Consider the following 144,179-nt stretch of genomic DNA (forward strand, 5'->3'; position numbering starts at 1 on the left):
CTATGGCATTTAGTTGAACGGTTCTAAAAGAGAAACCAATCTGTATAGGGTGAATGCTGGTGATGTGGTGAGTGAGAACAGAATATGAGTATGTATGGAATAGGATGAAGTGGGAGGAATGTTTGATTAGTCTGAGAATGTATTTTATCTAGGAGGTGTTTTTGAGGCGCAATGTGTAATGATTTGACGAATTGTAGAATGTATGATTTTTAAATGTGAAAAACAAATTGAAATAAAGAAAAGGATTAATTTCAGACTGAAAAAGGGGTCTGTGGCACATGTTGTTGGAAATGAGTGAGCACAAATAAAGTATCAGTACTGGCAATTGTATAGTTCTTTGAGGGTCTTCTTTTGGGCAAATTTGATTTAGGGTGGGGCTGCCCAAAAACGGGAATGCCCATGCCCCCACCGACTCCCCACAAAAATTACAGCCTTCCTGCCCCCCTGGGGGGCCAATGGGGCAGTAGCCCACACAAGTGAGGTATCATTTTACTCGGGAGAACAAGGGGAACGCGGGGTGCCCGCATAGTGATTCCACACAAAAATATGTGGAAAATTCTTTTTTTTTCAGCTAAATTCGAGGTTTGCCTGGCATTCTGGGTAGGGAAACGTTGGGGGATTCACACAGGCCTTACCTCATTGTACTCCCCGGGTGTCTAGTTTTCAGAAATGTTTGGGTTTGGTACTTTCCCAAGATGGCTGCCGAGCCCAGGGCCAAAAATTCAGGTACCCCCCAAAACCAGGTAGTTTTGTTATAGGTAATTGTGAAGTCTCCACAGTACGATTTGGGCCAATTCCTGTTGCAGCCACTATGCCTCCCCACACAAGTGAGGTACCATTTTTATCGGGAGACCTGGGGGTACGCTGGGTGGGAGTACATTTGTGGATCCACGCATATTCCAGAACTTTACCACAAAGAAATTTGAAAGAAAAGTGAATTGTTGGGCGAAATTTGAGGTTTGCAGGGGACTCTGGGTATGAGAATGATGGGGGACCCAAGCAAGCCATACCTCGCTGGACTCCCCCGGGTGTTTAGTTTCCAGAAATATGTGGGTTAGGTATGTTTCCCTAGATGGTTGCCGAGCCCCGGGCCAAAAACTCATGGGACCCCGAATGCAAAACCAGGTTGGTTTGTTAAAGGTAATTTCGATGCCGCCTCAATAGGTTTTGGGCCCTTGCCTGTCGCGGGTCCTTGATCCACCCAAGAAAATGAGGTACCAGTTTCATTGGGAGACCTGGGGGAACACTGGGTGGGAGAAAATTTGTGGATCCATGCAGATTCCAGAACTTTCCACCACAGAAATGTGAGAAAAAAATGAATTCTTCAGAAAAATGTGAGGTTTGCAGGGGATTCTGGGTAGGAGAATGATGGGGGACCCATTTAAGCCATACCTCGCTGGACTCCCCCAGGTGTCTAGTTTCCATAAATGTGTGGGTTAGGTAGGTTTCCCTAGATGGTCCCGAGCCCCTGGGCAAAAACTCATGGGACCCTCTTGGAAAACCAGGTTGTTTTGTGATAGATAATTTTGATGTCGCCTCAATAGGTTTTGAGCCCTTGCCTGTCATGGGTCCTTGACCCACCCATGCAAGTGAGGTACCATTTTTATTGGGAGACCTGGGGGAACGCTGGGAGTGAGGACATTTGTGGATCCATGCAGATACCAGAACTTTCCACCACAGAAATGTTCACAATCTTTTAGGTTTGCAAGGGGTTCTGGGTAACAGAACCTGGAGGGAGCCAGTCAAATCACCCCATCCTGGATTCCCCTGGGTGTCTAGTTTTAAAAAATGTATTGGTTTGCTAGGTTTCCCTAGGTGCCGGCAGAGCTATGATTAAAAAACTACAGCTAGGCCCTTTGCCAAAAAAGGGTAATTTTTCACTGCGAAATTGAGGTGTGTCCACGTTGCGTTTTGCGCTATTTCCTGTCATGGGCACTAGGCCGACCCACACAAGTGAGGTACCATTTTTCTTGGAAGACTTTGGAAAAGGCTAGGTGGGTGGAAATGTGTGGATCCACACAGATTCCAGAACTTACCACCACAGAAATATGGGGAAAATGTGTTTTTTTGACAATTTGTTAGATTTGCAAGGGATTCTGGGTAACACAACCTGGTGGGAGTCAGTCCTGTCACCCCATCCTGAATTCCCCTGGGTGTCTAGTTTAAAAAAATGTATAGGTTTGCTAGGTTTCCCTAGGTGCCGGCAGATCTATGGTTAAAAAAACTACAGCTAGGGACTTTGCCAAAAAAGGGTCATTTTTCACAGCGAAATTGAGGTGTGCCCATGTTGCGTTTTGCGCCGTTTCCTGTCGCGGGCACTAGGCCGACCCACACAAGTGAGGTACCATTTTTCTCAGAAGACTTTGGGGAACGCGGGTTGGGTGGAAATTTGTGGATCAACGCAGATTCCAGAACGTTCCACCCCAGAAATGTGGGTAAAAAGTGGTTTGTTTTTTTGACAATTGTTTAGGTTTGCAAGGGATTCTGGGTAATAGAACCTGGTGGGAGGCAGGCAAGTCACCCTATCTTGGATTCCCCTTCGTGTCTAGTTTTAAAAAATGTATAGGTTTGCTAGGTTTCCCTAGGTGCCGGCAGAGCTATGGTTCCAAACTACAGCTAGGCATTTTGCCAAAAAAGGGTAATTTTTCACTATGAAATTGAGGTGTGTCCACGTTGCGTTTTGCACCGTTTCCTGTCGCGGGCACTAGGCTGACCCACACAAGTGAGGTACCATTTTTCTCAGAAGACTTTGGGGAACACGGGGTGTGTGGAAATTAGTTGATCCATGCAGATTCCAGAACTTTCCACCACAGAAATATGGGGAAAATGTGTTTTTTGTTGACAATTTGTTAGCTTTGCAAGGTATTCTGGGTAACAGAACCTGGTGGGAACCAGTCAAGTCACCCCATCCTGGATTCCCCTAAGTGTCTAGTTTTAAAAAATGTGTAGGTTTGCTAGGTTTCCTTAGGTGCCGGCAGAGCTAGGGTTAAAAAACTACAGCTAGGCACTTTGCCAAAAAAAGGGTCATTTTTCACTGTGAAATTGGGGTGTGTCCAAGTTGCGTTTTGCGCCATTTCCTGTTGTGAGGTACCATTTTTATAGGGAGACTTAGGGTAATTGAGATTTCGACTTTTAATGCATTTCTGCCTTCCAAATGAAGGACATTGTGTAAAAAAAGAAGTCATTTTGAAAAATGACCGATAATTCTCATGCTAGTATGAGTATTCCCAATTTCGGAAAGGTGCAAGTATCTACTGTTTCTAAACTCTATATTTTGTTCCAATTTTAGAAATACATAGGTGTCTTTCATACCGAGTTTTCCATGTATAAATTTTCCCACAATAATTGCTATGTACCTGGTACACAATAAAAAGCCATTGAAAATTGCTGCTCAGTTTTTGACTCTGGGTTCTTCGGGTTCTTGGACCTACAAGTCCTGTATATCCCCACAACCAGTAAGGTCCAGCAAATGTAACGGTATATTGCTTTCAAAGAGTTGTCATAATTATAAGAAGTTACAGGTGAAAACGTTGACACAAAAGGCTGTTTTTTTCAACTAATTTTCAATTTCTCCTATATTTAACTGTTAGTTTCTATAAAGAAACCTTGATGGATCTACACAAATGACCCCTTGCTGAATTCAGAATGTTGTTTACTTTCCTAAAATGTATAGCTTTACAGGATACATTATTGCTTTCATACTCATTTCTACCATTAACTGGAAGGAGGATGAAAGTACAAAAAATAGCAAAAATAGGCTATGTCCCAGGAAAATGCCAAAACTGTGTAAAAAATGTTGGTTTCCTGACAAAAGTCTGTCATTCCCTAAAAGCTGGAAAAATGGTGACTTCAGACCTACAAACCCTTTTTTGATACCATTTGCAGGGAAAACCCCAGACACTTTCATTTGCAGCATTTTCCCCCATTTTTTCCCCCAAAAAACAAAACTTAGCTGTATTTTGGCTAATTTCTGGGACCCCTCTATGGTAATCCACAAACACCTGGGTACCTTTAGAAGCCCCATGATGTTGGAAGAGAAGGACGCAAATTTGTCGTGGATACCTTATGTGGTCAAAATTTACAGGGGCCTAAGCGCCCACTACCCCAAACAGCCAAAAAAGGCTTAGCACGGGGGGGGGGCAGCAGTGAAGGGGTTAAAATCATATTTCCTAGGGAACTGTGAAATATGGGACTTCTCCTAAACTACTCCGTGGAGCTTTATCCTTGTCTTGATACGTGGGAGCGAAGGACCAAGGGCAAATCATTTGGTATTATGTGATACATTTCTGGCTACGTTAGTTTGAGTCATGTAAGCTAAGAAAATCAGTTTCCATACAATCTAAAATCTAAAATTATATGACAAATGTGGTAAATCCATAATTATGCAGTAGACGCCACAGAATTGCAATTGAAATCAGTGCCCATTGCTAGTTGCAACTTTCAATATAAAATGTCCCTCCTTAAAAACCACATTTTCTATCGGAATACCTCAACATCAACATGTAATCTAAAAAAACAGGTAAAATGTGTAATATGATCCAATAATGCCTCTCAGGGTTCTGGTGACATGTAGAAATTACTTGACCTTTGGCCTCATGTTTTATGATGTCAGCAGGGTCCCTCGAGGGCAATACTGCAATGTGTATGGGCAGGGGCCAGGACTCAGGAGAGGGGAAGCTTTGATGGGTCATGATGTCCCTTCTCTCCCTGAGCATTTCTTGTTAGTAGCACATTCCACTTTGCACATCTGCATATATGGTTTGTTCCATGACCTTTTTCATGTGCATTTCTTAAAAATAAAAAATTCATTTAGCCAAAACCAAGATGAAAGGGGTTCATTTGATGCAGGTTTCTCCAACGAACAGCTCCTGAGCTACTTGTAGCTCTACAGATGCCTTGGAGTAGCTGTCCTTTGTGTGGTCAGGTTACTTAATTAGAAGGTTTTTCTTGAGAGAATTCATATATTTGTACCAAAATTTGAAATATGTAGCACAGATAAAAATGTGTTTATTATCAGAACTCAGAAGGTGATATCTGAAGAAAATTTTTTGAAATTAAAAAATAATTTAAAAGCTGATGCTTTTGTTATAAATAATGTGGTGTTGGGGAGATTTTTTACTAATATTACCTTGGTCCACGAGCATTGCAGCAAAATATTACATTTGTAAAATCATTCCAAATTAACATAATCATTTTTCTCATTTGCTGGTGGCAACACTTCCTGTCGCACTTAAGTGATCACTGCTAGTAATCCTGCATAGGATGGCTACGAATATAATCTTGTTTGATGTTGTCACTAGTACAACACTAATAATATGAGTAGCTCATGATAGTTTCCATTGAACATTAGTAGCTCTTGTTACAGAAAAGGTTTGGGACTCCTGATTTGATGCATTGAGATGAAATCATACCGGGGTTTTGTGACTCTGAGCATACTTATTTCCCTGTGTAAAATCATTGTAACATGCTGTCTGCCAGGCAATGTTTTTCTCATGTCAATTTCACAGTACTAAGAGCGAAAGTGACTGTAGTAATACATGTCGGAATGCGTGTTCATTAGTACAGTTGCTTTCGAAAAACGTGCTATGAGGCCACATTCATTTTCTCTGGCATGCGATGTATAGGGAGAGAAACAGAACAAGCAAGCTCCAGAGTATGTGTGAAAGTAAGGGTCGATGTGGGGGGAGAGAAGCAGAGAAAGTAGGAGAGAGTGGAAGGAGAGTGAGATGCGGGAGAGGAAAAGGGGGAATAAAATAATGGAGGGGCAAGGAAATTAAAAGGGGGATGAGGGGATAGAGAGAACGAAAAATGATGAGAGTAGGAGAGGGAGTGTTTGGTGGGCTAAAGGGACCAGGCCACACCAAATTTATATGTGCACCCTGTCCAAATCAGTGCAGTAGTTTGCAGAATTCTTCTGAAAATTGGTTGTTTTAAAGACAGCTATCACCTTGAAATTATTGGTTGACCTCTGTGATTTTCAGGCTTATTTCTTACATTCAGAATTTATCTTTGTTGGGTGATCTTTGGTTAAACATCACAAAACCCTGCTGTCTCAGACCAAAGCAGACAGTTGTCAGTTCTAGCCTCTCCCAGCTGGAAAGTGTTTGGAACTTACTTATCCTCCTAAACCGTTCACACGTTTCACTACTTACTGACCCTAATACTTTATTTAGATAGCTCTACAGTATTGCACGCCCAGGCTTATTTTAAAATGTCAATACATACACAGTAAGGTTTTCATCTCATTGGGCACTGGATTTAATCCCTTCTGCTCAGGATTTACCAAATGCCCTCTTCCCATGCATGACAGTTCAACAAGTTCGCAGTTGGTGTATTTTAAGTGTCAAAAATATCTAGGTGTGTGGGGTATATTTTGAGCACAGACCTATTGACCAACTACATGCCTGCGTACCTGACTGTGTAAAGTAGCATCCTAACAAACGGGGCCAAAGGCTGTTTACTGCCTTAAGTAATCAGAGTTGAAGTGGAACAAAATATTTCAGATGCTCTCCTGGAGCATCGGGGGATGGAAGTGAAATAATTTCTCCATAAGCAGCTGATCACAATGCAAACATAGAAGCATATTTTAATGGTTGTGGTAAAAGTAGTGTATTTGTAAAATGTAGAAAACTTTATTAGTAGCAATTCATAGAACTCAGTTCTCACTCATTTTGACTCGTGAGCGACTCCAGGTGGCGAGGTTTTAAACCAAAAGTCATGAAGTGACCACTTGGCACCTGCTTGGCAGTACTGTGTATAGCTGTCACAGACTCTCTTTAGAGTTCCGCTGCAGTGGCACTTTCAAAAAGTGTGCACTAGCATGGGGTATCTGTGCTCGAACAAAAGCAGAAATACAAAAGTGACTTAGGTAGCTGTGGGCTTCTAAGAAAAAAGTTAGGACCCTGCACATATAATTTCACTCCTTCTACAAATTAAGCATTCTCTCTACCACCTTCTCCTTAGGTGGAGGGATATGTCTGCTTTTAGTGTCCTTACTTCCTTGACCCCGTTCTAAAACTGCGTGTAAATATGTGTTATAACTCCCATCATACTGTGCACAAAGTTATTTCTCAAGTGTGCTTTAAAATATAAGATTTGCTATAAATGTTTCAATTAGATCAGGGAGCGAGCCCTTTCTTAGTGATACTCTTTAAATGCTGTTGTAATGATTGGGGGACATGTGTCCTTATGTAGCGCAGTTGCGGTGCCTGCACCCCCCGCCCCCGCCCGCTAGCCCCTTCTGATTCCCAGGCAGGCAGGATGCAGCGTCAAGTCCAATGGTACAACCTTCTCTACCGTCACTCCTCTCCATGGGAGTCTCTCACTTGGGTACACTTTCACTCCCTCCATCTGCCTGGCCCGTCAATGAGGACCCCGGGACAGGTATTATTAAAGCTTTTCCAAGATGGCTGCCACCTTACAGACTCCTAAGAATGCATTGCCAATCCAATAAGGAGGCACAGCTTTTTGTCATGTAATTTCCTTTTTTTTGCCTATACAAAGAGGAAATTCCTTCTACTCTTCGCGTCGATGCTTTGAGTAGTTCATCCTCCTGTTTTCTCACTCCCGACCGTTGCTTGGGATTTCCCTGGATTTATTGTCAGTTTAGTTTCCTTTCTTTCTGTCTGTTTCCCTTCAGGTGCCAGCTTTGGAGTTCTGGTTCCATCAGCCTTACCTGATGACAACTTCGGATTCCTTATGGCACCTCATCCTTCTTCTGATTGCCTCTTTACAGCCACCCTTGCCTTGGTCTGCCATGGAGCCTCACCCATCTTCTTCAGAAGTTTTTGCTTTCTGACTTATTTCTTCCCGGGGACTGCTTCCAGAAGGCATCTACTGCTAAGATGCTACCTAGTGTTTGCGGCAACGCGACTATTGGTTGTGGTCACCTATAACTCTGTCACAGAAACTCTGGGAAGATCCAGGCAGATGCAGGCATCCAGATCAAACAAAAATGTCCTTGCTATAGGGCTGAGAGAGAAGGAGAGTTGTAATGTTATGTGTATTTGTAAAGCACACTATCACCCTCAAGGGTATCCTGGTGCTGATCAGCTGTGTTGGCCTAGTCCTGTGGCAGGTTAGTTAATTGAAAAACCAGGTCTTCAGCTTCCTGCAGAATTCAATAAGGAGGAAGAGACTCTGTTGTGGAGTGGGAGGTTGTTCCACGCTTTTGAAGTGATGTAAGAGGATGCCCATCCTCCTGATTTGGTTTTGTATATGTGTGCAATGTGTGCAAGTAGGAGTCCTGCAGTGAGGAGTGTTCTGGGTTGTTAGTGGAAGGAAATTAGACTGTTCATGTAGGTGAGGCTTGAGTTGTGTAGTGCCTTGAATGTATGTGTATGGAAGTTGATTTGAGCATGTTAGTTCCCTGAGGTGTAGTGTGATGTGAATTGTATATGGGAGGTTAATGATGTGTCTGACTGCTAAGGTCTGGATGGTTTGTAGTCTTCTAGTGAGTTGATTGGTAAACCCAGTGTAGTGAGTTTTCCCACAGTCTATTTTGCTGGTGACTAAGGTGTGAGTGACTGTTTTTCTATTGTTGCTTGGTAGACATTTGAAGATCTACTTCAGCAGCTTCAGGGTGTGGAAGCAGGATACAGTGACGGTGTTGACTTATGTGGTCATGCCCAGTTTGCTGTCAATTATTATAATGAGGTTCCTTATGTGGGTTCTGGGTGAGGGTCAGAGCCCTGCCGGCCACCAGTTTGAGTCCCTCAGTGAGGTGTTGGTGAAGATCACTACTGTCTGTCTTGTCACTGTTGAGCTTGAGACAGTTGAATTTTATCCAGTTAGCGACTTTGGTCATGCAAACGGAGAGTGCAGTGGCAGAGGCAGCGTTTTTGCGCCAGAAGGACCGAAAAGATTCTCAAAGAGTGCATGGACACTCACAGTTTTTGGACCTTAGACAAATGAGGGTAACATAAAGAGCATCTATGAACAATGGCAGTGTTATGTTCCTTAGAGGTATCCCAATATCGGCTCAATTGGTGCACCTTTCACCTACATTCTCCTGATATTACACTACATGACAGTTCTTGGAACTGACCTTTTACCTAGTTACTGTAATGTCCAAAGATGACATTGTGTTTCCTCTGAAAAGCTTAAGCCTCATTCATTATGCATGAGGATTCTTGGAATCACAGCAGGACTGCAGGCCTACCATCTCCTGCATAATAACTATGTATAAGGATCATTCCTTCCGTCATCCTAGTCTGACATGACACAGCAAGGTATATACCCAGGGGATACCACTTTGGGTATATATACACCATATCTTGCTGAGATAGGAAGAGGAGAAAAGGACTTCCATGCCTACACACTGATGAAAGACGCTGTGCTCGCAGTGGACTGACATCCCTTGCGGGGTGTCCATCTTGAGACCAAGACGGGATCCCGCAGTCTCTCACTTCAGGTTGACTTTATCCTAGAGGGATTCTTGGCTTGTACACCCACATACATGCTAGGTACACTTAGGTACATCTAGTTAGGGTCGCATTGTAGGAGTACGCATTCTAATGTCATGTATTTTATTTTTGCCTATATTAATTGTTTTAGCAGTAGAAACCTCCCATCCTTTTTCTCTGTTAGTGCTTATAATCATTTATATCTGTTACTGTCTAATAATTGTTTCAGCACACCTATTTTACACGAGAATGACGCTGGTTCAATAAATGCTTATTGAAAAACGTACCCACAATTTATTCTGTGTATCTTTCTGAGACAAAGTGGGCACGAGTGGCTGAGCGAAAAGTAGTACATTGTTTTCACGATTCTGTGGGATCAGAGTAGACATGTTCGATAGTTGCCAAAAACGATTCTCTCCTTGGTAAGAGGGGTTTCTAGTGGCACTGTGAGCTAGCTGGTATACAGGCTAACATACCCGGTAGGGGTGTCTAGAATCAGTCCGGACACCAACCCTAAAGTGTATGTTGTCTAAATGCGCAGATCCTATATAGGTTTATAGGAACTACATGACAGTGGCTGGTGGAGCCTGATGGTGATAGATGTAAATAGCTTGTACAAATTGCACAGAGCAGTGAACGAAGTGGCAAGTTGTAACTGCTTAATGGAGGCTTGGTAGTAATATTTGCCCATGTCTCCTCAACACAACTCAGAAAATATTTAAACCATTGAGCAAAGTAGTGCATTTTAAAGCATACCTTTTAAAAAAAATTGTATTTGCAACTGTACAAGGGGAAAAAGACAGCAAAAAGGGCAAAACATATAGAAAAATGTTATTTTCATGAGAAACACAGCAAAACGTGTTTTCAAAAAGTCTTTTTTAATATTGCCCGGCAAAATATTTGGGTTATATACACAAGCTTTGCAACTTGATGAATGGCAAACTTGCTCATTTCAACATTGATCAACCATACTTTAAATTCAACGTCAGAAATTAGCTAATATTCTTGCTAAAATGACGAGAAAGCAGTGTATTCGTGGCTGAAGACCTACTTTCCAATGGCACTTGCTTTTTGTGGATCCATGTGTATCTCTCCGTTGACCCCCACAAATGCCACAATCCCATATGTGATGTTACCTGAAGGCCCACTGGTAAGCTAGGGCAAGCACAAGCCAATGCTCTATTGCATTCAGTTGAATGTGTATGCACTGTGCTGGTTTGTTAGTGTGCCTAATATTATGAGTACTCTAAACTTGAATGCGGGTACTCAGTGCTACTGTCCTAGTGTTTATATGTTTTATGAGTGCTCTAAACTTGGAATATAGGTGCTCATTGCCGGTGTCCCTCTTAGTATGAGTTATCTAAACTTTGATGTGAGTGCTCATTGTTGGTTTGTGTTGGAAGCTAGAGCCCCCGTCCTGCACCACTGTCACCAAATGCGAGACCTGGGACTCATCACTCAACGTTAGGCCAAGTAAGGACCCTGTTTGAGATAGCCCTGCTCAGCCCCTTGGTAGCTTGGCACGAGTAGCCATGCCTATCTCCAAGGCACGAGTGTTCAGTATGTGCAACCACACTCACAGCAACCCACTGGTAACACCACAAATGGACTCCACACGATTTTGATAAAACAAGTATAAACTTTATATCAAAAGATATACGATTAGACCACACAATACAAATGCCAACATATAATAAAGGGTATTACTCATTCCGGCTGGCTGGTAGGTTCAAATCCCATCACCGCTTTCCAAATGCTATGCTGGGTATAATGCTAGAATGACACACGTTACAATGGACAAACAATAGTGCACTGCGTAACTATACAATCCTGTGCTTCACAAAGGAGAAATAAGACAAAGCGAAACGATACACCCCGGTACCTTGCAATGGGAGAAATAATGCAATGCGTACTGCTACAATCATGTACTGCGCAATGAAGGCATAATGCAATGTGTCACACCGCAATCACGTACTTTGCACTGAAGAAATAATGCAATACGCATCGTTACAATCATGTACTTTGCAATTAAGGAATAATGCAATGCGTGGCTACAATCATGTACTTTGCAATGAAAGAATAATTCAATGCGGGCCGCTACAATCCTGTACTTTGCAATGGAGAAATAATGAAATGCATAGCGCTACAATCACGTAGTTCGTTATGCAGAAATAATGTCAGGCATCAAAACAAAGTCCGGCACTTCGTTAGCAGCAATATTGGCAATGTGTGTTACCACAATTAGCCTCTTCGATAACAGTTGCCCCCACACGTATCAACGATGACATCAAGTACAGCTTCTCACTCTGGCCCCAGTACTGCCCCTCCTTTGGTCAGTACAGGCCCCAAACTGAGCCGAAGCAAAGACTCATTCCGCCAGAAGGAATGAGAGGTCGAGACAGTGTACCTCTGATCCCTCACCCCGCCCAGGTAGTGATCCACATTACCTGGGGGGCGCAACCCCACTCTCCTCTCCTCCTTCAGTGAACTGGGCCTTCCATGCAGAGCTCAGCTCCTCCAGGGCTGCTGGTCCAGGCTGTGACTGTTAGAAAGGTCTCAGGCAGGCTCAGTGCACACGTACCCCAAGCCTCTGAGATTACGTTACTCTAGGTGCACTTTCACCACAGCCTCCGGGTCTCCCCTGGCACGAAGCCACACACACAACGCTGATGGGATTTCACATCGACTCCGAGTGCATGTTCACCAGGCACTCCTTCCTGCGGTCTCGGTTGGCACCAAGACACGCACACCGTGCTGCAGAGACTCACCTTCTTCCGGTGCACACGATGATCAGCGGATCACCTACACAGTCCCAGGTTGCACCAAAGCACGCATACTGCTTCACCGAGACTTACTCCAACTCAGGTGCCCCGATATCCAGGCGCTCTTCACCAACACCTTCGGCCGCACCACGACACGCTCAACGAGTCCAAGCCTCACTCCTCCTCCAGTGCACTCGATGACCAGGCGCTCTTCACCAACGCCTCTGGTGCACCCAGACATGCACCCTGCGTGAATGAGACTCATTCCACTTCCGATGCACACGTTGACCAGGCGCTCCTCACCAACACCTCTTGTGCACCACGGCAATCACCCTGCGCGTCCGAGTCTCACTTCACCTCCGATGCACACGCTGACTAGGCGCTCTTCACCAACGCCTGTGGTGCACCACGACAAGCAACCAGCGCGTCTGAGACTCACTTAACCATCGATGCACACATTGACCAGGCGTTCTTCACCAACGCCTCCTGTGCACCACGACACGCACCCAAGGAGTCCGAGTCTCACTTCTCCTCCGTGTGTCCAAGATCACAGGCACAACTTCCGAGGGTCTCAAGCTGCCACAACACGTGCCCACCATGTCGCTTTAAACTTCTCTGAAAACTTTTATGTTCCTGTGTTTCCAAACAGGGAGCCAGCTCACCTCGGGCCCTTGGGGTAACAAGACACAGCACAAAGCACAGTCTTCTTCAAGCAGGGGGACCCAGTGCACAAAGCACAGTCTCCTACTTGGTTAAAACAGCAAACTGCAGACCAGCCCCAGATCACAAAACAAGGGTCGGTCCTTCCCAACAGTCTCTTCAGTTGTTTCTTCCTTAGAGGTTCCTCTTGACCACAAAATGGGTCCAAAACTTTCCAGTCTCAATCCATTTCTATTCCAACGTTCAGGGGGTCTCAGCTCTCATAGTTATACCCCTAAATGTCTTTGAAGTGGTGCACAGTCAAAATATCGACTACAAAATATCGACTGGACACAATATCGAGTTTTAAATATCGAATGGACAAAATATCGACTGGACAGAATATAGACATCAAAAATATCGTTATTAAGGTAAGTAATGTAATATCGAATGTTAAAAATATAGACATTTAAAATATCGAAGTATATAATATAGTTTGATAAAATTATCGAATTTTTGATAATTTTGAATTTTTATAGTGATTTTTATGTTATTATGTGTGTTAAAAGTGTGTATTTATGTTATAAATAATTTTATTTAATGAAATTTTAATTTTTTAATTAACTTTTATTTGGCAATTAATTTTAATTAATTGTTTTAATTGCTAATTATGTTAATTTTACTAATTTATTTTCTGTAGTGGGTTGTGGGTTTATAGGAGAATAGGATGGGAAGTAATTTATTTATAATTAATTAAATAAAACAATTTTTTTAATTGTATTTAATTAGAATTTATTGTAAATTAATTTTTAAATGTGAAATTATTAATTGTTAATTTGTAATTAATTTGTATTAATAGTTAAATAATTGTAATAATTAATTTTAATTTGTAATTTTAATTGATTAATTATTATATTATATTAAATTCGTAATTACTTTTAATTAATTTTTGATAGATATTAATTTATATTTATTGAAATAATATATGAAGTATTTATTTTCCCTACTGTTGCACCTACTGGAGTGGGAATAGTAATTTTTACCCCTACGCTATCCAACGTTTTCCCTACTGTTGCACTCTTTGGAGTGGGAATAGTAATTTTAACCCCTACGCTATCCAACGCTTTCCCTACTGTTGCACTTTTTGGAGTGGGAATAGTAATTTTTACCCCTACGCTATCCAACGTTTTCCCTACTGTTGCACCCACTGGAGTGGGAATAGTAATTTTTACCTCTACGCTATCCAACGCTTTCTCTACTGTTGCACTCTTTGGAGTGGGAATAGTAATTTAAACCCCTACCCTATCCAACGCTTTCCCTACTGTTGCACTCTTTGGAGTGTGAATAGTAATTTTTACCCCTACGCTATCCAACGCTTTCCCTACTGTTGCACCCACTGGAGTGGGAATAGTATTTTTTACCCCTACGCTATCCAACACTGTCCCTACTGTTGCACCCACTGGAATGGGAATAGTAATTTTAACCCCTATGCTATCCAACGCTTTCCCTACTGTTGCACTATTTGGAGTGGGAATAGTAATTTTTACCCCTACGCTATCCAACGTTTTCCCTACTGTTGCACCCACTGGAGTGGGAATAGTAATTTTTACCTCTACGCTATCCAACGCTTTCTCTACTGTTGCACTCTTTGGAGTGGGAATAGTAATTTAAAGCCCTACGCTATCCAACGCTTTCCCTACTGTTGCACTCTTTGGAGTGGGAATAGTAATTTGTACCCCTAGTCTATCCAACGCTTTCCCTACTGTTGCACCCACTGGAGTGGGAATAGTATTTTTTACCCCTACGCTATCCAACACTTTCCCTACTGTTGCACCCACTGGAGTGGGAATAGTAATTTTTACCCCTACGCTATCCAACACTTTCCCTACTGTTGCACTCACTGGAGTGTGAATAGTAATTTTTACCCCTACGCTATCCAACGCTTTCCCTACTGTTGCACCCACTGGAGTGGGAATAGTATTTTTTACCCCTACGCTATCCAACACTTTCCCTACTGTTGCACCCACTGGAGTGGGAATAGTAATTTTAACCCCTACGCTATCCAACGCTTTCCCTACTGTTGCACTATTTGGAGTGGGAATAGTAATTTTTACCCCTACGCTATCCAACGTTTTCCCTACTGTTGCACCCACTGGAGTGGGAATAGTAATTTTTACCTCTACGCTATCCAACGCTTTCTCTACTGTTGCACTCTTTGGAGTGGGAATAGTAATTTAAAGCCCTACGCTATCCAACGCTTTCCCTACTGTTGCACTCTTTGGAGTGGGAATAGTAATTTTTACCCCTACGAGATCCAACGCTTTCACTACTGTTGCACCCACTGGAGTGGGAATAGTATTTTTTACCCCTACGCCATCCAACACTTTCCCTACTGTTGCACCCACTGGAGTGGGAATAGTAATTTTTACCCCTACGCTATCCAACACTTTCCCTACTGTTGCACTCACTGGAGTGGGAATAGTAATTTTAACCCCTACGCTATCCAACGCTTTCCCTACTGTTGCACCCACTGGAGTGGGAATAGTATTTTTTACCCCTACGCTATCCAACGCTTTCCTCACTGTTGCACCCACTGGAGTGGGAATAGTCATTTTTACCCCTACGCTATCCAACGCTTTCCCTACAGTTGCACTCTGTGGAGTGGGAATAGTATTTTTTACACTTATGCTATCGTACGGTAATAATATTGGATATTATTTAATTATATTATGTTAATATATATATATGTTTTAACAAATATGATTGTAAAAATTTATTTTTATAACTTTCATTAATTATTTAATTATTATAAGTTAATTTAAGTATTTTTAAGTATATTTTAGTAATTAATTTTTAATTTAAATTTAATTTAACACTGTTTTCAATAAAGTCGATATTTTTTAAAACTATATTTTTGTAAACGATATTTTGTACTCGATATTTTTGTACTTACCTGTTTGTAGATACAAACTCGATATTTTGTCTGTAGATACTTTTTCCTCGATATTTTTGCTAGTCGATATTTTGTCAGTCGATATTATTTCAGTGATCCCCTTGAAGTTTGTTGAGCTCAGGAGTCCCTGACCCCTGCCTAAATCAGTTCTGGGTGTCTCCCTCCCAGTATAACCTTTCTCCCTTTGATTCTGGGGCGTCTGGATCTTTAAGCACTCAGCAGGAGATGGGTAAATTGTTTTATAGCAGCAACCGAGGCCTTTCTCCCTGCCGGGCTTCTGCTCCCCCTAATCTCCAGATGCCGGTCAGCCTGGTGCCATCTCAACCCCTCCCTAGGTCAAGACCTCCTCCAGCACCTCTCATCTTTCAGATCCAGACAGTCAATCCACATCAGCAGAGACAAACATAAATGCTTAAAGCACAAAACTCAGCCACTTTCTAAAAGAGTGGTTTATGAACACACAGTGACAAAACCACTTTCATAGAAAGATGTGTTATGACACTGCGAATTCATACATACTAAACTTCACCTCTCCATTTCAAACCTAGGGGAAACTAGGTTAACACACACAATACCCAGCCCCCCCCGTTCTGTCCTATGGGCAGGATGGCCTTTCACCAGTGAAAAACGAAACTGAGTATTTATCACTGTCAGGACATAGCACACACCTCAGTATATGTCCTGCCTTTTACTTACACTGCACCCTGCCCAGGGGTTACCCGGAACCTACCCCAGGGGTGCCCACTGTATACCCAAAAGGGAAAGTAAGGCCTGACAAGTGGTTGCACTTGTCAGTACAATATGCTAACTTAGCAAACTGTGTGCAGGCCCTACATGACAGGCCCGAGTTCCCTTCTCTGCGCACCTTTGCATTATTAGCCCTGGCACACACAGTGCCCATCATTAGGGGCTTTACTAGTAAGGCAAACATACCAATCATGGCCAACCAATTACCATTACACTTTACACAGGGAACACTTGTACTTTGACACTAATTAGCAGTGGCAAAGTACCCAAAGCATCTAAATTGGCAACTCTATGTCAGCAAAATGGTCTGGGGGAAAGCAAAAGGTTTAGGGAACTTTAGCCAAAAAGTCCAAGTCCTACAGTATGTTACTATTATGGGTGCTTTAAGCAGCATTGATGTGGGTGCTTAGTGCTTGAGTGCTCTAACCATGAATGTAACTACTTGGTACAAGTGCCATACTGCTTCCAGTAAGGGTGGGTTCTAAAATTGGACGAGAGCGCTTACTGAGTGCTCTAAACTTGTAAGCGAGTGCTTAGTGCCAATTTGTTAGTTCTCCTAGTCGTATGGGTACTGTATACTTAGATGTAAGCAACTTCTAAAACATGAGGTACAGGAGCAGTGTGAGGTGTACCCATTGTGGATGACTCCGCCCCAGAATGAGAAAGAGAAGAGGGTGCAGGAGAGACAGAAAGCGAGAGAGGTAAAAAGAGAGACAGGGAGTTAAGACAGTTATGAGATAAAGTAGGAGAGGTGAAGTAGAGTGGGAGAGGTGAGGAGTAACAGAAAGGCCAGGTAACAAGGGAACAAAAATAAATGTTCATGTATGAGGGAGGAAATGTGGAGAGTGAGAGTGGGAGAGAGAAGCAGAAAAGTGGAAAAGGGAGAAAAGAATAAAATAAGTGAAGGAATGAGGGCAACCAACCCCTGTGGTATACACTCTTTGGCTGTGCGGGACCACAATTGGCTGCAGGGCCTACAGTCAAGAGGGCCATCCTTGCAAGCATTCCACTGCTACAGGCCAACCTCACCCCTGTATCACCGTCACATGAGTGAGAAAGTGTGCAGTGAGGATCATTCAGCTGTGGAATGTGCTCCTAGAGGTTTGACAGTAGTGTCTGTCTTCCGGACCTGCCCTCAGCCGATGGCCAACTCCTACAGTACACTGGGTTTGGCTGTAAACATTGGGGGGGGGGGTACATAAATAAACTCCTAATGCACACATATACACAAACACACATGACTGTACTATCATTTTATGTGCGGAGACTCTGCAGTTGTAAAGATACTATTAGTAAAATATATTTGTGAATAGCAAATAATTGTAAACATATACAAAAATGTAAGTTTACCTATGTGAATCAAGCCGATATATATATATATATATATATATATATATCTATATTTACATTCATAAGCTCCCCATTCGTGAACTCCTAACGCCTTAAACATACACACCTTTATCAAATAGCATGAATTATCTCATTTCTTTTTTATTTAATATTTTACTTAATTTCTCTTAAAGTGTTTCTTAAAATGTTATTAACATAATATTAATACACCGTAATACATCTAATAGTTATAATGAATGCATGTTACTATTATTTTGATTAATTGTATTTGTTTTTTTAATGCAACATATTTTAAATGTACCTAATCTTTGCTTCATAAATTTCCTATATATATATAATTATGAGTGCACTATTGAACTGGTGCGCTTCCTGTAATGTAATGTCTCTTGATGAACTATGTGCGATGAAAAGGTGGCCCACCTTGCTCACTCGTAAATGAGGGCCGTTTGCTGACTAAACAGTTAACAGTACTCTCACTTAATTGCTAAAGCACTTAACTACCCACAAGAGTCATTTTAATTTTCAATTTATCTGATTAAAGTATAAACCTAAATGAGCAAAGAAATATGGATGGCTAAAACTGTCCTTTCCTTTAGTGTGGAGTGTGAGCCATGCTGCGGATACTGCTGATATGTAAGAAGCTTGAATTCACGTCCAGCCTTTGTACAATGTTGCAGATAAAATCCCAGATCTAAATGGATCCTTCTTTTCATTGACAAAACGACCTCCTCAAGTAGAATCTAGGTTAAAAGTTCAAAATGGTTTGTCAAAAATATTTTAATCTTTTAGTGAGAACTTGTAGTTTGAAAATGTTAACTATCTATGTAGCTCTCATTTAGTAAGAAAATACTGGGATAGAAAATGCATAAAAAAATATGTCAGCGATCCATGTTTTAACAGCATAAACCAGATCAATTGGTTAATTGTAATATCCCAGATCCAGTTCTAGTCAATATCCGTTAAGAGCTAAGATAATGGTAAATTGTATTTAATTAGTTTGAATGTCAATTTTGTTTTTAAAATAAGGCCTTTATTTACTCCTTTAAGGATGGGGTCCCAAGTCACTGGTAGACTGAAGCCGTGGTTCTGCCAGCCATGAAGCCACTCCAGCTCTGTTTTGTTGAAGGGGCTTCCACCAGCACTGTGGGGGCAGATTTGATGAAAATACTCAGGGCACATTCATCAAGAAATCACGCAGAGCATCGCAGCGCAGCAAGCCACTTTGCTGTGCTGTGTGGTAGGGAAGAGGCAGAAAGGAACTGTATTTCACATTCTACTGCACATTCCTGTCTTTTCCTTGTGCTGGTGCACAATGTGATGCCTAGCGTCAATGAAGGCAACCTTTAACCACGGTGTAAGCGTGCCTGCATTGTAAGCAGAATTTTCTTCACAAAAACAATCCCCTGCAGCAATTTCCCTTTCTATGTGTGCAGCACAACACACCACACATAGAAAGAGGAAAATAAAAGGAGAAATAAAGATATTTCTCCTCATTACACTTCACCAGGGAAGGCATAGCATTTTGACGCATTCCCTGGTATACCAGTATTAGTAAAACTGAGAAAATGCAACAAAATCCATGGGAAGATGCGTGGCAAAACCCACTCTCCACCCATACCCCCCTCCGGGGCAATCTAACATAGTAGTTGTGTCTGTTTTGATCCCCATTGTGTGGCCCAAGTGCAACGCAACGCTTTGATAAATATGCCACTCAATGATTATTCATTTGTTGTATGATGGACAGGCCAACCTGAGGAACTGGTAAGCCCAATGCTGTGGTTTGTTTATCAAAACAAAATAATACATGTCATTGGTGCACAGTGAGAGCGTGTCAGCGGCATTGTTCATTTTTCCTGCCCAGAGTTGAAATGGTGTGTATGATGGTGCAAGGCAGGAGAAAATAGCACCATAAGCCCTGCTTTAAGTGAGATTGACCTTCTGACTCTATGAAATTAATGGCCATGGGGTGGCTGGCCCACTGCAAATGATTCCTGATGGCAGAGTACCTTTAATATTTTATCACTGAGGGCCTTTCTAACGAATGTTTTAAAACTATATACTTTTTCTACCCTAATAGTCATCAAGAGTGACCAAAAAAGTGTAACCAAATGAACTGTCCCCAAACTTTCCTGATAGCACTTTATTTTTAAGGCACTGTAGAAGTACAGAAAAATGTATTGGTGCAAAAAGAAAGATGTAATCCAGAGAAACATGGGTGTTCTTTTACCACTGCTAACACAGTCCGTGAGACTTCACTTAAAGTGTTGTGAGCGACCTATGACCCTGTCTCAGGCAGGTCGCCCCCCCAGCCGCCACACGGTCCTCCTGTGTCGCTGCCCCCACCTGTGAGATCACCCTGCTCCTGCCGCTGATTGCCGCCTCGTGAGTCCCCCTGCCCCTGCTCTTGTCCCTCGCTCACCTGCTGCCTGTTGTTTTGTTTTTTGTATCTTACACCCCCTTTGCCTTCTGTGCCCCCGTGTTGCCTTGCTGCATTTTGTTTTGGTGGACTTTTCTCCCTTTTGATTTCTGTGCCCCCCTCCTGCCGTTTTGCCTCCGGGTCCTCTCCCCGTGTCCCTCTGTTCCTCCTCTCCCGCCGCTGCGTCCCTGCGGCCCCCCCCCGCTGCTCCCATTCGCCACCCACCTCCCACCTCCCAGCTGCTCCTCCCTCCCACAGCCCTTCATATGGAGGCCGTGCAGCAGTGAAGGGAGCGACCTTTGACCCTGTCTCAGGCAGGTCGCCCCCCAGCCGCCACACGGTCCTTCTGTGTCGCTGCCCCCGCCTGTGAGATCACCCTGCTCCTGCCGCTGATTGCTGCCTCGTGAGTCCCCCTGCCCCTGCTCTTGTCCCTCGCTCACCTGCTGCCTGTTGTTTTGCTTTTTGTATCTTACACCCCCTTTGCCTTCTGTGCCCCCGTGTTGCCTCGCTGCATTTTGTTTTGGTGTACTTTTCTCCCTTTTGATTTCTGTGCCCTCCTCCCCCGTATTGCCTCCGGGTCCTCTCCCCATGTCCCTCTGTTCCTCCTCTCCCGCCGCTGCATCCCTGCGGTCCCGCCCCCCGCTGCTCCCATTCGCCACCCCGCTCCCGCCTTCCAGCTGCTCCTCCCTCCCACAGCCCTTCATATGGAGGTCGTGCAGCGGGCGCGCAGTGGCCGCGCGCAGCAGGCACGCCAATGGCGCCCCAAAGGCAAGCCGTCTGCGCCCGTCCGCGCCTGGACCGCTCCCAGCACCAGAATCCCTGGCCCCCGCCGGAACCAGGGAACTGGACTGAGATACGACTCCTCCGCCCTCAACACACTCAACACCGGTCGACAACCCGCCTGCTACAGAGCGACCCCGAAGCGAACCCAGGGACCTTTCACCTGTCAAGCCTGCAAATTCACCTGCCTCCGAACCTGCAGACCACCCACCGGACTCAACATCAACAACAAGCACCTCAAGTGCATCCTCCTTAACACAAGCAATGTCCACAAGCACGCCGTCGAACTCTGGAACATCCTCGACACAACAGCACCAGACATCACCTTCCTCACAGAGACATGGATGAACGCTTCCTCGGCCCCCGACATCGCCATAGCCATCCCAGAAGGCTACAAGATTACCCGGTAGGACCGCACCAACCAAACCGGAGGAGGAATCGCCATCATCTACAGGGACACCATCAACATCAACATCACAACCAACGCCGAAGACACACTCTCCACTGCCGAACACCTACACTTCCAGATCCACACCGACCCCAAGACCACCCTCAGAGGAACGCTCATCTACAGACCCCCGGGCACGCGCACACAATTCAGCGAAACCATCGCCGACTTCATCAGCCCACACGCCCTAGCCTCACCTGAATACATCCTCCTAGGGGACCTGAACTTCCACCTGGAGAACAACAACAACAACAACACCACCACCCTGCTCGACAACCTCGCCACACTCGGGCTCAAACAACTGGTGAACACCCCCACCCACCTCGCTGTCCACACGCTCGACCCCATCTTCTCCGCCAGCAACCATGTCTCTTTCAGCCACTCCACCAGACTACACTGGACCGACCACAGATGCCTCCACTTCACCTTCAAAAAGAATACTTCATACCACCGCACGCAACAAATCCCCCGTAGATGCTGGAGCAAAATCACCACAGACCAGCTCCTCTCATCACTAAGCCAGAACCTGCCAGCTGACACCGCTGACACCAACGACGCAGCCCACAACCTCGCAGAGTGGATCACCAACTGCGCCAACGACCTCGCTCCACTGAAGAACCCCCCAGGCAAGACCGGTAAACAGAAAAACCTCATGGTTCACAGACACCCTCAAAGACTCAAAGAAATCCTGCCGAACCCTCGAACAAACCTGGCGCCACGAACGGACAACAGAAAACCTGACAGCCCTCAAGAACGCAACTCGCGAACACCACCAGATGATCCGCACCACCAAAAGAGCATCGTTCAAAGAGCCGCTAGACAACAACACCCACAACAGCAAAGAACTCTTCAGCATCATTAAAGAGCTCTCCAACCCCAGTGCCTGCAACAACGACATCCCCCCATCGCAAGACCTCTGCAACTCCCTCGCCACGTTCTTCCACCGCAAGATCGCAGATATACACGACAGCTTCTGACCCCAGACTCTGCCTCCAGCCACCGAGGCATCGACCCCCACCACCACCCTCAGCACCTGGACCTCCATCAGCACGGAAGACACCACCCACGTCATGAACACCATCCACTCTGGCTCCCCCTCCAACCCTTGCCCCCATCATATCTTTAACAAAGCCGACAGCATCATCGCACCCCACCTCTGGAACATCATAAACAACTTCTTCACGTCAGCCACCTTCCCTGAGCGCTGGAAGCACGCAGAAATCAACGCCCTTCTGAAGAAACCCACAGCGGACCCCAAAGACCTCAAGAACTTCCGCCCCATCTCTCTCCTTCCCTTCCCGGCTAAAGTCATCGAGAAGACCATCAATAAACAGCTGACAGCTTTCCTCGAGGCAAAGAACTTGCTCGACCCGTCCCAGTCCGGATTTCGAGCCAACCACAGCACCGAGACCGCCCTCATCGCAGCCACCGACGACATCAGGACCCTGATGGACAACGGAAAAACAACCGCCATCATCCTCCTAGACCTCTCGGCAGCCTTTGACACCGTCTGCCACCACACCCTAACAACCCGCCTCCACAACACTGGGATCCAAGGAAAGGCCCTGAACTGGATCACCTCGTTCCTCTCTGGCAGAACCCAGAGAGTCCGCCTCCCTCCCTTCCGATCAGCGGCCACCGAGATCATCTGCGGAGTACCCAAGGCTCCTCGCTCAGCCCTACCCTCTTCAATATCTACATGAGCCCCCTCACCGCCATCGCACGCAAACACAACATCAACATCATCTCCTACGCCGACGACACCCAACTGATACTCTCCCTCACCAAAGACCCAGACACCGCCAAAACCAACCTCCATGAAGGAATGAATGAAAGACGTCGCAGAATGGATGAAGCTCAGTTGCCTGAAGCTGAACTCAGACAAAACGGAGGTCCTCATCCTCGGACAATCCACATCCGCCTGGGATGACTCCTGGTCTCATCCTCGGACAATCCACATCCGCCTGGGATGACTCCTGGTGGCCCAAAGCACTGTGCTCAGCGCCAACACCCACGAACCACGCCCGCAACCTGGGATTCATCCTGGACTCCTCCCTCACGATGACCAAATAAGTCAACGCCGTCTCGTCATCTTGCTTCAACACCCTGCGCATGCTCCGAAAAATCTTACGATGGATCCCCACCGAAATCAGGAAAACCATCACCCAGGCCCTCGTCATGAGCCGACTGGACTACGGAAACACCCTATACGCAGGAACCACAGCCAAACTTCAGACACGACTTCAACGCATACAGAACGCCTCCGCACGACTCATCCTCGACATCCCTCGCCACCGCCACATATCCGCCCACCTGAAATACCTGCACTGGCTCCCTGCCTGCAAGAGGATCACGTTCAGTCTCCTCACCCACGCACACAAAGCGCTACACGACAAGGGCCCCGAATAGCTCAACAACCGCCTCTCGTTCTACAACCCCACCCGCCTGCTCCGCTCCGCCAGCCTCGCCCTCGCCACCGTCCCACGAATTCGCAGAACCACCACCGGAGGAAGATCCTTCTCCTACCTGGCAGCCAAAACATGGAACTCCCTCCCCGCGCACCTACGACTGACCCAGGACCATCTCACCTTCAGAAAACACCTCAAGACCTGGCTCTTCAAGCAGTAGCGACACCCCCCCTCCCTTCAGCGCCTTGAGAACCTCACGGCGCATAATGTATTGATTGATTGATTGATTGTGTCCATTTATGGACACCGAATTTTCAAACATAAATAATCAATTGGAAATGGGCAGCTATGGATGACGTTCACGGTCTCTGTTAGAAATGATATCAGAAGAGATGACGGAAGATGTTAAGACTTTAGTCTGTCTAGTGTAAAGAGGATGGGGGGAGAGGAAATGACAGAGAAATGTGAAAATACAGAGAGAAGGTGGGCATATTGTAATAGCCATGTGGTTCTCCAACCAGGGGCCATATAAATTTGTTGTTGAAGGAGGCTCATAAGGAAGATAAGGGCATTCTTCATCAATGAATGCTTGGTGAGTGTATGTAACCTTCTTCTAACTGATATCTCAGTGAAAATAAAATAATAAAAAAGATTACGAGACCTGCACTGGAAAGTACGACAGCACCAAACCCCAAAAAACGTAACTAGAAGCACAGGGCCTCATTAAGAGGTCTTCGAATCCCTGATGTTGGAATATAACATCTGGAATTCCCAATTCTGCAGAGGTTGGTAAATAGTGTGTGTGTAATATTACTGCCACATTAAACAGCTCCGACGTGGAGTAACTTAGAAAAATCATGTTTTCTGATTCAATGCCTTTTTCCTTGTGCAATTTCAAACACATGTATTTTTGTTGGCCACCCACAGTTTCCTTTAAATGAAATTTGAAAGCTGCGTTTATGTGTAGGTTATACTTTTTCTTCTGTCTCTTGACAGCCCCTAAAATGTTTCCTCAATGTTAACAGACTGAGGATAGTCGCAGAGGGTGTGTGTGTGGGCCAGTTGGGGGGAATTGTATGTGGGGGGGTCCGCCAATTTTCTGACATCGGAGTCTCAGCTTGTTCTTATTGTGTAAACCTCTTCTCAGCGCCTCATCCACCATGCAGTTGTCAGCATCAAAGGGGCAGAATTCTCACTTAGGGTAGAGCTTCCACCACTGTCCAGAGCCACCATGTAAGGAATGATATTTTGGGAAGGAAAGGAATTTTGGTTTTCTTAGCACGGAGAAACCCCTAATTTAGGGTTTCTTTTTGCAAGACAAAAAATCATGCCAAGCAGGCTGCTGTGTCTACTTGCAGAAAGGGTTCCTGCCACATTGGCAGTACCATGTTCGACAAAAATGCTCTGCTACGCTGGCTGAGTACTCTTTATAGAGTGGTTGGTTAGCTGCTGGGCTGATGGTGTTGGATGCCTCCACAAACCGCAGAGAGTTGGCGAACCAGCAGATGGGGTCAACATTACCCCATAACGTGTACTTTGAACTCCCATGTCACATTGTGGCACCCTCAGTGCTCCACTGATTTTAATATATAGTATTTACACAACATTATGATGGACAGTCATGTAGTTACTATGAATTTTAGAGTTGCATAAGAAACGAGAAATGATACCCTATGCCCTCTGTCAATAGGTCATTGTATTTTGGAATGTATAAAAACCAAACACTCACAGTCAACTCTTATCTTTCTATGGGGTGGCACCAGGAAACCACATAGTGGCACATACTCTACTGGAGACTTTGTTTTTTCAGAGCCAGTTGTAGGACAATGCACTGATGATGATGACACCACCACGTTGTTGCTGGAGAACATATCAACATCACCTCAGGATAAACCAGCCAGGCCTGTCGAAAAATTACTTATAGGAAAAATGACTTCTAATTCAGGCACTTGGAAGATCTGATGCTATTCATCATGTTGCCAGAGGCCCAATAATATCTGCTAGTCTCGACAACAGATTGAGTACAGTGTTAGGAACCCAAAGCCATTGTTATTGAATATGGCTTGCTATTCCCTTTCGTTAACATGGAAGTTAAGAAAAGCTTGAAAATATTACATGTCTTCACAGAGAAGGCCACATTTCACAAAGACTTAATGGTGGATTTGGAGAATACATTACTAGATGTCAAAGAAACCTTATGGAAAATAAGGCACCTAAGGCATTGAGAAGTCCATTGAAGAAATAACTGGTAGTCTTTGAAATGCTGTGGATTTTGTGGCTGGAAACCTTATGAATTCAATACTATATCTGCGAACATGAACACTTCCCTTGGGACACTGAATGGAAGTATAATTAGTCTTGCAAGTGGCATACATTTAAATCACAAGATCCTATGTTGAGGTTGCAGTGGCATTGCACAGGAATTACATATGTTCTGAAAGTGGTGTTCGACCTCAATATCTTTTCAAAAACTATTGCTGGCTTTTAAAATTGCTACAAAAGTATTGTGATGTTCAGAATATCGTTGAGGATAACATAGCAGATAAGAATATTGTTGTTTACATTTTATTAATATCACAATCTTTAATATAGTTTTCTTTAATATATTTGTACACGTTACATTATTTTAGTTTTTCTTTACCTGTTGCATCAATAGAGTGTTATATTTTGTTGTTCTAATCTGTAATTATTTTTAGTATTGTTTATTGTGTTTAAGGGTTGGTAATGTATGTAAAAAATTATATTTTATTTAGTCTCATTTTTAGCTCGAGCTTCGACCTGTTGTTTCCTCTTCCATGTGCTCTGGCACACCCACCAATTGCCATTGGTTGTTTCAGGTGGCATTTAGAAATGCTGACTTGCTATTTGTGCATTTCTGTAAATGTCCCTCCTATGTGTGCTTTCTGGAGATTTTACGCAGAGAATACTTTGTTTGGCCATCACACTGTATAGCATGTGATGGTCCCTGCTCCCTCCTCCTGTATGGGAAATTGAAATGCCAGAGGCTTACAATGATAACAACAGACTTCGGTTCTCTTTTAACTTCCTCAACCTGCGAGGTGCCTTCGAGCTTTTTTGCATCCTAATCTACAAGCAGTGCCCGTGGCAGGCAGACAAACAAGGCTTGTCAGCTGCTGTGTCTGGGTTTATCTCTGGCTGTTCAGAAAGAGCCATGTGGTGACTCCTCCACCTAACCCCCCCCCTCGGCCCCCCCCCCCCAAAAAAAAGCTGGACTTGAGACATGGAGCTATTTTTAAAAGGATTCCTCTTGAATGGAATCTAAAAATATTTGCGTGCAAAATTGTGCATCTTGAGCTGCCGTACACTTCCCAGGACCAGGCGCGCCCACCCAACCCCATACTCCCCCGACCCCTCACTTCCGGAGACCTGAACTTCAGGAAGCTTCTTGCAGGGTTTGCAGCCGCAGCGAGGAATGCGTGCCAAATGAACACCCTGCTGCTCACACACCCCTCGTCCAAGAAGGGAAAGAGACGTGTTCGCCTATGTCTGTGAAATCCAGGGAGTCGCACCATGTTTGTCTTGAGACCCTACAGTGCTGTGCCTGCTCTCCCAGGGCCTCTGCTTGTTTTTGTAAAAGCAGATATTCCAGGAACCCATAAATTGGGGGTCAAGGCGAGCAGCAGTGAAGTCATGAGGGGAAGAATAATGAAAGCAAAGTCTGGCGGTCAAATGATAAATTTAGCTTTGAATAAAAACCCCTGCCCTGTAAAGAAATTGCCTACAAGGACCAATGTAACAGTAAATCGAATCTTGACTTCTTAAATGGTCGTAAAGAGGCTGCATTTTCAAATAAAATCCACCTGCAGCAGCAATCCTGGTAGAGCTACAAATCTCGGGATAATAACATAAAATAAATCTAGTGGAAACGTCTGTGTTCTGTCTACTCACGGTTTTACTCATACCGTAGCAGAGAGGGTTAATGTACCTGCTGCAAAGCACATCATGCAGATCATAGAGTTGTATTTATGTGGATAGCTCAGTGGGTTACTGCTTTTGACAAAGATACCCTTTTGTTACTTGCAATGCTTAAAGCTGCAGCCCTCACAATATAGCACAGTGAGCTATAAACCGGCACCAAGCATCTGCATGCAAACTGCAAGGTATGGCTTTAGAACCTTATTGATTTTTGCTCAATCTCTCATTATACTAAGCTTTCTAAAAAGCATTCCTTTTGGGATCTAATGAAGTCTTATTTGTACAGACAACCCCACCCACTGGGTTACATTTCTGTTTATCTCAACTATACACCCTTAACATATAATGCCTACCAGAATGCACAATATTTGACTCCTAGACCTTATAAGAAGGGCCACTGGAATTATTAGATTCTAAGGCTGTGGCGTTTTTCAAGGTGTTTTTCCCATAATTATAGATTTGCAGCATTTGCCACATGATCCATCATCTACTCTATAATCTGCAGATTTTAACAAATAAATTGTTTCTACCTCAAATGGGTCAAAAGTTAGTAAAACACAACGACACTTGTTGCTGCTCAGTGGAAGGCCCTTTGTAAAGCTTGACTGGTCATCTATCTCTTCCTATATTTGGGTGTTAAATTGGTAGTAATGAGGTGCAACCAATGCCCAGACAGTGTTAACAAGTGAAACACGCATTTGCAATCCAGTAGGTCTTGCATTTTTTAAAGTTAGGGCTATTGGCATTGTAATGTAAATGTTTTTTACTTTTGTATTTTGGAGTGAAGTGGATGTATCTGATGGCTATTGTGAGTGTTACATTGCATCTAAAATATAGGCATCTGGGACATTGAATGGGTGAAATGTGCCAGGCTCAGATTACAGCTCTCCGAGGCACATTTGATAAACACCTTCTGTCTTTTAGAATGCCTTTCCCAGGGAAACAAAAAAAGAATTCCAAAAGAGAGGCATGTCAGCTGTGACAGACTGGTTTACTGTGCCACTTTTATTTGACTGTTTAAAATGTATGTTGCACTAACCTGTGAGTATTCCACGGTCATTCCTGTGTACAATGGAAGCTTTTCACGCGTGAATATATTTGGAACCATAAGCACTGTATTTGTGTAGCGGGTCTCTTGATTGGCTTGCACCACAAGCTGCTTATCCTTTTGGATATATCCCTGGCAGTTTCAAAGCTTAGACCTAATCTGACAAATACCACCTGCCTTAAAACAATGAAAATGTTCACACACAGTGATCACATTGGAGACAAGTAAGTTACATCTGTCATCTGAATGGTTTATTGTTATTTCTTCGTTTGTGTCACCTAAAGTAGATCTAGAAACCATCAACGATTCATGCACAGCAGGACCTCAATAGTGTCAACACTGTTGCGTGATAGGGATGCATCTTCAAAGCACTGGCAGTGGGAGCGGTGTCTGGACATTGTAATGAAAGCAGTGACTACTTGCGTAAAGGGTCTAGTCATGAAGACATGGGAGCTTTCATTTGCCTTTTGGGTGTGTTCGATGATGCACAAGTCTCAGAAAGTACACTCCATCTGCCCATACTTTGCAAAGGGATGCTTAGCAGTCTGTTCTTTGCCAGGCTGGCACTTTCTTTAGCAATTTCTAAATCCTCCCTATCCAGCTTGCAGCTTGTAAACAATATGGCGTCAAATTCAGCCATGCTAAATCGCTGCTCCAGAAAATTCATAGGCTCGTGATCTAGGCCAGAGTCCCTTTCAAAACTCTGTTTGGCAATGTTGGTAGATGCCTGAACCAGTTCTTGCAGTTGTGGTCACTGGGGCATCCGCCAGCCTCTAAAGGATTGCCCTAATTAAGCTCGGAGGCAGGAGCTTCTTGGCCCTTGGTGTGCCACTCCCTCCGAGACAATGGCAGCTACGCTTAGGCTTATTTCTTACTCTGATGGATCTCACCAACTTCATAAAAGGTAGTTTACAGCTGCGTTTGTGTAAGGCAATAGTTTTATTACTGCTTTACTCTCCAAATGTTGATGTTTGTTAGGTTTTCTTTTGTTAAAAAAATCCCAGGAATAGCATAAGTATTAAAATAGAATCCACGAAGCAAGAAAAGGGGGCAGTACCAGAGGCTGTTGCTAGGTGTCCCTGTGGAGTTGTAAAGGGACCTCTATTGGCCACATAAGGTTCTGCACCATTTCTTATGCATCTGCTGGGATAGTTGTTAACAAAAACCCCCCAAACTAATAAACATTATTATTGCACCGCCATTAGCTCAAACTTTCAGTAATGCGAAACCTTTTGCATTGCAAATGCTTGTTTTGATTTGTTGGCGGGTTGCTGGATTTGTATGAGAGCTGGGTAGGAATGGTATTAAAATATATATGTTTTAATATTAAATAAATCATTAATTGTTTTCCAATTGTATTTGGTTAATTTAATTAATAATGATGTAAACTAATTAATTAATTTCAATATATATTTGTTATTGTTTATGTATTATTTTATGGTTGTTTCATTGTTTTGTATTTTTAGTGTAATGTTTTTATGTATTTAATATAACAAAGTGTTCTTCAATCTGTGGGGGCGCCCCCCTGGGGGGGCATGACACCATCCCAGGGGGGGCGCGCACTCCACGCCAATCTGACCTTTGTTCCCTGCAAGTCTTCTTGGAGGATTCCGGTGTGTGGAAGGGGGAGGGAGGGGAGATCGATGAGGCACGAGGTGCCCGTACTTTTGTCTTGTTAACTGTCCCAGGAAGGGGTTAATTACAGAGCTGACGGCTTCAGCTGCAGTGGGAGGCAAGGAGTCTCCCTGTGACCCTTTAGCTGATTTGGGTTTTTAACCAAGTACAAGAGCAATACAGCGGATTTTAATTCTTTATCTGAGTCTGTACAAAGAAGTAATTTTCTGTTTTTTTACAGACGGAAGCGGTGTGCGCAACCTCCGACACACTTCCACATTGTATATATATATATATATATATATATATATATATATTTCAACAATTTGGTTCAGGTGCGGGGCTGCTTGGCGCTTCGTTAGGCTGTGCGTTTACCTCCTCGGCAGAACCCAGCCGACATTTATTCAAAAAACACATCCCCCTCGAGAGATGAAGCGAGTCGCACAACAACCTTGCCTTAATTCATTTATTTTCGTGCAGAGAGAAACGGGATCCGACATCTTTTCCTAACATGTTTCGTTTCTCCAGGAAACTTTCTCAAAGGTGTGTCTGTCCCAATTCAGTTTGTGGTTTACCACAGGTGAGTTTACATAGTTTTATTCGTCCCGTGGCTCCGCCCATTTTTGGAATCACTTCCTCTTTGATGTGCATTATGGCTCCTGTGGTTTGCCAGCATCTGAACAACAATTCAAGAGTCCCGTTTTGGTACAACCCTTTTGTCATCTGTCACGATTGAAATGCAGGTTCCCTCATAGTCCGCCAAACTTTCATGACAGGCTGAGAGCCTGAAACCGGAGTCCAGTCCCCGGCGAGCACCGCAAGATTATTACTTCTTTTTTTAGGTGTGGTGTGTTTTTATGGAAGTAGGATTGTTAGTGTTTATACATTTTTTCTTTTTTACAAATTTTAAAATATATTTAGTAGTTATTGATTGATAAGATGTTTTCTTATTTTTGTGAATATTATAACTGTATATGGAGTTCAGCTAATTTTTTTAATTTAGTATTTTAATATTTAACACGTTTACCGTGCCCGAAAATCTGCCGCGGTGCGGCGTCTTTGAAGAGTGGGCAGGGCCGCGACGGCCAACCGACGTGCACAGCACTACGGAGGTAGTGCTCACGATGGCCGTTGGCCAACAGAAGCAGCAAATGTGTTAATTCATATTGTTTTGTTTATTTATAATTTTCCTTAAGTATTTCTATATTTATTTAGGTATTTTATTCATTTTTATTTTGTGAATTTAAATTATACTCTGTGTTAATAATAATGAACATATATAATGTAAATAGTTATTATATTTTGTTTGGTGAGATGATATTGGCCATTTATATTTCTGTGTAAATATTTTATGGTTAAAGTTTATGCAATTTTAATTTCTTTCTGTTTCTTAGGATTGGGAATAGTAAATGTAATTTCTCTGAAGTTTTAAACCCTTTGTGCTGCTGGTAAGGTTGAATTGAGAACAGTAGGTACCATGCCTCCAAAGTTAAACATTTTCTCTTTTGTTGTTCAGTTTGGAATGAGAATAGTAAATCTAATCCCTCCAAAATCTAACACTTTCCCTACTGTTGCTTGTGTTGGAGTCGGAATAGTAATTCTGACTCCTACAATTTCCAAAACGTTGTCTACTGTTGCTCAGGTTGAAATGGGAATAGTAAATGTGACCCCTCTAAAGTCCATGACTTTCCCTACTTGTCCTCAGGTTGGAGTGAGAATAATAGATGTGACCCTTCCAAAGTCCCACATTTTCTCTATTGTTGCTCAAGGTGGAGTGGAACTAGTAAACCCAGCCCCTCCGTAGTCCAACACTTTCCATATGGCTGTTCAGGAGGTTGGAGTGGGAATAGTACATTTGATTTTTAGCATGTGTTTTCTTAAAATTTAGATTGAATGAAGTTACAGTGGCATGTTTTTATATACTTTTAATGTTTATTTAGATGGCATTACTATTGTAAATACTTTCCTCCTTGTATTCAAGTTGTATATATTTTTTACATTCAATTTTTGTAGGGTCATTTATATTTATTAAGTTATTACAATATTAAACAATTTTATGTAGATGGGAGAGCGGAACAATCCGGATTGTGAACACATCCGCGTCGAGGCTGGATTGAAACAAAGAGATTGGAAGAAACCCTGCGTGGACGAAGGTTGAGTGCTGTATGAGGGGGGCCGGAGGACACCACTCAATCAGGAGACACCCCATGTAAGAGCACGTGCTCTTTGTGCATGGTAGGGGGAATTGAAGGTCGCAGCGAGTGGCATTGTGTGAAAGGAAGTATTGTGTGATCCACTTTGGAAGGAAAACAGTACATGTGCCACAATAATAAATGAAGTTACCCTCTGTGAGTTGAAATGATACAGGATTGCAAATGGAACAATTTTCTATTAACATATACAACAGCATTGACACAGTGTGAGTAGTCAAGTGTATCCAAAGTAAAACAAAAAATGAAGCGAGAGCAGCAAAGAGGATTAAAAAGGCAGAGATGATGTTCATGAAAGGAAATAAAAGAATACATGGAAAGACACATTACCCTAAATCAACAAGAAAAGAAGTGGCGGCTCCTCCATGTGGGTGGGGGAACATCGCACCACGGCTTTCTCGCAGTGCGATAAGCAGTAACATAAAATGGTAAAAATACAATTTTATGTTTCTGCTTCTCGCACTGCGAGAAAGCAGAAGAAGGGTTTGGTTGGGGGCGAGTGGGTGGGCGATCCTTCTTGAGGGCAGGGGAGGAGTAGCTAACTTAATGTTGTGGGCCCTGACTGTTTGGTCGTCTCTCTGGGGCCGACCAAACCAGTCATGTGCACTCTCCCTTTTCTCCATGTAGACTCCAGCCTACATGGAGACAATGCCTCCCCTTAGACCCATGTGTGGTCGGCGTCCCAGCCAATCACAACGCTGCCATTGCAGCGTTGTGATTGGCTTAAGGGAGGGGAGGGAGGCTGCCTGCTTCCGGTTCCGCGGGACACGGCAGGAGGCCAGACGGTGCGGGACCGATTTCGGCTATCAACACCAAGTACCCTGCCCGCATTCATTCATATAGGGCCATTTGTGTTTCTCTGGTAGTGCTTTTGTAAACTCACTGCTTGTCAAAGTGGGTAAGTACTTAGTGCCCGCCTTCTTGTATATCGGGTATAGGGTTTGGTGTCTCATCTGACAGTCTCTCTGCCTCTGACGCCTTAAACTCCAGTATGCACTGAGTGAAAGATTTAATTGACTTCTGGAAAACCAACTTGTCGTAGCATGGTGGAATTGCCTGGTTTCCATCCTGCTTACTGCTTGTGTTCCATGCTCCGGGTTACAAAGCAGTGGCGTATATGGGGTGAGAAATGATGTGACCAGTGGGGATTTAGTCAGGGAGTCCGACGTCTCCATAAGTGGTCTTGTTACATCAGACACATATTCTACCCTTGGTCCGTTGTGTATTAGGAGCCAGAGTATATCCCACAAGGGTCTATCTGTGAAATGTATTTCCATTATAAGCCAGTGTTTTTCTGACTCCCTAAGGGACCATTCAAAAGCTGTGCGTAGTTCTGCCCCTGCGTAAAATGTCTGCATATCTGGAAGGTTTAGCCCACTACTCTCCTTGTAATCCTGCAATACTTTTCTGGCTATTCTGAGTTTGATCTTTTGCCATATAAACTGCTAGCATGTTTGTTGGAGCTGTGACATATCCTGTTTGGGAATAAGGACCAGTAGGGCTTGGAAAAGATATCTCAATCTGGGGAGCATGTCATCTAGGGGGAATTTACTTAGCCCATGAGATGAAGAGGATGCTGTGTCCCATCAGGCCACCCTTAATCTCTTGTATTTAAGGGGGATAGCGTGTTTTATACAGGTCCTACAATGTAGGGGTTATCTATACTCCAACATGAACATCAAGTTCTAAGATGGCCGACGGGTAAGGAGCTCCGGCCGGGAGCCCCTGGGCTAGGGATTGCCTTTTGGCTTTGTTCCTGGGGTTTGTCCTCCCACTGAACCATCTCCTCCCCGGTGATTGAATTCCCGGTTCAGCCATCCCCCTGGGTATTTCCGAGGTGTTTGCTGAAGGAGAGGAAGCCACCCATACCAACATAAATGAACCAACGCCAGCGGAATCCCTGGATAGTGGCCGAGTGTATCGCTGAGCTGCTGAATGCAGCTGAGAGGAGACGGGTTCGGGATCATCCTTTGTGGGATGATCCTTGTTAGAATTGGGGGTCTCTGGTTGGCGCAAGTATTCCCTTGTGACTAGCAGGGACCCTCTCCTCTAAGTCAGGGCGAAGGATGACCCCTTAGAATTACCCTTGCTCACCCTCTAGGTGCGTGGCGTGAGCAGCCAAGGCTATTCTCCAGGCGTTTCTTAGTTAAGCATTTGTAATCACACACACAGTAAACATACCAATCCCCCCACAAATGGACACCAGGCTGTAGATATATAAAAATACGTTCTCTTTATGTAAAAAATATATATGCAGGTAAGACTTATCACAAGACCAATATAACGATTTTTGTTAGGCCACAAGATCATAGAAAAATGGCAAGTGTTCTTTTGAATTAATAGCTGCTTCCTTTTAGTCTCTTTTGCTTAAAATAGTCTTTTTGTGGCAGTTCAGTTACTCTTTTAGCAAAGATAATGCCACAGTTCTTGTTATGCAATATTGGGGGCCTCTTGCCCCGTTCCTGGAAGGTATGGCGCTCCCAAGCGCCTCTGTGGGCTTCGCAGCGCTCCTCTGTGCTCCACACGGAAGAAAACCCCGGGCCCTACCAATGCTCACGCATCTCCCGGTGCGGGTTGAATGGAGACCAGAGAGGGGCCTTGAGAAACCCTGGGCCTTTTCCGGAGGTGGTGGCTGAGCTGCGGAGCAGCAAGCAGGCGATGAGAGGAGCCTCGAGGAACCCCGGGCCTTTTCCGGAGGTGGGGGCTCTCGGCTGCAGTGAGGAGCAGGGAGGCGATGAGAGGAGCCTCTTGGGCCAAGGCACAGGGAATGCCGGCAGGCAGGCAGTGGCAGAGGAGCAGGCAGCCTGACCTGGGGGCAGAGAGCGACTCCAAGGAGCGAGGCTCTCACGGGTAAAGGGCAGGCGAGCTCCCGAGTGCCACAGCCCTAGGAGGGGGCGATGGGGGCGCAGACTCAACTCCGGGGGGAGGTGCACACGGCTCGAAGGTCAAAACGAGCGAAGACACCATGAACCCACTAGTCCTGGGGTTTAGATCAGGGGGCAAGCTCAGACAAGCCCTTGGAGAAAGTTTCAGCACAAGTCTACAAAGTCTTTTCAGCAAGTCTTTTCCTCTCCTTCCTCAGCAAAGCAAGCAGCAGGCCAGTCCTTCCAGCGTCTTATTCTCCTTCTAGTTGGGCAGAGTTTCTTTGTGGGAAACAGGATTCTGATTAACAAGGAGCAGGGCTCATGTTTTTATACAGCATTTTCTTTGTTCTCACAGGCCAGGGGGGCCTTTGCATAACTCCTTTCAGTCTCTGAGTACTTTGTTGGGTGTACTCTGGCTTCTGCTTTCAGTGTGAGGGGCAGACACATCAGACGCTCCACAGGAGTTGGAGCCAGCATTGTGTGGACAGGGGCAGCCAGGAGTACCTTGTTGACAGTGCTTCGCCCTTCCTGGCCAGGTGTCGGCTGAGTCATCAGTCGCTCCCCAGGGGGCGGAGCCAGCATTGTGGTGGCAGAGCACAGCCCTATTCAGAGTCCAGAGGCTCTCCCACCTCCCACTAAGGTGTAATCCTTGCATTCACCACCTGTCATCCCCCAGCCCTGTCACTCACATATCCCAGACAGTCAGATACACATCCTACCAGAGGCGGGCTGAAATGGTTAGGCAAGCAAATGCTAATTTCTAAAAGCATTTACAACAAGGGATGGTGATGGACAGAGTCTCTGAATTAAGCAGAGTACTCTCACCCAGTCAAGAGATCAGGGCTAGATCCAACACCGTTTTTTAGCTCATTGCACCATCCCAGTTTCAGAACCTGGCTGTATGCAAATTAGTCTGTCCCTGGCCCAGTGCATCATGGGAACAGGGCAGACCAGACTACAAAAGCCAATTCTTACACTGGGAAGGAAACAAGCTTCCGGGGACCGGTTTCTGGCATTACAGCCGTCTTCGGCCCGGCTTGCTTGAATCCTGATGGTGCAATGAGCAAGGGACTCACATCTGAGTATACCCTTCCACGCTTAGGGTGGACAAAATTATTTACAACAAGGGGTGGTGATGGACAGAGTCTCTGAATTAAGCAGAGTACTCTCACCCAGTCAAGAGATCAGGGCTAGATCCAACACCGTTTTTTAGCTCATTGCACCATCCCAGTTTCAGAACCTGGCTGTATGCAAATTAGTCTGTCCCTGGCCCAGTGCATCATGGGAACAGGGCAGACCAGACTACAAAAGCCAATTCTTACACTGGGAAGGAAACAAGCTTCCGGGGACCGGTTTCTGGCATTACAGCCGTCTTCGGCCCGGCTTGCTTGAATCCTGATGGTGCAATGAGCAAGGGACTCACATCTGAGTATACCCTTCCACGCTTAGGGTGGACAAAATTATTTACAACAAGGGGTGGTGATGGACAGAGTCTCTGAATTAAGCAGAGTACTCTCACCCAGTCAAGAGATCAGGGCTAGATCCAACACCGTTTTTTAGCTCATTGCACCATCCCAGTTTTAGAACCTGGCTGTATGCAAATTAGTCTGTCCCTGGCCCAGTGCATCATGGGAACAGGGCAGACCAGACTACAAAAGCCAATTCTTACACTGGGAAGGAAACAAGCTTCCGGGGACCGGTTTCTGGCATTACAGCCGTCTTCGGCCCGGCTTGCTTGAATCCTGATGGTGCAATGAGCAAGGGACTCACATCTGAGTATACCCTTCCACGCTTGGGGTGGACAAAATTATTTACAACAAGGGGTGGTGATGGACAGAGTCTCTGAATTAAGCAGAGTACTCTCACCCAGTCAAGAGATCAGGGCTAGATCCAACACCGTTTTTTAGCTCTGTCCATCACCACCCCCTTTTTGTAATTATTTTGGCCACCATGAGTGTGGAAGGGTATGCTCAGACATGAGTCCCTTGCTCATTGCACCATCAGGATTCAAGCAAGCCGGGCCGAAGACGGCTGTAATGCCAGAAACCGGTCCCCGGAAGCTTGTTTCCTTTCCAGTGAAGAATTGGCTTGGTAGTTTGGTCTGCCCTGTTCCCATGATGCACTGGGCCAGGGACAGACTAATTTGCATATAGCCAGGTTCTGAACTGGGATGGTGCAGTGAGCTAAAAAACTGTGATGGATCAAACCCTGATCTGTTGACTGGGTAGGAGTGTTCTGATTAACTCAGATACTCTGTCCATCACCACCCCCTTTTTGTAATTATTTTGGCCACCTCGAGTGTGGAAGGGTATGCTCAGACATGAGTCCCTTGCTCATTGCACCATCAGGATTCAAGCAAGCCGGGCCGAAGACGGCTGTAATGCCAGAAACCGGCCCCCGGAAGCTTGTTTCCTTTCCAGTGAAGAATTGGCTTGGTAGTTTGGTCTGCCCTGTTCCCATGATGCACTGGGCCAGGGACAGACTAATTTGCATATAGCCAGGTTCTGAACTGGGATGGTGCAGTGAGCTAAAAAACGGTGATGGATCAAGCCCTGATCTGTTGACTGGGTAGGAGTGTTCTGATTAACTCAGATACTCTGTCCATCACCACCCCCTTTTTGTAATTATTTTGGCCACCATGAGTGTGGAAGGGTATGCTCAGACATGAGTCCCTTGCTCATTGCACCATCAGGATTCAAGCAAGCCGGGCCGAAGACGGCTGTAATGCCAGAAACCGGTCCCCGGAAGCTTGTTTCCTTTCCAGTGAAGAATTGGCTTGGTAGTTTGGTCTGCCCTGTTCCCATGATGCACTGGGCCAGGGACAGACTAATTTGCATATAGCCAGGTTCTGAACTGGGATGGTGCAGTGAGCTAAAAAACGGTGATGGATCAAGCCCTGATCTGTTGACTGGGTAGGAGTGTTCTGATTAACTCAGATACTCTGTCCATCACCACCCCCTTTTTGTAGTTATTTTGGCCACCCTGAGTGTGGAAGGGTATGCTCAGACATGAGTCCCTTGCTCATTGCACCATCAGGATTCAAGCAAGCCGGGCCGAAGACGGCTGTAATGCCAGAAACCGGTCCCCGGAAGCTTGTTTCCTTTCCAGTGAAGAATTGGCTTGGTAGTTTGGTCTGCCCTGTTCCCATGATGCACTGGGCCAGGGACAGACTAATTTGCATATAGCCAGGTTCTGAACTGGGATGGTGCAGTGAGCTAAAAAACGGTGATGGATCAAGCCCTGATCTGTTGACTGGGTAGGAGTGTTCTGATTAACTCAGATACTCTGTCCATCACCACCCCCTTTTTGTAATTATTTTGGCCACCATGAGTGTGGAAGGGTATGCTCAGACATGAGTCCCTTGCTCATTGCACCATCAGGATTCAAGCAAGCCGGGCCGAAGACGGCTGTAATGCCAGCAACCGGTCCCCGGAAGCTTGTTTCCTTTCCAGTGAAGAATTGGCTTGGTAGTTTGTTCTGCCCTGTTCCCATGATGCACTGGGCCAGGGACAGACTAATTTGCATATAGCCAGGTTCTGAACTGGGATGGTGCAGTGAGCTAAAAAACGGTGATGGATCAAGCCCTGATCTGTTGACTGGGTAGGAGTGTTCTGATTAACTCAGATACTCTGTCCATCACCACCCCCTTTTTGTAATTAACTTTCTAAAAGCAGCATTTGCAAACACAGGATATTAAAATAAACTTTACTAAAAGAAGTATTTTATTATTCTGAGTTCAGGCATACTAAACTTTAGTTTCTACCATGTTCCCTGAGCCTGCTGGGATTATAGAGTGTAATAATTCCAGCAGCTCATCTGTTCTAAGAGAACAGGTAGCCTTACAATAGTGAAAAACGACTTTGGCTGTAATTCACTATTAGGACATGCCACACACATCAGAGCATGTCCTACCTTACACTTACAATGCACCCTGCCCTTGGGCCTACCATAGGGGTGACTAATATGAAGTTAAGGGAAGGTTTTAGGGGCAGGTAAGTGTGTGCACTTGCCCAGCCAGCATGACAGTCCCAGACTGCACGCAGGTTCTGCGTGGCAGACCCTAGACAAATTTTAAAAGGCTGCTTCTGTGGGTGGCACAACCATCGCTGCAGGCCCACCAGCAGTATTGGCATTTACAAGCCCTGGCACTCCTGGTGCACTTTACTGGGGACTGACAGTAAATCCAATGAACCAATCATGAACATCAATCACAGTTACACTTTATACAGGGAGAGCATATGCACTTTAGCACTGGTCAGCGGTGGTAAAGTGCCCAGAGTCATTAAACCAACAAAAACAGGTCAGAGAGAATATTGGAGGAAGGCAAAAAGTTCAGGGATGACCCTGCCAAGAGGGCCAAGTCCAACAATCCTTGACCATCATCTAGCTTCCAGACACTGCCGTCGTTGCCCTGCATCCCACTGTGGTCTACTTCCTCTGGGAATGGTGGATGGCTGTTTTTGGGCTGCCTTCGAGGTGGCAGCCCCGTGCACTTCCTGCGGCGAGGCCACTTCTGCGATAATTGCCGTTAGCAGCTTGCCTCATCCGTTTTGCCTTTGGGCGTAGGCTTCCTGGTCAGTTTCTTGGGAGGGACTGCTGCGATTTCATCTTGCTCCCCCTTCGCTTCTCAGCGTCCCTTCGGTGGAATTGGTGGGTGCAATGCGGCCAAGTTTCCCCCATCGGCTGGCCTTCTCGACGATCTGCTAGTGTGGACTCGGGGATTGAATGCACTCCCGCACTGCTTCGGTGCCATGACCTCTATCCCATCTGCGGTTCTTCACTGGACTTTAATAAGGACTGCCTCTGTTACCAGTCCAGTGGATTGGACTGGCCCCGGATACCTCCTCAATTTGGTGCCAATCTGCTGAATTTGAAATTAACTTATTCTAAAGATCGTCTCTGCCATTTCCCCTCCCCTTTTTACAAATTGCTTATCCCTTGCTCCGCTGCATTTCCGATGTTCTATTTTGTTCATTGCTATTTGCATTTTCGCGTATGTAACCTGTGAAATTATCTATGTAAACCACTCTGATACCTCCAGGTCTAGCCAGCGCTATATAAAACTTCAAAATAAATAAATAATAATAAATAAATAGTGTCTGATTGCTTTTATGCCCATTCAAACGGAAATATATGATCTATTTCCGACTTCACTACCGTATCTATTTTTATCTCCATTGTTTGATACTTTGTGATGTTAATTTTGAATCCCAACATATCCCTTAATGCTCCACTAACGACATTGCTGCCCTAGTGGAGTTCACTGGATCAACCAAGAACAGCAGGCTATCATCTACAGAGATTACATTTATGTCCACTTCCTCCAAAAGGCATTCCCCCTCGCTTCTGGTGTTTTCCTAATCAACTGGACTAATGGTTGAACGGATAGTTAAAAGAAATGGGAAAGAGGACAGCCAAGCCTCATACCCCTAGAAAGTGGGAAGTTGTTGGATTTAATACCGTTGATCAGGGTCTGCGTGTAGGGTTTACATACGCTGCTCAGATATATGATTGCAATCGTGGACAATACCCACTTTTGACAGTATCTGTCGCAGAAGGGACCTCTCTACATGATCAAATGCCTTCTCGGCATCAATGACAAGGATCATCATGGGAACAGATCGTTAGTTAGCGTATTCTGTTAGGTGGAGTACATGTTGTATACTCTCGAAAGTCTGGCAATTTCTGATAAAGCCGGATTGGTCTGGATCTATCAAGAAAGTCATACACATTTCCAAACTGTTCACCAGGACTTTCATGTACACTTTTAAAAAGCATTTGAGGAAGAAGATCGGCCTGTAGGCTGCACATTGCTCTTTTGCTTTACCTAGTTTGTGAATCAAGGCTATCACCTTTTGCATCAATAAAGATGCAAGTCTTTTGTAGAGTACATTAGTTAGCACATCAGGGCTTGGTGCTTTAGGCAGTGACAAGTCCTTTATAACACTAGAGACCTCCTCAAAGATTGTCTATTTCTAATTCCATTTGTGTAGTTTGTGGTAGTTGCGACACATGTATTGGGCACAGGAGGTCTGCTGTGGCTTGGGGGTTTGGATGTCTACTCTGATAAAGTTGGCAATAGAAATCCTCTAAAGTCCCACTTTTTTCCACCTATGTCCCAGGCAGAAGACCTCCTCATGCCCTTACATTAGGTGTGCATGTGGCATGTTTTGCTCTACATAGTCACACCACTAAGAGTTTGATTGCTTTAGTGAACTTCTGGAAGAATTTCTGTTTCTCAGATCCCTCGGTTATTAACAGATGCAGCTGATTATGTACTTGTGCTCATTTCTCTAAGGAGGTGAATACATTATTTGTTCCTGCACTGTTGTTCCATGTTTTTCAAGTCAATATCCAGTTTTTGTTTTGTAAGGGACTGTGTTTGCTTTTCATGAGCCCTAATGGCAATAGCTTTGCCTAGTACTACCATTTTAAAGGTATTTTAGATTGTGGCTATGGGGATGTCGTCTGCCTGATTAACCTCAAATTGCTTACACAATATGGGACTAAAGGACCTTGAGGATAGTATTGCCAAATCTCAAGTTCCTTTCCCTTTGTTATTCACTCCCCCATACAAAATCCCATACAATGTGTGCATGGTCTAAGACTAGAATAGTCCAATTCCATCTTGATTGTTTGGTCGTGAAGCAATTGGGTAGCCCAAATTTTATCAGCAGGAGAGACGTTCTGTGACTATGGGAAAAATTACATGTGCTGTATGTCACCCCTGTGGTTCTCTCTCCAAATATCTACCAGACCGAGTCCGCCAATTTGGTTTCACATCAGTCCTGGCATAGCAGCACCTGTGAATCTACCAGAGGGTATTTATCTTGCTGTAGGTCCAGAACAATATAAAAATCACCTGTCCAAATGACCTCCCCATTTGACCTTTTCCACATGAGTGTGAGCTTGTTCCTCATGTGTCCCTCCTATCCCATGTTGGGAGTGTATGAGGATTTCAACATGATGTTCCTCTTAACCAAAGTACTCACCAGGAAGACAACGTGTCTGTCTGTCTTGTCCATTAACGCCTCCTCCGCCAGTAATGACTGCAGTTTGTGGACATCGATTATCACTCCTTCCTGTCTTATGATGATGCACAAATGTGTGTGGGGTAGCATTTGTGAGCCATCAGACTCGAGTCTTTCATCAATAAATGTGTCTCTTGGAGGTAAATACCAGCTGGGGTAACTTTACAAATGGCCCTCCAAACTTTCTGTCATTTCACAAGGATATTTAACCCCCTGATATTCCAGGTCAATACACTAACCATTGGTCGTATCAGGTTGGGGCTTCACCATTGGCGGCAGGCTCGCGTCCTCTTCACGGGTTTGTTATTACGATTAGACAGTATGTGGTGATGTTTCACCCCCACGGTGCAACTTTGCCCCCACTCCCTGTATCCCTTTAACTGAAACAACTCAAGCTCCAACAGAGTCATCATATGAAAACCTTCAACCTCCCCTTGAACATTGAGCAAAACTACTGCTCTCGGAAAAACATACTGGCTTTTCCCAGTTGTAGTTCCACTTTCAGACCCTATAATTATCAGGCATAAGTTCATCCAGTGATGAACCCCACGAGTTGGCCACTTCAGAATGTCTTTCAAGGATTCTTCCTAGTGGGCTTCCCTCCTTTTCCACGTCTTCTCGATTGTCTCAGTTTTCTTTCCCATGTCTCTCCTCTGTTCAAGTGCACCTGCATGCACCTGGCTTTCTTCAGTTACTGTCTGATAGCCTCAACAAATGCCTTCCATCTCCACTGAGGTGATAGCGTATGTTTTTCCCTCCAGAGCACACACCAATTCAAATGGATAAGCCCACTTCGACCATTTGCGAGCCAGCGTTGCCTAGGATAGGTCCTGATAAAGCTGCATCTTATTCAATAGACTTTTTGTGCCTGGCCTCTCCCAGGATCCTATTTTAAGTTCAGAGTACGCCAGGTTTGGTATAATGTCTCTAAATCTAAGTCTGGGTTCCGCTTTGAGGGGGCCTACCCTATGTGCTGTTACTGTCGTTACTGCAGATGGGACAGTCTCTTCCTGTATGCCTGCATATAGAGAGGCACAGGATGTAGTCATGCTAGTACCCTGAATGTTCTTTCTTGCATTGCAGATCCTGATGTTGTCTTTGCGAGACCGATCCTTGGGGTATTAGCATTTAGTTCTCGTCTTTCTCATCCTCTGCAGTTGATCAAATCATGGTTGTAGCCTCCTCAATATCGTTTTGTAATTTAGAGAGGTCGCTGTCATTTATACTGATTCTTTCCCCAATGCGCTTATCTCTTTAGAAATGTCTGCCATTGATGCTCGTATCTTCCCTTTCATTGTTTGGAGCTGGTATGTGCCGGTTTTGGTCAGCTGTCTTGAATTGCTGCCAGGCTGGAGTGGAGAGGAGATCTTGCTTCGTGAGAGTATCAAGTCCCTCTCCTAGGAGGTAGCCATCATGGAGGCTTGCTGGGGATTAGATTTGTTTGATGGTTGGAGAACGATCTGAGATTTAAGTGACCAGCAGTTTCTTGGGTCATGTTGTTCCTTTGGAGTCTCCGTACATCTCTTCAAGGCATGGTATCCAGACCTTAGAGCTAGGGTCATCATATCAACTGAGCTAGGCAGAACTCAAAGCTCTTCCTGTAAAGTGACAGTCCAGGGCCCCCTCGGACAATCTACTGTTGCTGGCCACCATTTCAATTGTTAAATGTCCAGAGATGCCTCCTGCGATTCCTTTCTCAGTTTGACGTTCTGCTTGCAGCACTTGGACATGCATGTCTGAACATGCTAATGCAGCCCTGGGAACACAGTCAGCTGGGAGTCACTTCCAATTATTGTGAGCTCAATTTCGGAATCCCTCAAAGTGGAACAGAATGGTCTTCTCCTCAGTATGTCAGGTCTAAAATATCAGTTGGGCTGCTGGAAGCATTACCATGCTACTCCACTCCCTTGGAAGGGGCACCTTGGATGACATTGTAACTATCCTGAGGTGGAGAATCAAAGTCCTTGGTTGGAGGAGGCATTCAGGGTCACTTTACAGGGTAGTTCTATAGCAGCTCTTTTCATGTATGTGCTGAAGGTACCTCATGGCAGGGGCTAGAAATTGTGGTCGTCATTGAAATAAGCTAACACTGCTTTTATTGTGGCTGGGTCTTTTGCCTTTATCCCCCCAGTGTGGTATCATACCAATGCGTATCTCACCTCCGTCTGACCGTGCTCAGTCCCAGGCTCTAGTGTGGCAGAACCTTCACGTGAGGTCACAGGCGAGCAGGCCACACATCGCTGCCTCTCCGTGCTCGGAACCGATGCACTGGTGAGGGAAAACCTAATATGAGGCTGTGGATGAGCAGGCCTGGCAATTTCCAATCGGGCCAAGATGGTCACTGCCTGACTTTGCACCCTTGCTCATCTGGATCAGCAGATATTCTGCATTCTAGACTTTACTGTGGTGCCCCTCATTCACCTGAGGGTCTCAGAGGGCCCCTCAGGCCACTTTCCCACTTTTGGGACTGGATTAGGGGGATAACGACTTAAATAATAGCAGCGTGGATCAGGAATTCACTGCCAACGCTGGGACTGGATTAGCGGGATAACGACCTAAATAATAGCAGCATGGATCAGGAATTCACTGCCAACGCTGGGACTGGATTAGGGGGATAACGACTTAAATAATAGCAGCGTGGATCAGGAATTCACTGCCAACGCTTCTATATTGAGCTGCGGTATTGAGATACTGAGATATATATGAGAGCTTTAGATAATGATTTTTAAATGGTTTCATGAAAAATAGCGCTAAGCAGCATAAAGTGCTAAAATGGAATATCTGGTTGTGCCGGACGGGGACAAAGTAAAAAGTTCAAGCTGACCACGACGGAGCGTGTGCTTGATACAAAGACCCAGTTAGGTCCACTGCACAAAAGTACCTTAATCTGAGGTAGGAGAGAAATGAGGAGTGTAGCGAAGATTTGGATCAAAGAGGCGTCGCACAGTGGTGGGTTACGAAGCCATTGTGTTGGGTCCGATCCACGCAGCAGCAATAATGCATTAGTTTGAAGTAGCAGTGCTACGTCACTTCTAATCACGCAGCAGCGGCAATGCGTTGGTTCCATTCCATACAGCAGTGGTGATACACCGGTTGTGATCCACACAGCAGCGGCGAGATGTCTGTTCCAATCTGCGTCATAGCAGCAAAGCAATGGCTCTGTTCCACACAACAGTGTGAATGCATCAGTTCTGCTCCCACAGCAGAGGATGCGTCAGTTGAGCTGGAGCAAACACCTTATATCTACTTCCAAGGGTCTAGGACTGGGGTGTCTCTGCTTGGCAGGACAGACTCACAGAAGGCAGAGTCCAGGTGTAGGAACAGGATGGTTGGAAGTCTTTTATGTCCCTGAGACTTTAGTTCGGGAGGCCAGCTAGCTAGTCCTTGGAATCACTATGGGTTCAAGTGAAGTCCAGTTCTCACTGAGCCAGGGGACAGCAGCACAGTAGGACAGGAGTCCAGCAAAATCAGCAGTACAGCAGAGCATCAGTAGTCCTTATTCCTGGCAAAGTAGTCACAGGTCCAGAAGTGTACTGAGTTGGTAGTGACAGAGGTCCAGTACTTATACTCAGTTGGACCTTTGAAGTGGGGGAGGCTTCAAAGCCCATGTAAAATGGGGGAGGCTTCTAAGACAGACCTTTAAAGTAGTCCACGGAAGTCCAGCACATCCTGTCCTGGCTCCAGGCTCACTACAGAGGGTTATGCAGTCCTTTGTGTTCAGACACAACACAGCCTATTCAGGTGTAAGTGAAGTTGTGCCCAGCTCCTCCCTCCCATCCTCCCAAGATGGCCCATCAAGTCACACCCAAGCTCCCATTATGTTTGACTGTCTAGAAGGAATACACAAAACCCAGATGTCACCCACCCCAGACAAGTGATCAAAGACAGGCAGCAGGTACCAAATGTCTAAAGTCAGAAAATGCCAACTTTCTAAAAGCTTGAAAACCAGCAGGAGTCTGACGTACCTGGGCGTGGAGGTGTCCCCCAATGAGAAAAGATTGACAACCACTTTACACAGAAGGTCTACTGATAAGAACACCATTCTACATCACAGAAGTGCTCACCCAAGTATCCTGAAAGAAAACTTGCCATATGGCCAATTGTTGCGGATACAGCGAAGCTGCTCAAGAAAATCTAATTATGAACAGCATGCAGAAATCTTTAAGGAACAGATGATATTGCGAGGATATCCTAAGAAACTACTCAAGCATGCAATAAAAAGAGCATGCTACACGCCTAGAGAAGATTTGCTACAGAAGAAAATCAAACCACCATTGAAAAGATTGGTTTGTGTTACAACTTTCAGTCCAGATACCAACAAATCCAGACAAATTGTGTTAAGAAATTGGCACCTGTTGGAAAACCTGGAGTGCCCATTCCCGAAACCACTCTTTGCCACGAAGAAAAACAGGAGCATTGGCCAGCAGATTGTGAGCTCTGACATTTTTCCATCGCAAAGCAAACAAAATCTAAGGACACAATAGCAATTAAAACTAGGTGAGGGGCATCACAAATGTGGAACTTGTGCTGCATATGACTCCACAATTGAGGGGATTGAGTTCTCACATAAAGACATTAAATGGCGTCATTCTGAATTCACTAATTGCAAATCTAAGTACATCATTTATGCGATACTTTGCCCCTGTGAGAAATTATATATTGGCAAGACAAATCCGCAGATTAACCAGCACATCACACAACATCGTTCCAGGATCAAAAAGAAGGTGGTCACTGCACCAATTATGCAACACTTCATGGATAACTTGCACAGTGAAAGAGACTTTAAGTGGACAGTCTTGTCAGGTGTGGATACAACCAAACGTCTGACCTTGCTCACAGGCAGGTTGCTCCCCACGCTGCTGCACGGCTCTGCCTGCATTGTTTTTCCCTAATCTTGTATTTTTCCCCTGTGCCTAATTTGCTTTCTTGCCCAGACTTGTTTTTATTCCCCTGTGCCTGTACTTGCTTTCTTGCCCAGACTTGTTTTTAGTCCCCTGTGCCTGTACTTGCTTTCTTACCCAGACTTGTTTTTATTCCCCTGTGCCTGTACTTGCTTTCTTGCCCAGACTTGTTTTTATTCCCCTGTGCCAGCACTTGCTTTCTTGCCCAGACTTATTTTTATTCCCCTGTGCCTAACTTGCTTTCTTGCCCAGACTTGTTTTTATTCCTCTGTGCCTGTACTTGTTTTCTTGCCTAAACTTGTTTTTCCTTACTGTGCCCAGTTCTCCCGCGCCCCCCTTCCGTTTTTCCCGCCGCTGTGTCCCTGTGGCCCCGCCCACCTGCAATCCCATTCGTCGCCCCGCTCCCGCCTCCCAGCTGTTCCTCCCTCCCACATCCCCTCATATGGAAGCCGCGCAGCGGTGAAAGGAGCAACCTAAGACCTTGCTCACAGGCAGGTCGCTCCCCACGCTGCTGCACGGCTCTGCCTGCCTTATTTTTGCCTAATCTTCTATTTTTCCCCTGTGCCTAACTTGCTTTCTTTCCCAGACGTGTTTTTATTCCCCTGTGCCTGTACTTGCTTTCTTGCCCAGACTTGTTTTTATTCCCCTGTGCCTGTACTTGCTTTCTTGCTCAGACTTGTTTTTATTCCCCTGTGCCTGTACTTGCTTTCTTGCCCAGACTTGTTTTTATTCCTCTGTGCCTGTACTTGTTTTCTTGCCTAAACTTGTTTTTCCTTCCTGTGCCCAGGTCTCCCGCGGCCCCTGCCCGTTTTTCCCACCGCTGCGTCCCTGCGGCCCCGCCCACCTGCAATCCCATTCGCCGCCCCGCTCCCGCCTCCCAGCTGCTCCTCCCTCCCACATCCCCTCATATGGAAGCGCCGCACTCAGCGGCCGTGCCGCTGGCGCACCTAAGGCAAGCCCGTCTGTGCGCGTCCGTGCCTCGACCACGCCCAGCGCCAGGACCCCTGGACACCACGAACGCCACGACGCCCGACACCGCTACGATGCCAGAACGCTCCACGCACTCAACACCGGATGATCACACACCTGCTTCCTGGCCACTCCGAAGCGCACCCACGGAGCTTTCACCTGCCAGAACTGCAGCTTCACAAACATCCGCCTCACCATGCTGCCGACCAGGAAAGAACCCAACCACCTCAGATGCATCCTTCTCAACACCCGCTCTGCCCAAAAACATGCAGTTGAACTCTGGGACCTACTCGACTCAACCTCCCCAGACGTCGCCTTCCTGACGGAGACCTGGCTGAACCCCGCCTCGGCACCCGACATAGCCATAGCCGTCCCTGAAGGCTACAAGATCACCCGCAAGCACCGCACCAACAGAGCGGGAGGAGGAATCGCCATCGTCCACAGGAACGTTCTCAGAGTCTCGACCAACACTGACGACACCCTCAGCACCGCCGAACACCTGCACTTCCAGATCCACCCCGACCCCAACACCACCCTCAGAGGAACCCTCATCTACAGACCGCCCGGACCCTGACCACAGTTCAGCGACTCCATCGCCGACTTCGTCAGCATAAACACCCTCGCCTCCACGGACTACATCCTCCTCGGGGACCTGAACTTCCACCTCGAGAACAATGACGACACCAACTCCACCACCCTGATCGACAACCTAGCCAACCTCGGACTCAGACAACTCGTCACAACACCCAACACCGAACAGCCACGCCGCCCACAAGAATGCCACCCGCAGACACCATCACCTCATCAGATCCGCCAAAAGGGCCTCCCTCAAAGACCGCCTAGACAACAATGAGCACAACAGCAAAGAGCTCTTCAACATTGTGAAAGAACTCTCCAACCCCAGCTCCAACACCAACGACGTCCCACCCTCGCAAGACCTGTGCGACTCACTGGCCACCTTCTTCTACCGCAAGATCACAGACATCCACGACAGTTTCAACGCCACGACCGCCCCGACAAACACTGAGACCTCCGCCCCCACGACCACCATCCGCATCAACCGCCTGCTGTACTGGACCACCATCAACGACGATGACACCATCAAGATCATGAACACCATCCACTCCGAATCTCCGTCAGATCCATGCCCACACCACATCTTCAACAAAGCCAGCACATCCATTGCACCCCATCTCCGGAAAGTCATCAACACCTCCTTCGAGACGCCAACCTTCCCGGAGAGCTGGAAGCACGCCGAGATCAACGCCTTACTCAAGAAACCCAAGGCGGACCCTAAGGACCTCAAGAACTTCCGGCCCATCTCCCTGCTCCCGTTCCCGGCAAAGGTCATCGAGAAGACCGTCAACGAACAACTGACCCACTACCTCGAGGAGAACAACATCCTGGACCCTTCCCAGTCCGGGTTCCGCAGCAACCACAGCACCGAGACTGCCCTCATCGCCGCCACCGATGACATCAAGTCCCTGCTGGACAACGGAGAAACGGCGGCCCTCATCCTCCTGGACCTGTCAGCCGCCTTCGACACGGTCTGTCACCACACACTACGAACACGCCTCCACAATGCTGGGATCCAAGAGAAGGCCCTGGACTGGACCACCTCCTTCCTCTCCGGCAGAACACAGAGCGTCCGCTTTCCCCCTTTCTGCCCCAAAGCCACAGAGATCATCTGCGGCGTACCACAGGGCTCATCCCTCAGCCCAACTCTGTTTAACATCTACATGGCACCGCTCGCCCACGTCGCGCGTCGGCACGACCTCAACATCCTCTCCTACGCCGATGACACCCAGCTGATACTCTCCCTCATCAAGGACCCCCACACCGCCAAAACCAACCTTCACGAAGGAATGAAGGCCGTTGCTGAATGGATGAGGAACAGCCAACTGAAGCTGAACTCGGACAAGACGGAGGTCCTCATCCTTGGATCCAACCTTTCGGCCTGGGACGCCTCCTGGTGGCCGGCCGCACTTGGAACTGCTCCAACACCCACCGACCACGCACGCAACCTAGGGGTCATCCTCGACTCCACCCTCTCCATGACTAAACAGGTCTACGCTGTCTCCTCTTCCTGCTTCAACACCCTCCACCCTCGTACAAGTGGATCCCCACTGAAACAAGAAGAACAGTCACCCAGGCCCTTGTCAGCAGCAGGTTGGACTATGGAAATGCCCTCTACGCAGGAGCCTTGGCGAAACTCCTGAGACGTCTCCAACGCATCCAGAACGCCTCTGCAGCCTGATCCTCGACATCCCTCGCCGCAGCCACATCACACCACACCTGAGAGACCTGCACTTGCTCCCGGTCAACAAGAGGATAACCTTCAAGCTCCTCACCCACGCACACAAGGCACTCCACAACACCGGACCAACGTACCTCAACAGACGACTCAGCTTCTACACCCCCACCCGCCAGCTCTGCTCCGCCGACCTCACCCTCGCTACAGTCCCCTGCTTCTGAAGAGCGACCTCAGGTGGCAGATCGTTCTCTCACCTCGCTGCCAAGACCTGAACACCCTCCCCATCCACCTACGGCAGACCCAAGACCTGCTGACCTTCAGAAAACTCCGCAAGACCTGGCTTTTCGAGCAGTAGCAGCATTCCCCACCCCAGCGCCTTGAGACCCTCAAGGGTGAGTAGTGCACTTTACAAATTATATGATTGATTGATTGATTGATTGATAGACATCGACAACGCGTTGCTACAAAAAGAAGCTTACCTAATACTAAAGTTTAAAAGTGCAGTAACTGGGTTGAATGGGATGACAGAACTTTCAAGAGTATAGCTCGGAACTGCATGTCCCAGAATGCACTAGCCCGGTCTTATACCACAATGGCGCCTGACCGTCAATGTGATTGGTCCAAAACATTTTCCCATGATTCATAGGGTAAAAATACAGGAAGTGTTCACACAGGGAATGCCTAGCTGACAGTGAAGTTGCAGTTCATATCAGATATAGAATATGGATGTGCCAGACTTAACAACAGTAAGTGCGCTTCATGCTAGAATCTAGCATGTTTATAATATTGTTGACAAGTTTATGGCTTCAGTAATATGTCCCCCATTCGTTTGTAGGAATGCAATTATTACAGAAATAGAGGCTTGCCTCTGAGCAAACCAGGAACATTTAAAAGGTACTTTTTGACCTTGTCCCGTCCAGTTGCCCAATGTCCATGCATTTAAATATACTAAAATAGACACACATTTTAATGGTTTGTAGAAATCCCCCCCCGCATAAACTACAAAGCGCACTGCAATAATTTCTGTCGAGAGATTCTGGTTACCACGCAAATAGGAGTCAGAGCAGCAGTTCTGTCCTTTAATCGGGTACAGAAAATGTAATTGAGCATTTTTAAGGAGAGTAGTGTTTAGTTTTCATTTTCACTGATGCGGGGTTTGCATCATTCATTTATGTGTTTTTAGAAATCGCTGACCATTAACATGAAGCCCTGATGACTTGAAACGCGACTGCACTTTTTTCAACATGGAGGAATTTGAGTAAACTTGTTGTGCCGTGAGGGATTTGCATTGATGTTATGATTCAAAAGTCCAATATTGTTGTATATCATGCACTGTCTATTGTTTTTTTTGTTTTTGTTTTGCGGAATGTAAGTAATCTTTATTGCTCAGTTAATTAAAACCATTGCAAATATTAATACATTAATTAAATATGATTATTATAAAAGATATAAAATGACAATAGCTTCATTTTGTGAATAGTTATTGCTACAAAAATGTATGCAACTTTTACACCGAGCATGGATTAAAATCGTATTAGTCCCTTGTGTTGCTTGAAAAGGCTATATGGAAAGTCTTGCATCAGGGTTTTAAAAATATATGGTGGCAATAGTAGTTGCTGCAAAAATGTATGCTACTTTCACACTGAGTAACCCTTACAGTAGCGTAAGTCCCTTGTATTGCCTGCGGTGGCTGTGTAGAAGGTCTTGCCCCTAGGTTTTAGACCGCATTGTAATGTATTGTGAATCGTAAGTATTTTTCATGTTTTGTATCTTAATTTGAAAAATGTGTGTCTCTTTACTTCTCATGCAACTAAAATCTTTTTGGTAAAATACAAACAATTGCAAAGAAAGGAATGGTTTAATAAAAATCCATTCAAACCGAAAAGATAGTGGTATGTTTGTTGCTCAAAAATATTAAGAGCATAACGTCAAACGGAGCCGGTTCCTCTTTTTGTATTCAACTTTCTAAAAGCAGCATTTTCATAATTGCATTTTAAAATTCGACTTCACCATAAGTTGTTATTCCAGAGACTCCAAACTCGAAAAGTATATTTCTTCCAGCTTGTCAATTATGTTAAGATGTAATAAGGTAATCCTAATGTTATCCCATGCCTTGCTGTAGTGAAAAACGAATTTGGAGTTTCTCACTACCAGGACATGCAAAACTTAAAAGTACATGTACTGTCTTTTAGATATATTGCACCCTGCCCTCTAGGGTGTCCAAAGCCTACCTTAGGGGTGACTTGTATGTATGTAAAGGGATGGTTTAGGCCTGGCAAAAGGTTTATTTTGCCAGGTCAACATGGCAGTGTAAACTGCACACACAGGCTCTGCAATGGCAGGCCTACGACATGGTTAGAGGGCTACTAATGTGGGTTAGCACAGGTTAGCAGTGGTGAAGTTCACAGAGTTCTAAAGCCAACAACAACGAATTCAGCCAAAAAGTAGGGGGAGGAAGGCAAAAGGGTTGGGGGCGACCTTTCAGAAAGGGCCAATTCCAGCATATATATATATATGTATGTTCTATTTATATTGAGGTACATGGATTGTGCCAGAACAGTCCCAATTCTACATATAGGTATTAATTTGAGCATGTGTGACTCAAGTTACGTCTTGTAGAGGTGGCATACATAAATACATTTACATGATACCATTCTATGCACATCAGTATGTGTCATGAGCAGGTAGTCAGTAACAGAGTAAAACGATGTTGATTATATTTGCTGGATCTCAGTAAAGAAGTTCAGTGTGATCACTTGTTCTCTGATTCTGCCATCCGAGAGTCACTGCAGCGTCGGATGCCACCATTCAGTTGGTCTCTTTCACTTTCTGTGTACTCATACATATGCATTCCACCTCATACTGCTTAATTATATAAAGTGCAAGGTACCACAACCATGATACATAGCATGTTGGCTTGTGCAGATTTTCAGGTTTAGTGTTATTAGGGATTATGATGTCACCAGCCATGCTCTCAGTAAGCCATACCACTGGTCACCTATGTTATGGAGGAAAAGTGCATGAAACATTTTACCTGACATGTGAACTGGCACCTGCTTTTTCTGATCTCATGCGGTTTCTAAACGTTTCATACCCTACCAGTGCCCTTTGCCCATAAATGCCACGTTTTAAATGTTATGTTGTGTTAACTCCATTTTTAAGCGCACAGCTGCCCCAGCTAAGGGGCGTCCCGGCGCTGCGCCTGGAAAGGAACACGACACAAACAGAACAGCAAAAGGAAACACAATAAAAGAAAGTTTAACAACTGTTTGGGAAAATATAAGTTTTTACAGCTTTCCTAAATGTCAGAAGGTCATCAATGGCACGGACATGGGCAGGAAGAGAGTTCCAGAGTTTAGGGGCAAGCTCTCTAAAAGAGCGACCGCCGGACCTACTTCTCAAAAAGCGAGGGACTAAAGTTTTGTCCACAGGATCTCAAATGACGGGAAGGAATGTAAGGGAAAATGAGATGCGCTAATATCTGAGGAGAAGCAAGTTTTAGTATCTTAAAAGAAAGGCATAGAGTCTTAAATTCTATCCTCTGAAGCACAGGCAACCAGTGGAGCTTGACAATAGTACTTCTAGCAGAGCAGAATCTGGGGAGACCGACTAAAGCCCTAGCTGCAGCGTTCTGGACGGGCTGCAATCTCGTAATTTCGTCCTGATTGGCTCCAAGCAACAGCGAGCTGGCATAGTCGAGCCTGGACAGTATAACTGCCTGAATTATCAATTGGCGAGTCCGGGCATCAAAAAAATTCAGCACCGGCCTAAGCCCACGTAAGATGCCAAAACAGGTCGCAGCTACTTTTTTTGTGTGGCAGGTAAAACTAAGCGTAGAGTCCAACCAAACGCCCAGATTTTTCACCTCAACAACCGGAGTAGGGGCAGGACCGAGGTCAGCTGGCCACCACTTATCACCCCAAAGATTACTCTGTTTGCCCACAATCAATACCTCGTTTTTTTTTGCATTGAGCTGCAGGCAATTAGCCGTCATCCATCCAGCCACCGCACTGAGACCCTCACGAAAGTTGGAGGCCTCAGGATCAGCATCTCCACTAAGTGCAACCGCAAGCTGCGTGTCGTCAGCATAGGACACCATGGTAAGGTCCCAGAGCTTGGCGACAGCAGCCAGCGGCTGCACATAAAGATTGAAAAGCGTGGGGCTCAATGCTGATCCCTGCGGAACTCCCTGTTCGATGACGTGAGGTTTAGACTCGAAGGGAGGTGTAGAGACCCGAAAGGTACGATCAGAAAGAAACAATCCAAACCATTCCAGCGCCAGGCCCTTGATACCCGCCTCTCCCAGCCGCTGCAGAAGAATTGCATGGGAAACAGTGTCAAAAGCGGCACTGAGATCTAAAAGTACCAGAGCCGCCGTTTGACCTGCATCCAGCACAGCGCGCAGATGTTCAACCATGGAGAGAAGAGCTGTCTCAGTGCTGTGCCCAGCACGGAAGCCATTCTGCGAAGGGTCAAGAATGTTAGCAGACTGAAGATGGTTGGACAGAATGCCGTTTACATGGGCTTCTGTCACCTTCGCAGCCCACGGGAGGAGGGAGATAGGATGGTAATTTTCGAGTTTTAGAGGGTCCAGTGACGTTTTTTTCAGGATGGGAGTAACGTGAGCTTGTTTCCATCTCGAGGGGACTTTACCCGAAGAGAGGGATAGATTTATAAGACAACGAATAGGGGGCAAGCAAAAGGCAGCTGAGTCTTTAAATTGGGCAGGTCTAAGTGGATCCACAGGAGATCCAGATTTCACTTTAATCGCCAATTTCTCAAACTCCTCCTCCGAAAGAGCTGGAAGTGTCGATAGAATCAAATTATTACAGGAAGTGGAACCCAGATCCTCACTTGCCAGCGTAGTCCTAGGGAAGGAGCGGTAAATATTAGTCACTTTTTCCACAAAAAAAGCTGCGATTTCCTCGCAGTGAGATGGTGAACAGACCTCAGGCACTGAGACTCTGTTAGCAGTGAGATCTTTCAAAACTTTGAAGATCAACTTTGTGGGGTTAAGGCTAATATTACATTTGTGTGAGTAATAGGCTGCTCGAGCTCTACAGACAGCTCGGTGATAGAATTTAACTTTTGCAAGATAGAGAGTTTTCAGTCCCGCCTCATAAGTCTTGCGCCAAGCTCTCTCTGCTTGTCTGCAAGTAGCTTTCAAAAGCTTTCAAATGTTGCTCTATTGCACTATGTATGGAAATGTAAGAGCCAAGCATATAGTCATAACACTTGTGAAGAAGTCGTTTGCATCATACATAACCTGCTCATTGAGTGTATGTTTCCTGCTCCTGTATACATTTGCCATGCTTGCAGGCACTATACATGCGATACATATGTAAAGTCTCTGGCACCACTGGCATGTGGGAAAGAGGCTGGTGGCATATTGCGTTCTTGTTTAGGGAATCGCAGGTCCTGTGGCGAGCGGTCACGGTTTTTCTCAGTCCTTGTGGTGAAAGGCACTTCATACATATTGTGAGAGGCCAGCTTTTGATGCATACGTGCAGCAAGTTCGTTTTCTGCCATGAAACATGCTCTGTCATCATTAGAGATGCGATTCTCGTTTGTGGTGCACTTACATGAGCTGAATGGGAAGGGACAGGGTTAACTGTGTTGGTACGTGGACGCTGGTGGGTTTTTTGTGGACACTTCCTGGTTTTAGCACTGTGGCCCAAAGCACTATCGCATGCCGCTCTGTAACAAGAAAAACAACACCACTGGGTCTGGGCTCCCAACAGCACAGCTTAGCCACAAGCTACTAATAAACAACGGAGGATGCTAGTGCCGCTACTTAATTAGACAACAAGACTTTTTTTGTCTAAAAGCATTGGAATCAAACCATATGCTTTGTATTTTTATTTTCTTTAAATTGGTTTATTTTGCTCAATATTTCTTTTACACATATTATTACTTTTAATTGAGCTAGTTTTACAATTTTTTAACCTTATGTACACAGCAAAAATCACTAATATTTACAAACACTTTTCAACATATCAAAAAGAAAATCATTCAGACTCTCAATCATGCCTCACTCATACCAGTACAGATAAAATAACAGCTGGAATTACAATGTTCACAGCACAGCCATATGAAATTAATTATTTTGAAATTGAAAACAAATCTATTGTACAATCCTTTAATTTCTTCAGTCTTATTTATGGCTATTAACAGTCTGTTAATAGCCATAAATAAGACTGAGGCTGTGCTGTGAACATTGTAATTCCAGCTGTTATTTTATCTGTACTGGCTCTGTAACAAGGGCACTGCATTAGTCACGACATAAGTCCTTGACAATTTACGGATTTGCCTGCACACCCACGAAAAATGCACACCGACGTCCCTACCCCGGAAGGTTACGAGGAGATCTCCTGCAAACAGTTGGCATCCTTTTCTTGCCCATGCTTTTGGTTCAGGTGCAGATATTTTTCTCTTCTTACTTCTGTCAAGGATATGTGCTGATTAGTTAGAATTATTATTCACTCTCAGACTTTTTTTTTCCTTGTGCATACAGATATGCGTTTCCAGTTTTTTTGTTATTTTCCCTTATCTGGCGCATGACTATTATGTTAAATTAACACTGCATGTTGTATGACTCACAACCCTGAGAGAATGATATCACAAATTAACCGCACCGGAAAGACTGGAACAAATACAGGTGGCATTTAATTGCAATTCCTCATCTCCTCTAATAATGTTTCTGGCTGTTATTGACATGGGATGCTGTGCGTGTTTTGTGACCCTTAGCCACCTCCCGCCCACACGGGAGCTCACTGTCCTCACCTACAGAGTTTATGGCAGCGGAGGCACGAGGGAAGCCAGATGAACAGCTAAAACTGTACAATTGTTCTAAAGCTCACTTTTACATACTGTGACTAGGAGGTGTACACGATTAAAATTCTGCTGCTGAAGTTGTGAGAAGTTAATACACGTGCAGACACGAAGTTTGAAATGTAGGTGTTTCCATTTAGTTTTTAAATGTGGCAGTTTCCAAGAATTCTTCGGCCCGATTCACAAAGGTAAACTGAGACCAAAGTCTAACTTTAAGTTAGACTTTTGTCTTAGTTAAACTTAATCTTTGGTCTTAAGTTTGACTGAGATCAAAACTGAGACAAAAGTCTAACTTTACTACTCGTAAATGCCCTTTGTGAATACCGAAAGTCGTAAAGCTAGACTTTCGTCTCCGTTGACCTTTGTGAATTGGGCCCTTCCTGTCTGCAGAGATTTTTTTTAAAAAAGGGAATTTTTCGAAGTAAAGTCTTTAAATTTCAAACACGTTTAATTTAGTTGCTAATGCTAATATGCATTAAAAATAGATACCCCAATGAATCACTTTTAATGTAGATAACCATACCTACAAATGTCTTTGGCTTTTTGGTAGCATTTAGTGACTCATTCTCTATAGCATCTCCAATCCATCATCCCGCCATGTATAGGACATTAGAAAAGTTCTGAGAGTCATACAAAAAACTCCCTCTTTACCCATGCCTCTCCTATCAATATTACATCTGCCTAGTACTATTTCATCTATTCATCTGTAAAGAGGATTGCATAGTTTGACTTATTCCAGTGCAGACTCCTAATGTGGGAGAGTTGCTTTTTTTTCTAGAAATAAGCTGTGCAGACCTTAAACTGTTGTTGGTTTGAGGCTTCTTAGCACAGGCGGCAGCCTTCCGGAAGCAGTGATACAAGCACATGTCGCAGGAGTGAAACAAAATGGTGCTTCAATGCAGAGCACCTCAAATGCTGATACATCCATAGTAGTGTGCAGGAGGTCATGGCATGCCTGTGGTTGACTCCTCAATTTTGAAAGCAGAACTCTGAAGCACCTACTGTGATGGACATGCTCTGTCCTAAGTGTGCATCTCCATGGCGAAAGGTATCGAATTGGAATGACCCCTGCATGACGTACAGTAATGTGCCCTACACTGTGTGCCCAACTGAGATTATCTGGTATCCCATTCTTTGGAGATTGGCCCTAACTCCACGCTAATATAACATGCACACAAAGGCCTTGGCTTTCCTTTTGACAAGAATCCGATGTTGGACCCGTCCTGGACCTGTAGCGTTGCACCAAGTATACTCTCTTTGGTGGCAGAGGACTACTGTCCTTGTCACAGGATCATGTGTGTAGCTCTATGGGAGAATTACAATTCTTTTGGAATTCCTAGTATCATCCCACCTCTGACTTATGTCACGGAAGCATGTGAGTGGATGCTTTACTGACTCCCTTGTATAAAGTTCTCCTGTTACCGTTGATTCCAAATCCTCGTGGTAAGATTCTGAGGTCATATGTGTATTTATGTTGTGTTTTCATGCGTTGAACCAGGTAATTGTCCGGAGAGCGACTCATGAAGGAGACCTCTACTCTACGTAGGGATACAGAGAAGTGTGCAGTGTTAGTTGACAAGTGATTAGCTAACAGGGTTAACAAGGGGCTGTAGCAGCATGACTCTAAGCCAAAGGATTGGGAAACTTTGCACAGCCTGGTTCCAAACAAGAGGTTGAGGGCCAGGACTATTGCAAAGGTTACTCATGGGGACACAAACTGCAAGGGAATTGGGTTTCAAGTCAGGCACAATGGAAGGAAAAGGGAGGACAGGAAGGATCTCTCAGGCCCAAAGTGGTTACTTGTGTTAAGTGACAAAAGAAGGGACACATTACAAGAGAGACTGTCAGGTAAAAAATATTTGTACCGGCTGCACCCATCATAGCTATTCTGTTGACTCTGAGGGAAGGGACCAGAGAGATCCCCATTGCAATTCACCTAATTACTATGATCATTTTGACATAGGACCCAGATTGTAAATTGAGTCCTTGGCTAGTTGCTTGCACTTATTTTGCTCAAAAGCAATGATAATTTCAAAATATTGTATGTTGGGTTGTTTTAAATTTTCACTTTGCACGTCACTTAATTTGCGCTACCAATCTATGCCCAGCCCCATCCAGTGCCAGTACAGCTAAACAGATCCTTGTTAAAATTAAGATAGATGATATGTGCTAGCTCAGGTTTAATATTGCTACACTCGTCGGACCTGTTTCCTGTTTCAAATGTCATCACTTGATAGATTTGTTTTTCACCAACAACTCGTCTTCAATGTCAACTCTTGGTGACATTACCTATCATTTTTAAGATGTCATTATGTCCACATGCACACTATCAGCTTGCCTCACAAATGATAGGTGTTGGAAGTGGAGGTCCCTGTCGCTTACGGCCGCCACCCAAATGCTGGAGGCGTGTGTCCCCGAACCCTCGCTTTAATGCTATGCTAAGTAAGGAGACTGTCTGAGATAGCCCTGCTCACCCCCTTAGTAGCTTGGCACACGCAGCCAGGCTTATCTCCAAAGCACAAGTGTTCAGTATGGGCAATCACTCTCACAGCAACCCCATGATGTCATCACAAATAGACTCCACACGAGTATTGATAAAATGGGTATAATCTTTATATAAGCAATTATACGATACAACCACACAATACAAAATTAACATATAACAATGGATAGTATTCTTTACCGGTGGGTTGGTAGGTTCTAATCCCAACCACCACTTCTAACAAACAGTTAAGCTCACTTCTAACCGTTTCCTAAAAGGTAAGGAAAGTCGCATTGCTAGATTCACACATGTTGCAAAAGGAAACAATACTACAATGGATAACGAAATTCTCTTATACTGCGCTACAGAGAAACAATGCCATACGTAGTGTCACAGTCATGTACTTGCAATTTAAGCAATAATGCAATGCGTATCACCACCAGCATGCCCTGTACCAGGAAGAAACAAAGCAACGCGTCACGCTGCAATCCTGTACAGTGCAATAGAGAAATAATACACTGTGCCACGTTCTACTCAGATATTGTGCACTGATGAAATAATGCAATGCGCCACATTACAATCAGGTAATATGCAAGGGATAAATAACGTAATACGTAGGGCACCTAGCATAAAGTTCATCATGCACAAATGAGATCAGGCGTCATACAACAGTTCGATAGTTCGGTAGCAGCAGTAATGCATACTGCAATACAAGCGTTTTGCATGCTTCATTAAAAGTGACCCTGTTATAGATCAAATGATGACACAAAAAGGACTGCTTCCCACTCCGGCCCCGGTACTGCCCCTGTCTTGGGTCAGCATGGGCCGAGATCCGAGCCGAAGCAATGTCTCGCGCGACCCACACCCCAACCCAGGTCTCGATCCACCTTACCTGGGTGGCGCGATCCCACACTCCTCCCCGATGTCAGCGACTTGGGCCTTGATCCAGAACTCCATCACAGGTTACGGCAGACTCGGGCCGGCGGCTCAGTTCTTCTGTGGCTGCCGATCCGGGCCGCTGCTGATTGACTCCGAGGGCCCCAATGACTTGGCCTTCACTCCAGTGGTCTCGGTCCACTGCAAGACCCGCCCTCAGCACTGTGGAGGCTTTACTTCAATTCGGTGCACACCCTAACCCAGCACCCCTCACCAGCACCTTCAGGTTGCACTTCGACACGCACACCGCGTGTCCGAGATTCGCCTTTTCTTTGGTGCTCACGACGATCCGGCACTCTTTACCAATGCTTTGCTTGCACCTCAACACAGACCCTGCGCGTTCGAGCCTCTCCTCTTCTCCCAGTGCACACGATGTCCAGGCACTCTTCACCAATGCCCTGGATGCACCACGACACGCACTCCTACGCATCAGAGTCTCACCTCTTATCCCGGTGCACACAAAGTCCAGGTGCTCTTCACCAGTGCCCTGGCTGCACCACCACACGCACTCTTGCATGTCGGAGGCTCAATTTTTCCTTTGTTGCCTACGAGGTCCCGGCGCTCTTCACCAACACTCGGGCTGCACCACGACATGCACCCAGCGTGTCGGAGACTCACTTCCTCCGTTGTTGCACACGATGTTCAGGCACTCCTCACCAACATATTTCCCTTCATTACTGGTTGGGTCTCCATTGCTTCCTATATGGTCAGATCATTGTATTACAATTTTGTGGCATTCTGATAATCACTTTGACCTGCTGTTGCTAAGTGGGGATGGCCCATCATTGTCATGGCAGTGACAGCAATGTGCATGTGAAACTGACCAGATTCTTGATATGACCAGCCCAATATGTGTACCTCAGTCCCCTGCAGCCTCGTAAAACAACAGAATAACTCTATGGTCTCAAATGGAGCAGAAGGTGTGTATGCCAACCTGATCTTGACACTGCTCGTGTGTTATTTCAATGACTAAATAGCATGAGAATAGTGTCTGGATTGGCTGCATGGAATCTGTAGGATGATGCAAACGGTGCTTGCTTCCGTAGTGTGTGCGACAGGCAGCACAGGGTCAAGAAGGCCACTTCGACCTAGACAATCATTGAGGGACTTTATTTCCGAAACCATTTTACTTCTGACCCTCCTTTTTGTGGCAATGAATTGATGGAATAAGCCAGGGCCGGGCTGGCCGTAGCGGGCACCAGGCTTTTCCCCGGTGGGCCGGAAGGGTAGAGGCCGGTCTTGTACCGGTGGGGGCCGGTTTTTGTTACTGGGGGCTGGTTTTGCAGCAGTCCTGCAAAACGGCCCCATGTAACAAAATCACAGCAGCAGTGTTCCAGCCCTGGCAATTACGTCTGACCCCCTGTTCGCGGGCCGGTCGGACTTAATTGCCAGGGATGGTTTGCGATCCAAGTCCGGCCCTGGATGTAGCGGGCCAAAGTTTGTGTGTCATCCCGCCCATGGGTCTGTTGGGTACTTGCACATTCCTGCATGTGGCTGTCTTTGCTTGCCCCTTCAAGTACTGACCTAGAGATCGAAGTTCTTTGATATTGCCCGTCGCTTGGTGGTATGTATAATGCATCAAAAAAGAGAGTTTTAGTCCAAGGAGAAGGCAATCCGTTTCCTATTTATTTCCCTTAGTCGTGGCCACTTGCCTGGTGGCAACAGAAATCTACTTGTCTGGGGCAGGATGATCACCTTTTAGAGCTAACAAGTAAAAACATCACATAATTGTTTCCATGGTAGTGTTAAAAATATAGTTCAAACAATTGTAACGTGGTGTGACTGTGCTATTAACAACCTTGGAGTATTGTCTGTGTCCTTGTATCCTTCAAGCCTACATTTACCCCTCAGAGTACTGCCTATGCTTTTTATTTTTCCTTGAAATAACATCCACCTAGTGTTTCAAAAAGCGTGGGTCGCTGATCAATGCAGGGACATCAATGACGGTCACTACTGCTACCCCTAGGCAACCCTTGCGACCCCTGCCATCTGGTTTGCGACCACACAGGTCTGGCTTGTGACTCCCAATCACATTCTACAGGACACAACACAGCAGATGTAGGTTCAATGTAAAAGAATGTAATTTCACCTCAAAACAGCGCTGTCCTGGGCAGTGGACGGGCTACTTTAAAGTAGTACATGTGCTCTAGCAGAAGCCGCTTGTACGCAAGTATGGGTGCGGAGGACTGGGTGAGGCACGTCACATTTAGGAGAAAGTTGCAGCTTGGTGCTTACCCGCATGCTGCCAGCTAGAGACTGCCCAACCGGTCTGCCTGGGCCCACCTTGCAGCAGGAGGAAAATGGGAGGCATTGCCGGTGCCAGCCTGTTAGGTGCTGGAATCGATGTGACGTGTGTCCTTTCTACATGTTTGTACCAAGCCCAGCAACTCATGCTGCGTCACTTACTTAATGTGCAGGTATGCCGTGGAGCTGGGATAATGGATTATAGTGGGGCCGGGTGTGCATTCAACATATTCAAAGAAGCAAAAAGAAAATTCTGTAATGGTGTGCGCATATTCAGCGTCAATGATGAAATGACGAGTCCCCATGCCCCGGCCTACTGATGAAATGTTAGGTCCTCACCCACGGGCCCATGGGCCCAAGTGCTGCATTACGTGTTGAAATACTTGCTTAATGCGAGCCTAGTGCATTATACAAGTTGAAATTCTGCATGATATCCATTTGCTGTATTTCTGTTTGCTGTAGCATCAGAAACTGTGGCTCTGATCATAGGTACAATGTGTCCATACACTGAACCTGTCTGCCCCAGAGCCCATATAATGGCATTGAGACTTTAAACATGTTTTAAAATCTTTCTCATGTCGAGCAGTCCTCTGAGACCCCTGCAATATATAGCGCCTGCAAAACTGATGGTGCTATTTTTCTGCACACACACTGATCTTGCATTGATGTGAACTAAGGCCTAAATGTGTTTTAGACAATTTAGAATATGCACAGGGTAACTTGCAAATGTGGCTGAGTTTAAGACACTCGCTTCCACACTATTATGCCCTATTTTGTCCAGACACTCTACTAGTTTCTACAATGAATAAACCAGCAAATATAATGCAGGATGGTTCTGCACCTGCTTGAAGCATTTGTTGCTCATGTGCTTTAACGCAAACGGATTATTCAGAATTAAGCAGGTTCATAGTTTGAATTTAGAGTGTGCCAATCTTAGGGAATTGTACTTACCTGGTTGGTAATAAAAATAATACAACCATGCCTCCTTTTAATTTATCATCCCATTTCGAAATACCTTGAAATAAAAAGGTCCAAAATATGTCCTGTACGAAACCTCTCCTGCGTATTTTCAATATATTTTAATGTTGTGCAATTTGTAATAACAACCTAGCCCACGTAGAGTGTACATATGACAATTAGCTTGATTCTTGGTTGACTAATGGCATTGCCATCAGGGCAGAAGGGAAATGGGCATGACATTTTCTAAGTTCATGTTTAAAAACATATCAATTCTAATAAATGCCACTCAATGCACTGATACAAATTAGTGTACTGCATTGTTGTACAATATTTAAAAAGGTTCTAAACTGATGCTTCATTATCTCAGCCCTGGATCTGAAGATTCTGTCTCGTACTGACCATGTATTTGGTAGCATTTTAATAAAATTTCGATAAAATATCTTTTAGTTTAAGTGGGGCAAATCTGTAAAACCTACAACATCCAACAAGACCTCCAAACATGCCAGCTGATACACCCCAGAACTCAGGACCACCAAGTGCACAACTGGCACCAACTGGAGAAACAATGGCGCGCCACCAAAATCCCCAGTGCAGCTCACAAAACATGCCTCAACAGCTATCACCAGCACATCAAAGAAGCCAAGAAAGCAGCTATCACCACCAGCATCGACTCTGAGGCTTACCAAACAAAAGAACTCTTCAAAATAGTCAAATAATTCTCCAACCCTACAGCCATGGAGAACACAGTCTACTCTGTGACACTCTCTCAGACTACTTCCACAGCAAGATCACCAAAATCAGCCTCCAACCCACCACCCTTAATCCCAACTACCTCAACCAACCAGCGAACATCAGCCAAACCATTACCACCGCTCATGCCCTGACCACCTTGCCATCATGTGGAAGACGGAAGATTAACTCCACTCCCACCGTCTCTACCCTCATCACCTCTACAACCTTGCAACAAACCCAATCAGTATGCAACTCACCAGCATCCTCAACAACTCCATCTCCACAGCAACCTTCCCAGACAGAAAGAAACATTCAGACGTCAGACCCTTCTTAAAGAAAGTCCCCGCTGACTCTAGCGATCTCAAAAATTATCGCCTGATCTCCCTTCTCCCCTACAGAGCCAAAGTACTCAAGAAAACCATCAACCAGCAGCACACCGAATTCCTGGAACAAAACCACCTACTGAATGCCTCACCATTAGGATTCCATGCCAACCACAGCAATTAGACCGTGCTGATCGCTGCCACAGACGACATCAGAACACTCCTTGACCATGGAGAAACTGCGGCCCTGATCCTTCTCGACCTCTCTACGGCATTCAACACTGTCTTTCACAGCATACTCATCAATAGACTCTACAATATAGTCATACAGCAAGACGCCTTCAAGTGGATCGCCTCCTTCCTTATAGGATACACACAGAGCATCCAACTGCCTCCCTTCACCTCTGCACTCAAAGACATCTTATGCAGTGTACCACAAGGATCATCCCTCAGCCACACCTTGTTCAACATCTACATAACCCCCCTCGCAGACGTCATCAGATCCCACAGACTCAACATATTCTCCTACGCAGAGGACACTCTTGCCCACCAACAATCCCTCCAATGCCAAATCCAACTTCCACTACGCCATGACTAACATAGCAAAATGGATGCGAGACAAATGCCTCCAACTCAGTTCCAACAGCAGACTTCATCAGGGCTAGATACATGTGTGTATAGCTTTGTCCTGTAATGCGAGTAAGCAAAGTCTGTACAATGTATTCATTCCAATGATCAGGGGCAAGAATGTATTTGCTCTTTCAGCGGTCTGGTACAGTGGTTGAGTGCCTGCATGTGAAACAGGCTGAAATGTGTTGAAACAGCGGTCCCACCGAGTGTCGTGTCTATGGCATGCACGATTATTGGAATTAATGCATTGTACAGACTTTGCTTACTCGCATATAGGACGAAACTATACACACACGTATCTAGCCCCGATGAAGTATGCTGTTACGCCTACAATGTAAAGATGAAACACGTGTTGGCAAGTTGAAAGTCCAAGTTTAAGGGTGGAACTGGATATTTGGATAAAGAACTGTTGATACCACGACCTCAATGCCAAAACTTTTTGGGTGGTCGGAGAACTTTGTAATTCAGTTTAGGTTTCATCCAGTAGAGGAAGATCAGGTGGCTCCTCCTCCTCCTCCAGAGCACCAAATGAGATATAGACACTTTTGTACATACTGAACTGTGTATCTATCTCTCATACTGGTTAAGCTGTGTGTGCCCACATTCCCAGTCACCACCCCTGCTTTGTAACAGCTCCCCAAATGAATCTGCATCATCCCTCACCTTAGACCTCAACTGACTCCCCACCCAGAAGAGATGCCAATTCAAGATCCTCACGCATGCCTACAAAGCCCTCCATATCGTGGGACCTGCTGACATCAATCATCAACTGATCTTCGACCAACCTGCTAGACACCTGCGCTCCTCTTCACTCGTCCTCGCACACATACACACTTTGATTTCGTCACAGCCTACAGATGTGACTGTCCCTTCTCCTCCATTGATGCCAAGACCTGGAACAACCTTCTCCTCCAACTCTGTACAGCCCCCTAATTGACAGACTTCAGAAAGAGACCCAAGACCTGTCTCTTCAACTGAGATACAGCGCCCAGATACCCCTAGGCGTGACAGTGTTGCTCTTTAAAAATTTTGTTTGATTGATTGATTCTTTACAGAGTATTTCATCTGTTTCAACTTTTCCAAACATTTTATTATGATAATAGTCTAATGTAAAATGCATCACTTCTGGTGTGAGCACCAGGCCAAAGGACGTGTGGTGTCACTTCCTGTGATGTCATGAAGTGAGTGTCTCAAAGGTCGCACAATGTTACTTTCTGTTATATCACCAAGGCAAAGGTCTTGCAACATCATCTGCTGTGTCAAACGGCTGGTGATGTCACTTCCGCTACCCCAGGCATTTTGATAAATCGACATCCATGAGTCTGTTTATTTCGTTCTTTAGTTACAGTCTGTCTCTACAGGTTGAGGACACTCTTCCTGTCGAAGCAAGTGATGTGCAGCTCTTTCCTCTAGTGAAATGTGGTACAGATATTATAAACTGCTTAGGCCCAGATTACAAATTGCTCCTCAAATTCCAACGCTAGCGTAAACCCCTGTGTACGCATGGGCTGGAATTACGAGTTTGGTTTTATTAAATAATTATCGTATGCATTAAATACCTTAATATATGTTAGATTTTGGTAAGTCAATCCTGCCGAAATTTAAGGGGGAAAAGTATACAGTATTTCAAACCTGCATGGTATTCCCCATAAACTTGTAATAGATGCTATTTATCACACCCAACAAATAAAGAACCAAGTAGTACTGTTATTTACCGAGTGCGATAAATAGCACCTACACTTGTAATCAGACCCTTAGTCTGTGCAACCCTTAGGGGTTGTTCATCTGACAATAGTCCTCCGAAATGCAATATTAATATTTTTTGTATTCAATCCTCACTATAATAAACCAGAATTTATATCATGTTGTAGTAGAAACTATTCACAGCAGTGCTTAAGGATAGGCACAAACACGTGTCAAAAATGATGCTCACCAGCATTGTCACTTATTTTTAAAACAATCTGTGTCAGATGGAGGTATTTTTTACTTACATTTCATCAGCGCTGGCCTTAGTAAATTATGGCTGTGTGTTCATTTGCTGGTACTGTTTCACTATCAGCAATCAAAAGGAGCCTCTCAAACGAACTAATTAGTCCGCTATAAATATCTGACTCTGCCTTGGAGATGGAGCCAAGGGCTGGGCACGTGCCTCTGCAGATCTGAAGCCTTTATTGATTCGACAAAGAAAGCTACTTCATGGAAAAGTACATTTAGCAAGAATTAAACAACCAGTTATTGCTGTTTGTGTTTGTTGCTGCAATCGCCTATTAATAAGCGGAAAGACTCAGGTCTATGGTGTCTAAATTAGTATATTTTATTTACAATTGAGCGCTAAACAGTGCTTACTGCCTTTTCACTTCTAAATAATGATATTTTCATATCCACATCATGGCAATGACATTTTTGGGGTAGTGCTCCAGTGCCCCGTCCTTAGTAATTATGTGAGCAGAGTATTTCTTACCACATAACACTTATCAGAGATACTTGAAGGCTTTCTACATTTGGTGCCATATGTTTCATTTTCCCATAGATACTGAACAGGTAAACCCCAGTCGCGGCTGGTGTCGGGGCAAAGCGGCGGGTCAGGGTTATTGGAGGGGGGGGGGACAAATTAAAAAAAATCTTGTGCAAAAGGAGAGAATGGGTTTGGAGGGGAGTCAGGAAGAAATGGCGCATAGCGGGTGCCTGGTACGTGGGTAATCTTTATATATGGAGTTGGTACGGTGCAAACAGGTCAGGGAACAAACCCAGCAGAAACAGCCCCAGCCAAGATAGTGGACGTATCCCCTACCAAACAAATGCAAAGAGTGTCCTGTGCACACGTATATATATAATATATTTCTCAAGTGAGAAACCAAAAGAGTCCTTGGATAGAGTTAAATATATGAGGTCGGAATCCAGTATCGTTTAATTTTATATATATTTAATGGTTCGGTGTTGATCAGTATATACAAGAACAATTAGCCGACACGTGTTTCGTCACACCGTGTTGGGGCTGTGACTCTTCAGGGCTGTAGTAGAAATGCAAATATCTTATGAATGTTGCGGCGCTGTAGGGGAAAAGAAGGATGATGACCCGAGCTCCTTGCACATACCCGTGCAATACACCTACTCTACAGTACGCCACTACGGACAGACCCGTACTGAGGCTTCGCATTTTCCACTACGTTTAGGCACACCGGCCTGCTTTCCAACCGCGCTGCCAGACCCTGTTTCTTCTTTTAGTGGTAAGCAGCACTAGCCAACCTTCGCCTTTTCCAACGCAGCATTGTAACTGGCACGTGACAATCCACTTACCCCTTCTTTTCCCCTACAGCGCCGCAACATTCATAAGATATTTGCATTTCTACTACAGCCCTAGTAGAAATGCAAATATCTTATGAATGTTGCTGCGCTGTAGGGGAAAAGAAGGATGATGACCCGAGCTCCTTGCACATACCCGTGCAATACACCTACTCTACAGTACGCCACTACGGACAGACCCGTACTGAGGCTTCGCATTTTCCACTACGTTTAGGCACACCGGCCTGCTTTCCAACCGCGCTGCCAGACCCTGTTTCTTCTTTTAGTGGTAAGCAGCACTAGCCAACCTTCGCCTTTTCCAACGCAGCATTGTAACTGGCACGTGACAATCCACTTACCCCTTCTTTTCCCCTACAGCGCCGCAACATTCATAAGATATTTGCATTTCTACTACAGCCCTGAAGAGTCACAGCCCCAACACGGTGTGACGAAACACGTGTCGGCTAATTGTTCTTGTATATACTGATCAACACGGAACCATTAAATATATATAAAATTCAACGATACTGGATTCCGACCTCATATATTTAACTCTATCCAAGGACTCTTTTGGTTTCTCACTTGAGAAATATATTATATACATACGTGTGCACAGGACACTCTCTGCATTAAAAAAAATCTTACCTGAATCCCGCTGTATTACAGCTCTTCAGGCTCCACTGCATACACAGGCTCCCCGACTGCCCTGCGGCAAATCCTGACGCTGCTCTCACAGCATGAGAGCAGCGTCAGGATTGGCCTGAACACCCTCGATTTGCGCTCCCAGGTAGACTGAGAGACTGTGCCTGCTGTCTCCAACCAGGCAGCGCAGCTTGGGTTGAAGACAGCTTCAGTGCACATGTGTGTTTGGCCGTTCTGAGAAGGCCGGCCAATCTGTCATGCGCACTGACAGCAGTGCACCTAAAACTCCCCCTGTGCCTGTCATCCCCATGGCCCGCCCCCTATGCTCCACGGTATGGAGAAAAATAAAACAATAATAAACATGCTTTATTATCGTTGTATTTTTCAAGTTTTGCAGCTGCTGCTGCTGGCAGAGGGGTCAACGCTCCTCCGCAATAGCGGATGAGCCACCACTGGTAAACCCTTTGATATTTGGCCCATGGTTTTGTAGATTAGTTGCTAATTAAGATGTGTGACATTTTTTCCTAGGTTCATATTTATTAAAAAATCACACAGCGCAGCATGTCACCTTGATGCACTGCACTGCATGATAGGGAAAGGAAAGGAATGCGCCACATCTAACATTATAAAGCAAATTCCTGTCTTTTCCCTGGCGCACAATGTTCCGCCTACTGCCAACACAGGTACCTTTACACCATGGTGCAAGGGTGGCTGCGTTGTTTGGTTTTGTGCAGGAGGGACACCTGCCTGCTCAAAAACAATCCCTGAGACGTTTTCCTCTTTCTATGTGTGTTGCATAATGCAGCACTTATAGAAAGCGGAAGTAACAAAGAGATGTTGCTTGAAAATGAAATACCTTAAAAAAACAAGAGACAAGAGGTGTTTGGCAAAACAGGAACAGTTTGTTTAATTAAACAATGTGGCTGGGAGCACAGTCACAGCCATAGTGTCTGAGGCTTGTCTCGATTTGCAATCGGTCTAACATAGACTTTTATACAGTTCATTGGATGCAATAAAATGGTTCCGCCAATCCTTTTTTGGAAAGGAATGCGGACCGCTGTCTTTGGAGCCTTAAATTAATGTATTGGATGAGGAATCCAGGTGGGCTTCAACCTTGCAAGGACACAATGCAGCTGGTAGATAACATGTCCAGATGTCTGGCAAGGTGAGCTCGTGATCACTGTGCGTACTTTGTGTGCTGTGTCCTGATTGGCTAAGTGTTCCTAACTTTATGTGCCATCTGACTTTATGGTGTTTTGGGAACATGTCCACCCTTTCCGAGCATGTGTGCTCTTTTGGGGTCAATCTCCCTGCACCATTGTGGTGTTACTGCACCTATCTGTGGTATTGATCTGGGATTTCCTGTTCACGTGTTTGTCTGCTGGATACATGCTACCCCACCTGTGATCTGTCAATCAGGGTCTCAGGGCCACACTAACCATGTATTTCTGAGTTGGGTTGATGTGGCGTTTACAACTGGCAAATTCATTATTAAAGATGTGATTTTGATTTTCTACGTGCAAGTATCATTTTTCACATTGACACCAACTTTTTCAGTATTAACATTCCCCCTCTAGTTAAATTTTCAACTACACTATCAAACCCACACTTCATGACAGTTATATTATTGGGGACTGTTGTTCTTCGGTTTTGACAATAACAACTTTCCTAGTTACTTGCAATCTATACAATGTGAGGAATGTGTTTTTACAGCAGGAAATCCCCAATTGCATGGAACCACATACAAATAAGAACTCTATAAATACAGGCAGCAATGATGTGCACAATCCGGAAACCCACTGGGGGAGCCAGGAGAACCAATTCGAGAACCACTCCTGTTCAGGACCACCTCCCTCCTTATGCATGTCTCTTTGTAAATGGTGCAGTGCTTGGATGGCAAGAGTCAATGTCTCATTATCCAGGTCATTCCATGGGCTAAACATGCAGCAGGACGCACCAATCTTGGCACACACCCCTCTCTCTATCGAGGCCATTAAATCTAACACATACCAATGCTGCATCAGAGGTGAGGGTGTTCCGTCCACTGGATTATGACTCTCTGAGTCATTCTGGCAGTGGTCCACCAGTTGCCCCAGGGAACCGCTGTTCCCTGGCGGTGGTGCAGCTGAGGGGCAATGCAATATGCTGAGTAGGATTGGTGCAGTCACGCCAAGCATATTACTAGTTCCTCCACCGCCAGCCTTTTCATTGAGGTGAGCCCGCAACGAAAAGGCTGGTGGTGAGGGAACAAAGGGGTCCCTACAGGGCTCCGTACCACAAGACCAGGTAGGAGATGCATTTACGTAAGGCCTCTGGAAGCTGGTTCCAGTATTTAGGGGCAACATACGAAAAGGCTCTGCCTCCGGTGAGGGTAAGACGGATACGAGGGATATTTAATAAGGCTAATGAGTTGGAGCTAAGATTGCAGCCCGAGACCTGCTTAATGAGCTTCTTTTGTAAGTAAAAAGGACCCTTTCCATTCACAGCATTGAAGGTTAAGCAACAGATCTTGAAAAGGGACCTTTTTTCACAGAAAGCCAGTGAAGCTCTCTAAGCAAAGGAAGTGAGGGAGAGCCTGGAGGATGATTTAATATCATCCTTGCCGCAGTATTTTGAATCACTTGCAGCTTGGCTAACAGTGTCTTGCCCACTTCCGCCTATAGCGCATTTCTGTAGTCGATGCGGCTCATAACCATCGCCTGGACCACGGTTCTGCGGTGTTTCAACGGCAAGTAGGGTAATATCTTGTGCAGAAGACGTAGGCTATAGTACCAGGAACCAATAGTAGTTGTGATGTGGTCCTTCATCATTAGGGTTTGGTCTACCAGTCAGCCGTCCAGATGGTAGATGCTTTACCTAGGAGCATAAGATCAGTCTTTTTGGGGTTTAGCTGGAGGCAACTTTCCGTCATCCACTTTGAGATAGCAAGCATACCCGCTGAGAATTGTAGTTTCTCCTCTGCTGTATTAGAACCAATAGGGAACATCAGTTGAGTATCGTCAGCGTAAGAGATTATTTTGAACCCATATGGTTCAACAATTTTGACCAAAGGGGCCATATACACGTTAAAGGGTGTAGGGCTAAGACACGAGCCCTGAGGCACACCCTTATCCAGCCAAAAATATTTGGGACAAGTGAGAACCTAGCATTATAGTTTGCCATCTATCTGACAGAAAGTTAGTAAGCCATTTTAGGGCTAGATCCCGAATACCACAACCATCTATTCTCTCCACAAGCAGTCAATAGGAGATAGTATTGAATGCTGCAGAGAGGCCTGTCTCATGGAGTCGGTGACTGCCAGAATGGCTGTCTCCGTGCTAAGGCCCGGGCGAAAGCCAGATTGTGAAGGGTCTAAGAACTTGTTAGATTCTAAGTAGGAGCTTAGTTGTTTATTTATCATTGTTTCCAATAGCTTACCAAGCAGAGGCAGCAAGGATATAGGTGTATAATTACTGAGGATTTCATAAATATGCCCTCTAAAGTTTAGCGCTGGTTCTAAAAATGGAGCAAACACATTCTGCCCCATTTGTCTTCTTGCATAGAAGGGATAGGTGAAACAGATTTGGCTCCAGTGCTAGCATCATCCACATTATATGAACATTTGCACAAGTGCAAAAATAAAATCACACTGGTTTTTACTAGTTTACTGCTTTTCTAATAAGGAAATAGCGTAATACATATTCCTCCACTTAAAAGCAAGGGACACGTTTAAGATTAAATCCGTTTCCTTCTTTTTCATAGCAAGTTAGCAGCCAAAATAGTGCAAAATAAATATACTCATATTTTGACCATGGAACATCATTTAAAACGATCATATTATCAGATTCATGAGGACACAAAACCTGGCAGTTAAAGTTTTGAGTAAAGTCCTTTATTTGAAACTTCATATTTTATTAAACATTTTGTCTAAAGTGGTGTAAAATGCATAATTTTGGCCTCTATAACTCAAACATTTCCTGGGGGACAAAGGACACTGTCCTCCACAAACACTCTTTGAGCCAGTTGAGCTCATGTCAAAAATGCTAATTACTTTTGCACCCCACCTCTTTTATAGTAACCAATTGCTACTGGTTTAGTGTCAAGACCAAAAAGCCTATATGGCTTGAACCACATCATCTCTGTTGACTGGAGTATAGGCTCAGAGTAATACTCAGATCATTGCCAGTTTGCAGAGACCAGGACAAAGTGTTCAGTGGATCAGGGCAGTGGCTGAGAAGGCATTGGCTCTGCCATCCACTTCCCTGCACCAAACAGAGAGGAGAGTGAGACACCCAAAGTAGACCAGGTGCCAGAGTCTTGGTAATTGTCAGAGATGCAGGGGCTATTGGATGCTGGGGGACCTGCCTGGAAGAAATTCTGTAATGCGCATGTTGAGTATCCTAAGCTTGAGTGATTTCGGAAGAAAAGCTTATGAGCAGGTAAGTGAAGCAGATTGTAATACCTTAAGGGCCTGATTTAAAATTGTTGGATGGGATACTCTACCACGAATGTGACGGATATCTCTTCCCCCATATTACAAGTGCTCTAGGATACAATGCACTCGTAATACAGCGGTTGGGATATCTGTCTCATTTTTGAGGGATTATCTAAGTCCCCAAACTCTAAATCAGGTCCTGTGTTGACTGCGAGGATGGTTCACTGTATAGTGAGTTAGTGAATCCTGAGCCAAATGCTATCAAGAGGCTACTGGTTCGAAGAGTGCACAGGAACTCTTATTGACACAGGCCCATGCAGGACACTTGGACCTTAGAAAGATGCAGAATAAGTTTAATCCTCTGCTCTACTGGTCATGAATGCACAAAGACACAGTGAGTTTCTGTAGGAGCTGTCATACATGTCAGCTGAGTGGTAAATTTCGGGGTAAGACCAAGGCACGACTAGTGCCTCTATTAGTGGTAGTTGTTCCATTTGACCCAGAGGAAATGTACATGGATGGTCCATTTGACCAAGCATCAGCATGAGACAATAAGTATATCTTTCTTTTGGTGTACCATGCCCCCAGATATTATGAGGCTGTACCTTTGTGGAGAAGGGCTGCAAAGTTGGTAACTGGGGCACTCGTAGGGATGTTTTCTAGGGTTGGATTTTCTTCGGCAGTAATATCCAACTGAGCAACAAGTTTGATCTCCTCTTATATGAGAGATAAGTGACTTACCACTTCTCCCGAATGTACCATCCATAAACCAATGGGTAAGTGGAGATGTTTAATAGTACCCTTAAGTGCACGATGGCAACTCTCCTGCCATGTCTCTTATTTGCATGCTGAGCGATTAACCATAAGAGAGTGAGGCTCAGTCCATTTGTGCTTCTGTTTTTATACCCAGTACTGGGACCACTCACTTGGATTACAGAAGGGTTGAAAAGATCTCCAGATCTGTCTTGGAAAAATATGGTGGACTTAGTGATTGGCCTCTGGAAGTTCATGTGTAATACATAAGTCAAGTGACGCAAAACCTTCAGGCCAATTCAAAATTTGATGAAGGAATGGCATGGCCTGAAAGTGATGCTAGCTGAAGACTACAAAGGTGCTTCTCAGTTTGTTCCAGAGCTTAGAAGGATAAGTGATGTGGGCCATACAATGTACTGCAGAAGATGTGTGATGTGAATGACCTGATGGACACAGATGGCATAAGGAAACCCAGGAGGGTTTTCCATGTGAACTAGCTGAAGCCTTAATGCACTCAATGAAGCAGAAGGGATAGACAGGCACGATGCTATAACACCAAAGCCAACTAAAATAACAACTTATAAACCATCTATGAGTGACCCGATGGTTGATAGCCCTTCAATCTTGGATTGCTCAAAACCAAAATCTGTGCCAACAGACGGATTTTTCCCCATCCACTCAGACGAGCCAACTCTATATGAACGTTCCCTGCCACCAGCTACCACTGATAGACCGGATGCCCCAGGAGTAATTTCCATACTCTCCTGGAACCTAGCTGGGCTAGAAAACAAAGTGGATTCACCAGAATGGAGGGAATTCACCGAGGGATATGACATATGCCTATTCCAAGAGACATGGGCCAGGGAAAAACATCCCCGGCCGGGCTATGCCACCTTCGAGACTCAGGCTAAATGGGGAGGGAAGGGCCGTCCATCAGGGGGTCTCCTTATCTGGGTTGGCTGCCATCTGGGCTGCAGGGCCACACACCTGGAAACCAACTCATTGGATTTCCAGTGCCTATCTCTGGAATGGCCAGGTGGCGAAAAAGTTACACTGATTAATATGTACTCAAGACCGGTCGGTGTAGCAGCCACCTCGGGAACAGTTGAGGATTTAGCCCTGTTCCTTGACTCGCTTAACACTTGTTCCCCGTTAATTGTAGGTGGTGATTTCAATCACCAGTATGAACCTCTTCCTGACCACCTTGCGGGTATATTAAGTGAAGAGGATGAACTATGGAACATCCCCACTCTGACCGACACACCGGTCAAGGCCTGGACCCCACTCGCAACCCAAATAACATCTTTCACGCTCAGTCATTCGCTGAGGGCCTGTAATGGCCGAATAAAAGGGGACATCCCGCCAAAATATACCTTTAATAGATCTGGTCATGAGTCACGTATTGACTATATTCTGGTGTCGGTCAGGGATTGGGAGAAAGTGAAAGATTTTGGAGTAACTCCCAGATCTGATAGTGATCACAATCCCCTTACACTAAGATTTGAGCTACAGGGGTCATACACAACTAAGGTAGACGAAAATCCTGCACACACGGCGAATCTTGAATTAACAAGTAATAGGCGCAGAATCAGATGGGCTAAATTGTTGGAAAATCCGACCAACATTGCCAGATTGTATGCGCAAGTTGTTCCTGCCCTGGAAAAGGCGGAGCGCTATATGGATATATTAACTAATGATCCCGAAACCCCTTTTCCAGTTAACTCTGAAGTAACTAACCTCTTTCCTTGTAAGTCCTCACGACAGACCGAGCTCGGGATCATCCATTCCGAGTTATGCACCAACCTGGCAGAGGTGATGAACCCGGTGGTTAGACCTAAGAAGTCCAAACTGAAAAGAGTCACATGGTTCAGCGCCTCCTGCATGATAGCGAAAGCTGCACTCCTAGAATCACTCAAAGCGCGACATACCCCAAGTGAAATAAGGGAGAAACGACTAGCCTACAAATCAGCCCTTCGTGCAGCCAAAGTGGACTGGGATGAGGGAAACTGGACCAAAATGTCAGCTGCCCTTGCATCACGAGATGCCCGGACTTTCTGGCAAATCGTGAGGCACGGCTCAACTGAACCACTTGCAGCAGTAGAGGCTAATATAGCACCCTTCGTTTGGGAGGAACACTTTAAAAACCTTTATAAAACACATAGTAGTTACCCCCAGATGATCACCCCCGAAGATGCACTCCACTCATCCACGGAAAGTGTAGTTACTATGGAGGCATTCAGCGTGGAGGAGGTCACCACTGCAATCATGGCCTTGGCTGCTGGCAAGGCGCCGGGCCTTGACAGGTTGCCAGGCGACCTCTACAAACACAATCCTAAGATCTGGGCCCCCTATCTTAGGGTGCTATTCAACTCCATTCTGAATGGCATGTCAATCCCTTCGACTTGGCCAGGGGCAGAGATAGTCCCCATTTTCAAGAAGGGGTCGCCTCTGCTTCCGGCCAACTACAGGCCAATAAGCCTGATTGACGTGTCACAAAAACTTTTTGCCAAACTGCTGCTAAATCGCTTGAATGAGTGGATTAGAGATTGTAATATCTTGAGTCCCCTCCAAGCAGGTTTCAGGGAGAAGGTCTCAACCATAGACCAGGTCTTCCGGCTAGTCCTCATCTATTGGAAAACGGTGCCGTTGGAGGGTGGCAGCCTCTATACTGTATTCGTGGACCTGAGGGCGGCGTTCGACCTGGTCCCCCGGTCCAAGCTGTGGGAGGTGCTGGCTAACATGGGGGTTCCTGAGGGGTTGTTGAAGATGATGGTTCGTCTCCACAGTGCCAACTTCGCACAGGTGAGATGTGGTAGGATGGGTGCACTATCCAAGAGGTTTCCCGTTGGCAGGGGGGTAAGACAGGGCTGTGTGCTCGCACCGACCCTGTTTTGCCTCTATGTCAACGGGGTTATCTCCCACCTGGAGGGGATTTCCAACTCTGACGCTCCAAAGCTGGCGGCTGTGAAGGTGCCTGCAATCATGTTTGCCGACGACACCCTGCTCCTATCAAAGTCCCCAATGGGCATCCAGCGTATTCTGGATGGCTTTGCGGACTTTTGTGAGGGCCATGGTTTAGAAATTAACACTCTTAAAACTAAATTCATGGTCCTGAATCCCCCATCTAAATTCCATTTAGCCCCAGAATCGCACAATGCAGGCTTGAGAGGGTGAAAACCTTCGAATACTTGGGCATTGTGTTACATGACAAATTATCCTGGCATACACACCTCGAGAAAGCCCTTCTCAAACTGACCCAACACTTGGGGGGCAATATGAGCCTCTTGGCGAATAATAAATCTTCAATTAGGCCTCTTGGTCCCCCAGTGCAGATCTACAAAACACAGGCTAAGGGGGCAGCTATGTATGGGTCCGAAATATGGGGGCACGTAGGAAAATCAGACCTCCTGAAGGTGGAGAACAAATTTATCCGTAGGCTTGCAGGACTTCCTTCTAGCACGCCCCTAGTCCCCCTTAGGTTGGATCTGGGTTTGCGCCCGTTAGATGATGAATTGGCCTTCCGCCCGCTGGCCTACTGGCGCAGACTGTGGGCAACCCCAGAATTAACCAGCTATAGACAGGGACTTCAGGAGGTGCTCTCCATGCCGAATGCGGGTAGAATCCATTGGCTCAAATTCATTAAACTGGAACTAGAGGGTCTGGGACTTTCCAAAATGTGGTCTGATCCTTTGGCAACGTGCCCACTCATTTCAAAAAGGCATTAGCCCAGGCATATTGCGACAGCAAAATATTGTCGCTCTTTAATGAACTAAAACCTGGGTCATTGACAGATTCCTTTATGTCTTTTAAGGCCACCTACAGCTTTGAACCAACTTTGGATAAAGTCCACCCTCCCTTACTCAGGAAATTATATTTGCAGTGGAGACATGGGTCCCTCCCCATCCGATCATTTACAAGCAAATGGAACAAGGATGCAGTTAGTATCTGCCCAGCATGTAGATCCTGTGATGAATCTGAACTCCACATTCTCTTTTTTTGTCCTGCTTATCGTGAGACCCGTAAACAATGGATTGCCCCACTATGCAGAAACCTGGGATTTGCAAAGTGTGCGGATGCTTTCAGAGTCCTGAAAACCAATCTGACTGATTATATTGTGTTTGCGGTGGCCAAATACTTGGGTGCTATTTGGATTATCAGGAGGAAATGCCTTAGGGATGGCAATTGACTCTCTCGTCCTTAAGTAACTGCAGTGTAACCTGTGATTGTGTTTGTGTCCAACTCTTATATTCATACTGTACAAATTTTTATGAAACCACTTTTTTTAAAATGTATGTTTTTATGTCTTTTATGGTAAATCTTTTACCGAAATAAAGAACTTTTGAAGAAGATAAGTGACTTACCACTTCTCCCGAATGTACCATCCATAAACCAATGGGTAAGTGGAGATGTTTAATAGTACCCTTAAGTGCACGATGGCAACTCTCCTGCCATGTCTCTTATTTGCATGCTGAGCGATTAACCATAAGAGAGTGAGGCTCAGTCCATTTGTGCTTCTGTTTTTATACCCAGTACTGGGACCACTCACTTGGATTACAGAAGGGTTGAAAAGATCTCCAGATCCGTCTTTGAAAAATATGGTGGACTTAGTGATTGGCCTCTGGAAGTTCATGTGTAATACATAAGTCAAGTGATGCAAAACCTTCAGGCCAATTCAAAAGTTGATGAAGGAATGGCATGGCCTGAAAGTGATGCTAGCTGAAGACTACAAAGGTGCTTCTCAGTTTGTTCCAGAGCTTAGAAGGATAAGTGATGTGGGCCATACAATGTACTGCAGAAGATGTGTGATGTGAATGACCTGATGGACACAGATGGCATAAGGAAACCCAGGAGGGTTTCCATGTGAACTAGCTGAAGCCTTAATGCCGGGGGAATTACATAGTGAACACAATGGCTATTGGACATTGAGGAAGACAGTGAGCCTCTTCTTTTTTTTTTGTTGATTTTTGAAAACCTTTATTGAGAAATAATTTGCACTTCAAGTTACAGTATGGAAAGTGGGAGGTCTACAATCGCAAAGAGAATCACATCTGTTACATACCTTATATGAACCACCCATGAAACCCATGGCGTTGCACAAAAATAGAAATTTTGAGGCGAGGCAAGAGGAGCGGGGAGCACCCGGGGGAGACCCCACTCAGATGGGAAAGGGTGCAAGGGGCCCAGAGAGCACGTGGGTAGGGGGGCAGAACCTCACAAACCAGCTCCGGCAGCTGCCACGGGCGGACAGCTGGCAGGAGAGGTAGCAGAGGGTACGACGTCCTGTCGCTGGAGATAGGAGACTAGGTGTTGGACTTGGCCGTCTGGCAGGTCCACCCCTGAAGTTTGTGCTTAGTATATGTGACCGGGGGATGGTGAGTCCCCTCCTGAGTGTGTGCGTGGTGAGAGAGACCTGCCGCCCATAGGAATGCATGGGGGATGTATGTGGCTCTGGTAGTTCCTGATGCGTGGGGCGTGCCGGGCCGTGTTTGGTATGTGTGCGCTCGTGAGGTTGAATGCTACAAGATGATGTCTGTGGCATGCGTGTGGCTAGAAGGGAAGGACCCCTTCTAGACCTTGGTGTGTGTGTGCAGTAGATGTGCTGGCGCCTGATTGGCTGAACCCGGCTGGGCCTTCCCCCACCAGGCTGGCCCCACCCCCCCGGGGGTGCGTCCAGTGTCCCTGGCCTGGCCAGCACCAAGAAATTCCTTGTAACCAGTTCCAGCTGGTTCTCTCCCTGCCTGCCCCTTTTGGAGACAAAGGGCGCTCCTGTATAAAAGGGGGGTGGGCCCTTTTCTCTCTCTCTTCTTCTTCCTGCTGGTCCTGACTGGAAGCCTGCCAGGGGCGTGCTGCTGGTTGGGCTCAGGGTTGGCTGGCCTCCCTGGGCCCTGCCCAGCCCCTGGACTCTTTGCTGGACTCTGCTGCTTGCCTTCCCCCTCTACCGCTCTGGGAGCGCTCTATTTTCCCCCTATAGCGCTGGGAGCGCTGTATCTATTCTCTAGCGCTTGGGGAGCGCTGGATTCATCGAGCCGGTGCCACCCGGCGTTTGCCCTACTCCACGGAGGTGCCAGACGCCCAGCGAGTGCCTACCTCGCCTATCCCCTTGCTTGGCATATTTACGAGGGAGCCTACTCCTCGCTACCTCCCCGAGTCACCGCTGCAGCCCGGACTCGGCTGTGGAGGCGCTGCACCCGCCTCCCCTTCCAGGGCCGCGCTGCCATTGGCGGCCCCGGAGAAGGCATTGTCCCACTGCCATTGGTCCTGGCCGCCGGGACTCCTCCCGCGTCATTGCTGGGCCGCGCGGGGATTGGCCCAACCTTGGGGGCGTCCCCACGCGCACCCGGAAGCCCAGGGAACCCGGCCGCCGCGTGAGGGGACCGAACGAAGCAGAAGTAGGACAGGTAGTAGCGGGAGCCTACTCCGCGTGCCTGTACTGTCCCCCAATGCCGCCGAGCCTCCGGAGAGCGAGGAGAGTCCAGCGCCGAACCGGTGAGTGCTGCCGGAGGGGAGGCGGGGTGTCGGAGCACATTGTCGGGCTTGCCCCTCCCCTCCAGCACAAGCGCACTTGGGCCGGGAGGCCCGCGGACCCCCCAGTGCTACCGGGTCCCCCGAGGGGGGATCCAACCGGCCCACAGTTCTTGCCCTGAGCCCCGCGAGGCTCCGTCACGGCCCCGGGGGCCCTCAGTGATGCCGGGTCCCCCGAGGGGGGCCCCGCCTGCCCACCGTTCTTGCCCCGAGCCCCGAGGAGGCTCCAACGTGTCCCTGATCCTGCCTGGGCCCCGAGAGGCCCCACCACATGTCCCCGACCCTGCCTGGGCCCCGAGAGGCCCCACCACGTGTCCCTGACCCTGCCTGGGCCCCGAGAGGCCCCACCACGTGTCCCTGGCCCTGCCTGGGCCCCGAGAGGCCCCACCATGTGTCCCTGACCCGGCCGAGCCTGCGAGAGGCTCCACCATTGCCCCCCTGTCCCCCCGAGCCTGCAGGGCTACGTCCACGTCCCTCAGCGGCCCAGCACTTCGTGGGCCGCTGCCACGTTTAGGTTTGCCCCGGGCCCCTTGTAGCCCACTCTGGACATCGAGACTCTAAGGCGCCCTCGCCCCAGGAAGGCCATCTGGCCTAGGGGGCGCTACTGACTATTATCAATGGGATGCTGAGAATTCTTATGTGTAGCCCCGCTGATGGGGGCCTCTGTTGTGTTATGTACCTTGCCTCATGTATGTCTATGCTGGTTAGAGTGAGTTCTATTGCTAGTCCTATGAGACCCCGGGGCGTGACGTATTCTAATGCTAAGCTCCTGGTGATTATGTGTTCTAGTCCTAGTCCGAGGAAGCTCCCAGTTGTTATATGTTCTAAATGCCAACTCCATCCTGTGCACCTTCCTGGCAGTGGCCCCTTGGCCCTGCTCTGTACCTTTTCCCCGGTAACCCCTGCCGTGCCTTGAGCACATTGTAAAGTGTATGTTCCTATGTGTCCTTCCTAATACAAAGACTATTTTCCTATATACTTTGTGTGGAGTTCCTTTTGTGGGAGGCCGGGGAGGTTGCTGTTGGTGGGTGCGTGCGCAAATGCTTCACACATGTCCTCCGAGATAGGCCTGACTGCCCGCGCCGCGTTACCTAGAGGGCGAGCAGGGGTCGACTTTATATGGGAGTGGCGGTCTCTGACTGGCTGGGGTGCAAGCCCTGGCCGGCCGGGGGTCCCATTTCTTACACTGGCGGCTAGCGGTGGGATCCGGACTGGTGTTTGCGCAAGTACCACAACGATAACTGGCCTCCCTACAAAAACTCTGTATTGTAACTGGTCGCAAAGAAAGGAGATTATTGTTTTTAGGAGGTTACTTAAATGTCCGTTCTGTGAAAAATGTGTTCTGGTTAGGTGACCCTAGCCCGGGAGGGTAGATCAACCCCCTAGTGCGATGTGTTTTCTTGATTCACCAGAAGGGTGGGATCCAGTGGTGGTAGCGTAATTGTGTTCAACGTGTATGGTCCCTGGTCCTTCCCTGGAGTAATGATACCTGCACCACATGGGGTCAGGTCAGGTTGCTAAAAATGTCTTCCCTATGGAAATGTTTAATGATCAATGGAAATGTCTGTTCTGTGGAAAAAGTGTCTGTGTACCCTGTTAGTTAGTTGCCCCTAGCGTGGGAGGGTAAATCATCTCCCTAGTACAATATGGTTTTCTGGATTCCCCAGAAGGGTGGGATCCAGTGGTGTCTGCGTAGCTGTGTTCAAATGTGTATGGTCCTTGTCCCTCCCCTAGAGTGACACCTGTGCCACCAGGGTCAGGTTGAGGAATCTGGGCGGTAGAAAACTGTCTTACCAGTCTAAGGGACGATGTGTGGATGAATGTTGAGGTGTGCTGAGTAATGGGGTGTAAGTTCTCTGGGAGGGGGAGCTTGCTGAATCAACGATAATAATGTCCTTCCTTACCCCGCTGAATGTGTTGGATGCATCAGGTCCCCTTTCCCCGCTGGTTGTGTTTTAGGCGTCAGGTGTCGCCCTGGCTGAATTTATGTTGAGTTGTACTGAGACCTGCTGGCGCTGCCGCGGCTCATCTTGTAGTGTTCTAGGTGTCAGGTGTCGCCCTGGCTGAATTTATGTTGCGTTGTACTGAGACCTGCTGGCGCTGCCGCGGCTCATCGTGTTGTGTTCTAGGTGTCAGGTGTCGCCCTGGCTGAATTTAGGTTGCGTTGTACTGAGACCTGCTGGCGCTGCCGCGGCTCATCTTGTTGTGCTCGTTGTACTGAGTCCTGCTGGCGCTGCCGCGGCTCATCGTGTTGTGTTCTAGGTGTCAGGTGTCGCCCTGGCTGAATTTAGGTTGCGTTGTACTGAGACCTGCTGGCGCTGCCGCGTCTCATCTTGTTGTGTTCGTTGCACTGAGACCTGCTGGCGCTGCCGCGGCTCACCTTGTTGTGTTCTAGGTGTCAGGTGTCGCCCTGGCTGAATTTAGGTTGCGTTGTACTGAGACCTGCTGGCGCTGCCGCGGCTCATCGTGTTGTGTTCGTTGTACTGAGACCTGCTGGCGCTGCCGCGGCTCATCGTGTTGTGTTCTAGGTGTCAGGTGTCGCCCTGGCTGAATTTCGGTTGCGTTGTACTGAGACCTGCTGGCGCTGCCGCGGCTCATCTTGTTGTGTTCGTTGTACTGAGACCTGCTGGCGCTGCCGCGGCTCATCTTGTTGTGTTCTAGGTGTCAGGTGTCGCCCTGGCTGAATTTATGTTGTGTTGTACTGAGACCTGCTGGCGCTGCCGCGGCTCATCTTGTGGTGTTTTAGGTGTCAGGTGTCGCCCTGGCGGAATTCATGTTAAGTTGTATCCCGGACAAGGAAGACCTGCTGGCTCGGCCGCGGCTTGCCTTGGGGAGAGCTGAACGCTTAGTTCCCAGGTGGAAGACCAGTGGAGGGAGGAAGTTCCAAGACTGGTAGGAAGGTGTGTTCTGAGGGTGTTTCTCCTGGGAGAACGCGGAACCTCAGAAGTAGAGGTAGGGTGGGGCATTCTTGCCCGTGACCTCTGGTAAACCTGAGGGTGCGGACCCTAGGTGGAAGGAACCGTGGTAGTCGTGGCTACACTGAGAAAGGGAGTGGAGAATGGCTGTTGGGGGCCAGGGGTACCGCCCCCCACTTCGGATTAGCAGGGACCAGTGGTATCTGGATGGCTTAGGGCCTGGTCCTAGTCATGGGCAACTAAGGAGTACCAGGTGGGTAGCCTGGTTGGACCTATGTCTTCATTTTTTATTTTTTTTGTTGTTGGTTGTTTTTGGGTTCTTTTTTTTGTTTTAACTTTTATTATTTTTAATATGGATATGTTTATTGGTCCGGCACTGCGGGCCGCGTCCACGTCCTACCGCCCTGCAGCAGGGAAGTCCATCCCGGTAGTGATTGGTCTGCCCTGCGTTTGGGCTGGGGGGGGCATGTGTTGGACTTGGCCCGTCTGGCAGGTCCACCCCTGAAGTTTGTGCTTAGTATATGTGACCGGGGGATGGTGAGTCCCCTCCTGAGTGTGTGCGTGGTGAGAGAGACCTGCCGCCCATAGGAATGCATGGGGGATGTATGTGGCTCTGGTAGTTCCTGATGCGTGGGGCGTGCCGGGCCGTGTTTGGTATGTGTGCGCTCGTGAGGTTGAATGCTACAAGATGATGTCTGCGGCATGCGTGTGGCTAGAAGGGAAGGACCCCTTCTAGACCTTGGTGTGTGTGTGCAGTAGATGTGCTGGCGCCTGATTGGCTGAACCCGGCTGGGCCTTCCCCCACCAGGCTGGCCCCACCCCCCCGGGGGTGCGTCCAGTGTCCCTGGCCTGGCCAGCACCAAGAAATTCCTTGTAACCAGTTCCAGCTGGTTCTCTCCCTGCCTGCCCCTTTTGGAGACAAAGGGCGCTCCTGTATAAAAGGGGGGTGGGCCCTTTTCTCTCTCTCTTCTTCTTCCTGCTGGTCCTGACTGGAAGCCTGCCAGGGGCGTGCTGCTGGTTGGGCTCAGGGTTGGCTGGCCTCCCTGGGCCCTGCCCAGCCCCTGGACTCTTTGCTGGACTCTGCTGCTTGCCTTCCCCCTCTACCGCTCTGGGAGCGCTCTATTTTCCCCCTATAGCGCTGGGAGCGCTGTATCTATTCTCTAGCGCTTGGGGAGCGCTGGATTCATCGAGCCGGTGCCACCCGGCGTTTGCCCTACTCCACGGAGGTGCCAGACGCCCAGCGAGTGCCTACCTCGCCTATCCCCTTGCTTGGCATATTTACGAGGGAGCCTACTCCTCGCTACCTCCCCGAGTCACCGCTGCAGCCCGGACTCGGCTGTGGAGGCGCTGCACCCGCCTCCCCTTCCAGGGCCGCGCTGCCATTGGCGGCCCCGGAGAAGGCATTGTCCCACTGCCATTGGTCCTGGCCGCCGGGACTCCTCCCGCGTCATTGCTGGGCCGCGCGGGGATTGGCCCAACCTTGGGGGCGTCCCCACGCGCACCCGGAAGCCCAGGGAACCCGGCCGCCGCGTGAGGGGACCGAACGAAGCAGAAGTAGGACAGGTAGTAGCGGGAGCCTACTCCGCGTGCCTGTACTGTCCCCCAATGCCGCCGAGCCTCCGGAGAGCGAGGAGAGTCCAGCGCCGAACCGGTGAGTGCTGCCGGAGGGGAGGCGGGGTGTCGGAGCACATTGTCGGGCTTGCCCCTCCCCTCCAGCACAAGCGCACTTGGGCCGGGAGGCCCGCGGACCCCCCAGTGCTACCGGGTCCCCCGAGGGGGGATCCAACCGGCCCACAGTTCTTGCCCTGAGCCCCGCGAGGCTCCGTCACGGCCCCGGGGGCCCTCAGTGATGCCGGGTCCCCCGAGGGGGGCCCCGCCTGCCCACCGTTCTTGCCCCGAGCCCCGAGGAGGCTCCAACGTGTCCCTGATCCTGCCTGGGCCCCGTGAGGCCCCACCACGTGTCCCCGACCCTGCCTGGGCCCCGAGAGGCCCCACCACGTGTCCCTGACCCTGCCTGGGCCCCGAGAGGCCCCACCACGTGTCCCTGGCCCTGCCTGGGCCCCGAGAGGCCCCACCATGTGTCCCTGACCCGGCCGAGCCTGCGAGAGGCTCCACCATTGCCCCCCTGTCCCCCCGAGCCTGCAGGGCTACGTCCACGTCCCTCAGCGGCCCAGCACTTCGTGGGCCGCTGCCACGTTTAGGTTTGCCCCGGGCCCCTTGTAGCCCACTCTGGACATCGAGACTCTAAGGCGCCCTCGCCCCAGGAAGGCCATCTGGCCTAGGGGGCGCTACTGACTATTATCAATGGGATGCTGAGAATTCTTATGTGTAGCCCCGCTGATGGGGGCCTCTGTTGTGTTATGTACCTTGCCTCATGTATGTCTATGCTGGTTAGAGTGAGTTCTATTGCTAGTCCTATGAGACCCCGGGGCGTGACGTATTCTAATGCTAAGCTCCTGGTGATTATGTGTTCTAGTCCTAGTCCGAGGAAGCTCCCAGTTGTTATATGTTCTAAATGCCAACTCCATCCTGTGCACCTTCCTGGCAGTGGCCCCTTGGCCCTGCTCTGTACCTTTTCCCCGGTAACCCCTGCCGTGCCTTGAGCACATTGTAAAGTGTATGTTCCTATGTGTCCTTCCTAATACAAAGACTATTTTCCTATATACTTTGTGTGGAGTTCCTTTTGTGGGAGGCCGGGGAGGTTGCTGTTGGTGGGTGCGTGCGCAAATGCTTCACACATGTCCTCCGAGATAGGCCTGACTGCCCGCGCCGCGTTACCTAGAGGGCGAGCAGGGGTCGACTTTATATGGGAGTGGCGGTCTCTGACTGGCTGGGGTGCAAGCCCTGGCCGGCCGGGGGTCCCATTTCTTACACTAGGGAACCCCAAATATCGATCGGGCAGCAGGTGACGGGCACCAAGTCCCAGAATTCAGACAGAAATGTCTGACAGCATGAAGCGTCTACGAGCCAAGTGCTAACTTTGGGCACAAACCTGTGACCCCAGCACATGGAGACCCTGCGCCTTGCGAGAACGAGAAGCATTGAAGTCAGCTGGTGAGTAGTGTCTGGGTAGAATTTTCATAGCCTGGAAGACAGAGCAAAGGGTCTGGCGTGACAGGCGTAGAGGTCATCTCAGTGATAGCGCGCACATGTCGTGCCAATACGCTGAGACCTTAGGACATACCCAGACGAGGTGGGAGAAGTCTGCTGCAGGAGCAGCGCAGCGCAAGCATCTGTCGCTGGGGATGAGGCCCATTTTGTGCAACTGAGCGGGGGAGTGGTATGGTCTATGCAAATATTTAAAGTGCATGAGGAGCAGATGATAGTTTAGGGATAAACGTTTGATCTGATTACAGCAGTACAGCCAGTCCTCCTGAGAGAGAACGATGCTAGGTCTGCACTCCACGCTGCTCGGACGCGGTCAGTGGAGATAGAGGAGTCCGCAAGCACAAGGGTGTAAATCTTAGTGACCAGCTTGTGGGGGGAGGGAGAAGTATAAAGAAAGTGAAGGCCAGTCATCGAGTGGGGGCTGAGGAAACGTGGGGTGAAGTTCCCTGCAGAGAGCTCTGAGTTTATATTAAAGCAGAGTGTCCATGGGACCGGATTCAGCCGGTAAAGAAAAGAAAAGAAAGTGTCGCTAGAATAAAGGTCCGATACCGTAGAGAGACCCAAGCGAGTCGCGCGTTTAACCATACCCGCAGTCTGCATAGGAGGGTATGTCTGGTTATGTGCAATGGGAAAGGCATTTGCAGAGAGCATACTAAAGCCAGAATATCTCTGGAGCCCATCCCAGGCCCATCACAAAGTCTCAACTGTCTCAATCTCACGACACGGAGGTTTAGCTGGGGCAAAAAGAGCGGTCAAGAGCGGCCAGGAGGCTGCGAGATCAGCTTCCACCCCCACATGCGGCTGAAAAGGCATTGGGTGTAACTAGAAGTGAAGAAAGCTGGCTTGGGCGCAGACTTTAAGATCCAGGGCATCCAGTCCGCTACGCGACAGAGGAAGAGTGAGTATATTATATGCGAATCTAGGTTGCCGTCCTGCCCAGACTGTGGAAAAGTAAATTTTGTCATGTTCTGTGTCCCTACGTGTCATCCATCATATGTTATGTGTGCATGACCAATATGCATATGTTATTCCCCATGTCCGATTAATGACGCAATTATAGTTGTGTCCACCTCTAGTATGCCAGTTTCCAGTCCTCGTGAATACTACGAATACCAGGCCTATGTAAAGCTACGTTGCCACGTTTCTCAGTGTGCACGTTATTTCATTATAAAGTCCCCGTTTCCAGGCCTCAACAGGGCCCGGACATCAGATTCAGCTCCTGTCTCCTGAAGCCTCGCTGAGGAGCGATACAGCCCCCACCTGTATCCTCGACCTTTCACTTACTTCCTGCCTCGCAGTGCCCGGTGCAGCTTGGCTCTGTCTCTGAGTCTGCCAAAAGTATGTTATAGTTCCAGTTATCAGTTCAGTCCTCCTTCTTTGCATTCCTAAGCTACTGAACTGCATCAATAGTTTCCGTCATTGTCTAGCCTTCACGGCTCCATGTAAGAGAAATACTGGATTTAATGGTCATTTAATATTCTTCCTCACGTACTACATGTAGAATAAATGCATGCTCTAGCCTTAGAGTCAGTTAGCTTCTCTCCTCATGATTTCTAGTTTATATCAACATGTTCCCTAAACATTAGATACCAGATAGGGTCTAGGTACATGTCGCTCCGACCCTCCAGACTTTAGTCTCTGCTCCTAGCACAGAGTTCATAGCCCCCAGCTTCTCCTCGTAACACGTCACTGCCAGTTTGCGCGCACCATCAGGTTAGAGGTCCCGGCTCCTTAGGTAGCCCCCTCCAATGTTTCCGCCCCATTCATGACATATTCTGTTACGTCTGCACCACATGTCTATGTATACGCCCAGTTACACCTACTTTTACTCTTATCTTTCGCGACTGCTACGCGTCACGCCTTCTGCTCCACCCACTGCTACGCCTACTGCAATGTAATGCTATGTGTTTGCGCTATGTATATATGCTCGTGTATTGTTATCAAAAGTTAGCGCGCTCATCCCAGACCCAGCCCCAGCAGCTGCTGGGCCCTGTCATCCTATTCCCGTGCAGGTTGTCCTGTTCCTGTCCTTATGCTGTATTAAACCTGCAAAACTCCTACTACCTCGAATCTTGACTCTTATTTATTGAGCTATCTGTTATGATATATGTCTAGTCAAAAATAGGGTATTATTTATTTATTTACCACATAATGGCGCCCGAATAGGGACTTGCCCTTTCCCCACGCGTCGGTGAAGCCACGCCGACCCCCTGACCCTCTGCAGCCGTGACGGAACCATACCGGCCACGTGCAGATATTTCTGCTTCAAGTATCCCTCAGGCCCACGGAGGAGACGGAGGAGGCGGTCCAGCATCCAAACGAGACGGTGGAGGAACGCGGCGAGTCCCGACCAGAGCCCAAGCCAAGAGTCCAAGGTCCGAGGTATCCGGAGGCCCACCCGTAACCGAAGTCCGAAGTTCGTCGTCCGTCGTTGTAGCAGTCCAGTCCAGCCCGAAGCTTTCCGTTCTTGCTGCCCGGTGAGTACCATTACTGGGGTAGTATCTAGACAGGGTCAATCTAAATTGACTCTGGTCCGTGGGTTGGTGGTACCCAGGCCCACAAACGAAGTGTTCACCTAGGTGGATACGGGTCTTGATGCGTCCCTTTATGGGACCGGTATGTTCCGTACTGTTTCAGCAGCGCATCCAGTAACTCTAGTCTGTTCCGTTCTCGAGAAATTCTTGTGTTTCTGTTCTCAGTATTCCAGGTAATATTTCTGTCCGAACTGTAATGTTATGATGTTGTTCAATGTATTTCCAATGTCGTGGTATGCCTGAATTGTTTTCCCAATTGTTATTGTTCCTCGTCTATTGTATTGTGTTCCGATTCAAGTTTACAATGTCTCTCTTTTCGAGATTACGTCAGTTAAAAACTAGAAAGGGTTTGTTAGAAGAAGCAGTTCCTGTTCCGCCTAGGGACAGTCCAGGTCACTTTATGTATCAGAAACATGGCATAAGTGCCATATTGTATCTAGATTTATGGGTAGATTATACCAAACAGTTAGAAGAAAAGTATAGATGGCCCGTATCGGGTACATGGGATGCCGAATGCATCATGCGAGTAGAAGAAGTATTATGGAAAAAGAAAGCCAGACAGTCACAGAAAGATGCCATCGAGTTATGGCGCAAAGAAGCTCATAAAAGAACCGAAAAAGAAATCAGAAAGTCAGAACTAAGTAGAGAATCCCAAGAACGAGCCCAAGAAAGAGAATTAATCGAGATAGGTGAACGAGTTAGAACTGAGCAATCAGACAGACAGAGGCATGCCCTTAATAAGGGTATGTATCCTCTTCTTGCTGAGGGCTTGCCAAAAGCGACCCCAGAGGCATCCAGTAATTTCCCGCCACCATTAGTCCCGACCAAGCTACGTCACAAACCGACCGCAGCTGATATTTTTATTTCGTCCTATCTGGACGACACAGTCCCCGAATATGCAAATCCTGTTCACGCTCCGCCAGTCCCTGTAAATCAGGTAATTCCTGCTCCTCCAGACACCGGGGTGCCCTTAACAGCCCCCCCGGGTCAGCCCGCCATGCAAGTCCAGCCCACGTTACAATTACCGACCCTGCCAGGACGAAAAGCATCAGTTGATGATTCTAGTTTAGGGGCCGCAGGGGGAGGTCTTCCTCAAACCCCGCCGCCATACAAGCGTTTATCAACACTCGAATTACATGCTCAAGCATCACAGCGTACTCCTAAAAGTAATAAGTCAGTTGCAGAAATCAGGCAAACCCTTGGCGAATGTGTCTATGACCCAGTTCCAGGCGAATTTAATATGATTTTATATTCCGTACGCATAAGGAGGGTGACCGAGTATCTAGTCACCTTGCCGAATATGAAAGAAGATCTAGACAGAATATATCGTTTCATCCGTACAGGGGATGATCCAGAAAGTATTAGTAATGCCATGTCTCAAAGGAAAGCCGAGATTCAGCGCATGATATTAAAGTTCTTAATTAACTGTCTAATAAGAGAACAAGATTACCCGTCTAAAGATCCAGAAGAAATGAAAACTCTGACAAAGTGGAGTGATAATATAGCCGAAGGAAAGCACAATACCATTAGTGCCATGGAAAGTATGTACAAGAAAATCCGTAGAGAAATAATAAAGATACACGAACAGCGTAAAGCAGCACAAGTAAGCGAGAAAGAAAGTACCTCCGATCCTGAAGAGGAAGACGACGAGAATACTGCCAGAATAGCGTATGTAGGGAAACCTAGATTTCCAGATCGCCATTTACGTCTAGAACCCAAGTCTACTTTCCATCATTCAGCACCAGAACAAGGCTCCCTAGAACAAGTATTTCAAGCTACCGATCACATTCTGAAATCACGAATCGGTTATAGTGAGTTAAGTACTATGCATGAACAGGAATTAGTGCGATCAGCAGTCCGATGGATTACTGATTCTACCACTTTTCCAGACGAAATAGTGGCACAAATGTTTCTGAAATTGCCCCCAGCCGAGCAGCGACTGGTGGGTATGTATATGATTCAGTACCTCATTACTCTGTATGAGGGTCAGCACTCTGATCCAGGTCCGTTACATGATATCCTGAACGAGTTACTCCAGTATAGATGGAGAGGTCTAGGTACCGATTTAATTAGTGTCATTCTAGAACAGCGTCACAAATATAGAACATTCTTGAACCCGCATTTTGTTCATGTCTCACCCCCAGAAAGTAAATCATTCTACATAGACAGACAGAATCCGTTACGAGAAGTCCACCCAGTCAGAGGAACGGGTGGCGAAATGCAGCGAGTGTTTGTATACACTCCAATCACAAAGATGGAACTCCTTGAAATGAAGAAATTAATTCCCTGTCATGACAAAGATCCAGCAGGGTTCCATCGAGAATTAAAAGACATGCTCCGTATGGGAGAATACACATACCCAGATATCATTAAAATGTTAAAAGTTCTGCTACCCGCAGGGGTGTATGAAAAGCTAAAAGAAAAAGAATGGGAGGTGGGAGAGAAAAAGATAGATTGGGCAGTTCTAGAAGCAGAAGATAAGATACGTGTACCAGGTACTGGTCTTGGAGAGAAATGTAAAGAATTACCAGAATTATTAATTCAAGTTCTACCCAGATTATTAACAACGAGAAAAGAAGACTGGGATGCAATCTCAGCCTGTAAACAGAAACAAGATGAAGATATTAGTGATTTTTATTCTAGGTTTGAAAAATGTTTCAGTATTAACAGTGGTCTCAAGACAAGTAGTGAGTCATACCCTCACCTTTTTGTTACTAAATTAGTCGAGAATTCAAGTCCACCAATTAAAAACCGAGTTCTGAAAGTCGAAAGCACCTGGCAAGCTAATACTCCGTCCCAGATGCTCCAGATGCTCCAGTATCACCAGAATAGAATCAGGGAAGAGCAAGAACACGAGAGAAAACGTATGAAAGACACGAAAATGAAAGTACTAGTGGCACAATCTGTTCCTCAAGACAGTCAGAAGAGGGGTCCGAATCAAGCCAGTCATCCTGCAGCTCCCGTTAAAGGGAACTGCAATTATTGTAAACAGCCAGGTCATTTTATAAATGAGTGTGCAGTTCTGAAACACAACATAGCTACTGGTAAGACTAAAGAAAGACCACGTCCGCCTAGACAAGAACAAGTTTCACAGATTCCTCAGTCACAGAATGCACCACAGACAGTTACAGCACCGCAGCCTATCGCTGCAACCCAGCATGTTACATCGCAGATGTACCAGTATGCACAGTCTGAGTATCCAGAGTACCAGCCATATTCATGAAACAGCCTAGAGAGGGAGGTAGGCTTGCCTCTCATCGAGATACCTGTAGATCAAGAAGGTCCCTATGTTCACAGTCAAGTATTAGGGAAAGACAGAAAGTTTTTGATTGATACAGGGGCAAGTAGGACCACAATTAGTCACGCCGAAGTTCCAGGGGCTCCGCTCTCAGGCTCAAGAAATGTTTCCCTTGGATTTTCAGGAAAGCCTATCGTTAATGAGATATCTAAGCCAGTCACTCTAGAAGTAGGTCCATTGTCCCGCACTACTGATCTGTTACTTACTAAGTCATGTCCAGAAAACCTATTAGGCATTAGGACACTGAAAGAGTTAGGTGCCGTTATATGTTGTTCCCCAGAGGGAATACGTCTGTTCCTACGTGACTTTAAGGGTCACTATGTATTACGAGATTTTGATTCCAGACTGTCTAAAGTTCCGCAGCATTTATGGGCGCAAGGTCCAACTGATGTAGGTTACATGCAAATCACACCCCATCGTGTGACTCTCAAACCAGGTGTAGTGTTACCACGAATCAGACAGTACAGATTGCCACCCGAGGCTGTAGCAGCCTTATCCAAAATTATAGACGAGCTCATCGCTCAAGGAGTAGTTGTAGAAACTGACTCCAATGTATGTAACTCTCCGATCATTCCAGTCATGAAACGTACTGATCCAAATGCACCCCCAGTATATCGATTAGTGATTGACCTACGAGAACTTAACAAATGTATTATTCCTCAGTACCCAGTTGTCCCAGATATCTCTTCCCTATTGACAGCCATTGATTCCGAAGCCACGTTCTTCACAGTAATAGACCTCAAGAACGCATTTTTTAGTGTTCCCATTCATCCAGACAGCCAGTTTCTTTTCGGATTTTGTTTAAATGGAAGGAGCTATATGTTCACACGAGCTCCTCAAGGTTTCACAGAAAGCCCTAGTATTTACAGTCAAGCACTCAAGAGACAACTAGACAACATTCACATGCCAACTGACACTGCCCTGCTCCAGTATGTCGATGATCTACTGATCACAGCCCGTTCTGAACGTGACTGCGAGCGAGCGTCACTCACGGTTCTGTATTTCCTAGCCGAGATGGGGCACAAGGTGTCACCTTCGAAGCTTCAATTCTGTGTCCAGAAAGTGGTATACTTAGGACACTTACTGTCCAAGAGGGGTAGGCAGTTGACACCAGACCGTATCCAGTTAATAGCGAGTCTTCCCCAGCCCAGAACCCAGAAGGAGGTACGTGCCTTTATTGGCCTTACTTCTTATTGCAGACAATGGATTCCCCAGTATGCATTTCTAGCCAAGCCACTGATACAGTTAACGACACAGGAGGCAGCCGTATCGACTGTCCTCCCTTGGACATCTGAACATACACTTAGTTTCAACGAGTTAAAGAAAGCCCTATGCCAAGCTCCAGTTCTAGCTACACCGAACTACAGTAAGCCTTTTACACTTTTTGTCACTGAACGCGAAGGTACAGCATTATCTGTTCTCACACAAGATCAAGCAGGACAATACAAGCCCTGTGCTTATTTTTCGAGCACACTAGATCCAGTCGCCCAGGCGTTGCCTGCGTGCCTCAAGTCAGTTGCAGCCACAGCACTAGCTATTAGACAAAGTGATTCCATAGTCTTAGGACATACCTTGACAGTACAAGTCCCACACTCCGTGGAAGTTCTTTTAAACCGAACACAAACTCAACACTTGACAATTGCACGTTTAACAGGTTATGAATTGACACTGTTCCAGCCACACATAGAAATTAGACGCTGCAACGTCCTGAATCCTGCTACACTGTTACCACCAGTTAATTCAAATCCTGACCCACATGACTGTGTGGAAGTAGTCAATATTACGACAAAGCCAAGACAAGACCTGACAGACATTCCGTTACCAGACTCCGACCTGACACTTTATGTGGATGGTTCATGTATGAGAACTAGTACAGGAGAACTAGTCGCCGCGTATGCAGTGACTACTGACACCGAAGTTATTGAAACACACCGCATTGATACCTTGTCCGCTCAAGCAGCAGAGCTAGTTGCTCTGACACAAGCCTGTATACACGCCAAGAACCTGAAAGTTAATGTTTACACAGATTCACGTTACGCATTTGGAGTTGTACACGACTTCGGAGTGCTTTGGCGGGAGAGAGGTTTCATGACTTCTCATGGAACCAAGATTCAGCATGGTCTCCTTATTCAAGTTCTGTTAGATGCCATACACTTACCGACATCCATTGCTATCATGAAATGTAAAGCACATACGAAAGTTACTGACATTATTTCCCAAGGTAACGATCTAGCAGATCGCACAGCCAAGCTTACAGCACAGACTCTAGACATTCCAGTTAACCTGACACACACTCCAGATCCGACTACATGTATGACAGTTAAGGACCCTACTGAAGATGTCATAGATATCCAGTTACATGCTACTCCCGATGAAATCAAGAAATGGTCTGAACAAGGAGGGGTCCAGACAGATCAAGGATGGTTAACAAAGGGTAGAGCCACATGGTTTCTCCCCGACTCTATGGTTCAAGTCATCATTAATACCGCACATAGTCCAGCACATTTAGGAGAAAAAGCTATGTTAGACAGTATCCAGAACATTTGGTTCAACAAGCATTTACGAGCTGCAGCCAAGCAGAAAGTCCGTACCTGTATGATATGTTGTCAGTTTAATCCAGGTAAAAGTGTCCCGGTGGAACAAGGGGGTTTCCAGCCTCCTGACCACCCCTTTGAAGTCCTCCAGATGGATTATATTCAGATGGAGCGATGTCGAGGTTTCAAGTATGTCCTTGTAGTTGTATGCGCTTTGTCCAGATGGACAGAAGCATATCCAGTCCCAGATTACACAGCCGCGACCACTGCCAAGCAGTTGGTTCGTGAATTCTTCCCTCGATATGGACTCCCTAGAGTCGTATATTCTGATAACGGTCAGCCATTCTCATCTGAACTCATGAAGCACGTTTCCCTGTTGTTAGGGTACCAGTGGAAGTTTCATTGTGTACGCCATCCTGAAGCAGCTGGTCTAGTCGAGAGACATAATCAGACTCTGAAAATTCGAATTGCAAAAATATGTAAAGATAAGGGTGTGGACTGGCTAGTAGCTCTGCCAGTCGCCTTGTTTTATATGCGCATGGTCGCACATTCCAGATCAGGTCTGTCCCCGTATGAGGTCGTATTCGGCCGCCCCCCTAACATGTGGGGTACTCCTAGACCCCGAAGTATTACTGATGTTTCATGTAATATGCTGACAGATTACCTAGCTTCCTTGATGTCTGCCCTCAACTCATGTCGTTCACAGGTTGCTGCCGCATTTCCAGACAATACCGAGGTGGCACCGCATGAAATCGTTCCAGGTTCCATGGTGATGGTCCGGAACTTTGACAGATCAAGTCCGCTGGAGCCTCGATGGAAAGAGCCCCGTCAGGTCCTCCTCACCACCCGTACAGCCGTGAAGTTGGAAGGCCGAAAAGGATGGATACACCTTTCTCACGTTAAACTTTTAAAAGGACTGAAACCCGTCTTTAAAAACATTTCCCAGGATATCAAGACTTGTCAAAACATTGTTCCTAAGGACTGTCCCGCAAAAGACATTGCTACAACCCCTCCCCTGCTAGAGAAAACTCCGCAGCAGGAGTATAAGCAAAAACTCCGGTCTAGTAAAATAAGTCAGTCAGTTTGATTGTCTAAGTCCTCCCCTAGGTGAAACGGTTAGACTGTTTCTGACATGTATAAAATAGACCCCCATAGTGAGAGAGTTAGTAAAAACTCAATTCAATGTATCGTTTTCCTAAGTTTCATATTATTCATCAGCATAATGATTTCCTGCATCAGTTACGCATTTTTCCTGTATTTTCCAGTTCCTCATGTAAATAGGTCTGCTAATGTTACAGTAGAGCACACGTTTAGTGATCTGCCTCCTCACGAGCTGTCCTATCGCCTCGCTATGCGTAATAACTCATTTATCCGCATGTTGCATTACTCACACCAGACCAGCAATGCCACTAACTGTTGGGTGTGTGGTCGACTCCCCCCTTTCCAGACGTCAAAGGGAGTTCTGCCACTTTTTCCTTATCCTTTTTCACATAATGGTTCGTGTGGAGCATGGTCCACGTTAACGTCATCCTTAACAGATATGTCTTTTCTTAACAGTACATGTTTCCCAGACAAGCAAGGTTTCCCCCACAGAACAGGTTTAGATCTAGAGAATGAAGTGTACAATTTAGGTAACTATTCTTCGAATTTCATGGTCCTGAATGTTCAGTCTGATACTACTCCAGACTCACCTGCTATTTCAGTACTACCAGTTAAAGGCGAATTATGTGTCCGAAATAAGGGTTCCGTACATGTAGGACATAGTGATTGTACTACTATTATCAAGTATAGTGACAGTGGGAAATCTATTTTTAAAGCTTCACGTCATTCTTATTTTGTTTGTGGTCAAACTGCATATGTTCGTCTGCCCCTCGATTGGGAGGGAACCTGTTACATTGCCTTCCTACTGCCACCTGTTTTTCTAGCCCCACCTGACTACCATAGGAATTCCTTCCTAGTACATACTAGACACAAGAGAAATCTCCCGATTGTCGATTATACTGAAACTGCTGCAGAGCAATTCATTGATATTGATAAAGGTGTGTTCCCTTATTTAGGTACAGTTGTAAACAGTAAGCTAATCCGTAGGTTAACAAGAACCCTTGAAGCTGTAGTAGATGAGACTGCCTCCGCTCTAGGTAACTTAACCGAAGAGCAATCCTTTATGAGAATTGTCGTTTTACAGAATCGTCTCGTCCTTGACGTCATACTGGCCGATAGGGGCGGGGCCTGTAGAGTCCTCGGATCCAGTTGTTGCATTTTCATTCCAAATAACGCGCCGTCTGTTTATTCAGCTATAACCAGACTTCATAAAATTGCCCATCTGTTACACCAAGATCCAGGCACCTGGACATGGTCCGGTTGGTTCTGGAATATAATTTCTGCCTGGGGATGGAAAGTCCTGTCCTTTCTAGGTATTGCAGTAGCGATCATATTCAGCTGCTGCCTCTGTATACAATGTGGCCCTGCGATTTGTGGCATTTGTGCTACCTCTTGTATTCCTAGTCCCAAGCCCCGTTCTAAATCTCGTTCCAAGACAATTCGAGATGAACAAATGATACTATATGAAATGATAGATGGTATCATGAATATTGATGTTTCCTGATGGAAACGTAGTGACAAGGAGGGAATGTGGAAAAGTAAATTTTGTCATGTTCTGTGTCCCTACGTGTCATCCATCATATGTTATGTGTGCATGACCAATATGCATATGTTATTCCCCATGTCCGATTAATGACGCAATTATAGTTGTGTCCACCTCTAGTATGCCAGTTTCCAGTCCTCGTGAATACTACGAATACCAGGCCTATGTAAAGCTACGTTGCCACGTTTCTCAGTGTGCACGTTATTTCATTATAAAGTCCCCGTTTCCAGGCCTCAACAGGGCCCGGACATCAGATTCAGCTCCTGTCTCCTGAAGCCTCGCTGAGGAGCGATACAGCCCCCACCTGTATCCTCGACCTTTCACTTACTTCCTGCCTCGCAGTGCCCGGTGCAGCTTGGCTCTGTCTCTGAGTCTGCCAAAAGTATGTTATAGTTCCAGTTATCAGTTCAGTCCTCCTTCTTTGCATTCCTAAGCTACTGAACTGCATCAATAGTTTCCGTCATTGTCTAGCCTTCACGGCTCCATGTAAGAGAAATACTGGATTTAATGGTCATTTAATATTCTTCCTCACGTACTACATGTAGAATAAATGCATGCTCTAGCCTTAGAGTCAGTTAGCTTCTCTCCTCATGATTTCTAGTTTATATCAACATGTTCCCTAAACATTAGATACCAGATAGGGTGTAGGTACATGTCGCTCCGACCCTCCAGACTTTAGTCTCTGCTCCTAGCACAGAGTTCATAGCCCCCAGCTTCTCCTCGTAACACGTCACTGCCAGTTTGCGCGCACCATCAGGTTAGAGGTCCCGGCTCCTTAGGTAGCCCCCTCCAATGTTTCCGCCCCATTCATGACATATTCTGTTACGTCTGCACCACATGTCTATGTATACGCCCAGTTACACCTACTTTTACTCTTATCTTTCGCGACTGCTACGCGTCACGCCTTCTGCTCCACCCACTGCTACGCCTACTGCAATGTAATGCTATGTGTTTGCGCTATGTATATATGCTCGTGTATTGTTATCAAAAGTTAGCGCGCTCATCCCAGACCCAGCCCCAGCAGCTGCTGGGCCCTGTCATCCTATTCCCGTGCAGGTTGTCCTGTTCCTGTCCTTATGCTGTATTAAACCTGCAAAACTCCTACTACCTCGAATCTTGACTCTTATTTATTGAGCTATCTGTTATGATATATGTCTAGTCAAAAATAGGGTATTATTTATTTATTTACCACAAGACAAGGGTGATTATAAGTGAACGGAGTCTGCAGAAGAGGTGAGCTGTGAGGGGGATGGGGACGTTCACGAATATGTACAAAAACTTTGGGAGCACCACCTTTTTGCCAATGGCTATTCGTCCCGCTAGAGACAGAGGCAGTCATCGCCAGAGTTGGATCTTAGGCTCCAGCCAGCCCACAAAGTGGCCAAAATTGGTCTTCCAAAGTTCGTCCACATCCCTGCTGAGCCAAATGCTGAGGTATCTGGTAGGTCCCGACGTCCATACAAACGGGTAGTCCGGAGTGAAGGGGCAGTTATGTTATGTTATGTTAAAAGAGCTTAAATAGCGCTCAGCTGCCCCAGCGAAGGGGCGTCCCGGCGCTTACAGCTACAGGTAAGGAACGCATAAAGGCCACAGACAGAAGGAGATACCAGAAAAAAACAGAGGTTAGGCTAACGGAAAGAGGAAGGTCTTAATAGCCTTTCTAAAGGTAAGTAGACAGTCTATGCCTCGGATCTGCTCCGGCAGAGAGTTCCATAGCCTGGCTGCCAGGTAGCGGAAGGAACGGCCTCCCGCCCTACTGCGCTTTACCCGAGGGACAGTGACCAACTGCCGATCCAACGATCGTAACCTGCATGTAGGAACACACAGAGTGAGCAGATTGCTCAGAAGGCTAGGGCGGGCGGATTTCAGAATTTTAAACGAAAGGCAGAGTACTTTAAATTGGATCCTACTCTCCATGGGGAGCCAGTGCAGCTTCCGAATAGTGTCAGCAGCGGAGCAGAAGCGTGGGAGACCGACAAGCGCTCTAGCTGCAACATTTTGGACGCGGTGTAACCGGCATATTTCGGCCTTGTTAGCCCCAAGTAAAAGAGAGCTGGCACAATCAAGGCATGAGAGAATGGTGGCCTGTACAATCAGCTGTTGTGTGGTGGGGTCAAAATATTTGAGGAGGGGCTTAAGCCCCCGCAGCAGGCCGAGATAGGTGCCGGCGACTATCCTAGTGTGGTCCTGGAAACTAAGGGAAGCATCCATCCAGATCCCAAGATTTTTGACCAAGGTGTTAGGCGTAGGGACCGTACCCAGAACAGTAGGCCACCACTGCTCGTTCCAGAGATCAGCAGTGGTTCCAGTAAGGGGAAAAATTATGGATTTGCTCCAGTTAACCTGAATGCCGGAGAGGTCCCCGAAACGTACCACCTCTCGGACCATAGGGCCGAGATTCTCCTGGGGATTACGAACATAGAGTGTCCTATCATCCGCATACATGGAAATGACCAGGGCACGAGCTGCGAAGCCGATACCCCTCTGGGTATGGTGTTGCTGGAGCCTGGTGGCAAGGGGTTCCATGGCGATAGCGAATAACATGGTGAAAGCGGGCAGCCCTGCCTTGTGCCCCGAGCGATGGGAATAGGCTCCGTGATCTGACCATTGATCCAAAGGCAGGCTGTGGGGAGGCTGTAGAGAAGCAGAACTTTGTGCAGCAAAAAAGCGGGCTGAAGCACAAGTGGAGGAGAAGGTAAAAAAGAAAGGGCCACTCCAAAGTATCAAATTCTTTGGTGGCATCCAGAAGGGCTGCCACAGCCTGAAGTGTGATATTAATTTGATGAAGGACGAAAAAAATGGTCCTGACAATATGTGATGTAGCGCGACCAGGGATGAAGCCGGATTGGTCCGGGCGAGTGATGAGCGGCAAAAGAGGGAGCAGGCGGGAGGCCAGCAATTTGGCAAAGATCTTATTATTAGTATTATTGAGAGACAGGGGACGATAAGAGTCGCGGAGCTTGGGGTCTTGTCCGGCTTCAGGACAACGAGTCGTTGTACATAGCAGCGAGGTGCGCGACAAGAAGGGGCGTAAAAGCCTTATAGAAGGACACTGGTAAGCCGTCAGAGCCGGGAGCCTTGTCCCAGGGCAGGTTGTTGATGGCTGCTCCTTGGGGAAAGGTTTGTAAAGGTATTTCCAGAGGCAATTGTCCAATCAGAGAAGCTCAAGGGTATCAAAATATTGATCAAGAATGTCTCGCGTGGGCACAGTCCCAGCTGTATAGAGCTGGTAATAAAATGCGGTGAATCAAGCCGCCACTTCCTCAGGAGAGGCAGTTCTATCCGGACCCCTGTCTTGGAGGCCGTGTGATATAGGAGGCTGCGGGGTGCTGTCGTAAGAGATTGGCCAAAGTCTTGCCAGGGCGATCCCCCTCACTGAAGTGGCGCACCCTCACCTCCATACCTAATAGTAGAGCTCCCTCGTCAGTGAAATCAGTAAGCTTACCCCGGAGCGTTGCATGAGTGTCAGGTTTATGGTCTATAGAACGTGAAGAGTCCAAAGCCTTGATCTCTCCCTCCAAGCTGTCCAGGGTACCACGAATGGAGCGCAGCATGCCGGATTGTTTGGAGATGCACTCTCCTCGGATCACCACCTTGAAGCCCTCCCAAAGTGTGGAAGGGGAGTCGACAGAGCCTACATTAAGGTCAAAGTAGTTTGTGATTGTGGTCTAGATTTCATCACACAATACAGAGTCTCAGAGCGTATTGGGGCAGCAGCCAAGAGAACGCACGCCACGGGAAGTGAGGGAGTTGCATACAGAGGCGAAAGGGAGCGGGGTCGGAAAGGGTGCGCGCCATGTGCTCCACTGAGGTGAGCCACGTGAAGGCTTCTGGCGTCGTGATCCAGAGGTCCAAGCGGGACCAGCAGCCCCGGGAGCCTGTCACGCATGTACCCTCACGCACCAAAGGGCGAACATGCTGCCACGCATTAGAGAGTCTCTTCTTGACTTGAAGCATAGTGACACGTAGTATTGATCTGTAGAAGGGATACACCTTGCCCCTGAATTGACAGCTGAGCAGCAAAGAGAATGTAGAGAGGTTTTAGAACAGTTTCCCACCTATTCTCACTGCCCCCAGGGTTGACACCGGTTTCTCTTCATGTGATTGACACAGGGGACAGTCTTACTGTCAATGGCAAGACTTACCAAATGTGCTGCCAAGTCCAGAAATGCATCAACGCAGAGGTGTGCAAATGTTATACTTGGGGATCACTGAGTGTTCTTGGAGCCCTTGGGTTGGTGCAGTAGTGTTAGTGATTAAACAAAGTTCCATAGATGTATGCTTTTGTGCCCTCTACAGAGACATCAATTAAGTCACCAAGGCAGATGCACATATGTTTCCAGAAGTGACAAGTTCATGAACTGGCTGGATGGTGTAGGGAGCTTCAGCACCTTTTCTGTCCAGTGGGCAAAGACAAATTGCTTTAGCGCATAGTGCCGGGGAGATAATTCATTTTCTATGCCAGTTTAAGGTAATGCATTTTGGGTTGAAAAGAACTCCTGCCACTATCCAGCCCCCAAATAACAAAATTCTCTCAGGGCTAGAGGAGTTGTGCATCCATGGATGATACAGCAGTGTCTAGCAATTTATGGGAAGACCTTCCAAGGCACTTAGAGCAGGTGTGAGTCAGAATACAAGGAGCAAAACTGACCAACAAGGCCATCAAATGTTAGGTGAGGCAGTCCACTGTAGTCTACCCTGGCCATCAGATGGATAGCAAGAAGATTTTCCCATTGGATGCTGAGATTCAGTCTGTTCTGGACCAGGATGTGCCCAATACCCAGACTGAACTGAGAGCCTTTTTAGGACTCATTGGTTGGAATTCAGACAAAAAAATCAGAAACAAATATTGAGAGGCAAAAATATTGAATTTGAAATACTGTGATGCTAAAATATTATGTGCAAGAATATTGTTGACATGAATATTGATTTTAAGGTAAGTAATATCGATGTTAAAAATATATGTTATTAATATCGATGTTAAACATATCTAAGTTGTTATCAATTTTAAATATATCTATGTTAATATCGTTTAAAAAATATCTTTGTTAATAATAACATTTTTCTATTATTGTTATGTATTTTAGTATATATTTTAGCTACATATGTTCTAAGTTATTTGTATAATTATTGTTAATGTGTTTTTTAATATAGTTTGTACATTTTGTGTTGTTTTTAAATGTATTTGTTTATTGTTATTTTTAGTGCAGTAGGGGGTTGTGGGGTTTATAAGGGTACAGGGTGGAAAGTATGTTTATTATAATTAATTAATATTTAATATCTAATTAATATTAATTATCACATTGCTACTTAAGTATGTTAATTGCATGATTATTTTTTTATTACGTTAAGTTTTAGGTGTGGGTTCTGGGTTTTGTAGGGGTATAGAGAGGAAAGTAAATTAATTAGAATCAATGAATAATTAATTTCTAAATATTATTACTTATTTAATAGATAATTATGTAAATCAATAAAAATGTATTTATATTTTTGATATGAGTTATTTTTGTATGGGTAAAGGGTGTGAAGGAAATTAGTTATAATAATTAACAATTGATGTTGATTATTAATAATTATTTAATTGATAATTAAATATGTAGATTGTGTAATTAATATATTTTTAAAGTTATATTATATCAGGTGCGGGTTGGTGAGTTTGTAGGGGTAAAGGGCTTGAAGTTAACTAAATATAATGAATTTATTATCAGTACATTTTTATTAATTGTTTAATTGATAAATAAATAAATAATGCAAAATATCATTCGTAATTGATTGAAGTTCCCTTCGGGAAGCAGTTTGCTCAATAAAAGAAGAATTTCTATGAGCCATCATTAACAGCTTTTGTATTATCTTATTGTTCACCTTGGTTTGTGATACTTTGATTTCTGATTTGTATTTTTGTATATACACACCCCTGTGATATCTGATTACACGTAGAGTAATATGTGACACACTCCATTGGAGTGCTTTAGAGTAGTGCACTTGAAGTCTGTGACCATTGTCTAAGTTTACTTCACCTTTAGAAAGTTGGCATTTTTCTGCCCTTAACCATTTGGTAGTACCTTCAGCCTTTCTTAGGTCCCATGTCCAGGTGTAGCTGACCTCCCACACAGTCACACAATAGAGGGATTAGATGTGCCTGTATGGGCCATCTGTCGGCCGGATGGGCGTAAGCTGGTGCACAACTCCATGTGCAACTGAATAGGTTATGCTCTGCCTCAAACTAGGGGCTTATCACCTTCACATTGTCACTGCAGCCAGCTTGGAGCCAAGGAAGGGGAGTCAGTTAATCCCAGGCACTAGAATCTTCTCCCAACTTTAAAGGCAGAACCTGATGTAAAAATAAGATATTCAGACCCACTCTTCAGTACACTTTCTGGGCCTGCGGAAAGACTCTCAGCTGACTGCCTGCCTCTGTGACCTGCTGTGCAATCTACAAAACTGCTTTACTGTATCTGGAAGGAATGCTTTGCTGCCTAGAGCCTGCCTCGAACCCTCAGAGGCCAGCCCAGGTATTTGAGTCCTGCAGAGAGTCTCGAAGGGGTAGTTTGCTTGCCTTCTGTTCAGAGCCACAGGCACATGAAAAGGCTCCCACCACCTTGAACCGCTAACTGGACCCAGCCTAAGTGAGTCCTGAACCCACAAGTGGTGCCCTAGCAAACCTTGGTTTGGGTGCTAAGGGTGCCCAGCATCCAAAACTGAGGATTTTGACACTGTTGGCTAAAAACTGCTCTGAGAACTAAGGGAAGACTAGGACCAACCTGGTTGTCTATCCACCCAAGATGCATTGCTGTCAGCCTGACTTTGTGGCTTCTCCTGCTACGTTTTCCTCCGCAGCATCAAAGTCTGTTCAGTTTTCCTTCACCAGAGGGGTGTCCGAGCCCCTGCAAATGTCTTCAGCTACAGCCTACATTCTCATCCCGCTGGAGATTTTCAACTTCCATAAAAGACACCATGAGCCATATGTGCAAATTGTAGGGATTGCGATTTCCTAATTATGATTGTTTGTGAATCGCTATTAGAAAATCACAATTTTTATTGTATGAAACCCAATAAGTTTCATTTGGCGATTCCAAATGGGGTTGCAATAGACTAACTCCTGAAAAATTAATTAGGTAGGTCACATTTTGCGACCCTTTAGAATCGCAGCCATCAAAAAGTAGTGACCTGTTGGAGTCAGCGGACACCCATGTCTGTGATTGTTTTTTAATAAAGCAAACCTTTTTTTAAAAATCCAGCCAGTTTTCCTTAAAGGAAAACGGGAATCAGTTAGAATGAAAAAATGAAACTTTGAAGTTTATTTTCTTTTAAAATTAGGCATTGGTACCTTGGAACACTGCCTGCTTAAAAAAATATGTGTTTCAGCATTCACAAAGGGCAAGGGCTTCCATGGGGACCGCTTCCCATTTGCCAATGGTTACCACCACATGTGAGGTGTCAGTAAAACATTCATATATACCACTGCGATTTGGTATTAGGAAGGGACGCCCTAAACACCCCTTCCAAATACCAAATCACTAAACACAAATTGTGCTTTGGTAACATGTTCGCTATTCATGCTCTGTACATATGGAAAAACATCTTTCTCATCGGTAACGGCTACGTTTAATATGAAAAAATTAAGCTTTGAAGTTTTTTTTTTTAAGCGTAGACATTGAACCCTTGGACCACTTCCTGCTCTTAAAAATATTTGTTTCAGCAGTCATAAAGGGGGAACGGGTCCTGTGGGAACCGCTTGCCATTTGCGAATGGTTACCACCACCCTCGACATGTTGGCAAAAAATGTATGTTTTGCGACCCTTATTTGGTCGCAAAACATTGATACATACCACTGCGATTCAGTATTAGGAAGGGACTTCCTAAACACCCCCCTTCCAAATACCGAATCACTACACACTAATCGCAATTCGGGAAAATGTTACTGAATCACTAATTGTGCTCTGTATATATGGAAAAGTATTTTTGCAGTCGGTAATGGATTGATTCTGAATGTAAAAATGCTTTTGTACATATGGCCTAAGTCTGAATGCAGAAATCTTCACCGTGGCTCCGACTCAAAGGGTGCCTGATGACGGCGTTCCCTCCTCGGACACCGCCTGCAGCCTAGCCCTGCTGATGAACTTTACCTTCTCAGAACATTTTTCTTGAAAATTCTTCTAGGTCCAAAGGTAAGCTCTGACCAGGCCCAATCCACTTCTTGTATCCGACCCATGTTCCATCATGGTCAGCCATATTTTTCGGTCTCGTGTGACTAAATGTTCACGGTTGGCGCTTTGGTATTTCCGGTTCTAGTTTTCACTAAAAATTGAAAAATTCATAATTACGGTTCTTGTGATTGGAATTTTATAGTTTTGATGTCAAATAAGTTATTAAAATGTACCATTTTTTCCAAAATTGGTGTGGGAATTTTCGTTGTGATGTGTTTTCACTTTATGACTGTTTGTGTGCTGCATAAATACTTTACACGTTACCTCCAAGTTAAGCCTGACTGCTTTTTATGCCACACTCCCCAGGGCTAAGCATAGGTTAATTTTGTGACTTTTTATGGTTCACGCTGCCAGGATTGTGGCTGTTGCTTGACCGGGTTCACACCCCAGTCAACCCGCAACCCAATTTCTCACAGAGTGGATAAGCCACATAATGCACCTCATGCCAGCACATCTTTCCTGAACACTCGGTACCATTATCGAGGAGCATGAGGCCCGAGGGAGGCTTACAGAAGTCTCGGACTGTGGGCGTGACAGAAATTGAGAGTCTGAGCACTTGCTTGTGCCTGCCAGACCTAAGGAAGAGTGCTGCACCTGTGCATACCTACAGTGGGTACTTTAGTATAATGGAGGGAGGTGGAAGAAGGAAGGGGGGCATGCTTCCCTGGAGGCAGTAGCCCTACACCAGAGCCTTTAAGTACCTGGTGCTTTTGTGACATGTAGTAACTACTTTTAATGTGTATTAAAGTGCTTCTCTGTCTACTACAATAAGCATTGAGTTGGACAATCACGTTATTACACAGTTTGGTGTCTATTGCGTTCTGAGCCTGTTGTACCCTTACACTGAACACCCCAACACCCGAGATGCCTGTAACTACTCGCCATCCCTACCACCCAGGTACATCAGAGACAAACGCCCCAATGGCTGTGGCCCAGCAGCCCCTGTTTGCCCTGTGGTCCCACCAACTGGGGTCTGCCAAACTGTGTTCTTATAAGTTAAATTAAAACACATTACATTGGGTAAACAAGGTGATGTCCACACATAGACTAAAAAATCAATAAAGAAAAATGATGGATTGTGTCCATTTAACTTTATTTATATATACATTGTGACTAAGTGAATGCTGAGATGCCCACACATAGGCTGTTAAATCAATACGAAGAGCAGTCCGCTGGCATGTGCAGGGCTGCAACACACATTCATTTCATGACAGAGAATAGACACAAAGCTGATGCCGCCGGAGGAGGACAACAACAATGTCTGACTGAAGCAGGAGGACAGATAATGATGTGGTTTATAAAAACTAATTTGCCTGTTCGGTGCTAAGCACTTCCTCATGAAGAATAAACAGAGTGAACAGGTAACATTGTACTCACTGCTTGACCTGCCAATACTGAATGGCTGTCCAGGAGCCTTATCAAAATAGTGAATGGAAGTTGCAAGAAAGCCAACAGCTGAAGGGAGTGGACGCATTGCCTCCATCTATGTATGCCATGCTGTGGATCGAACCGACATGCTATTATTAGTCCAAGCGACGAATTCCATGGGGCGGGTCTGACCCAAAACCACTCTGTGTGTCTGTGTTGCTATTGTGTAGGATAGTTTTTTTGAAGAATAAGGAGCTGAGAAGACAGCGAAAGCTGACATTAGGCAAGACCTAAAAAAGAAAATAGTCCATCTAAAGTTAAGAAAAAAAACACATTTCTAGAAAAAATGAATTTACCAGTATATGCTGATAAAAGCATCTGGAAAAGTTAACAAATTTTTTTTCTCCAAAAGATGGTATTGTGAACATAATTCTGGGAATCAACGGTGTTAATTAGAACAAATATATCACTTTTCGAAAATATAGATCTCCGAGGTGATAAAAGACTCAAGAATTGATTTCTATAAAAGGCTGACGTCTATCATTTCCTATTTCAGGAAACCTTTATTTCTTACAACTCATTAAAACGCATTCAAATTCACAAACAATGGGATATCTTCAAGGTGATTCATGGCAGTCTTATCAGACGAGAGTGAATAGCGTCTACTACTGCAATATTTTTTTTTTATTTTATAAAGGTCAAACAGCTAATAAACAGAAGATAGGCAGTGAGATCTGTTCTAAATATTTTACAGAAAAACACCAGCATGCTTCTTACCTACATCCACAACTCTCTTTGAGGAGAAAATAATTACCTAGATGAGGCATGCAAGAATGTTTTTTACATGATAATCGTGATTTTTTTTTGTACTAGCTCCAGTAACACATGAAACATATCTAATTAGATATTGACGCGTGGAACAAGACAAGTAAAACCCTTTGAGGCAGTAATTTTAATTGAAATGTGATATGGCCGGACAAAAAGCCTATTCAAAAAAGTTACTCATATAACAAATTGCTAGAGGTCTAAAAGGTAATGCTTGACAGCATAATGCGAAATTGCAAGGAAATCCACCAAGCTTGCTTAATGCAAAGTCCGGCAATGTCGTGATTTTTGACAGGCCTAAGAATGTACTCATTTGTTCATTTTTTACTCTATGTAACATATTTCTTAAAAAAATTAGCAGACCTTTTTCAAGGACGGAAATATTGCTTTTTAGATAACAATCTACATAAATAGAATGGCTAAAGAGCAGCTTTATTCACAGGTTCGAGCACTTCGTTGACTCTAACCAGCGGCGCAACTAGACCTGAACTTCGGGGGGGCGGGGGGGGGGGTGGGGTAGGGGAGGGGTAACACTCCCAGCCAGGGCTGCCCCTAGCACAGGTTGCACATGTTGCAAAAGACTTTTTTTTAACCCCCTTCCCCATTTCCTCCTTCTCCAAGAATTCCCTCTCTACCACTCACCAACAATGCACCTCATCTCACTATAGCACCTTTCTGACAAACATTTTGTTTTGTTTATAGCCCTACTCATAGTACACTCAGGGCCACATTTACGAGGTGCCTTGTGCCTCCTGAACGCCATTTTTTGTCATGTTCTTTGGTGCAGGAGCCCGCTCAATATTTACGAGGCAGCACTAAGCCACTTTTTGGGCTTAATGCTGCCTCATGAATATGGTTCCCTTTAACGCAGTTTTCTGCATTAAAGGAGCGTTCCATGGGTGTTGCTGGTGGCGTTCCCCAGGGGAGGCATAAGGAAGGCATTCTGCAGCACACATAGAAAAAGGAAAAAGCCTCTTGTGATTGTTTTTGTGCAGGACGGTTTCCCTTCCTGCACAAAAACAATCATCGCCTCAATGCAGGCACCCTTGCAACATGGTGTAAAGGTGCCTGCATCGGTGCAGGGTAAAAGGACAGGAATGCGCCGTATCTCAGAGGTATGGCGCATTCCTGACCTTTTCTTTTGCCGTAGGGCATCGCAGCAGGAAGGCCTGCTGCGCAGCCCTAAGGCAAAAACACATAAATGAGGCCCTCAGTTCTGTGATCTGCATGATACACGTTGTTTGTAGCAGGCCCATTAACCCTCTGTGCTGTGTGGTTGGCAGGAGTGCCCATGTGAGCAATGCAATAGTGTGAAAGTAGTGTAAGAGGAGTGATTGCAGGGTGAGTGAGCTGACCATATGAATTTGGGTGCGGATGTAAGTGCAGAGTGGGCCGAATGAATGTTAGAGATGGCCTTGTTTGAGTGAGATTGCAGATTGAGCAGTGAGGGGGACGGCTGAGTGAAGTGTCACATGAGTGCATGGTGAGTTGTGTGCTCGTGTGACTGCAGGTTGAGATACAGGGTGAACAGCTTAAGTGCATTGTAAGTGTAGAGTGATCACTGTGAGTGCAGGGTGAGCGTGAAAGTGAAGGGTGAGAATGAGGAGTGAGTTGTCTGAATGCAGGGTGCATTCCCAATCACTTAAAGTAACTCATCATGTTATTGATGGCAGCGAAGGGTTTCAGATATAAGTTAAACTATTACTTCTATGGCATTAATCAGGGATCGAGGGTGGAGAAAATAAATAATGTGCTGATCCTGCAACAAACTTCCCGTCTTATAATTAGGGTTTCCACCTCATTATTTTGATGTCCAAGACGGTACAAAAATAAGCAGTCACCTAATGTAGTATTTTCAGCACTATATCTGTGCATACTTCGAACAGCAAATATAAATAGAAAGTACTTTTAATTGTGTTCTATCATCATCATCATCAATCTTTATTTCGACAAAAAATTGTCATAAAAGAGCACAGCAATAAAACAGTTAAAATAATACGATAAAGTGTTTAGAAACAGGCAATAAAAAACCATTTCATAGCAATGTATATTTCCAATACAAGCAACCCAATGACCCGCCTGCCCTGCTAATTCTAGTACCAGCCCCAATAAAATTCTATTCTATACCTTCTATGTCGTAATTTATAGGTCAGCCACAAGTGCCCTTCTGATGTTCCACATCGCTGCTATAAACTTTGTGACAGCAAAGACCACAGGCGAAGAAAGGTCCGTCTTTAGGATTCTAAACGCCTGAAGACAGTGGCTTATCCCCACGTTTTTACATATTGGGATAATCCACCTCCGTCTCGGGTTTAAGTAAGCGGGACAAAAAAAAACAACATGGACCTCATTTTCTAACACTGCAGAGCTGTCAGTGGCCTTAAGAATCTATTCTCCGCAACTGTAATCGCTGAGCTAGTCTTGTAACCCCACAGCTCGGCCCCATAGGACACTGCCCCACGCGCCCGCAGTTTGTAGATTTCTAGTGGGGGACCAATCGGTTTATACGAAGATCTGCTCAAAAGTTTCAGTATACCCCCAGCTATCTGGGTCATCTTAAGATACAGTTTCAATTGATGTTGGACCCAGGTGAATGATTCATTAAGGGTAAGCCCGAGATAGTCAAATGTGTGGACCCTTTCTAATCTAACACCATCTATCGTGGGGTTTGGGCGTGTTATTGTGGGGGGGGTTAAAGATCATGTATTTGGTTTTTAGGGTGTTAATTTCCAAACCCCGCTCTTTACAGAAGGAGACGAACCCGTCAAAGACACGTTGGATACCCATAGGGGTTTTAGGTAGGAGCAACGTGTCATCTGCAAACATGATCGCTGCGATCCGGGACCCTGCAAGGTTTGGGGCGTCACTATCATGTACCGCATCCAGATGTGCGATTACCCCCTTGACATAGAGGCAAAACAGGGTAGGTGCCAAGACACACCCCTGCCTTACCCCCCTGCCAACGGGGAATCGAGCTGTCAGTGAACCGTTGCTACCACACCTGACCTGTGCATAGTTCTGGGCGTGGAGTCGTATTGTCATATTCAGGAGAAGGGATGGTATACCAAGCTCCGGAAGTACAGTCCACAACTTCTGGCGTGGGACCAGATCGAATGCCGCACGTAGGTCTACAAAAATAGTGTATAGTGACCCACCCCCGATCTTGACAGTTTTCCAATAAAGCATGTGTAACCGGAAGATCTGATCCGCAGTAGAAACATTCTTCCTGAACCCTGCCTGGAAAGGGCTCAGGATAGAATGCTCCTCAATCCAGTCTCAAAGACGATTTAGGATCAGTCGTACAAAGAGTTTTTGGGGCACATCGATGAGGCCGATTGGCCTGTAGTTGGCAGGGAGCAGAGGTGAGCCCCTCTTGAAGATAGGCACAATCTCTGCCCCCTGCCAAGTACTCGGTACCTCCATACCCCCCCATATAGCATTAAAAATAACTGTCAGATAGGGGGCCCACACCACTGGTTCATGCTTTAGAAGGTCGCCTGGTAGTTTATCCAGGCCCGGGGCTTTACTTGAGGGCAGGTCAAGGATAGCTGTCTTCACCTCCCCCACAGTGAACTCATACTCTATTATTCCTCTCTGAATGTTAGGAGCTGGGTTCAACGAATTCGGTGCGCCCTCGGAGGCGTCCGCCCAGTAAAGAGTACGAAAATGCTCTTCCCAGACCTCGGCGGCTACATTGGGGGCCACAGCCTCAACTTGTTCTAGCGACCCAGTATTAACAATTTGCCAAAATTTCCGGGCATCTCTTCCGGCCAGGCTCGATGTTAAATTGGCCCAATGATCCACCTCCCATTCTGCTTTAGCATGATGGATTAACTCCCTGTACACAGCCCTTTTTTCTTTGATCAGAGCACTATTATGGATAAGTTTCAGTTCTTTAATGAGCTCTGATTTTGCCCTTCTGCATGCTGGGTTAAACCAGGTAAGTTTTTTGCCTGTTATTTTCCCATTTCCCACCGGGTTCAGGATCTCGGCTACAGTTTTGATCAATTCCTGATGAACAGCACCAAGTTTGACAGGTACTGAATCAGAGGTAAAGTCCGGGGTCAGGGCAATCACAGCTTCCAGTGCTGTGGCTACTTCTACGTATATATCAGCCACTAACTCAGGGCGAGTTACTGCCCTATCCCATCTAATTATTTGTCTGTTGCTAGACAAGAGCGCCCGGTTATCAGATCCTCTCCCTCCCTTAGGGCTGTCTTTAGAGCGACCAGGGCAGACGAAATCTAGGATCAGAGGATTATGATCACTTTCGGCCCTGGCTACCACCTTGAAGTCAATGACTTTGTGCCATGCGCAGGCTTTGACGAATATATAATCCAATCGAGCCTCTTGGCCCAGTTTGTTGTAGGTGTATTTTGCTGGTATGTCCGAGCCTGCCCTTATTGAGTGGTTTAGTGTCATAGCTAGGATTTGTACTGCCAGCGGTGCCCATGACTACAGCGTAGGACCCACCACCCGGGGGATTTTCCAATGATTATCCTCTTCTAGGATGGCACCATCCATCAGGTCACTCAATGGCTCAAAGTGGGAGTTAAAGTCACCACCCATCACTAGAGTGGCCCCCCGGGGGACCCTAGTTAGGAACATGGAAAGTTCCTCGATGGTTTTAGACTCCGCTGTAGGGCTGACAGGTCTGGAGTAAACATTCACCAGGACAAGTCTGGAGGCGTCAGGCCAAGCCAGTAGGATGCTTTGTACATCCTCCGATGTTGTGTCCAAGATCCTGGCACTGCACCCCAGATGAGTTTTCACCCAAATTGTCAGCCCCCCCGAGGGCCTTCCCTTACCCCCCCACTTTGCGGGTATAGAGAAGGATGCAAAACCGCTCCTGAGTTGCTCCCCTCTTGCCCAAGTTTCTTGGAAGAAACAAACATCGCTTGAGTCAATAAAGGTACCCCACTTGTTATGTAGCCCTGCAATGTTCCATGACAGGATTTTAAGAGATGGTTTACCAACAATAGCCTGGGTGCATGGCATAGTGAGGTCCCTCTCCCCATTTAGCAAGGGCACTGAGTTGGGGATACCGTCCCCCCTTTTAGGTGATACAGACATAACCCCGTCCAATTCCATCTGCGAATTTCCCAGAACAATATTCAACCCATTCCTTTCTACCGGGGTGGGCTGTGAGTTTTTGTGACTTACTGAGCCCTCCCATCCTCCCAATCTTTTTCCCCTTTCAAGTCAGTCAACCTGGTCCAGTGAACTGAACCTGTTGGCATGGAAATAGTTGGGGTACATGGGTGTAGTATGGTGATTGTGCCTATACCCTCCGGTAAAGTTCCTAGCACCCACCCTGGTCCACCCTTCTTTGCACCAACTTGGAGCTGGATAGCTTGGAGATGGGTAAAAGAAGGACAGTGGGCGGGTCTGAATTATGGTAACGGCTGTGTCTCCCACCCAGTTACAAATATGTGTAACTATACCTGGGTGCCTAAAATTAACCAGGACACAGTCCCCCTTTATGTGTTTGTTTGATGAACCCACCCATGGGACCCTTCGGACCATAACAATTTCGGTTGGTTGGTGTGGTGGGCCGGTCTGTGAATATTCAACCAGCTAACCACCTTATTTTTTAGGGATAAGAATGATTCTGGGGTAGAGCCGCTGAGCTCAGGGACACCAGTTAAAACAACTACTAAGGGAGCCGCTTCCGGGGCCAAATTAACTGCCTTACTCCACCTGACACCGCCCCCATCCGCTTTGGGGCGCTCGGGCTCCATGCGACCCAAGCCAGTAGTTCTAGGGGGATTAGCGCTAAGCGTGCCTGATGGTGCTTGTGCTGTCAGAGGATTAGTTACTGGGGGCGCGTGTGTGGTGGGCGCAAGCACGACAACTGGAGATGCCCCCCTCCCCAAGATCCTGGCCCTGTTGTATAATTGGAACTAATTTAAGATGGTTCATCATCTCTCCGGTGGCCTGTTCAATAGTTGAAAGTCTACGCTCAATAGAATTTAATCTGTCCACTAGAGGGTTAAGCAAAGATTTCAGGGTAGAGCACAACGCAGGGGTCAGATTATCTGTCCCTGCTTGCGCCCTGTCCCCAAATATAAATGCAGTAAATTGTAAATTGGAAAATTGTAAATAAAAATTGATACTTGTATAGCGCACTACTCACCCGCAAGGGTCTCAAGGCGCTTGTACGAATACCGCTGTGGAACCCATCCTGGCTTTCCCTGTGAGGTGTCCACTCCCCAAGATGGAGGCCAGGCATCCTTAGCGTTGTGGGGGCCGTTGTGGAGATTAAGCAAGCTATTGCCCAGAGTTGCAGAGTGGGACTCCATGATTGGAATAGGCACCGGGGCGAGAATTATCAGGTCCGTGGAATTTTGAGCCCAAGACCCGCCGAGGAGGGGAATTGAACCCTTGTGCCGGGCTAAACCTCTGCATCAGGGTCTGCCACTCTAACCATTGAGCCACACTTCTCCACTCCAGTAGGCTAGGTTATCACAGGGTCCTGGTGGCATACATTGGTGTCAGCAGTAATTAAGGGGGTAGCTTCCATGCTTTCGGCTTGTGCCAACAGCTGGTTTACTTCGGGACCCTTGTCAAGTTTCGCCTTTTTCCCACCCCTCGGCTGGGCGCCGGGTTTCCCCTTGGGGACAGCCCCTTCCCTCATTCCCTGCGACTGTCTACGTGTGGGAGGGAGCCCGCCCTCCGAAGTCCCCATGTTGGTAATAGCCACAGATGGTGGTATTATTGTGACTTCAGGGGTGGTTGGTAAAGGTGCCCTGGCAGCTCCTGGACTATTTCCAAGGTCTTGTAGGACATCCCTAATAGACTGATCAATGCTATCCAATAGGGCCGTGGATGACCCCCCCCTTTCCGGCGTTTTAGCACTAGCTATTAGACCCAGAGAAGATCTCCTGAGGCTGTCAATGCCTTGAGAGAGACGGCCCTCAACCACGGCAATCTCATTGGAGAGAACAGAGTTCGCTCTGATCAGGAAACTGTCCAGTGTACCTGTAATCATAGCACTTGAAGCTGTGGCCTTGCTCCGTGTCTCTCGGCCCGCCATGATTAAAGTTCACACCAACCTTGGTGCCGTATCAGATGTGAGTTCCTCTTGCAGATCAGGGCCAAGAGGGTAGGCCCGGGCCGGTCCTGCACGGTCTGGAACGGGCTAGAACGGGCCCGCCCTTGGCCCGGGCTTTGCCCTGTGCCCGTCCGCGCGCGTTCCGCGTGCGCGGTTGTGGGTGGGACTAAGTAGGAGGAGGTGGGGCGGGAAGAGGCTCCAGCTCAGTGGCAAGCCGCTCAGGATGCTGGGCCTCGCAGTCCCACGCCCGTCCTCACTCTGCGGTGACTGCTCCCAAAAAGATCCAGGTGGGTTCCAAGGCAAAGGGGTTAGTGCAGGGCAGCTTCCTCGGCAAGTCCACGGCTAGCGAGCGGCATTGTGTTCTAGGGCTGCCTGAATGATCCATGACTGATATTTAAAGGGAACACAGACAGAAAAGAAACATTACAATGGAATACATACTTTTTTTATTTATACCCCTGTTTAGTGTCAAGACGAGCAACCATACTTTAAATTCCTTTTCGTGAAATGCATTCTCACATTATGGCGGTAAATGTAAAATGTTAGGAATAGGCAGAGTGGGGGCCCCGGGGGTACTGGAATCATTTTTAAAAAACTAAGCCTCGGTAACCAGTTTACCAAGGTTTGCAAATATGCAAATGGTTTTAAAGACCTGTGAAAATCTCGGGTGTGCCTGATTAAAGACTCTACCCAGCTGAGACCACAGCAGCTCGACCAGCTGCAGCCCCGGCTCAGACACATGGACCTGGGGGGCGAAGCCCTTTCAGCCCTATGGGTGTTGCGCGCTTGACTCTAACAATCTTGCATATTCTTCAGTCGCCCTCAATGCTGATGTTATAATTATTGACAGATAGCTTTTATATGCAGCAATTAATGTATGCAGTAATAACATCCACCTAGATTTACTTATTTAATAAAAATGGTTGATACAAAAATTGTGTGCCTGAAAGTATGCCTGTACATTGAAGATCTTTATCTTAAAACACTCAACATAAAAGACTCCGAAGCCAAAAAATAAACCTTTCTCACCCCAAGTTTCTCATGGTGCCATGGAGTAGAGAAAGAGGTATCTATTCATGAAGGTAAATACGGCCGTAAATGTTCATTCAATTTGCCTAAGTTACGCCTGCCAGGAATTCACAAGCTCCACACCTGCAACTCCAATTCAAAGGTGGGATCGAGGGCATTCCAAGGCCTTAGAAGTTTGCCAACGCCCACACACAAATACATATAATGGACAACCACAAACGTTTCAAATTTACAGCCTGGAAAGGGTCCGAGATGTACTCCAGCCAATTCCATTTCCCGAAAGGGAAGGGAAAGGTATCACCACCTTTGGGGGGTTTATTCTCCCTGTAGGGAGATCTTAAACACAGAGAACACCATACAGGGGAAATTAAATTCTGATTGGAACGCACATGGTTTTCTATGGCATCCACATGGAAACGTGTGTCAGGTACAGCTTTTCATGTGGATTGTAGTTAAGATTGATGAACTACAGATGTAGATCTGAACATCTGATTGCTGTTTCACTGATTTCCTGTCAATAGCTGGCAGCTGTTGAGAAAGAATCACACTCTCAACAGGACTGTTTTTACCCAGCACTGTTTCTTTTTACTGATTCTGCAATATGTTGCCATTCACTTTTCAAAGGCTTCATATGTGCTCACATCTATCCACCATGATGGCAGTTATAGGGTATACAACCTTTACCACGCATTTTTTACCACGCACTACCATTACAACGCAGGCATTACAACGAAAACCATTACAACGCATTGCGCTGGGGGGCGCTCTAGGATAGGGAATAAGTTTAATTTTCTATCCAACACCTTCCCTAGTGTCCACGGGGACTGGAGTTGGAATAGAAAATTATACTTACCACTATCCAGCACCTCTAAGCGCTATGCGTTGTAAAGGTATGCGTGGTAAAAACCGCGTTGTAAAGGTATGCGTGGTAAAAGTATGCGTTGTAAGTACATCCCAGTTATAGCCTTGGACTAGAGGTGTGTTAAGTGAGGGTGGGCTCTCATTCCTGGTAGTGGATAATCTTGACCTTTTTTAGGGTTAAGCATCATATTACAAGTGCCATAGGCTATAATGCACTTGTGGTAGAAAGCGGTTTATTAGTAGGGATAAGTAGGGACTTACCACTGGTAATAAGGCCACAATCGCAATAAAAGGTTCAGTCAAGGTCTCAATAAAGTATTTAATTGTCCAACCCTTGGTAGATGGCTGAGAGCAGGCAGGTTTAACTTAGGAGACAGGTGTGTAAAGCATTTAAAAACACCAATACATGAAATAAGTAAAACTCAGCACACAATAAAACTCCAACACCAACATAAAAATAGTAGATCATTTTTTGATGAATAAATAGACACCAAAATTACAAACATTCAATGTAGGGAACCAGAGCTATGAATTTTTAAAGATTAAAAGTAAAACTATCACTCAAAAGCACATAGTGCTCAAAGGATTATAAAAGGTGACACTGGACCAGGACAAAGTCCAGAGTTCAGGCCACCCACGATGTAACACTTTTACACTTACTTCCAGACGTCTTTCTGGATGCAAGAAAGTGGTCCATAGCACCAGACAGGGGTTCAGATGTTTTGGTTTGCCTCTTGGGGTCTGGGACTACAACTCCCACAATCAACCTGGTCAACTTATGATGCTTTTTACAAAAGTTTCTCCAAACGTCTCCAAACTTCTGAAACTTCTTCCTGAAGTTCCTCTTGTGGGTTCAGAGTGTGCAAACACCCATCTAAGGGTCTAGAAGCTCTGAGATGGTCCTAGGGGTGTTGGGCTTACAATTCTCACAATGCGCCAGGCTAAAACCTTGAACGTTCACTGGATGCACTCCAGACTGGGGATTTATTGGGGGTGATGGGGCAAGTGAGCTCTGTTAACCTGTTGCTCTCAGGGAGTCCACTCTTTAATCCCTGTTAAGCCAGGCAAAGTCCTGAGCACTGTTGTTCCAGATTGTGCAGCAGGTGCAGTTTTTCAGAGACCAATCCTTTGGGTGCCTATCAGGGTTTCAGCATGGCAGTCCTTCGTCTCCTTGTTGTTTCTGATAGTAGGTCTGAGTTGCTTGGTAACTCACCCAAATTTATTCAATGTTCTTGGGCGTCAAACAAGTAGGTGGGCACACCTGACCAATGGGATGTAGGGCGCTACCCTCAGGTATCACCGCTTCCTCCAAAGTGTTGCATATTCTTGTTCAAAAATCCAAAATGGAGAAAGTCTCTCCTGAAGAGTTAGATGTGGCTAAGCCAACCCACTGGTGTGGCTAAGATTCTTTAACACTCCTCTTCCAGTCCCTTCACTAATCTAATTACAGGGGCTCCTATTTGGCTGGGGGTGCAGGATGTGGGGGTGAGGCTATCCTGTCCAAACTGTCATTCCCTCTTTGAAGACCAATTTGGCCACTTCAACCCCTTCCTGCCTTCTACAGTTTCTGCTCACACCCACAGGAAATCCTTTGTGTCTCTAGCAGACCAATTCACACCTCATTAAGTCAGCTTGGCTCAGTCTGACAGAGGCTAGCCAATCAGCTGGATTTTGGCTCACAGAAAAGAAAGTTCTATAACTACTTTTCTGTAATAGTTATAACATATCTAACAAGGGCAATTTGTTAGATTTATCATAGCTATTCTTTTAAGACCTTTAATTATATTTGTAGCTCCTTTCTATCAATAGTTACACTTTATTAAAGTATTTCTATGTTATTCTATGGAGACAATGCATTACAATGTGGAACATCGAAACTGGTAGTCTGTTCCTTACCAGGGCATATAAAACATCTTTTATAATGTCCCTGCTTATAGTTACAAGGAACTTTACCGCTGGGGCACCTAGGGGAGACCTTAGGGGTGACATATGTATAAATAAGGTAATTTACTACTCTGGAAGTACATTTCATTCCAAAGTTGAATTTGCATACTATTCTACTTTAAAAGCAACCTGCAAGGCAGGGTTCTCCTTTATAATGACAGCAGGCACCACAGTAATGCAGATTTAAGTACATTTAGTCTAACGGGGCTTTAAACCGTACCATATACGAGGGACAATTGCCAGTACCAATTGTAATTATACCTAATTACCATGTATTTCTAATCAGAGCACAGGCCCTGGGTCTGGTTAGCAGAGCCCAGGGCACAATAAATCAGAAAACCAGCATCTTTTACTGAAAATGAGGGTGGTGAGGATACTGCAAACAGGTCCTGGTTTTTCACACAATATTATGGAGGACAAGATATCCACCACATTTGTGATGGGGTATCCAGTCTGCCAAGCTCTCAATAAGGCCTTCGCTTCTTATTTGTACAAGTTAGTGGTATTCTGACAAATCCCCACGCCTTGAGAAATTTGCCTTAATATCATTCTATTTGGGGCGGCAAGAACCATCCCCTTCAGAGAGTTGGTGCACCCAGTACGGACGTGGGCCCCGTATAGGGTGTTTTACAAATAAGCTGTACAGCACAAGATTATGCCTGTGGTGCATCATATCACTCATACAGCTTACACCACACCTTTGAAGTCACAGAAGGATAGAAGGAGACCTACCCACTGCACTCGAGTCATGCATGGGACTGCAAAAAAGAGCGTTTAATTTGTGCAAGGGTTGTAAATGGTATTAACACACCTTTTTGAAGACCCTATCCTACTTTTCTTCATCAGAATTTGACCCAGAGCAAGACAGATAAAGGCAGAAAAAAGAGAAAGAAAGGGGAAGATAAAACACTGACACAGGGAAAACGCACAGCTTGTAAAGAACAAGAGTAAGAGTGAGCGGTTGTGGAAGAAAGTGACAAGAGGTTGCATCAACACCAGATAACCATGCACTTAGGTATTTCGCAACCATTGCTGGTAGCAGCCTCTTAAGAAAAAGTTTGGTTCCTAGACTTATGTTTTTGATTCTACAAATTAAGCACCTTGCCTGCTTGTATTTTCACTTAAAAAAGCCAGATACATGCGTAGCACAATGCGGAGTAAAAAATTATAGACTGAGAGCAGAGCAGCGACGACAAAGTATGGGCTAGGAGAGAAATGGGGTTGAAGCAGGCTGGGGAGGAGGTATGAGCAAAATGAGGTGCGGGCTGCGAGGGGTGTCGACAGGCGGAGATACCAACCTGTAAAGGTACCGGCATGGAGAGGTGTGGAGAGGAAGAGGTGCAAGCTGAGAGACGCTTGACAGGGAGAAATGTGGTTGAGAGAAATCTTCTCCGGGAGAGGAACGAGAAGGGAAAGATGTGGGCTGGGAAGGGCGTGACCAGGCACAGGTAGAAGCAACAAGAGTTCCATTTGCGAAATATTTGGGTGGGAAGACATGCAGGCTAGGTGTAGGCATGGGGAGGTATGGAAAGGGAGACATATAGGATGGAAGAGAAGCTGGCATAGGAGGTGAGGTCTGGGAGCAGTTCAGGCTGGGAGATGTATGAGCAGGGAGAGCTACTGGCTAGGTCAGTTGCAGCATGAGTAAGGTAGGGGCAGGGTGAGTATGTGTAGGGAAAGGTGCGATCTGTGTGCAGGATGGAAGGGATGAAGGTAGGGATAAGTGCAGGGAGAGGTACAGGCAGGGATTGGTTTGGGCATAGAGGGGTGATGGCGGGCAAAAGTATTGACAGGGAGAGGTGTAGAGAGGGAGAAGTATGGGCAGGGAAAGGTAGGGGCAAGTAGAGGTGCAGGGAGGTATATAGGAATGTCTTTATTTAGCATAGACACCTACAGAGGGAACAGAAGCTATAGCTAACTAACATTTGTTAATTTATTGCTTATAACATGTTAACCTCATCATGTGAGAAATAAACAAATAATGGTACGGAAACAGTTGGTAAGAATTAATAGCGCTGTTCATGTACAGCTTTATGGGTCCTCTGTGGTTCCAAATCTAATCGAATAACATGCTATCTTGACAGCAAAATAAAAGAATAAGGCAAATAACTGATTCCCACTAAATAGTAGTTCTTAATTTAAAACGACAAGCCATGTCCAGCTGCAGTCTAATAAAAGGCTACATCATGCCATCAGCGGTTGTATGTCACAAAATCTGCAACAAAATATTGTGGTGCAAAAATATCGATGTAAAAATATCGCTAGCTGAAATATCAATTTTACATGTCTATAATATAAATTATAAAAATATCCAATTCAAAAATATTGGAAGTAGAAATATAGTACATATAAACATATCTACCACCAAATATGTACTACAAAAATATAGCATTACAAAATAAAGATAGATTTAACTATAATATTTATTTAAAAAATAGTGAACAAAATATTGAAAACATATTGTAAACATAAACCTATTTCCAATTTATACAAACTAAAATAAAAGTAAAATTGTATCTTTTTTTAAATATATATATGCTCTTTTACAAACCATTTGCATAATATAAAAAAGTAATTATATTTGTAGTTTAATAAAAAAATCTACAAAAGTAAATTACACGTTTCATCTTTAAAAATAAGAAAATTATTGTAATGTTCCATTTCAAGAAGTCCCACGTTTGAATTATGTTTGGCACTTACAGTTTTCCTTAAATAAATTCATGTGTAAACACAAACCAATACATTGATAGCTCATACAATGCAAGCGATATCAGGTTCTTATTTTTGTATATCTATGCATATGAGAACATTATTTTAAGATGACACTTATATATGCCTGTGAACCATTTGTTTATCTTGGGCACGCAATACTTTAGGAGGAGGAATTACACGTTGACTGCCATGTCATCAAGCCCATTCTGTGGCCAAAATGTGTCATGCATTGCTAGCACCAAATAAAATTGGAATTTGAATTACCCTGAGTGAGCACCGTATTTTATCTCATATTTATCGTTAGGCACACTGGCACAGTACATATTTATGTTAGAACTCACTTTAAACTGGGCCTTACTAGTCGACTGGTTTACATTAGTACATCGCACATGTCAGGTTTTCTCCTGTGCTTGTATGTTTCTCTTTGGTGACTTTTAACATTCTAATCTTTTAGAATTCAGCACTGGCTCTGGTCATCATTCCTCTTTCTTCCTATGATATTTATTCAGATTTCTATTTTCTGACATATCGATTATTCTTTGGAAGCCGTGAAATGCTTGTCGTCTCGTTTATTGAACTTCTTTTTCCTGTTTGGCTCAAGTTTTCGCTATCATCAACTTTGAGCAACTCAAGTAAAAAGTATTTCCTCCAAGTACAATATCACATATATTTATTGATTTCTCATTAATGTGCCATACTCTTACATTTTGGAGAAACTTTGCTACTTTTTGGCTCTTTACGATCTCCAAGCGTAACGTTACTTAAAAATGTCCCCAACCCTGAAATTGGGGGTGGAGTCAGTAAAAATTTCAAATATAACAGTAAAGTTACAATTTGTTGTGACTTTCCAACTGTATTTGATGTTCTGCACTCTTGGCGGATCCTACACAAATAGGTCACAGATCACCGTATAGAAAAATATAGGGAATAGTTTAAAATGTATTACACTTTAAAAAAATAGATACAAATATTTTAAAGTTAAATTGTAATGTTAACTAATTTTATATTTTAATTCTAAATGTAGAATCATATAATACAGGATTATAGTGAAAATATTTTTACTTTGAAATAAAAATGAATTATTTTGAATACATTTCATTAAAAGATAATAATTTTTCTGAAGTTTAATTTAAAACATTTCTATCTGGAGTAAAAAATATATATTTTGTGTTATTTTTCTAAAATTATTCAAATGATTTATTGAATGAATTAACAGTAATTTACTTCTTAATTATTATTATTGTTGCATTCACTTTTAAATTTACAAAAGTTATTAAAATATTTAAAAAATGTTAATAATTATATTTTTTACATAAAATTATATTGTTTAACAATGTAAATAGTTTAAATTATTTAGCACTCGTTTATATGGGGTTTTCATTTAAGTCCTTCCCTCCCTTATTTTTAAAGGGAGGCTGTTTCAGTACCAGTGGTTGAACATGTGTTGTGCTGGACTTACTCCCCCTCCAAGCTGGAGAACATTTACACCTGTTTTGGGTTATTTTTGGTTGATCAGCTATATTAGGGAAGTTTGTAAATACCAATGGGCTTACTCTTTTGTGGATGGGTGCATGTACCTCCCTAAGCCCCTCTTTAATTACTCCTTACTCAGCCTGGAACCTCTCCCATTTAGGAGTACGTATTCCCCATTTTCAAGCTACTCCCCACTGTCCCTTCCACATTTATTTCTAAAACATATACTTACGTATAGTCAGTTTAGAAATCTCCAAACATGAAGCGTAGTTGAGATGAGGCATAGACCTAAGCGCATAATGTTTTGACGTTTGTTGGTAGTACTATTATAGTACTGCTAAGCAAAGGGCTCTAAGTTGGATGGGTCCATCCGGGTCTCATATATCCAGTAGAAATTAAAACCAGACATTGAAACAGGTCCCTATTGGGCCCTATAACATAGTTCTTAACCTTACTGCAAAAAATACTGATCGATTTCTGAACAATGAATATAAAAACTTGAGGTAATACACATCAGCAATTTAATTCCAGTTTATAGTTCATGTTTCATTTAATGTTGCATTCCTTGTGAGTGTTAGCTATTTCAAGGATGTTCTTTTTCTTTTGATTTTTTTCTGTGTAGCATATTACTCTTCTAAAGTACTTTAAACAACTGATAATCATTGAGAAAGTTAATACGCTTGGCTGCTTTAAGGTGTATTACAGTTGCTGTGTAATATATCTGGATGCTTTTCAGAAAGCCCACAGAGGCGCACTATTGAAATCACAGAAAATTAGTTTGTGTTTAGGCCACACCCTTATTTAATTAGGCCACTCTTGTTTTAGCAACCCCCCTCCACTTTTTTCATCACAATTAAAGCGCTGAATAAATGTCCTACAAAATGCAGTTTATGGATAGACCCCGCTAAATCTTACTCATTGGATATATGGATTATCAGATAATACGTTTGATCTATGGACTACTGGATCAAACACTAATTTCTGTGGAATTTTGAGTAGTGTGTCTGTTGTAAATCAGATTGCAAATATTGAAAACAATCCACTTCATTGAACATACTCTTTGATACATTTTGATTGATACCTTTTTAGTATATACATTGGTACTTTACACATGCTCTATTTAATAGGAATACTTCCACATACATTATCAAGATGTGCAACTCTAACTCCATTTCAACAAAATTGGTAAACATGCATACAAAAAAGAAATGAGTTGTGCTATTCTATTTCCATTCCTACAAACATTAAGGACAGTCCATGAATCGGGTGGGGGTGAGTTTTATTATTCCAATTTCACTCCAAGTGAGATTGGGAAAAGTGCCAAAAACTGGGATCCAATTTACTATTATTGCCCAAGTCCATCAAAAATTGTGAAACGTTTAGGAGATAAAGGAGTTGAAATTTATCATTCTAACTCCCATCTCACAAACACTGAGGAAAGTTTATAGATGGGGAGGTGACACATTCTATTCTACAATTCCACTTATTGAGGAAAGTGTGTTAATGTGGGTAAATTGGGTGAATTTATTTGAGTTTTACTCTTGGATAACAAACCTTATTTGATTTTTTAAAGGGAGGGGTTGAAATATATATATTTATTTATAAAAGTTTTTAATATTTATGGTTATATTGAAAACAAACACCCTAAATATATACATTGTAATGCAAATGAACCTCAACTACACTATGTTATGTTCTGTTATGGTATGGTATGTGTATTTGTATAGTACACAACTCACAACAGAGTGTATCCTGGTGCTGGAGCAGGAATTATATGAGCCGAGTTAGAGCTGGGGCTAGGTGAAGAGCCAAGTCCCCAGTTTCTTGAGGAATTCAAGAAATGACGTGGTGCCTTAAATGTGCAGGGGCAGTTTGTTCTAGGCTTTAGGAGCAAAGTAGGAGGTATGTTATGTAAGGCTGTGTATGTGTTTGTGAAGAGTTTAGAATGTGCTCGCTTGTGGATTGTGAGCTAGTGGAGCTTTTTGAGATATGGGGTGATGAGTGTGGGGTGGGAGGTCGAAGGTAAGACTGGCCATGACGTTTTGCATGGTCTGGAGTCTTCTTGTCAGTTGAGCGCTGATTTCCGCAAAGAGTGCATTGCCCTAGTCCAGCTTGCTAGTGATGAGGGCCTGGGTGACTGCTCTGCTAGTGTTGGTGGTGAGCCATTTGAGAATCCTCTTGAGCATCTTGAGTGTATGAAAGCAGGAGAAGGCGACTGCGTTCACTTCATGGTCATGGTAAGCAGATTGTTGGTCACTATAATCGTGATTCTTTATATGGTATGCTGGGAGGGTGTGGGTCTGAGTTCGGCAGGCCACCAGATGGAGTCCCAAAGTGAGGTACCTTTGCAGAAGATTACTTCATTGAGGTGGGTGGCTACATGTTTGGTTATTATCTTTTCCATGACATTTACTGGATTGGGTAACAGGTAGATAGGCCAGTAGCTAGCTGGCATCTTCAAGTCTGCTGCGGGTTTCTTGAGGAGCGGGAGTGCTGTGGCATGTTTCCAAGCATCTGGATGGGTGGTTGTGATGATTGAGTCAATCCGAGTGAGTGTTGCATTGATATAGCCCAGTCCTTTGATGAAGATCTTGTGAGAGGAGGTGTCCAAGGGTGCTCTGGAATGGATGGACTGCATGGTCATTGCGGTTTCTTAAGTGGCGATGGTGGGCCAGGTGGCAAGGGTGGTACTCTAGGAGTTAGTTGAGATGGACAGGGGAGCAGCAAGGGTGGAAGGGTCCAACTGGGGCTTGAAGTTGTCATAAATGCTGATGTTACTGTTGCTGAAGAGCTAGCTGTCACAGAGTTGAACTCTTTCCCTGTGGCAAAGATTTCCTTGGTGGTGCTTGTTATGTTTATATTCTGGTAGGTGAGCGCGGAACGTTTGGTGGCTCTGATTTGCTCACGGTAGATGGTAGATTTGTAGGTGCTCTTGTGGGAGTCATCTTGACTTCATCAACATCTGCTTTCAAGTTCCTTGCAGTGGTGTTTGGTGAGTTCAAGCTCTTTCACGTACCAGCTTGCTTTCAGTCTTGTTCTTGTGGCTTTGTTGACCTTGAAAAGAGATAGAGTGTCTGTGCAGGCAATAATACAGGCGTTGATATTGGAGATTTATCTGGGAGGTTGTTGTTTTGTTGATGCCAGTGATTTAGAAGTTCAGAAGACCAGGATGCTTCTGAAATCATGTTCCAGTCCTGTCAGGAAGATTTGGTGACATACGTTTTGCGATAGTGTGGCATGGGTATGATGAAGTTGACAATGGTGTGGTTGGAACATGTGATCAGTGTGGACTTGTCTAAGGTAATGTTGCTGAAGCTGGTGAAGATGTGGCTCAGTAGGTGTCCAGCAGAGTGTGTGGGGCCTTCCATTTACTGGGAGGTCTCAGGGTGTAGTTGGCAGTAATGAGGAGTTTGAAGGTCAAGTGATCCATGTTGCTGGTGGTGGGTTGCAAGGTGATGGAGCACTGGATGGATACTTTGAAGATAACAGCAATTCCCCCTCCGGGACTGTTTGTTCTGTCCTGCCTTGCGATATTGTATCTGGAGGGGGGATTGATGGTTGTGGCAATGACTGGGGCCAACCAGGAAGTCACTCAGGTTTTGATCAGGAAAAGCAGATCAAGTAAGCGTCATGTAGCAGATACCAAATGTCGATGGTGTGTTTTGAAAGGGAGAGGGTGTTGAGGAGTATGCAGGACTGGGAAGGGTGTGGTGTAGTGGAGGTTTGCTGTGTGTGGTCAATTGTGTTGAGTGTGTGAGGTGAGGGGTGAGTATCGTGCAGAAGGGTACATGTGAAATGACAGGTTGTGCAGGAGAGCCCACCTTCAGTGTTGGGCAGCGAGGAATGGGAGCAGTGGCTGAAAATGGCATAAGTCCTCAACATACCTATAAGATGGCATCTGCAGAGGAAAGGCAACTGACTACAACACTGCCAGGGCCGATCAAAACCAATGAGGCATCTAAAGGACATAGGGGTGGTACTGATGAGGGGGTCGTGACTGCAACCCATCGGAGCATCAAAATGCCATGTCTGACAGAGCCTAACAAAATAGCCATAGGAGAACCTCTTAAGCAGGGATGGCTGCACTTGCCAACAGAGACTACTCCCCTGGTAGTGGTTTTAATGTGTGTGTCCCCTCTCAAAAGAAATAGTGCTGAGAGAACTGAGGAACTCATTCGCAAAGTCAAGTTCTGGTGTAACAAATTCTCAGAGGGGGGTTCAGAGCATCTACACACGCTATAATGACTAGGCAGGTGGGATGGGTGGGAAACTGCCCTAAAACTGATGATGGTGACTGTATAGTCATTAACTTTGATTGGATAGATGTAGCAGGCGGCTTTTCCAGGAGGGCTCTAACTGTGGCATGGGAGGGATCACAGCCTTGCCCTTGGGTTTCTTTTATCCCCCGGTCATGGGGGATCGGGGCAGAGATCACAAGAGACCGCAAAGATAGACTGTAGGAGAATGGTACCTCAGATCTACTGTTAGAACTATGTATAATGCAGATCAACCGCTCTGTGTGAATACCTGTAACCCACCCCATTGTCACCCAAACCCTATGAGGTATCGGGTTCTGTCAGGCCTACATACTCTGCAAAAACTCTCGAACGCCATATAATGGAAATTGGCACGGAAACTGGAAATGCAAAAGACAAGTTTATTAGGACCCCATGGGGTGGTGGTACATTCCTACAGCACCCTTCGGCAATGCAAGAAGTATCACACCGAACATCGGTGTGCGACCTCTTTTATACAGTTTAACAGTAATAAAAAGGTGGGCGGTATACATTTGAACAGTTTTAGGTACATATAAGGACATTTTTGGAACACAGCCAGTATGTGGGAGGGGCTTAATACCACTGGTCAGTTTGGGGAACATTCCTAAGGAGTGACCACTTGTTAGTCCAGAGATCAGATGTACGCATGCGCGAGACTGACCATTGCTAAAAATAGCCTGTCGCTGGGCAGGGTAAAGGTTCATTGGCATGGAGGAAGGACGAAAGGGCACGCTGACCACGAGGCCGCATATTCATACAAATGGAAGCCACCAAATACAAAATGGCCCCCGAACATTTGGTCAAGTTAACAGTAAAAGCTCGTGTAGCTGAGCTAAACGCTAACTCAGGTACTGCCAAATTACGACAGACGACCCTTTTAGCGTTTAGCTGAAGCTACCTCATAATGGAAGTAATCCGGATGTTCATCGTCAATATCAATCATCATAATTTTCATTACTTCGTCATTACTCATTTGTACATTTTTAGCAATAGCTCGTTTGGATGGGATACAGGCAGTAATACATACAGAGCATAAGGTAGGACCACATTGAATACATAAACAACAGAAGAAGAATATCCCAATATTCACACATAGAACCGTTAACAGTTTCCAACCCCATGTACTGAGCAGAGTCCAAAACCAACCAGAAAAGGTCCAAGTACCATTGTCAGGGTGAATTTCGGCAGCTATTTTGTGCAATTTGGAAATGGCATCATACACAGATGGCGAGTTATCAGGGACATAAACACAACAACTACTTCCGATGATACGACATGCACCCCCACGATCAGCTAGCACTACGTCCAGAACCATTCGGTTCTGAAGCGTAACAATTCTCGTAATCTGGAGTTCTTCAGTTATATTCCCTAAAGCAGAGGCAGTTTCATTAGCAACTGCTTCCACAACACGTGTTAGCCGCCTTATTTTCCTGCTGTTTAAAGCAGCACCAACCAAAGAGAACAAGCCTAAATTAAAATCCACATATTGTTGTAGTGAGGTATCTGTTTGGTCAACGTCATCAATGTCCAATGTTCTCTTAACTCTGTTCAATAAAAAATTGTGATATAATACAAAATCATTATGGTACATAGGCGGGGCAATAAACACAGGGGGTAATACAAAAGATATATAACATGTGCCTAACCATCCAAGAGGAAGACGATGATAACCTTTATTACCGCAAATAAAATAAGTGTTTCGAGAGGCCACAAAAGAAATACCATTGGGTGTATCGAATGTGAGAGTAGTATTGCATTCACTCCTCCCTACCGGAATTGTTCCTTTATTTCTAACGCAAAGATCTGCTTTTGTATCAATAACTGTAATCACATGTAAACTAGACATATTTGTAAGTCTCTGATTAGTGAAGATACGAGGTGTAGATACATTGTCCGGTCGATATTCTTCCCACTCCAATTTAGTTCCTTCTGCTTGTGGATAGCCATCTCGATCGTTGTAACAGACCTTGTTCAATTGGAAAAGTAGTCCACCTTTTGTTGGCCATATTAAGGTAAAGAGAAGAGTGTACCAAGCATTACACGAACCATTGTGAGAAAAGGGAAGAGGAATAAGCAGAGTTCCTCCTTTCTTCTGATGTCCAGGCAACATCCCACATACCCAACAATTGGAGGTATTTGTCATATTATGTGTATGGTGTAAAATTTGAATGAAACTGTTATTCAAGTAAGTCTGTCTATGTCTTTCTTCATGATAGGGCAAAGTAAAATGGAAATGTTCGGATGGAATTGGAGTGGTAGGCAGTAAATATTCCCGTGCAGGAAACAGTCTTTCTATAGTCCAAGCTATTACTGCGATTACCACTATTGTCGTAGCAAAAAGAACTGCACCCAAAATTCTTCTATTTCTCAATGTCATAGGTGCCATAGTACAGAGAGCAAAGTCTCAAAAAACCTACTAAAAAATAAAAATATAGTGCTGAGAACCGAGGCTGCCGCTGGTTTCTTCTCCGAGATTCAAGACGGGTGTCGCTACACTAGGCAGAACTGATCCCCCCCCCTTGATATTCCCGGCTTCCGTTTTCACAAACCTCGGAACGGTTACTAACCAGTCACGAAAAATACAAAAAATATTATTTCCTTGGCCGCAGATTGTACTTCACTCCACCAGAAACAGTGTGGTCCGGGAAGGCTCCCTCCGACTCATGAGACGTAACAGCTGGGCTCCTCTCCGCGTCCAAGATGTCTCGGTAGTCAGACAACACAGTAGGGTTCACCAGATCCGGAGAGACACGTCGGCAGTGTGTTGAATGTATCCACCGCTTCTTATTCGTGACGCGCACAGCCGTTCGCATTGCCAGCAGTACCTGTTCAGGGCCACGCCACCTCGGCTCCAAACTGCTGGATCTCTCAAACACTCGGATCATCACATGGTCGCCAGGACAAAGATTGTGAGCCTCTCCAATAGAATTGTCGGGGAGCGCTTCTCGAACCTGTTGATGAATAGAAAGTAAATCATTTGTTAATCGTGCCAAATAATCGTTCATCATTATACAAGGCACATCATGTATCAAACGAGGCTTTGGAACTCCCCAAATATTCATAGGCCTTCCGAACACCACTTCATAGGGTGTGAGGCCCGATCGGGAATGTGGCACTGATCTAATAGACAGCAATGCCAAAGGCAAAGCGTCCGGCCATTTCAAAAACGTGGATGCCACGATCTTCGCTAACTTCAGCTTCAGAGTCGCATTGTACCTCTCTACCAGACCTGCTGACTGCGGATGGAATACAGCATTAAATTTTTGCTTAATTCCCAATCCTTTCAGGACATGCTCCACTACTTTCCCAACGAAATGAGGACCATTATCATTCCACAAAAATTTACAAACACCATAACGCGGGAAATACTCTTTGAGTAACACCTTAGCTGTTGTCAATGCTGTATTATTCTTCGTAGGGTAGGCCTCAATCCATTTACTGAAGGCACACACCACCACTAGGACATATTTGAGGTTATTACAGCGCTCAAGCTGGATGTAATCCATTTGCAGTACTTCGAATGGTGCAGTAGGTGGAACAAACCCTCCTTTAGGAGTATAGGTCCCTTTAGCAGGATTGTACTGTAGGCATATCAGACAGGTCTGCACTACTCTCCTAGCCGTGCTGGCAATCTCAGGATGCTCCCAAACTCGTGTAAGCAATTTAGTAATTGCAAGAGCTCCAACATGTGCCAGCCCATGTGTCATTTGAACCATTGCTTGCAAGTAAGCGGCAGGCAGTTTCCATTTCTCCATGTCTTTGCTTCTCCAACAACCCTCATCATCCAGTACTCCCTCATTTGCCCATGTTGCGAGTTCTACTTCAGATGCTGACTTCTGTATGTCTAGAATTTCTTCTCTAGCATCATGCCATCGCTCAGCTTGTGATCTCACCACATACATAGGGGAGTCATTTTGCAACATGGCAGTCTCTCTCGCTATGCGGTCTGCAAAAGCATTTTCTTGCCCTATTTTGTCTGTCACTTTCTTATGTGCACTACATTTGATTATCGCAACCTTCTTTGGACATAATAGTGCATTCAGAAGGTCACATACCAACTCTCCATGCATGATGTGTGTTCCGTGTGAGGTCATAAATCCTCGTTCCTTCCAGAGTAGGCCAAAATCGTGCACTACTCCAAAAACGTAACGGCTATCTGTATAGATATTCACACTTAGACCAGCACTTAACTCACATGCTTTCGTTAAGGCTATCAGTTCAGCTGCTTGGGCCGATTTTTGCAGTATTCGTGCTGTTTCTACCACTGTTTTAAGTGTCGTGATCGCATAGGCTGCGGAAGCCGTACCATCTGGCAATCTCACACACGATCCATCAACCCACAGTTCCCCGTCTACATTTGGAAGTGGCGTGTCCTGTAAATCAACACGACCCTTTGTTTGTTCGTCAGTCAGAAAAACACAGTCATGTTGTTCTTCCTCCTGGGTCTCAGTAACAGAATATGGCAATAAAGTAGCAGGGTTCAGAGTGGTGCACCTCTTCAATGTAATGTGTGGCGCCAACAGTGTTAACTCGTATCCCGTTAAACGGGCACTGGTTAGATGCTGCGTTTTCGTTTGGTTCAATAGCGCATCTACCGCATGGGGAACTAACACCAACAATTTGTGCGACAAGACTATTCCCTCACTCTGCCGTATAGCTACTGCTGTTGCTGCAACTGCTCGAAAGCATCCAGGCAGTCCTCGAGCCACAGGATCGAGTACCGCTGAAAAATATGCGCAAGGCCTCTGTTTGTCTCCATGTAACTGTACTAAGACTGACAATGCACACCCATCCTTCTCATGTACATACAGTGTAAAGAGCTTTGTATAATCTGGTGTACCTAACACTGGTGCAGAACAAAGAGCTTGTCTCAATTGCTCAAAAGCATTCTAATATTCATCCGTCCATTCAAGGGGGATTGGTGTAGTTTTGGACAGCAATGCTAACAAAGGTTTACAATGTACGAAAATCCTAGTATCCATTGCCTACAAAAGGACGTCAAACCTGTAAAAGCGCGAACATCCTTCTGAGTGCAAGGGACTGGTGTATCTAAAATTGCTTGAATTCGATCTGATGTCAATGCACGTCCCTCCTTAGACAAAAGATGACCAAGGTAGGTCACCTTTGGTCTACAATATTGTAACTTTTTTCGTGAGACCTTGTGATTGTGTTTAGCAAGAAAAGAAAGTAAGGAGAGTGTACTCTCCTCGCATTGCTCCTGTGTGTCTGCCGTGAGCAAAATGTTGTCGACATATTGGATAAGAGCCACCCCAGACTGCAAATCAAAAGAATCAAGCTGTCTTTTCAAAGCCTGGCTGTAAATGCTAGGACTTTCTGTATATCCTTGAGGAACTCGACAAAATCTATAAGATTTATTATTCAGTGTAAAACCGAACAAGTATCGACTGTCAGGATGAATGGGGATCGAAAAGAAAGCATTTTTCAAATCGATCACCGTAAATGTAGTAGATGTGGGTGGAACCAAAGTAAGTAAGGTGGTAATGTCAGACACTACTGGATACTGGGGTACAACTATCTTATTAATTTCCCTTAAATCAATAATGAAACGATAGATCTTAGTATCTATATCTTTCTTTAGGATCGGAAGAATTGGACTGTTGCAAACATTGTAGGGAACTTCCTCTACCACCCCTGCCATTATCAAATCATTCACAATGTGTGTTAAAGCTATTTCACCTTCTCTGGAGATCTTGTACTGAGGAACAAGAGGCAAAATCGCTCCCTCCTTTACAGTAATGCGTACAGGAGGAATAATCATTTGACCCACATCAGTATCGGAAGTAGCCCATAAAGTGCTAGGAAGGGAAGCCAACGCATCGGCCTCCTGCATGAGGCACGATCTCTCAATTTCTGGGTAGTTCTCATTCAAAATAACCCGCACCCCTTCAGGGGCACAGCGTATTGTTGCACGAAAATGCTTTAGCATATCAAGTCCCATAATATTATCTGGTGTATTTGGAGATAATAGAAACGGACATGGGGCAATGAATTTATCAACGTGAAATGTAAGGGGTTGAGACAATGGGCTTAGAGAAGGTGTTCCATCGAACCCTATTTCAGTAATTGTTTCGCCAGACAGGGGAGCCCTTGGAACCAAGTGTTTGGACAGAGCGCTACGAGTAGCTCCTGTGTCAACCAGAAACTGATCAGTAGAACCCAAAACATGTGCTGATATATATGGACCCCTTTGATCGACTGGTACTTCAACCGATTCCACACCCCATCCTACGCAATCCTATGCATATCTATTGTCCTGAGACTCAGTATTCTCTCCTTCAGCTATCTGATATTGATTTCGTCGATCAAAAGTATTATGTTCAACCTGACCACGACCCCTCTCTTCAAACCTACCACGATCATTCGCTCCACCTCTCGGTCCTGAATAACTATTCCGTGACCTTCCACTTCCTCGACCCCTCTGACTACGCTGTTCACGAAGTACCGGACAATCTGCAACCCAATGTCCAAACTGCTTACAGTATGCACACTGATCCTCAGAAATGTCAGAACGAGGGGGAGACGCAACATACGATCCTCGTCTACCCCTATCATTCCCTCTCGATTGCGTAGCATAAACCTGAGCCAACATCACCTTCGTCTTTAAGTCCTTCGCTTTCTTATCACTACTTTCTTTAGCCTCCAATTCCTGTCGTTCATAATACTGAGCCATAGTTAATAAAGAAGCTGGCGTTGCAGTGGTCCATGAACTTTCACTAGCTTTTAATCGTTTTGCAATCTCCGGTAGGAGATTAGCCACATACTTGTCTACGAACAAGTGCCTGCCCGTGTCCTCTGTTAATAATTGACCACTGTAATCATGGAATGCTTCCTCAAAACGGGAAAAGAAATCAGAGACCGATTCGTCCGACTTCTGTTTACAAGACGCCAATACTGTCCAATCAACTTTCTTAGGGGGAACAAGCGTTTTTAATTTATTCAATATAGCTGTCGGTAAATCTAAAATCAATTGACACGGCTTGCATGCAGGTTCCCTATCTAAATCAGCTCTAGCTATGTCCTTCCACTCTGCACCTAAAATCACTCGATCATCAAACTTACGAATCGCCCTCCACATATCAGGAGGCAATATCAATCCAAAGAAAAGATCAATATCGACTAACGTCATAATGCACGAAGAAATAGCGCCCTCCACACCTTCATAGAAAGCTGCTGGATTTTTACGGGGATCAGGCAAAGCATTCTTAAGTGCCATAACATCTGCTCTATTCCATGGCGTATAAACCCAATTATATATAAAATAGCCCTTTGCATCTTTATACATCTTATCATCATCCGTACCATCCCCTTTAGGAGGGACATACAAAGGCGCAGCTTCCCGCATAGGCATAACATTAACCGCAACACTCTTATCTGATCCATAGATAGGGCACTCTCTGGAATTTTCGGTCGATCCAGACGCTGATGGATCCGATGCCTTTTTCGCCGCTCGCAATCGTGTCGCCCCATCCCGTAACAGAATCAACCGCCGGAAAAATTCATCCGCCTCTGAAAGAACAAAAATACCTTTACGAAAATTCTCACGGCCAACTGATATATCTTTAGGTTCCAACTCAGGAGATTGCTTCCTAAACCGCTCATCAACCTCATCTGCAAAATGATCTAAAAAATATAATCGTTCCTTATCAGACCACTTACTCATAAGATCATCAACCCCTGAAACAGTTATAGCATTGACATTAAGTTTACGGGCAACCGAACGCAATTCCGTCATACGCTCGGTAGGTAACCTGGTACGCTGTTTATCCTGATTATCCTCGTCCGATTCCTCATCCAGAGCCGTAGGCTGAACATACGGAGGCGGGCAACGATCTAACAATGAAAAATCATCTAATTCATTAGTAAGGACAGGATAAAGAAGACGTCGAATAGGAAACTGACCATTAACTTGTAAATTACGTTCTCGACTCTCTTTCTCTTTCTGTTCCTGCAATTCCTTCTCCTGCAGCTGTAAAGCTTTATCCCGAGCAGCCTTTCGCTGCTCTTTGTCCGCCAAGGCTTCTTCGCGCTTCATTCGTTCACGCACCGCTTTCTCCCACATACGCACACAATCGAACATATCCTGTCTAGACCTGCGCTGAAACAAACATTGTTCCACATACTGAACTTTTCGTAGGTCAAATGACCCATGTAGTGGCCATTGCAATTCATGATCAGTTTTGGTATATCTGTGCCATAATGTGCTATACATAATGGGCGGAAGGCCAAATTTAATGTACATTTCGCGATTAGGAGTTCCCTCTGGGGGAGCCGGCTGAGATTCATTTAATCGATAATTGGTACCATTTCCAAAACAGCACATTCCTCGGAGTGTGCTGAGAACAGGCATGTTCAAAATATCACGAAACGCGATATTACCACAAATGGCACTTAAATGTACTTTTACCCACGGTGTGCCGTTCAAACAATATTCAAAATCTGAGAAATATCCCTACATGCCTGCCTATGTGAGGTGCACTCCACATATAATTCAAATCATAGGTCCAAACGTTAGCTAACTCATACAAATTCAAATTCAAATTCAAAAAGCCACAGTAAGTGTCAATAGACTACCTTACCAAACATAAGCTTACCAGATATTTTCAAAAGTGTCCAGATTCCAACTGCCAAGTTCCGTAACCGAATCAGCCAAACGGGCACTATACGACAGGCCAAACGAGCAGGATCTCAGTCGAAGACCGGCGCCACCTGGAAGGTCAGATCAGAAGGAAAGGAAAAAACACCGTGGGTGCCAAGACTCAGGTCACTCAGTGGCAGCGTACGCGTCCATAGCGAGTTTCCAATCCTTCTTCGTGACCTCTCCTTTGGGCATCCGAGTCGCCGATGAGTCCCTTCGTGGTCGCCAATTGAGGTATCGGGTTCTGTCAGGCCTACATACTCTGCAAAAACTCTCGAACGCCATATAATGGAAATTGGCACGGAAACTGGAAATGCAAACGACAAGTTTATTAGGACCCCATGGGGTGGTGGTACATTCCTACAGCACCCTTCGGCAATGCAAGAAGTATCACACCGAACATCGGTGTGCGACCTCTTTTATACAGTTTAACGGTGGGCGGTATACATTTGAACAGTTTTAGGTACATATAAGGACATTTTTGGAACACAGCCAGTATGTGGGAGGGGCTTAATACCACTGGTCAGTTTGGGGAACATTCCTAAGGAGTGACCACTCGTTAGTCCAGAGATCAGATGTACGCATGCGCGAGACTGACCATTGCTAAAAATAGCCTGTCGCTGGGCAGGGTAAAGGTTCATTGGCATGGAGGAAGGACGAAAAGGCACGCTGACCACGAGGCCGCATATTCATACAAATGGAAGCCACCAAATACAAAATGGCCCCCGAACATTTGGTCAAGTTAACAGTAAAAGCTTGTGTAGCTGAGCTAAACGCTAACTCAGGTACTGCCAAATTACGACACCTACTGTGCTAGTAGATAATAGCGCAAAAGAGAGTAGGTTTGAAACCGCGAATAGATTTGCCCCACTGAGTCAATTGGATAGTAACGATTGACTAGACTCTTGTTCCTCTATGAAAGGGCACATCAGAGATAGAGATAGTCATATGCATTGTATTACTAAAATCATACAAGGGGAGGACGTTAATACAGGGGATCAAGCCAAGACATTGAGCTGGAATATAGCAGATCTTAAAAATAAGGTAGATGATGATAAGTGGAAATATGTGTTCAATTAGTTTGACATGTTTGGGCTTCAAGAGACCTGGGAAACAGAATAGTTTCTGGATGGATGGTTATACAACCTATTTTGAGCCAGCAAGACCTTCTGTAGCTGGTAGGGCAAAGGGTGGCCTTATAACCCTGATTTCTATAAAGGTCATAGGCAACCACTGTAAATTGGACTCAGGCTGACCAAATTGTCTAGTAGTACAGATTACGCCCACTACTGCACCCAAACTTCTTATTGTTAATTTTTATAATTCATTAGAACTGTCGCAAATGAACACTTGGTCAGTCTGAATCATTTCCTTGAGTCGTACAATGGGAAATAAACTACCTCTTATTCGGCTATTGTCTTAGGTAATTTTAATGTACATCGATGCCAATTGAACTGTTGTGTTCTCTGCGACAACCAACACACTGAACCCTCACCAACCATCCCCCACACCCTGAAACCAGCGATCGACAACTGGACAGCCCTCATCACCGAAGACACATTGAAGACGATGAAGGCAGTCCACTCCGGGGCCCCCACGGATCCCTGCCCCCAACACATTTTTAACAGAGCCGCCAACACCATCGCACCCATGCTCTGCCACACCATCAACCACTCCCTGGCAACTGTCTCTTACCTGATGACTGGAAACACACTGAGATCAACCCCCTCCTGAAGAAACTCTCGGCGGACCCCACCGACCTCAAAAACTACAGACCATTCCCAGCGAAAGTCATCAACAGCCAACTCGCCACATTCATCGAAGAGACCAACACCCTTTACTCCTCCCAATCCGGCTTCAGAAAAAAACACGGTACGGAAACCGCCCTCCTTGCTGCAACAGACGACATCCGTACCTTACTGGACAAAGGAGAAACAGCAGTCCTCATCCTCCTCGACCTCTCAGTAGCGTTCAACAAAGTCTCTCACCGCACCCTAATGCGCAGACTCCACGACGCAGGGTTCCAAGACAAGGCCCTTGACTGGATCTGCTCCTTCCTCTCCGGCAGAACGCAGCGGGTCAGACTCCTCCCTTTCCTCTCAGACTCTACACCTACCACCTGCGGAGTCCCCCAGGGGTCCTCCCTCAGCTCTATGCTCTGCAACGTCTACATGGCTCCGCTCGTCCCCATCATCGGAACCTACAGACTCAACATTGTGTCATACGCATTGTGTCATACGCAGACGACACCCAACGACACCCAACTCATCCTCTCCCTATCCAACGAACCCAACACCGCCAGACACAACTTTCAAGAAGGCATTGAAGCCATCGCCAAATGGATGAAAAACAGCTGCCTACAACTCATCATGGGCCCAAACCCAGATGCCTGGAACGACACCTGCTGGCCCCCCGCCCTCGGAAGCCCACCCACCCCAACGGACCACGCACGCAACCTGGGAATCATCCTGGACTCAGAGCTCAAAATGGACTGCCAAATCAACTCCGTCTCGTTGTCCTGCTTCCACACCCTCTGCCTCCTATGTAAGACCTTCAAATGGATCCCCTCAAACACAGAAAGACCGTCACTCACGCCCTGGTCACCAGCAGGCTCAACTACAGCAACACACTCTATGCCGGAATAAACAAAAACCTCACCTGCAAGCTACAGAATATCCAAAACGCCACTGTAAGACTTGTCCTCAACCTGCCAAGCCACTGCCACATCTCCCAGCACCTGCGCACACTCCACTGGCTCCCCATCAAAGCTAGAGCCACCTTCAAGGTGCTAACCCATGCTCACAAGGCCCTCCACGACTTCGGACCAGCATACCTGAACAGCAGACTCAAATTCCATGCACCCCAAAGGACCCTACGATCAGCCCAGTTCTCCTACGCCGTGGTCCCCCGCACCAGAAAGACCAGATCGGGAGGCCGCTCCTTCTCCTTCCGTGCGGCCAGTGCCTGGAACGACCTTCTGCTCCACCTCGGATAGATAACATCGCTCCCCATCTTCGCAAGAAACCTCAAAACCTGGCTCTTCGACAGACCCCCTTCTTGATGGACTGGAACCTGTGAACTCCCCCCACACCCTCAGCGCCTTGAGACCCTTACGGGTGAGTAGTCGCACTTAGCAAACACCTGATTTGATTTTGATTTGACTTAATGTTACTGACAGCTTAGGGACTGGTAATAATTTAGAGATACACTTTGAACTCTCACAGCAAGGTGGACTCTTAGAAGGCACCCTAGCGGAATTTGGCTAAATATATCCTAATACCTCGCATGATAGCGATGACACTCCAACATTTAAAGGAAGGGGAACGCATTTTACTATTGATTATATTTTTATTAGTGCAGCCCTGACCCCCCAGGTGATTGGATATACTACAACGTGGTCACACTTTAGTGACCACAATCCTATACATATCACATTGGCGGAGGGCATTAAGAACAATTTAAAACCAAACAGATGCGTCTTCACCCCCAACCTAAAATCCAAAGACCAAGCTCGAAGACTCAAGTGGTGTATGGTAGTGCGGGGTGATTTTCATGTGATCCTGTTGAACACCATTGGAATGAGGATTGATTTCTGTTTAGATGACAATATAAGGGACAAAGAGAAACTCGTAGTGTATGTTAAAATCTGTAATCAGGTGGCCTGTGATCTTAAACGCCCATTTAAGGAATTCCGGAATAAAGGGGTGAGGTGGTTTGACCATAATTGTACAGTTGCCCACCAAAAGTTGTTGGTGGCTCTAAAACACAAACCACAAGATAAAAGTCTATTTGTAGTACTCAGGAAAACATATAAGCTGGCCATAAATACTCGCAAAGGAGAGATTAAAAATGAGGCGTGGAATGATCTCTTGTCCATTGATGTCATCAAAAATAGTGCCAAGTTCTGGGAAATCGTAAATAAGCCATACCTTCAGGACACCATAGGTAACTCTCTAGAATGTAACATACCAGAGCATGAATGGCACAATAATTTTAAACTTATATATGACGATCAGGAGAATCAAGGACCCTCAGGTATTTTATTTGAGGCCGAGGTATACACTATGGTTTTTACAGAATCAGATGTAGCAGAGGCCATAAACCAATTGACAAGTAATAAAACCCCTGGACGAGATGGAGTCCCGGCTGATCCTTTTAAATCCAATGTGACACTATGGTCGAAACTTCTGGCTCATGTTTTTAATATGGCTTGTAAATTTGGCCTGCCCAGATCATGGTCTGAGTCAGTTATCGTCCCGGTTTTTAAAAAGGGCAATAGAGGGGATCCAAGCTGCTACAGACCAATCTCATTTAAAGATTCTGCCATGAAGGTGCTAGGAAGAGTGGTACTCAGCAAACTTACGGTCTGGTTAAACAAAACTAATACTCTATCAAACCTGCAATATGGTTTTAGGAAAGGGAGGGGTACCACTGACCAATGCTTGAATCTGCACCTATCAATTGGGAAGTATACCATTGCCAAGAAGGGGACATTGTATCTGGCGTTCATGGGTCGTTCCTCGGCCTTCGACCGAGTGAATAGATCCAAGTTATGGGTTATACTAATCAAACTAGGTGTGGACAAAAACATTGTTTACTTCCTTGCTGATTTTACAGGGATTTGACAGCCACAGTGAGGTTTGATCAAAGAGGGAACTGCACCCAGGGAACACACATCACAAATGGAGTTAGGCAGGGATGCATCTTAGCCCCCCTACTTTTCACCCTATATATTAACAACTTGGACTTAGATTTAGGGGAAGCCAGTAAAAACATCCTGTGTGTGGGTAAACAGCTGATTCCAGCCATCCTATACGCAGATGATGCCACCCTAATAGTAAGAACTGCTGTTGGTCTACAGTGCCTTTTAACTTCCTTTGCCATATTTATGAGATCTCTGGACTTAAGTGTAAACTTCTCAAATTCCACTCAATGATAATTGGTTCCAGGCCTAAAAGGCCTAAAACTCTCTACTTTGAGGGGAATGAGATTACTAGGGTTAGTACATTTATTACCTAGGTGTCATATTTGATGAGAGAGGAACATGGGTCCTGCAAATTAATGCAAAAAAATGTATTGACCAGATCTACATCTGCAGTCCTAGGCTTTGCACGTAGGCTAGGGGCAAAACCAATACAAGCACTGCTAAATGTATACAGAGCAAAATGCATTGCTATTGCAAACTATGGCTTGGACATATAGAGAATCAAAGGAAATCCAAATAGGTGAAAACAAATGATTAAGAAATGTGCTATTGTTGTCACAGTCAACACCATCATACATAATCCATCAAGATATTTGGATAGGTTTTGTGGCTGACCTAATTGAAAAGGCATCTTTACTAAAATGGATGGCAACTTGGTTAAACCCTGAACTTGAAATGAACCGCGAAATCTTGCGAGATTGTTTAGCCTTAGACCAAGGAAGCAGCGTTCCATGGTGAAAAGGCTGGCAGTGCAATTAGGACGGCCTGAATTATTTAACTCTCCGGACAAATTAGTAAAGGGAGATGTGCAGTGGGCCAAGAAATCTTACCTACACATGGCACTTATGGAAAGAGAGGCAAGAGAGTTGGCAAAACCAACGGTACATGCCCATCAATTGTTAAAAAACGTCTCGTGCAATTGAACCATATTTAAATGTGGTAACTAACTCTAACCATCACTTCCTCCTAGTAAGATTTAGGCTGAACCAGTTACATTTTTTACTTGCTGAACCTCTGGGATGGAGAAGGGAGGAGGACCTAGGTCTCTGTACATGTGATAATTTCTCCACATTGCACTTTGTTTTATTCTGTGGCCACGTTTTGCAGTCGGAAACAAGTTATTCTTCCAATTTTAAAGGGTGTAGGATTTTTACAGGCGAAACCAGTGCTTATGTATTTACAGATGCTGACCAATGTCTGGGAAATTTTTAACATAGCGAGTTTCTTAACAGCAGCAGTTAGGATAACGAGGAAAAAAGTGAGAGTGATTCCCATGATCTAGAACATAAAAGTTACTTTTTATTATCTGGTCCTAAAGCTGTTTTTAAACTGTAACCAGTGCAATATTCCTGATGTTAACTAATGTCATATTATTGTTCTTAACCTTTTTTATCGTGTAGAATGCTTTTATGGTTTTAAGTAACGGCATAAAGTAATTTTGACTGACTGACTGATCTCCATGCCCATAAGCACTGTAGTAAGGCCCTTATGTATCAATGCATTTTCCTATTGACATAGAATGGGCAAAAACCTATGACACACCAGGTCCTTAATCACTTGTTAAGCAACAAGTTTTTTTCTCCTCACTTTTTTCTCTCCTCAGACACTTATGTATAATGAGGCGTTACAAAGCTGTGCTTGTATACATATTTTGTGCTGAGGCGTTGCACTGCAGCTCCCTATGCTGTACCTGTTTTGTTAGGGAAGTTTACAGTATTATTATCTGATCCATGCTTGTCCTTTTCTGAGTGAGACTTGCACAGACGCTACCCCTATGTGTGGAGACAGGTGTTACAATGGCATGTGCTGTACGTGCTTTGGGAGGAGGCGTGCACATCTACTGCAGGGGCCAACTAGCCTACCATGTCCCTCCAGTAAGCGCCTCGGAGCTGCTTTGCAGAGTGTTGTAAAAAGGGGGCATGGCCTCTGAACACCTCTCTGCAACACAGCTCTCTGGCGCATACTGGAGGTACCTGGTGGGTTAGTTGGCCCACAGGGGACCTCAGGATTGAAGAGGAATTAATTCCCCAACTTAAAACGCGCCACAATGCGTGTTTGCACACATGTCACCTCAGGCCCCGCCCCCTTCCTTCACTATTGAGCAAAATATTCTTCTAAAATCAGCTGAACTACGAATTCCGATTTCATTGCCTGCTATATAATATATATATAAATAAAAAATATATAAAATAACAAAACAAATATTAAAATTTCAATATTTTTAAAAACATTTTTTTTTCAATTTATAATAAAAATATGTAATGTAATTTAAAAAATAAAATATCTAAAAATAAATAGTTAAAAACAATGTAGTAAATCAGTATAAAAAAATATAACAATTAATACATTTAAAAATTATCATTTACAAAACCTTTGAAATTCACTGAAAAAAACATAGGTTTCAGCCACGTTATAGTTAGGAATTAGCATTTAAAAAACCTTAGAAATTCACGGAAAAAAACATAGGTTTCAGCCACGTTATAGTTAGGAATTAGCATTTAGCATTTAAAAAACCTTAGAAATTCACTGAAAAAACCATAGGTTTCACAT

This window comes from Lissotriton helveticus, chromosome 8 (assembly GCF_964261635.1).
Source record: "Lissotriton helveticus chromosome 8, aLisHel1.1, whole genome shotgun sequence".
NCBI lineage: Eukaryota > Metazoa > Chordata > Amphibia > Caudata > Salamandridae > Lissotriton > Lissotriton helveticus.